At 39.8% G+C, this 144,179-nt stretch overlaps 1 protein-coding gene across 1 annotated transcript; it reads left to right on the forward strand.

Annotated features, from left to right (window-relative positions):
- Nucleotides 1-24,930: 24,930 nt before the first annotated feature.
- On the forward strand, nt 24,931-102,905 carry SCIN (scinderin). The gene is made up of 16 exons (XM_052638580.1): nt 24,931-25,129; nt 34,471-34,625; nt 39,290-39,451; nt 51,157-51,306; nt 73,479-73,571; nt 76,770-76,902; nt 77,300-77,388; nt 78,496-78,711; nt 81,062-81,183; nt 87,139-87,229; nt 89,618-89,788; nt 96,170-96,347; nt 96,640-96,761; nt 99,333-99,410; nt 101,978-102,038; nt 102,664-102,905. The coding sequence occupies exons 1-16, from the start codon at nt 24,931-24,933 to the stop codon at nt 102,789-102,791; spliced, it is 2,148 nt and encodes a 715-aa protein (XP_052494540.1). The 3' UTR covers nt 102,792-102,905.
- The last annotated feature ends 41,274 nt before the right edge of the window (nt 102,906-144,179 follow it).

Below are 144,179 nucleotides of genomic sequence, written 5' to 3' on the forward strand. Positions count from 1 at the left end.
GGGTATTTTAGTGTAGAAAATTCTCCCTAAAACAAATGACTCATCAATTTAAACCATATCCATACTAACCGATTTTAGGTTAGTAAAATCTTTTGAGGACATTGTTCCCTGTACTGTCTTTTGGAAATTGTAAATAAACAAAAAATAAAACAAACAAAAACCCCTTTCTCTTTCTTTGCAAAGCTACTTGATTATAATAAATATTTATTATTTGACAGTTAAATTTTGAAATTGCTCAATGAGAGGGAAAGCAATTTTTACAGCCAGGAGCTGCCCCACATAAACTCAGAGAGGAAGAAATCTTGCCAATGCTTACTACAAATATGGAAAAGCAGCCCACACCTGCCAGTTGTTTTGGAAATCGGAGACGTGTGTCAGGCCATGCTTCATCCTGAATGTAGCAGCTGGCCTTTTGGACTGACATTATAAACTCTTCCAAATGTATCTATCTATGCAGTGCTAAGAGCTTTATTCATTTCATAAATATTTCAGAATGCAATTATAGCAGAATGACTTTTTAAACCTTACAAAGCCCAAGCTTAGAATTTTTTAAGGAAAAGTTTTTATAATAGAAGAATCTAAATCTTTTACAAAAGTTGACTTAAGAGAATAGCAGACCTCTATATTCCTGTCACTCAACAACAACATTGTTACCACTTTATCAATTTCATTTCCTCTAACCTTCCCTTGCTTTCCTCCTGGTGTACCTCAATGTAAATCCCAGACACTGTGTTGTTTTATTCATAAATATTTTACTATATCTCTAAATGGAATGAGATGCTTTTATCTTTTTAACTTCTTATTACTAAGGAATATATACATTGTAATACTGCCCTGATTTAAATAATTAAATATTGCACTACTTAACAAAGGCCATGAATTCAAGAGGATAGTAATTAAGACCACTGGAAAGAATGTAGCTGAAAGGAAAGGAATTTTTCCCATTTTTCTGCCTTCTCTTTAAGTACTTACCATACTGTTTCCTTCTTCCAGTTTCCTTGATTCATTAAGCAAATATGTTTTCTGGGTCATTAAAAGCATAGAAACTAAAAAAAGAAGGCCAATAGAAATGCAATATGAAGCATATAATTCTTAATTTTTTGAATGCTTTTGTAATGACAGGTTATAAGGGTGAATGATTTCAGGTTATAGCAACAATTATTTTTCTGTACATTCTTAAACCAGACTGTAATAAAATAGTAAATAAGTAACCCAGGTTTTACAATTCATCTGAAACACTTCCTGTGTTAAACATTTTTCTTTCTGTCACACAAACTAAACGAACATACAGGAAAAATGCAACAAGAACTACTATATTCATCTTCAATAATTCCCTCTGTGCTATTCTTTAGGCCCCTGAATTTCTTTAAAACACTATGTAGTTTTTATTAGAGTAGATCTAAATTTTATATATTGATACACCAACATTTTAAAAAACTCAGTCATACAGATGGATGAATGGCTGCATGGATAGATGGATAGATAAGTATATAGATAGATGGGTAGATTTTTAAAATTTTGTTGCTTTTTTTTTTTGGCTATTCTTATTTTTGTTTGCTTTGGGATTTTGGATCTCAAGTGCACGGAATTGAATTGATTATACTCCTTGGCTCCTGGCAAATTTTTATTGTCAACCAGTGCATCTTCTCTCTTTTGTTTTATTTCATGATTTTTCTCATTCATTTCTGCATCATCAACCCCCTCCAAATCCCACCAGGCTCCTACTCACATGCAGTTAATGGACACTCTTCTAATCCACATTCCATGGGGTTTGTGGTCATTTGCAATGCGAGCATTCATGAAATTTATTTTTTGTTAATGTAGATATGCTCTTATTGTCACAACTGGCATCACATGCTGTTTCTTACTATTCTATTCAACTTCATAGTTATGAAATCTGCTTACTTCATAGTTATGAAATCTTTCCCATGCTGATCATTGCCTCAAGCATAAGGATTCCTCTCATGCATATTAATACACTGCATGTTACTTATACCTATAAAATTTACCTATTTTTTCAACTCCTAGATTGCCTTCAACTTTTTCCAGCACAATATACTTTGATAGGCATCACTGTATATGTCTCCTTGAGCATCTGTGAAGAACATCACTCAAGTCCACACTCAGGAGTAAACATGGAGCCATAATAAATATGCCTACAATTTTCACTCAGTACTACCAGACTGCACTCAAGATGGTTACATTGTGTTAGAACTGCGTGTCTCAATATTATATTAGATTATTTCCTCACATCCTTGCCAGCCTTTGATGTTATCTTTCTAGTTTTTAACAACCTGATGGTGTAACAGCAGTGGAGTCATACCGGTTTTAGAGGTTATGTGTGTGACATCAGAGAAGGCAATGGCACCCCACTCCAGTACTCTTGCCTGGAAAATCCCATGGACGGAGGAGCCTGGTGGGCTACAGTCCACGGGGGTCGTGAAGAGTCAGACACGACTAAGCGACTTCACTTTTATATTCACTATCATGCATTGGAGAAGGAAATGGCAACCCACTCCAGTGTTCTTGCCTGGAGAACCCCAGGGACGGGGGAGCCTGGTGGGCTGCCGTCTATGGGGTCGCACGGAGTCGGACACGACTGAAGCGACTCAGCAGCAGCAGCAGTGGGACATCAGGGCTTCCTTGGTGGCTCAGCGGTAAAGAATCCACCTACAATACAGGAGCCATGGGAGATGTGGGTTTAATCCCTGGGTTTGGAAGATGCCCTGGAGGAGGGCATGGCAACCCACTCCATAGGATTCCATAGGATTCCTGGAGAATCCTATGGACAGAGAAGCCCGGTGGGCTACAGTCTATGGGGTCACAGAGAGTTGGTTAAGACTGAAGCAACTGAGCATGCAAGCACGTGTGGCCTCAAATTCTCATTCCACCCCTAAATACTTGTGTAACTTTCTGTTCCTGGTTTCCTAATTTGGAAAAGGAGACAATAATGATGCCTAGTTCATGGAGTTGCTCTAAGGTCAGAACAGAACAGTTACACTTTAAAAGCACTTAGAGTAGTGGCACTCAAATATTGGATGTTTATGTAGTTCGGTCAATTAATAACGAGTGCCCAAATAAGCATTCTTTGCATATGCTCCATATCTTTACATTACTTTTCCATAAAGTTCCTTTTTATTCTTGCTGCATTAATTTTATTTGCATGTATTCTTGATAGCCTTAGTTATTTACAGAAATTAAAAGGTTTTCACTCAATCTACCCGCATCTTCAATTTTATCTTTGTTGTCCTATTTTAAGCCCATACCTTTAGTCCCATGTAGTCAAAGCTATCAGTTTTTCCCTTTATATTTTGTGCTACTTTTGGTATTAAGAAATCTTTTTCTACTCAGAAATCATAACACCTGTGGCGGATTCATGTTGATATATGGCAAAACCAATACAATATCGTAAAGTAATTAGCCTCCAATTAAAATAAATAAATTTAAATTAAAAAAAGAAATCATAGACACAACCAATTTTATATATATTTAATTCTTTTGACTTTGTATTTTGTATCACATTATTCTAATCATTTCATAATCTTATTGAACTTTCTTTATTAGTTGCATCAGTTTGTCAGTAGGATTTTTAAACTTTTAATTTTCAAATTAGCATCTGCAGATAATGAGCTTTGATTCTTATAGCAATTCTTAATCTCTTCTATTTCTTTGTCTGGTCTTGTATTGTCCATGACTTCCTGTACCCACTTGAGCATTACTGAGATACTAGGTCTCCTATTGCCTTTTCTTATTATTTTTTTCCAGTCTCAAATGAAATCCTTCTAAAATGTTCTCACTTGATATATTACTGCTACAATTTATTATTATGTCATTAGGTTAAGAAAGTTCCCTTTCCCCAAAGCTACCTAGTTTTCTAACAATGCTGACATAAAGAGATTTTATTTTTTTTAATATATTGAGATTATCTTATTTTTTCTTTTAAACAAAACTCATTTTTTACTTGGTTGAATAAAAATTTAGATCTGATATGGTGTCAATGTTCATAAGTGAAAATGAACTGTTATTTTATTTTCTTGAAATGCCCTGATTGAGGTTTATATGCTGTAATTGCTTCATGGAAATAATTTTAGCAGTTTTTCTTTTTTCCTCCTTTCTAGATATATTAGTATACAAAAGAGGATATACATGGTAAAACTCACATATAAAACTTTTGGGACCTGCTACTTTATGGAAGAAAAGTTTTTGCTTTTTAAGGGGCCTAGTTTACTTAACATGTGTTGGTTAATTAAGAATTTCTATTTCTTTTGTTAATTTAAACGTTTTACATTTTTCTAGAAACATAATTTTACTTTGAATTTCAAATTTATTGAGATTTATTTAAACTACTTTTTATTTTAAAAATATTTATGTTATTCTGTACTTAGATTACTTTTACAAATTATGTCTTATTTCCTAGAACTGAGAACTGCATACTCCTCCAAGGTCCTATCAACTGTCACTATCTTTGATTCTGAGATTTAGAAACCATAGTCTTGCTGAGGTACATCCAAATACATGTCAAATCAATTTACTGTTCTCTATGAATTATTCTATCCCCCTGATTAGGACCTGGATATGTTAGTACTAGGGCTTCCCCGGTAGCTCACCTGGTAAAGAATCCCCCTGTAATGCAGGCGACCCCAGTTCGATTCCTGGGTGGGGAAGATCCCCTGGAGAAGGGACAGGCTACCCACTCCAGTATTCATAGGCTTCCCTGGTGGCTCAGCTGGTAAAGAATCTGCCTGCAACGCCGGAGACCTGGGTTCGATCCCTGGGTTGGGAAGATCTCCTAGAGGAGGGCATGGCAACCTACTCCAGTATTCTTGCCTGGAGACTCCCCATAGAACAGAGGAGCCTAGCGGGCTATAGTCCGTGGGATCGCAAGGAGTCGGACATGACTGCGAGACTAAGCACAACACAGAACATGTTAGCACTGATGCTGGCAGAGGTTGGGATGAGCACTGTGGTTTAGATGGTGAGTTCAGCACTTCGATAGCCTGCGTTCAGATGCCAATTCAGCACTGATTATAAAAGTGACTTTGGACAAATTTCTTATCCCACCTCTATCTCAGTTTCTCTATCATGAAAAGGGAGATGAAGACTTCCCTGGTGGTCCAGTGGTTAAGACTCCACACTTTTACTGCAGGAGGCATGGGTTTAATCCCTGGTTAGGGAAGTTCCACATGCTGCACTGGTGAGGCCAAAAAAAAAAGGGAGGTGGAGCTGATAATAGTGGCACCTGTCTGATATGATTGTTGCATGACTAGGTTGGCAATGCATGTAAAAACACTTAAACAGTACATGGCACACACGAAATACTATAAGTAAAATGTGTTCATTTATGATTTAAGGTCAAATCTGAAGATACTAATTTGTGAAAGTGAAAGTTAGTTGCACAGTCATGTCCGACTTTTCAATTCCATAGACTACAGCTTGTCCCGCTGCTCTGTCCATGGAATTCTCCAGGCAAGAGTACTGCAGTGGGTTGCCATTTCCTTCTTCAATACTAATTTGTATCTTGTTTAATTTTTCTTTCATTTACATTTTAAGAAAAACTTTCCAATCATTCTATATTATTCTAAACACTTAGTAATTTTTAAATGTTATCAAATCCCCTCATGTCATCTATTGATATAATTATATCATTTTTATTCTTTTAATCTTGAAGATGAGCCTATTATTGCACACATATAGTAATGCAGATGTATCATGTATTTAATTATAAAAGATTTATGAATAAGAATTTTTTTTAATCCTGAAATAATACTGATTTTTATAAACCAAGACATGACCAAATGCAAAGATTATACCATGTTCCCAACATAGTAGATTAAATTAATGTTAATAGACAGGTTTCCAAAGAAGACATAGATGGCCAATGGTTACATGAAAAGATGCTCAACATCACTAATCATCAAGAAAATACAAATCAAAACCACAATGAGATATCATCTCATACCTGTCAGAATGCATATTATCGGGAAGACAACACATAACTACTAGCATTTGGCTTCCCTGCTGGCTCAGTGGTGTAGAATCTGCCTGCCAATGCAGGAGACGTCAGTGCTGGATCCCTGATTGGGGAAGATCCCATGGAGCAACTAAGCCTATTTGCCACAGCTCCTGAGTCTGTGCTCTGCAGCCCCGGAGCTGAGCCATGTGCTGCAACCACTGAAGCTTGTGTACCCTAGAGCCTGTGATGTGCAACAGAAGAAGCTACTACAGTGAGGAGCCTATGCCCTGCAACTAGAGAGAGGTCTCTGCTCATCACAACTAGAGAAAGGCCTGCACAACATCAAAGACCCAGCACAGCTAAAAATCAATGAATAAATCAGTAAAATCAATTTTTAAAAAATAAAGAGCATTGGTAAGGATGTGAAGAAAAGGGAACCCTTGTGCCCAGTTAGTGGGAATGTAAATTGGTACAGCTACTGTGGAAAACAGTATGGAGGTTCCTCAAAAATTTCAAAGTAGAACTACCATAGAATCCAGCTATTCCACTTCTGGGTATTTTTCCAAAGAAGGGAAAAAAACACTAACTTAAAAAGATACATGCACACCTATGTTCATTGTGACATTATTTGCTGTAGCCAAGCTATCAAAGCAGTCTAAGTGTCTGTCAAAAGATGAATGGATATATATATGTATACAATGAAATACTGCTCAGCCATAAAAATGAAATCTGGTCATTTGCAACAGCATGTATGGGCCTAGATGGTATTATGCTAAGTGAAATAATAAGACAGAAATACTGTATAATTTCACTTATATGTAGAATCTTCTGAAAATGAATAAATAGAACAAAAGAACAAATTCATAAATACAGAGAACAAACAGGTGGTTGCCAGAGGGGATAGGGTTTGGGGGGATGAGTGAAATAGGTGAGGTAGATTAAAAGTTACCAAAAAAATGAGTCATGGGGATGAAATGTACAGCAAGAGGAATATAGTCAGTTCTATTGCTATATCTTTGATTGTGACAGATGATAACTAGACATATCATGGTGATCATGTGTAATGTATAGAAATATTGAGTCAGTGTTGTGTACCGGAAACTAACAGTAATGTAGATCAATTATACTTCAGTTAAAAAAATACATAGACACTGGCAAGAAATGCATCAAAATGCTAGTGATGGTTATCTCTCTGGGGCGGGCATTATGGGTTATTGTTAATCTTTATGTATTTATGTATGTCTTGTAACATTAGAAAGAAAACAATAAATGTCATTTTAAAAGTTTAATGTTCAAATGATTCTTAATATTACATGTCAAATATGTAAGAATTGATAAGGAAGTTTTGAAGAAAATAGAACCTACCATAGCAGAAACTAAAGGAAAATATAATTATTATGATAAAAGAAGCATGCCACAATGAATACATAAATCAGTAGATGGAATGGAAAGCTTAGAAATAAGAATTTCATGTATGATATATATTATCTTTCAAATCAATACATAAACATGAGGAGACATTATTTGATCTAGAAATCCCTGTTTTGAAATCTATTCTACAGAAATAGTGACATATGCATAAAGAATAATACATATGGAAGATTGTTTATTGACATGTTATTTAAATTGATGCTTTTGAAAGTAACTAGAAGTACATATTTGGGGAATGGTATATTAATATAATGGAATACAAAGCAGTTACTATTTTTAATAAGGTTTGATATATCCTTACCTGAAATGATGTTTATAATTTATTAATAATTTTTAAAGCAAGCTACATATGAATATAGACTCTATTTTGGTTGAAATATGTATGTGAATATATGTGTATGTGTGTGAATAATAACATACATTTATTGAGAGTTCACTATCTGTCAAGAATTTTTTCAAGTTTATCTATATCAACTTATTTACTCCACACAGTAATCCTACCATGTGGTACCCCCGTTTTAAAGATGAGAAAACTGAGGTACCACAGGTTACACAGCTCAAATTGACTGAGCAGGGAACTGAACCTGGGACAGTTGAGTCCAAACTGTGCTTTTAACCACTGACGTACATAGAGATGGGTGAATGCGAGGATGAGCAGAGATGGATAGACAGAAAGTCATAAAGGTGATTCATGGATATGTCTGTAACAATGAAAAACTTGAAAAAATTGTGCATCAGATTGTTAAAATGCGTCCCCTACAAAGTGGACTTCAATGGGCCAGATGGGCATTCACTTCTTAAATGATACAATGTTTGTCAAAATAGAGAGTAAGAAAGATGTGATTATGGGTGAGTGTGAATCTCTTATAATTTTTTTAAATAAAAATAAAAGGTAAAATGGTATTCTTAAAGACTCTAAAATGACACATGATTTGTTCATGCCTTACAAATCAGGGTTTCCAAAGGTGAAGACAAGACTTCTGAAAATTCTACATTAATTTCAGCTCCACCTGCCTAGTGAAAACATCTATGTATTAATATTAGAGATGATAAACTACATATCAAAATGTAGAGTTTCATTTCATGATCTTATTTTTGGTTAAAATGTTATCAGAACTTATCCTTAGGTTGTGTGATTAGGGATCATTTTAATCTCATTCATAATTGGTACTTTCAAAATCGTCTTCAATGAACATATATAACTATTATAATCAGAAAAAGCACAATAAAAATAGTAGAAAAAAAGACAAAAGAACCCTGCCATCTTTTTATAAGACCCCCAAGTATCCCAGTGCCCCACAATTTCTTTGGTGAGGGAAATTGTCTTCCATTTTTCCTCTGTGGGCCTCAGCAAGAAGCATGAGTTCCAAGCATCCAGTGATCAGTTATTGAATGACTTATTTTGAATCTTGGTCATTTCAGGAGAGAAACTGGGTAGACACGGAAGAGGTGAAATCTAAGAGTAAAAGGACTACCAGTCAGATTGCCCAACTTACACTCATAGAAACAGATACTGAGTCAAGAAGAGAGCTAGTTAGAAGAAGTGACTTCTGGTCAGTGAGAAGGGTATAGTCAAGCCTTAACTTTTCAGGAATCTGCTCTTTGGTTTAGGTGAGTTAATTAATCCTAATTTGCAAGTACCTGTGCAAGAAAACAATGATCTGATCATGTCTGATTTCTATTATTCTCTATGATCACAGTTCTAACATTCAAATGCCTTAAATAATTGATGACGTAGTTCTCAAAAATCTTAGGTTATCTCTCACAAGATGGTAAACTCAGGGTTACAAACAAACAAAACTAAATAAAATGCTCATCATGATTATCAGTAAATAGTTATATTTAGAAAAATCAGGGGAAAAAAAAAAAAAAAACCTGTTCAAGCAGCTTTCCCCTCAATTCTGTCATAGTTTTAAAGCTAGAATCCTCCTCAGACCCTATTTGCATAAAAATAAGCTTAAAACAAAAATGACCATTTTAAGATCATAAATTTCTGTAAGAGCTTGGACCCTCAATCTTCTTTTGGTCATATGCATTCTCTAATATGTAAATTCCTAAAATAATTATGATGTCTCAATAATCTCATATGGGTTAGCTATTTCCTGTACAATAACAATAATAAATGATTTTATATATAACAAAAAGTTACAGAAAAGTACTGAATCAACCCACTGTAGTAAATAAGTTTACAAGAAATAAATTATCCCAGATGCAGATATTCAAGACCAATAAAACCTTTATTGTAGCATTGAGCCATGAACATGACTATAGTTATAGTTTATAGTTATAGTATTATGTGCAATTTTAAACTGACTGGTAAAAGATATAGTCCTAGATACTGACTGATCTAAAAAAAGAAGAAAGAAAGGTGAATTTTTAAAAAGTTCTACCTTGTCTGATATGGACAGGAGAGATGGAAATATACTTCCTTAGAGTGCATTTTTGCTTTTAATAATCACCTGCTTTAGAAAAGCACTGGGGTTTAGGATCCAGGCTGATTATTAACTATGTTCATTGACTGTGTTCACAGGGTTTTGACATACCTTACTTCTTTCAATCTTTACAACACTCACATCTTCTGACTCCAGGTTCCATGCTTAAACCCTGAACTTATTTGGTAAATCAAACATGTTAGAACAGTTTAGCAGGATTGCCTGTAAAAGAAATATATTTTTAATTATGTTCTTTTATTATTTAGTCAAAGGAAAACAAAAAATAAGATGAAGCATTTTCTTCTACTGGAAAAAAAAAGTGTATACATCCTGTTATTCACATATGTTTAATTTCAACAATTCTGTGGTCATGAATCAGTAATGGAAATAAAATTAGCTGCCTCTCAACTCTAAGATTTTATGATTTGGAGAATGAAGGCCACTTGAAGCCAACTTTTTGTTTTGTTTTTTTACTAGCTCATCCCAGTGAATTGCACAATGAATTAATTGTATTATTTAACATTGCTATTTATTTTACAGATTAAACTATGCATCATTTTCCCTTGGGCATTAACATTCTAGAAGAATAAGGACCTTGAATTCAACAAATGCCCCAGACCTCAAATCTTCAGACTCTAAGTAAAAAACAAAAAACAAACAAAAAACTTATCCACCTTGGTAGTTTTTATCTGGACTGAGAGAGAATTGATACATTGACCAAAAAAAAAAAGTAATTTAATCCAAAATCAATTATTTAACCACACATTTTCAGCATGTGTTACCATAAGGTCAGAGAATAAAATAATGAGATATTCATCTCTGAGTGAGCCTACAGTCTAGTGAGAGAAAACTTGCTTCAGAGCGTGGTAGTTGCTATAATGTACGAGCATACCAAGAGCATTAGGAAAAGAGTTTCCTAAAATTTAGAGATGCCAGGGGTATAATGACAATGAAGATGTGTATCTTCAATTAAACCTGAAAGAAATGGTAAAACTTCAATAGATGGATATTGGGAGAAGGGCAATAGCATGAAGAGGAGAAAATAATCAGTTTAAAGAATCTAGGTTATGAGAGAAAGAAAGACAAAGAGAAAATAAAGGCATGGAAAAGAAATTGACATCTGGTTTTAGAGACCTATTTTTGTATAGGAAATGGGCAGTTCTTATCTGAACTAGACTTAGAAACATATTTCTTCAAGGATTGGATTTGGAGAAGTGAATTAACCATTCACCAATCTCAGCTGAGTTTATGCCGGCACTATTGCAGGCTTATATTTACTTATCCATTTAATGGGCTTCCCTGGTGGCTCAATGGTAATCTGCCTGCCAGTGCAGGAGATGTGGGTTTGATCCCTGGGTTGGAAGGATCCCCTGGGGGAGGGCTTGGCAAACCACTCCAGTATTCTTGTCTGGGAAATCCCATAGACAGAAGATCCTGGCAGTCTAGTCCATGGGGTTGCAAACAACAACCCATTTAATAATTACAATTTTACAAGGATTCCTGTCTGTATTCCCATTTCACAGACAAGAAAAATGAGACACAAGGGAGTAAAGATTCAGACATGACTTAGTGACTGAACAACAACAATGCAAAAAAACCCCACAATAAACAAAGATATCAAAATTTTAAGTAAAGGAAGATCAGTATTTTTTCCTTTGTTTCAGCATCCAATATGGTCCCATCTAGCACTGTTAACAAGTCTGTCCTTATTTTAAACTTTGCTATTTTTATTATAATTTTTTGCATTAATCTTGATTTTAAAAAAAACACTGCCTTAAAATATTATTGATCTCGATTATTGAACATTTTTGCTGCCCTTGTAAATTCTGCATCCCAGGCAGGGACCTCACTTGCTGTGTGCTAAGTCACTTCAGTTGTGTCTGACTCTTTGTGACCCTATGGACTGTAGCCCGCCAGGCTCCTCTGTCCATGGGATTCTCCAGGCAAGAATACTGGAGTGGCTTGCCAGGCCCTCCTCCAGGAGATCTTCCAGATCCAGGGATTGAACCCACTTTTCTTATGTCTCCTGCATTGGCAGGTGGGTTTTCTACCACTAGCGCCACCTGGGAAGCCCACCCTAGTGCCTGTGTAAGCAAGAGGGAATTTCACTTATCCATCAAAGTTCCTTTTTATTTCTTCAGTAAAAAGAAATTATCCCCTTTCGTTTTTATTTAATCATTAAGAGGAATTCCTTCACGAGAAGGAAAGGAATTATCACTAAAACTGAAACTGAACTTAAGTGATAATTCTGATTTTTAAATTGTCTTAATTCTAGATTACCAGTTTTCAAATTTTTTTTCCCTAGAGGAAGGAAGAGAACAAATGATTTTAACTTTACAGATAAGAAAACCAAAACATGTAACAGCTCAGTGACAAAGCTAAACTTCCTAGTGCTAAATGGGACACATGAGATCAGAAGTTCTCTAGGACGAGTCTGAAGAAAATAAAAATACAACGCATACTACATGAACAAATCTTGGCCAAATAATTTGTCTTGAAAGAATAAGGTTTGGTAAGACACAGTGAATAAGGTTTTGAATGAGACACAGTAAGCTTGAATTCTCCTTTGGCCATTCACTAGCTCCATGATCTTTGACAAGTTACAAAGCTTCAGTTGCCTCATTTATAAAATAAGCTTTCTCATATCTACCTAACATTGTGTTAGGGGAAAAAAAAAAGAACGTAGCTAATAGTTTTTAGCAATTAGGATCTCAATCTGTGACAGAGGGCACATACAAAACAGAAAAATTCATATTATTAATTTTTTAGAGGTTACATACATTAGTAGAAGGACAGAGGAACCAAAAGGGATAGTGCATCTAAGGGTACAGTTGCTTGAATCCAAAGGAGAGGAAAAGTCAGTTATTTGTCTTTAAAAGTATAGGGACTTTTGGTAGAGGAAGTCGAGGAAATAAATACTCTGACCTTACTCTCCTCTCCCTCTCATTTTCAAGCAGCCCCTAAGCCAGAGGACACTGAAGCCCAATTGCTCTATGTCATGCAGTCGGGTCTTAAGGGAGGGCTACAAGGTGCAGAAGGATGGAGAAGGAGTTTAGAGGAGCAAAAGGAAGCTTGCTGCTAAGTCACTTCAGTCGTGTTCGACTCTGTGCAACCCCATGGACGGCAGCGCATCAGGCTTCCCCATCCCTGGGATTCTCCAGGCAAGAACACTGGAGTGGGTTGCCATTTCCTTCTCCAAAGCATGAGTGAAAAGTGAAAGTGAAGTCACTCAGTCGTGTCTGACTCTTAGCGACCCCATGGACTGCAGCCCACCAGGCTCCTCCATCCATGGGATTTTCCAGGCAAGAGTACTGGAGTGGGGTGCCATTGCCTTACCACCGCATAATGTGTATACGTGGTCAGTCATTCAATCTTGTCCAACTCTTTGCGACCCCATGGACTGCAGCACGCCAGGCTTCCCTGTCCATCACCAACTCCCAGAGCCTACTCAAACTCATGTCCATCGCATCAGGGATGCATCCAACCATCTCATCCTCAGTTGTCCCCTTCTCCTCCCGCCTTCAAGCTTTCCCAGCATCAGGGTCTTTTCCAATGAGTCCGTTCTTCGCATCAGGTGGCCAAAGTATTGAAGTTTCAGCTTCAGCACAGGTCCTTCCAGTGAATATTCAGGACTGATTTCCTTTAGGATTGACTGGTTGGATCTCCTTGTGAGAGAGTCAATTCCTAGGCAGGTTGATAAAAAGTCCGGGGGGTCCCCAAGGAGAGAGGGGTCTGGAATTCTCAAGGAGGAGGAAAGGACAAACTTTCTTTCCTCTACATTCCTTCTGTTCAGTTCAGTTCAGTCACTCAGTCGTGTCCGACTCTTTGAGACCCCATGAATCGCAGCATGCCAGGCCTCCCTGTCCATCACCAATTCCTGGAGCTCCTTAGGATTATATAACAATAATGTATCCTGCTTGAGGACAGTTTCTGGAAAAAACCTTCTGGCTAGTCCTGCTATCTTAAAATGTAAATTATGAGAGTGGGTCTAGTAAGGTCTTCACAACCTCCAGACATTCTTTTGATTCACTGTAATAACTAATTAAAAAGTATATAACTCCATTGCTAACACTGGCGAGGGGGTACTCTTTCTGCCCCCTTCTGATGTCTATGTCAGAAGTTTTCTCTATCTCTTTTATACTTTAATAAAACTTTATTACACAAAAGTTCTGAGTGATCAAGCCTCATCTCTGGCCCCATATTGAATTCTCCTCTGGAGGCCAAGAATCCCAGCGTCTTTTGTGGTTCAGCAACAACCTTTAATCTTGAGGGCTCATCCGGGATTCTTCAGGACAAGGTAAGGATGCTTGGAGCTCTAGTTCTTTGTTCCAGTGAACACGTTTTCTGCTGTACTTTACTAACTCTACAGTGTGCTTGCGTGAATGAATGACAGTGAGGAGCCCTGCTCTGCGGTTCCGCGGTGACCTCATAGGCTTATAGCAGAAACCTGTTGGGGGTTTATACTGACCTGGCAATGCCAAGAGGCACCCAATGTCTCCTTCGGGGACCAACCAGAAATGGACAAAGCATGTGGACTGAACTTTCCTTTCTTGATCAAACCTTCCAGTCTCTTTGACCATTTCATAATGTCTTGGGAATTAGAACTACTCACCTATCTGTCTGATCATAGACTTTCAAGGGACTTGTGATCTATGCTGTTACTGTGTACTGTTACTTAGGCCCCAAACTTGAATTGGTAGTCAGGAAGTGCCTAGCCAGGAGTCAAAAGTTCGGAAGCTAGTCAAAAGTTCGGAAGCTGTAGCTCCAGGAGCATCTCTGAGGTTAAAGGTTACTCAGATTGAAAGTGCAATGGGCTTCTTCCTCTGGTAACACTAGCTCTTAGTGGACCAGAGGAGGCTTTCCAGTGGCTCCTGTCCCAACTCTTTAGATTTTCTTTCTGTGAAATCTGTGGGAATGAACTGGACAGACTGGCCCTAATAACTCGAGGACAAAAATCACTTTTTCCTCACTGGCCAGCCCTTTACCATCTCTTTTGCTATCGCTTATACTGGTGTGGTGACGCTTGGAAGGAACATCTCAGTTTATGTTCGCACCGGTCCTATTGTGGTCAGGAATATACTCAGGGTCGTGCACAGGCAGTCAGGTGATGAATGTTTCCCCCAGCAGTCTTAGATTGGGAGGCATTCTGGAAGGTTACTCGGACAGCACCCTGGGTGGCATCAGAGGCAAGCAAGGTTTTAATGGTGAGGAGCTGGACATCAGTCTGGGATGCCATCAGGTCTAGGCCTGGTGCATCTCCACCCTGCCTCAGTGGGAGAACCAGGAGGGATGAGTACAGCGCCTGCATCAGTAAGGGACAGACTAAGTCCAACCAGGCAAAGAAAGCTTCAGTGTAAAGTCTGTCAACATCCCCATCTAGACCAGGGAGGGATGCCTCCGATAGAAAGATCCAGCCTCACTCCTTTGACATGCCTGATCTTCCTGTGTGATACTGCATGGCCATGGCATCTGTTGGAAGATGGTGAACGATGGCCGGTTGGAGGGCCTCTTAATTATAATGCTGTTTTACAATTAGATCGGTTCTGTAGAAAACAAGGGAAATGGGTAGAAGTAGCATATGTGTTGCTCTTTTTCTCTCTGCGAGGTATGCCAGACTTATGTCCTAAGGCTATAGATTTGGGTGTGAAACCTTTAGCTCCCTTTTGTCCTCCTGCTTTGCCCCCTTACCTGGAGCTCCAAACTGAGCAAACTGATAGTCAGAGAACCATCCCCAAGAAGGGTTACTTTGGTTTCAGTAAAAACCCAAACTGAGAGTCAAACAGCCCAAGTAGCGGTCCAAACAACCCCTGTCTCAGTACAACCTCAGACTACTCTGGTTTCAATAGAAACTCAGACAATCGAAGTAAGAGAAGCTCAGACAGCAAAAGCTAACAGTGAAATACAGGATGAGACGGAGGACAGCAGACAAAGAGATAAAGAAAAGCAGGTTTCTCCAATCTATCCCTGGGATATGTGCAGAGCAGCCAGAGAGGCTGAGAAACAGCCACACAAGCTGTTGCCTCTTCATGAAGCACCCACCAGGGGAAATAATCAGTCTATGAGAGTTAATAGGCCCTTTTCTTGTCATGAAATAGAAAGAATCAAGGAGGATCTGGGAGACTGTTTAGAGGACCCAGAAAAATATATTAGAGCTTTTAAAAGTGTTACTCTGCTTTATGACCTTACATGGAAGGATGTGATATATATCTTGGGACAAATGCTGACTCCCAGCTCAAAAAGTCGAGTTTGGGGGAACGCTGTTGCTTATGGAGATGAATGGCTTGGTAATGAATCAGTAGGGAAGAGGGAGAACCCACAGGGAATCAGGCAGTCCCAACTATAGTGAAGGAGGAAACAGAAAAGGCTCCATCTTGAAAGCAGGACTCCATCTTGGGCCGGACTGTGGACTTTGAGCTATATGCCCAGTATCTATGGAAATGACATATCAACTGGAAAACCAGGCCTCCCAAAGGAAGAGCCCCAGGGCTCCTACCTAGACTCTCAGTCGCCTAAAAGAATACCCTAATTATCTGTGTAACCGAATAGAATCATACATTCTATTAAGCTTATTGGGGTATGACCACAGGCCTATTGATAATTGTCCACTGTTAACGATCTAGGCTTAAGGCATATGATTGCGGGTTAACATTGACTGTATGTTTTTCCTTTGTTCAGACTAGTTTCAGGGAACCTTATACACTTAGGGTATATAAGGTTTTCACAAAAACTGGTCAGGGTCCTTGGCTAAGAGGAGACTCTGCCTTGGGCCCGCCGGTGTCCACTATCTGCACTGTCCTTCTGAGTGAGATTGTTTCCCAGAACGTGTGGCTACAACTGTAGAACCAGACTGGGACTATAACAAGGCTAAAGGAAGATGGCATCAGAGTCAGTTTGTCAGATGTATTCTTGAAGGACTCAGCCAAGTGCGTGCTAAGACTTTATGCCGAAGCGGCAAACATAGAACAAGAGAAGGGAGCTCCTGGTAAATTCCTGGATAGAATGAGAGAAGCCCTTTGCAGATTCACTGAGACTGATCCTGAAAATGAAGAGGGAAGAGTGATCTTAAAAGATAGATTTCTCACTCACTCACGGCTCCATATATCCGCTGTAAGCTATTAAAACAGGCCTATGGATTGGAGAAGGAAATGGCAACCCACTCCGGTATTCTTGCCTGGAGAATCCCAGGGACGGAGGAGCCTGGTGGGCTGCCATCTATGGGGTCGCACAGAGTCGGACACGACTGAAGCGACTTAGCAGCAGCAGCAGCATGGACCAAATCAGTCTTTAGATAATTTGTTGCAACCGGCTCAAACTGTCTATTATGGTAGGGAATATGAGGAAAAGAAAGAAAGGCAGAAAAAGACAAAGGAACAGGCGGAAGCCCTTGTAATGGCTGTCAGAACCGTTCTTAAACAGCCTGAGAAAAATGCCAAGAGAGACCCAGGTGAAAAGGGATGGGTTTGCTATTAGTGTGGAAAGGAGAGGCACCTCAAGCGGGATTGCCCTCGAGCATCTAAGCCGCCATGTCCAGTCTACAAGGGACCACACTGGAGGAGAGACTGCCCCGAGAGGTTTAGGTTTCAGGGGTCAGACTCTCAAGACAATCAGGACTGAAGGAGCCTGGGGGTGCCCACACAAGCTCCCATCCTAATTACACCTGAGGAACCCCGGGTAGCAATAATTGTGGGGCGCCGATCCATTGATTTCTTCTTAGATATTGGGGCAACTTACTCTGTGCTTACTGAAGCCCCTGGCCCACTTCCTTCCCGATCTGCTTCCGTAGCGGACTGTCTGGGCAGTCCGCTGCCCAGTCTACTTTGCTTATTTGGGCAGTTTGTCACGGGATCTACAAAACTTTACTAGCTCCGGAGCAGTTGTGCTATAATATGTAGATGATATTTCACTCTGTGCTGAGACAGAGGAATCTTGCTCACAAGCCTCAGAGGAATTCTTAAACTTTCTGGGAGGCTGCGGTTACAAGGCATCAAGAGAAAAGGCTCAGCCTAGTCAACAATCTGTTAGCTATCTGGGCCTAATCCTATCAGAAGGGACTAGGGCCATAGGCCCCGTAAGAATTAAACCTATACTGAATCATCCCCTGCCTATGACTTTGAGACAATTGAAAGGATTTTTAGGAACCACAGGCTACTGCTCCATTTGGATTCGGGGTTATGGGCAACTTGCCCGGCCTTTATATAAACTTATAACTGAGACCCAGCAGGCCCAAACCGACAAACTGGTTTGGTCTCCAGATACTCAAAAGGCTTTTAAAGCTCTTCAGACTGCTCTCCTGAAAGCTCCCTCTCTGAGCTTGCCCACAGGGTCGGAATTTAATTTGTTTGTCACTGAAAGAAAAGGTATGGCCCTAGGTGTTTTGACACAATCCTGAGGGCCTCACCAGCAACCTATTGCTTATCTAAGTAGAGAATTAAACCTAATTTCACTAGATTGCATTGTCTAAGAATAACTGGGGCAATGGCTTTATTAACACCTGAGGCCTTAAAAATAATTATGGACAAAAGCTTACTGTACTGACTTATCATGATGTGAGTGGAATCTTAAATTCTAAGGTTAATACTTGGATGGCAGACAGTAGGCTTCTTAAATATCAGTCATTGTTGTTAGAAGGACCAATAACTAAGCTTTAAAGTTTGTGGAAATTTAAATCCTGCCACTTTCCTTGCTGAGAAGGAAAATGAAACACCTGATCATGATTGCTTCCAATTTCTAACTTTAAACTATGCAGCTTGGGAAGATCTACCCTATTAAACAATCCTGACACAGAAATATTTACAGATGGCAGTTCTTTTGTTAGGGATGGGAAGCATAAAGTAGGTAACCTACTGCCGCTGTGCTGAGGGCTGAACAGGTTTTAGAAGCAAAATCTCTCCCCCAGGGAACCAGTGCTCAGTTAACGGAGCTTGTGGCTCTGGCATGAGCTCTAGAGTTAAGCAGAGGGCAGAGAGTAAATATCTACACTGATTCTAAGTATGCTTATTTGACTTTACATGCTCGTACTGCAATATGGAAAGAAAGACAGTTTAATATGGCAACAGGAGAACCTATTAAGCATTTCAGAGAGATCGAGAGACTTTTAACTGCTTTATATTGTCCTAAAGAAGTAGCTGTTATGCATTGCAAAGGGCACAGCAGGGATGGGAGTAAAGTAGCAGAAGGTAATCAGGTGGCTGACTTTTCAAGCCAGAAAAGCGCATTTTCACAAAACCCCTTCACTGCAGACACCCTTGATCTGGACAGGTCCTGTGGAACAGGAAAAACCACAACATACTGAGGAAGATTTAGAAAGATATGAGAAAAGAGGAGCAAAGATTACTGATAAAGGATGGCTACAGTCAGAGGATGGATGATTAATAATTCCTGAAAATGCTCAATGGATAACTTTTCCTAAAGCCTTAGAATTAACTAATTATGTAACTCAGTTCTCAGCTTTTCAACAGGCATTAATGGAACTCCAGGAGGTGTCTCCTGACCCAGCCTCTGAGTCAAGCAAGCCTCTAATTGAGCCAGGAGCCAAGGTCCTGAAAAAAACACTGGGATCTGGGGGCCACTCTCTCAAGCCCCTCTGGGAAGGCCCTAATTGCCAGGTTATTCTTTCTTTTCCCAGAGCTGTCAAAGTGGCAGGAATTGATTCGCGCATGCATCACACTTGAGTCAAGAGGTGGCACCCTGACATCATTTATGTCTTTACTTTCTATACTCTGACTTTGTACTTTTTAGATGGGCCTGATAATCTATGTGAGCCTACTTCTGCTGACTCCAAAAGTCCTGAGTCTGCCATTTGACCCTCAAGACAATGCCTTCCTGTCCTGAACTCATTCCTATGTCACATTCCACAATTGGTCTAATTGCTGGGTCTGCGGAATGATCCCCTTATCATCAGTAGAAGGCTTCCCATGGTGGACATCTCCACATCAAGGAAAGGACTCTCTTCAACTCTGTAATGACATCTAACAATCTTAAGATGGACTGATATAACTATGGACATAATGTGACTTTTAATTTTGAGTTTAACTTGGTTTAATGACTATTTTGCCTTACATCTATAACTGTAAAACAGGGTTTGTCTCTAACTGTCTGAAAGCTTTTAAGTTACAAATGGTTGTCCAAGCTCCTGCGAGTGCCACAGCCTCCTCCAACTAATAGTCGGGGCCCCTGGAACAGAGATCCTCAATATGAGGGTTAGGAGAATATGTTGTCTCAGCAATTTAGGGACAATGCCCCTAAATAGCAGGAAGTAGTTATGGGATGAAAACAATGCCCCTTTCCCATGGCAAAATAATTCTCTTAAAAGAAAAGGGGGGAATGAGAGAGTCAATTCCTAGGAGGGTTGATAAGAAGTCTGGGGGTCCACAAGGAGAGAGGGATCTGGAATTCTCAAGGAGGAGGAAAGGACAAACTTTTTTTCCTCTACATTCCTTAGGATTATATAACAATAATGTATCCTGCTTGAGGACAGTTTCTGGAAAAAACCTTCTGGCTAGTCCTGTTTTCTTAAAATGTAAATTATGGGAGTGGGTCTAGCAAGGTCTTTACAACCTCCAGACATGCTTTTGATTCACTGTAATAATTAATTAAAAAGTATATAACTCCATTGCTAACACTAGTGAGGGGGTACTCTTTCTGCCCCCTTCTGATGTCTATGTCAAAAGCTTTCTCTATCTATTTTATACTTTAATAAACTTTATTACACAAAAGTTCTGAGTGATCAAGCCTCGTTTCTGGCCCCCTATTGAATTCTTCTTCTCTGGAGGCCAAGAATCCTGGCGTCTTTTGTGGTTCAGCAACAACCTTAAACTTGCAGTCCAAGGGACTCTCAAGAGTCTTCTCCAACACTACAGTTCAAAAGCGTCAATTCTTCGGTGCTCAGCCTTCTTTATAGTGTAACTCTCACATCCATACATGACTACTGGAAAAACCATAGCTTTGGCTAGATGGGTCTTTGGTGGCAAAGTAATGTCTCTGCTTTTTAATACACTGTCTAGGTTGGTCATAGCTTTTCTTCCAAGGAGCAGGTGTCTTTTAATTTCATGGCTGCAGTCACCATCTGCAGTGATTTTGGGGCCCAAGAAAAGCCTCTCACTGTTTCCATTGTTTCCCCATCTATTTGCCATGAAGTGATGGGACCGGATGCCATGATCTTAGTTTTCTGAATGTTGAGTTTTAAGCCAGCTTTTTCACTCTCCTCTTTCATCAAGAAGCTCTTTAGTTCTTCTTTGCTTTCTGCCATAAGGGTGGTGTCATCTGTGTATCTGAGGTTATTGATATTTCTCCCGGCAATCTTGATTCCAGCTTGTGCTTCATCCAGCCTGGCATTTCACATGATGTACTGTGCATATAAGTTAAATACGCAGGGTGACAATATACAGCTTTGATGTACTCCTTTCCTGATTTGGAACCAATCTGTTGTTCCAAGTCCAGCTCTAACTGTTGCTTCTTGATCTGCATACAGATTTCTCAGGAGGCAGGTCAGGTGGTCTGGTATTCTCATCTCCTGAATTATTTTCCACAGTTTGTTGTGATCCACATAGTCAAAGGCTTTGGCGTAGTCAATAAAGCAAAAGTATATGTTTTCCTGAAACTCTCTTGCTTTTTTGGTGATCCAGCAGATGTTGGCAATTTGATCTCTGGTTCCTCTACCTTTTCTAAGTTCAGCTTGAACACCTGAAAGCAACAACACAAGAGAAGACTCTACACATGGACATCACCAGATGGTCAATACTGAAATCAGATTGATTATATTCTTTGCAGCCAAAGATGGAGAAGCTCTATACAGTCAGCAAAATCAAGACAGGGAGCTGACTGTGGAACAGACCATGAACTCCTTATTGCCAAATTCAGATTGAAATTGAAGAAAGTAGGGAAAACCCATAGACCATTCAGGTATGACCTAAATCAAATCCCTTACAATTATATAGTGGAAGTGAGAAATAGATTCAAGGGATTAGATCTGACAGACAGAGTGCCTGAAGAATTATGGACAGAGGTTCGTGACATTGTACAGGAGGCAGTGGTCAAGACCATCCCCAAGAAAAAGAAATGCAAAAAGGCAAAATGGCTGCCTGAGGAGGCCTTACAAATAGCTGAGAAAAGAAAAGCAAAAGGCAAAGAAGAAGAGGAAATATACACCCATTTGAATGCAGAGTTCCAAAGAATAGCAAGGAGAGATAAGAAAGCCTTCTTCAGTGATCAGTGCAAAGAAATAGAGGAAAACAATAGAATGAGAAAGACTAGAGATCTCTTCAAGAAAATTAGAAATACCAAGGGAATATTTCATGCAAAGATGGACACAATAAAGGACAGAAATGGTATGGACCTAACAGAAGCAGAAGATATTAAGAAGAGGTGGCAAGAATACACAGAAGAACTGTACAAAAAAGATCTTCATGACCCAGATAACCAAGATATCTTGATCACTCACCTTGAGCCAGACATCCTGGAGTCAGAAGTCTTGTGGGCCTTAGGAAGCACCACTATGAACAAAGCTAATGGGGGTGATGGAATTCCATTGAGCTATTTTAGTTCCTAAAAGATAATGCTGTGAAAGTGCTGCACTCGATATGCCAGCAAATTTGGAAAACTCAGCAGTGGCCACAGGACTGGAAAAGGTCAGTTTTCATTCCAATTCCAAAGAAAGGCAATGCCAAAGAATGTTCAAACAAACACAGGTACTTGTGCATTTAATTCAAATAACAGTCCAATGGCACACCACTCCAGTACTCTTGCCTGGAAAATCCCATGGACGGAGAAGCCTGGTGGGTTGCAGTCCATGGGGTTGCTAAGAGTCGGACACAACTGAGCGACTTCTCTTTCACTTTTCACTTTCATGCATTGGAGAAGGAAATGGCAACCCACTCCAGTGTTCTTGCCTGGAGAACCCCAGGGATGGGGGAGCCTGGTGGGCTGCCGTCAATGGGGTCGCACAGAGTCGGACACGACTGGAGCGACTTAGCAGCAGCAGCAGCAAGGTGAAAACTATTATTTTCCCATTTTATACATGAGGAACCTGAGGCTTGCTGTAGTTAGGAAGTTGCTAAAGCCTCAGAACCAAGAATAGTGGCTTGCAAGAAATGTTTGCAACATTGTGTTAGCAAAATATAGACAAGATTTAAATACCTATGAACCTCAACAGATTAAATAAATTACAGTACATTTATAAGATTTAATACCATGTGTCAGTAAAAAGAAGAGGCTCTATGAGTATTGGGTATTGATATTTTGATATGTTGTTAGAGAACAGTGTGTATATTACCATTTCTGTTAGAAAATAAAATTACTATGCTATCTATATTCTTGTAGATGCTGTTGCTGCTGCTAAGTCGCTTCAGTCGTGTCCGACTCTGTGCGACCCCACAGACGGCAGCCCACCAGGCTCCCCCCATCCCTGGGATTCTCCAGGCAAGAACACTGGAGTGGGTTGCCATTTCCTTCTCCAATGCATGAAAGTGAAAAGTGAAAGTGAAGTCACTCAGTCGCTCAGTCGTGTCAGACTCTTAGCGACCCCATGGACTGCAGCCTACCAGGCTCCTCCATCCATGGGATTTTCCAGGCAAGAGTACTGGAGGGGTGCCATTGCCTTCTCCATTCCTGTAGATGAAAGAATATCAAATATGTCTGGAAAAGTACACAAGAAACTGTTAACTCAGCTGCCTCTGGTGAAAGCTGAAATAGAGATACATTTTTATTGCTCGCCTATACTTGTGAATTTTTTTACCATGGTCATGTAATACTTATTTCAAAATAAATTAATTAAAGAAAAATCAAATTGTATGTAACTGGTGACCTCCAGAGAAGGCAATGGCACCACTCTCCAGTACTCTTGCCTGGAAAATCCCACGGATGGAGGAGCCTGGTAGGCTGCAGTCCATGGAGTTGCTAAGAGTTGGACACGACTGAGCGACTTCACTTTCATTTTTCACTTTTCATGCACTGGGGAAGGAAATGGCAGCCCACTCCAGTGTTCTTGCCTGGAGAATCCCAGGGATAGAGGAGCCTGGTGGGCTGCCGTCTGTGGGGTCGCACAGAGTCGGACACGACTGAAGCGACTTAGCAGCAGCAGCAGCTGCGGCAGCAGCAGTGACCTCCAGAGAAGCCTGTAATTTGGAATACAGTGACAGAAAATGTACATGCATAAAAACTAGCTTTCTTCCTCTGCATCCTGAGCAATTTGCTTTCTCAATAACAATGAAGTCAATTGCCACATCAGCTTCAGTTAAATGACTGCAAAATAAGGAGTAAACTTTCATCTATATTTTACAGTGCTCTGCCCACGCTACAAAAGCAAACTCTGTAGGGAAAACAATAAGATCAGCACCCTGAAGCATTTGTAAGAGGTAACTCACACGGTAAGCTAAATATATAATACCACAGTCACAAACAGCCCAGCCTGAGAACATCCCAAAAGGATTGCTGCCTTTTTTTTTTTTTCCAAAAAATTTTTCTTGGTAAAGGAAGCAGGTGGCAAAGAGATTAACCACAGCTCCCTGAACCCCGGAAGACATAGAGCTCTGTCCCCCGGGTAAGACCGCTATCCTTCCAGGTTTTCATTCTTTCCAGGAAAACTGACAAGGTGTTTCTCGTGGCACTTTCAAACAGGGAAGATCAAGACAGAGAGAAACTGTGGCCAGCAGGGATGGAGAGACTGGCAGATGAAATGATGGGGTCGATTGTTACCTGGACAGCTAATATTTTTCCCCCTAAACGATGCACTAAACAGTTTTAATTGTTGATCTCCTCCATCTGTTGCCAAGGAAAATGTCCTTCCTGGGAGGACGCATTTCCTGGATTTTCAGTAAGTTCTCTCAGGATCTCTACGATTTCTGAGATTCCGATTCCCCTCGGGCTGCAGGAAAGGGCGCAGGAGGTTGGTACAGGATGCTGAGCTTAGGCTGAGAAAGGATTGCCTCTTCGTTAGTAACTCCTGCCTGGTCACTTGGCCCCTCCCGTTTGGGGGCCCCGCCCCCTCCTCCGCCTCCCCGCAGAGCAAACCTTATAAAACCGCTGCGACCTGGGTCCATCCAATCGGTCTGGGTTCAGTCCGACTCCCAGGTCAGCGAGATCCCGCGCCCACTCCCCGGAACATCGCGTGCCCGAGTTATGGCCCAGGGGCTGTACCACGAGGAGTTCGCCCGCGCGGGCAAGCGGGCGGGGCTGCAGGTCTGGAGAATTGAGAAGCTGGAGCTGGTGCCGGTGCCCGAGAGCGCGTACGGCGACTTCTACGTCGGGGATGCCTACCTGGTGCTCCACACGACGCAGGCCAGCCGGGGCTTCACCTACCGCCTGCACTTCTGGCTGGGTAAGGGGCCAGCGTGCCGCGGGGCCGGCTCGGGGAGGGGCGAGGCCGCCCGGGGATTGCGAGTGGCGGGCTGGGGGAGGCAGCGCTAGCGGGACCCCCCTGGAGACCTGTCGCGCCGGTTGCGCCCCGGTGGGCGCCCCCTCCAACTCTGGGGTTGGACACCTTCCACTCGCGAGAGTCCGCGCCTGCAAACGCGGCAGCGAACGCAGGGCGCGGCGAAGTGGGGGAGCAGTCTTACCTCCGTCGCTTTGACCTTTGTCGAGTCCACCTCCCAGGTTTTGCAGCTGGTTCCTCTAGCTTCTCCCCCTTTCACCTTGCAGTCTCCAAACTCCCGCTTCCTCCCAGGGCGGCTGCCAGCCGCGCCCTGGGGCCGGCCAAGTTAGGCTCACCTTCCGACAAGTTCAGTCCTGGTTTCCCTGTCAGCAAGGAGATGAAGTCAAACAAGTTTGTGGGCATTCGCCCGCAGCCGCGGGAAATCCTTTAAAATATATATATATGTTTTGTTTTGTTTTGTTTTGTTTTCCCTTGGACTCAGCTTAGCGTTCTCTTGTAATTGCAACGGTTAAGTAAGTTCTTGGCTGCTTTAAAAATCATATTCCAAGCCTGCACCGCGCTGCTTGCAGCTTTGGTGAACAGAAATTCCTCTTGATTAGGATGCTGGCGGCCGTATCAATACAAAGTAAATAACTTTCTATGGCAGATTTTGTATTTAGATGAGTCGCTTTATAATGGCTGTTTTCATATTTATTCCTTACGTGTTTGAACAAGGACACAGTTTGAAACAAAACAGCTCCTTCATCGGTTGTAATTATTTTGGGCTTCACCCGCACCGGGCTCTTGGGACACTGGGCCTTGTGTGCTCTACTTTTGCCACCTTCTACTTTTACTCGTAAACATCCTGAATGTCTAACCTCTCCCTGTGAGATCCTGTGCCACTGGGCACACCCCGTCTAACAACACACCGATTATCTGAGCCTTATTGCCTTCCTTGAGAATCAGCTTGCCTCCCCTAGATTGTGTTTATTTTTAGTTTTATTCATTATGGGGAAAACACACAAAACCACATACATATACATTTTGAAGTCCCTGAAAGTCGTTTTTCCTTCCTAACATTTGAAGATTTTGAGGCAAGATGGTAGAGAACAGTGAGAAATGATGTTCTCAATATTAGCCACCACCTGGAGCAAACACTTCCAAATGAGAAATCCATACAGGGAGACAGGACTGTAACATTTATTTGATACTAAAATTTTGTGCCTGCTTGAGGAGGCTGAGGCTGAGATCCAAATTCATTGTGGTTTTCTAGTGTAATGTCACTATTCCTTTTATCACAGACAATGATCTGTTTATGTTTTATACCAAGAATCACCCCACTGAAATCTTAATGAATAACTTATGTTCATGAATGAGTGATGCCACATAGAGTAGTAATGCCTTCACGTTGGTCCTTCTGTTTAGAACTTAGTTCTGCAATGAGTAAAAGTGTCATAAATGAATGAATGAATGAATCAGACTTCAGAAAGGGAAGAGAAACTAAACTGATGTAGTTCATCAGTTTCAAAAAATGTAATAGAAATACTTGGGCAGAAACATTTTATGATCTTAAAGATCTATAAAAACTGAACTTAATAGTGCGTTAATTAATAGGTTAATTTAGTAACTTTCAATGTGTCCAGCACTGTGTAAGGCATTTTTGCATACGAATAACTTAAGGAACTTCCCTGAAAGTTTACAATCTCAATAATGCAATAAAACAAAAGTGATAGAACACAGGTAAAATGTGATGAGCGCCAGTAAAGAGACACAAAGTGTCTGTGGTCACTGGAAAGCAGAAAAGCCTTGATGGAAAAAAAGGAAAATGGGGGGAGTTGGGAGGGATTGTGTGATAGAAACTCATGGGAAATGTGGAAAGTTTAGAGCACAGTAGCCGGCAGGACCTGTAAATATAACTAGACCTCAATGTGGGCTTCCCAAGCGGCACAGTGGTTAAAGAACCCTTGTCAATGCAGTAGACACAGGAGATGGGAGTTCGATCTCTGGGTTGGGAAGATCCCCTGGAGGAAAAAATGACAACCCACTCCAGTATTCTTGCCTGGGAAATCCCCTGGACAGAGGAGCCTGACAGGCTACTGTCCACGGAGTAGCAAAGAGTCAGATACGACTGAGCACAGGCACACCATTAGACCTCAATTTGGGTGAATTCATGAGGTTTGTTCAGAAAAACAGATTGAGAGCACCTTCCAAGAGGGAGAGCTGAAAGTTCAAGGGAAGAGAAAGCCTGACTAAAGGAAGTCAGTGGAGAGGAAGATGAAAGAGAATAGAGTTAAAATCAGCCTGGAATGAGAAGGAGCATGGCATAGAAATGAAGAAACAGGCCAGCTGAGAGGAAGAAAAGGGAAACAGGAAGAAGTGGGACCCCAAAGAGGAGAACAGAAGAAGAGTTATCTTCCCTAGCCTCCCCCTCAGTGTCTTTCCATAATACCCTCGCATATCTCAGATCTTTTTATTTGATTTTTTTTTTTCCTTTACAAAGTAAGCATTTATTGCATGTAATTTAGAAGTTGTTGCATTGGTTCTTCCTGAAAAAAAATTTTAGCTTTGTACCTACCAGTTTAAATGCATCTACCAACTAGTCTGTGCTGGGTGCTATATCAAGGCACTGAATCCAAAAAACGGGGTGAGAGTACACAACACACAATACGAAGAACTTATACACTGGCTGGGGAGGATGCTGAGAAACTGGAGCTTTATACATTGCTTGTGGTGGGGGTGGAATATAAAATGTACAACCATTATGGAAAAGACTTTGGCAGTTTCTTATGAAACTGAACATGCAACTTCCATGTGACCCCGTAGTTGCATTCACTGGTATTTAATCCAGAGAAATTTCAGATTCATGCAAGAACCAATACATTGATGTCGTAGCAGCTTTATTTGAATAGACAAAAATTTCAGTCAGCGCGCATAACTTTCAACAGGTTACTGATTAAACAAGTGGCACGTCTATACCAAGGACTAATACTCAACAACAAAAAAGAACAAACTTTTTTTAAAATTAATTGTTATTGGAGTATAGTTGCTTTACAATGTTATGTTAGTTTCTATTGTACAGCAAAGTGAATCAACTATACATATGTATATATATATATACACATACTCTTTTTTTTTTAATTTCCTCCCCATTTAGGTCACCACCAAGCACTGAGTAGAGTTCCCTGAGCTATCCAGTACGTTCTTATTAGTAATCTATTATATACATAGTGTCAATAGAATATATGTGTCAATCGCAATCTCCCCATTCATCCCACTCTCCTTCCCCACGTGGTGTCCATACATTTGTTCTCTGTGGCTCTGTCTCTATTTCTGTTTTGCAAATAAGATCATCAATACCATTTTTCTAGCTTCCACATATATGCGCTAATATATATTTGTTTTTCTCTTTCTGACGTCACTCTGGATGAGAGCCCCAAACTCCAGATAAACACAAGTCAGATGAATCCCTTAGGGAATTATGCCTAATGGGAAGAAGAAAAACAACACCAGAAGGTCTGATGCTCTATGATTCTACTCATATAACAGTTAAAAAATCTAGATTCATTGCTACCAGAGGTTAAGGATGAGGTGAGGAAGGAGTGGTTCAGGTGGGAGGTGGGTGGAGTTTTAAAAAGGCACCATGAGGGATTTTTTGGTGATGGAACTATACAGTGTCTTGACTATGATGGTGGGTATGTAAATTTACACATGTGATAAAATTATATTTAATTAATGTACAAATGCAGATGACTACAAGTAAAATTGGGGAAATATGAAAAATGTAAGTGGATTGTATCAGTGTCAATATCCTGGTTGTGGCAGTCTGTGCTGTCCTGTACTTATATACTTATACTTTAATGTATGTATACTGAATTAGTGGGGAAGGCAATGGCACCCCACTCCAGTACTCTTGCCTGGAAAATCCCATGGACGAAAGAGCCTGGTAGGCTGCAGTCCATAGGGTCGCGAAGAGTCAGACACGACTGAACAAATTCACTTTCACTTTTCACTTTCATGCGTTGGAGAAGGAAATGGCAACCCACTCCAGTGTTCTTGCCTGGAGAATCCCAGGGATGGGGGGAGCCTGGTGGGCTGCTGTCTATGGGGTCGCACAGAGTCGGACACGACTGAAGCGACTTAGCAGCAGCGGCATACTGAATTAGTATACATACAGTATACTAATTTAGTATACTAAACTATGCATACGAAAGTTTTACAAAATGTTCCGTTTGAGGAAACTTGGTCTATTGATCCATCTGTCTATTCTTCAACCAGTACCATACTATCTTAATTAATTATTGTGCCTGTATAAGAAAACTTAATATCAGAGTTAGTTTTTTTACCTTATTTTTCTTTGTCAGGATTGCTTTAGCTACTCCAGAGACTATCCCTTTTCACATTAATTTTATAACAAATTCATGTGATCTGTAATAAACCTTGATATGATTTTGATAGGAACAGCATTAAGTCTATAGTTTAATTTGGGGAAAATTGACATATTTATTATATTACAAGACTTACAATTCATGAACACTGTCTTTACTAAGGTCTTTGATTTTTGTCATCATTTTGTAGTTGTTAGCATGTAGATCATACTTGTTTTGTTAAACATATTCCTGAGTATTTCAATTTCTTTGAAGTGACGGAAAATGGTATTGTGCTTTCAATTTCAATTTCTGCGTGTTCATTGTTTCTATATAAAAATGAGACTGCTTTTTGTTATTGATTAATATTTATCATGCTATCTTGCTGAATGCATTTATTCTTAAGGGTTTGTTTTATTCTTAGGATTTTCTATGCAGATCATCCTGTCATTCCTAAATAGACACATTGTTTTATTCCTTTACAATCTCTATGTTTTTTATTTCTTTTGCCTACCTTTCTGCAGTAGTGAGAACTTCCCGTGTTATGTTCGGTAAGAGTACTTGCCTTGTTCCCCATCTTTGGGGGAAAGGATTCAGTCCTTGATCATTAAAAATTATGCTAGCTTTAGGTTTTTTGAAGATGCTGTTTATTTAAGTTGATAATTTTCCCCTGTATTCCAGACTTGCCGAGAGCTTTTATCATGAATGGATATTCCATTAACCTAGTCATTAAACCTCTCTTTTTATTATGTTTTATATATAAAATCATCACATCCTCAAAACAATTTCAGGAAGTTTACAGCATATGGCTTCCCAAGGTGCTCAGTGATAAAAGAATCTGCCTTCAGTGCAGGAGATGCAAATTAGATCCCTAGGTCGGGAAGATTCCCTTGAGAAGGAATTGACAACTCACTCCAGTATTCTTGCCTGGAAAATCCCATGGACAGAGGAGCTTGGCGGGCTTCAGTCCATGGGTGTTACAAAAGAGTCATACACGACTTGGAGGCTAAACATACAGCATATATACAAATAAAATATAACACAATATAATGTAAATAACGTAACATAAAACAATATAACATGAAAGGCATTGGGAAAATCAGCATGGGAAAAATAAATGAAGTCATAAGAACTCATTCCAAACACAGTAGTTTTTGTACACTTATGAGAATTTCATCATGCTATAACTGATTTTGATTCTAGTTTCTATATTCAAAAGCTAGTATTGGTTTCATTAAGACCTTTCAGCCTGTTTAGAAGACTCTGGTTTACTCATACCGACATTCCCTGGCCTAGCACAGTTCATAGGCATCAACAAATTATAGGATAATTTAATTAACTTACTTCCAGTTCATTCATTAATCATATACCTTTCCATTTGTATCTACCTCAAGAAACTCGGATTTCGACTTGTTCTCAAGTAAGAATATGTGTATCAGATGCATCATCCTTAACACCTTTCCTATTAAGGCTGATTTAAGTTTCCTCCTTTAACATCTTTGCCTTCATTGATAATCTAATTTATGGATGGGGAAGTGGACGGAAGAATGACACTCGAGCCCTTTCAGACTGCAAAATCGCATGTGTTTTTTGTGTGTGTTAAGTAATTTCCTTTGACCGCAACGAGTTCATAAAATTGATACCTAGCTACTGATTTTTTTTTTCTGAGAAGATAGTACACCAGTCTTCTTTGAGAGTAAGAGAGGAGTTATAAATAAATCCAATTCTTTCTTTAATATACTTGACTGACTTCCTTTCTTCAACTTTAGTGAATACTCCTAGTTGGGGTTCCAGGTGAACTGTAGTATTGTTATAGCTTCTAAATATTTATGTGTCAATTATCCAGGGAGGAAAATTACATTCCCCAGTCACCTCAAACTTGTACTGCTCGTGAGAGTCTGAGTTTTTATGACCTCAAGGAAGTTACTTTTTCTGTCTAAGCCTCCATGTCCTCTGCTGTAACATGGTAGAAAATGATTTCTGCTGCATTGGGTTATTTGAAGATTAAAGCAGATCATTAATGTAAAACACTAGCACAATGTCTGGCCCATAGCAAGGGTGCTATAAATGTATTTTTAGCTACTATTATTTCTAGAATCATTAACAGTTTTCACACAGGTTGCTGCTGCTAAGTCACTTCAGTCGTGTCCAACTCTGCAACCCCATAGACGGCAGCCCACCAGGCTCCCCCTCCCTGGGATTCTCCAGGCAAGAACACTGGAGTGGGTTGTCATTTCCTTCTCCAATGCATGAAAATGAAAAGTGAAAGTGAAGTCGCTCAGTTGCATCCGACTCTTCGCGACCCCATGGACTGCAGCCTACCAGGCTCCTCCATCCATAGGATTTTCCAGGCAAGAGTACCGGAGTGGGGTGCCATTGCCTTCTCCTTTCACACAGGTTAGGTATAGTAAAAGTTTTTAAATGTCTTATAAATTTTGAGGTCCTCTCAGGACTGTCCTGGTTCTGATCTTTGTGTACACTGAGGACACTGGGTCTTGAGAATTGGTGTTTTGACCTCAGTGAGGTTGCCTGGATCAGGTCTGTATTAGAATTATGAAAATTAAATGTGTGTTATATGTTAAATTCCCAGGATAATACTGCATATGTTAACATTCAAAAGATGTGAGCATGCTGCTTCTTTTATTCTCCCTTTTCCTTCAGAGAATATTATCTGATGCCAGTAAGATAGTGAAGTGGGGACACCGGGACTCAAACACAGGGGAAAGCTTAAGATATGAGGGAAATTATCAGCTCTGTAGTCCTAGAAGCGATCTTTATGTTTATCTTAAGAACACAGTGTCTGGACTTAAAAAAAAGAGTATTGGCATATCCCAACAATCTGTACTGTTCTAGGATTTTATCGCTTAGGAGTGAATATGATTCGAACTTAATACATTTTTGTTGTTGTTCATTTGCTAAGTTACATCTGACTCTTTTGTGACCCCATGGACTCTAGCCCATCAGGCCCTCTGTCCATGGGATTTTCCAGGCAAGAATACTGGAGTGGGTTGCCATTTCCTTCTCCAGAGGATCTTTCTGACCCAGGAATCGAACCCACATCTCCTGCATTGACAGATAGATTCTTTTGCACTGAGCCACCAGGGAAGCCTCATCTTTAAAACTGTCAAATCAGAAAAAGACAGATCCATCTCTTGATCTTAAACATGGTACTCAGGTAAATTGCTTGAGAAAATTGGATTCCAAAGATTACATGTGGAGAATTTTGAAGTATGACCATATTCCACTGAAGTTCAGAGAAGCCCAAATAAAAGAATTATGGACTGACTGACAGCTGTGTGTTGAGCTTTTTGAAAGGGCTATCTTATCTTGAAGATTATGACTTTGGAGGAACTAAGGTGCTTGGCAGTGGAAAGATTCAGAACATGTGGAATTCCTTAAAAATGTATTGACTTAATTATGCCTATGTTGCACATACTTATAAAAAAAAACCCTTTATACTTTAAAAAATAGGAATAAGTTCAAGTTACATTAATTTTCCCATTCTCAAAGTGCTGTTTAGTTCTGGCCTATGATGTTTGTATTCCTTACAAATATTAATATATTGACATGCTAGAAATCTGGAGATTAATGCTGAGAAAAATGTTTTGACAGCCTGATCTTATCGACTGTACCAAATGAATCTGAATCCTACTGGAATATATTGTTATATCATCCTGAACATATCTGGACAGTGGTGATTCAAGGTTTAAAAAAAACACTAGAAAGCAGGTACAGAGCAATTCTTTTAGTTATTAGAAAAATAGTATTTTATATTGCATCATTTCTGCTGAAAGATTGTTCTGTTGAAGAGGAACAATTTATACATAAATTTATGGTTCAGTTCAGTCACTCACTCATATCTGACTCTTTGCGACCCCATGAATCACAGCATGCCAGGCCTCCCTGTCCATCACCAACTCCCGGAGTTAAGGTGGTCATGCCATACGGCCATCTCATCCTCTGTCGTCCCCTTCTCCTCCTGCCCCCAATCCCTCCCAGCATCAGAGTCTTTTCCAATGAGTCAACTCTTCGCATGAGGTGGCCAAAGTACTGGAGTTTCAGCTTTAGCATCATTCCTTCCAAAGGAATCCCAGGGCTGATCTCCTTTAGAATGGACTGATTGGATCTCCTTGCAGTCCAAGGGACTCTCAAGAGTCTTCTCCAACACCACAATTCAAAAGCATCCATTCTTTGGCGCTCAGCTTTCTTCACAGTCCAACTCTCACATCCATACATGACCACTGGAAAAACCATAGCCTTGACTAGATGGACTTTTGTTGGCAAAGTAATGTCTCTGCTTTTTAATATGCTATCTAGGTTGGTCATAACTTTCCTTCCAAGGAGTAAGCATCTTTTAATTTCATGGCTGCAGTCACCATCTGCAGTGATTTTGGAGCCCCCCCAAAATAAAGTCTGACACTGTTTCCCCAATTCCCCATCTATTTCCCATGAAGTGATGGGACCAGATGCCATGATCTTAGTTTTCTGAATGTTGAACTTTAAGCCAACTTTTTCAGTCTCCTCTTTTACTTTCATCAAGAGGCTTTTTAGTTCCTCTTCACTTTCTGCCATAAGGGTGGTGTCATCTGCATATCTGAGGTTATTGATATTTCTCCCGGCAATCTTAATTCCAGCTTGTGCTTCCTCCAGCCCAGCATTTCTCAAGATGTACTCTGCATATAAGTTAAATAAGCAGGGTGACAATATACAGCCTTGACGTACTCCTTTTCCTATTTGGAACCAGTCTGTTGTTCCATGTCCAGTTCTAACTGTTGCTTCCTGACTTGTATAGGCTTCTCAAGAGGCAGGTCAGATGGTCTGGTATTCCCATCTCTTTCAGAATTTTCCACAGTTTATTGTGATCCACACAGTATAATTCAAAGATAGTTTCTGAGTTTTCTGTCTCTCAGTTGACAAATGAGATACTGTCATTTGCTGTTTTAGGAAAGGAATGTACTCAGGATGAAAGCACAGCAGCTGCCATCTTTACTGTTCAGATGGATGACTACTTGGGTGGCAAACCTGTGCAGAACAGAGAACTTCAAGGCTATGAGTCTACGGATTTTGTTGGCTACTTTAGAGGAGGTCTGAAATACAAGGTAAGCAGCTCCCTCATTGTTTTATGACCCCCTTGAAGGCGATGGCACCCCACTCCAGTACTCTTGCCTGGGAAATCCCATGGACAGAGGAGCCTGGTAGGCTGCGGTCCATGGGGTTGCGAAGAGTCGGACACGACTGAGCAACTTCCCTTTCCCTTTCTCTTCCTATGCATCCTTGATAGATTAAAAGTTCATTGAGGGCAGGTTTTTGTTTTTTTTTTAATTGGAAGATAATTGCTTTACCCTATTGTGTTGGCTTCTGGCATACAGCAATGTGAATCAGCCGTAAGTATACACGTCTTCTTCCTCTTGAACCTCCCCTCCGTGCCCCCACCAGCTCATCCCACCCCTCGGGTTGTCACAGAGCACCGGGTTGAGCTCCTTGTGCTTGTACAGCAGCTTCCCATGGCTGGCTATTTTACACATGGTGGTATATGTCAATGCTACTTAAACCGAGTGAAGTAATTCAGAAAGAGGGCGGGGTATTTCGCTTTCATTTGAATCTATTTTGTTCACTGATATAGCCCCAGGACTCTCTAGACACATAAGAGGTACTTGATAAATGTTTGTGGAATATATGGTATAATGTGTGACATATTCTGACTTAATCTCATTTGGCAGGGTAATTTTTAATGAAGTTAAGTAAATATAGGCAACATGGACATTAATAGTGTTTATCTTTTGCTATTCTAAAGAATCTCTGAATTTGCTACAAATAACCCATGACTCTGGAATTTCAGTTGTTCTGGAATATATGAATCCAGTATTTATAGCAATTATAACTTCAGTGAATACATAGAACTATACATACATTTCCCAAATAGCTTAGTTTGATGTTAGAAATGTTGCAAATGAAACCACTGAATTGAACATACGTGTGGTTCAGCCTCAAACTCCTACACATATACTGGCATACACACGTTATCCCCACCCCCACCCCCGCCCACACACACACACACACACACACACACACACACTCACACACAGTCACAGAGTTTATGTGTTTTAGCCTGAAACTCATCATCAAATGACTTTACTTTGGAAATAAACAAGTAAAATATCAGATAATTCACTATCTCTATACCTTTAAGGCAACTGTCAGTAAAGGATAGCTTTTTTGGGAATTCTCTCAGTGACCCTTGCAGATTGTCCATCGTTCATTATTCCCCATGCCCCTAAGAATGTTCAGTTAAAGTGTGAAGAATACCTTCCCGACAAACACCCCAGAAACAGTCTTTTTTAAAATCAAACGTGCTTTGACAGCAGTCTGTGAGACCCTACCACCTCACCCCTCCAGTATATTAGCCCTGTGGAGACCTTAAACTTCAGAAGTAAACTACTAAACTAGAATTCTGACTCTAGTCTAGAGACTATTAAATATGAAACTATTCCTTTTATTTAATTCACATGAGTTACTTTTATGTCAAATGATCCTGAAATATACTGTATATTAGTGAATCCAAGATTTAGAGTAAGCTCGGCTTGTATTACTGAATGCATGTACTGTACCATCATCCTGGTTATGAACCCATTTCTGTCACATGTAGCTTGTTTGCCTCAGGAGAAACAGGTTTTCTGTGCTCAGTTTCCTCAAGTGTGCAACAGGGTAACAACAGCTTTCTTGTGTAGGTATCATAAGGATTAGATTAAATGATAAAAATGTGTATGTTATAGTGCATATGCAATCATTTGAGATTCATGCTTATTAATTCTTCTGGTATTAGTGGGTCTTCTGAAATCAAATTTCTGGAAATTAGTGGACATGACAAAAGTAATTTTACAGTTATTGAATAATTGTCTTCTAATTGTCAACATTAAAAGCACCACAAATCAGCATTTTTGAGAAAGAGGATATTTGCACATAGAGGTCAAATTTATCAGCAAAAAAATCAGTTTACTATCTTATCATTAGTGACATTAACCAGATGGTAACATGTGTAGTTGTAGCTAGACTTGATAGGAGATGTGGAAACAGAGATCATTTTCCCACCCCCCGGAACAGCAAAGATTATTATTATTATGTTATACTTAATTTCATGCTTTTAGGGATGTACTAAGCACTTCACATGTGTCATCTCATTTAATTAAAAAAAAAAAAAAAAGCCCTGTAGTACAGTTTCTATCATTAGCATCCTATTAAGATAAGTACGTGGAAGCTTAGAGAGCTTAATTTGTGAAGGTTTCATAGGTGCTATATGACTGAATTGGGTGACTGACTCCAGTGCCTAAGCTAGAAACTGATATTAATGATGCTTTCAATATAAGTAAATGGTTCAAATGTCTGGATGAATTTTTTATTTAAGAATACCTTTTGAAAAGGATATTGTGTCTATTTGAAATGAGTAAAACTTGGCAAAGTCTACCATTACCAAATCAGCAATGGTCACATGTAGTTGCCATATGTAGTATAAAGATGTAGCTAGGAAACATTGAGACCATCTTCCCATGTCCCATGTCATTTAATTGTCTTGTGGTTTTTTTGCTCTGTGAAAGTTTTACAGGGAGTTGGGGAGGAGTTATACAGGATTAATTACTTACTACTGCTTCCTTTTATTATATCTCTGGCTAAGCCCCTTTCCCAGCTTGAACAAGACCCAGCCCCAACTGTGGTCGTAAATAGCAACAATTAGACATCTGTCAGCCAGTAAAACAGTATTTATGGTGCCCTTGGTGTAGAAGATCATTCACCTTGCTTTCATTCTGTAAAGTAGGTAGAAGGAGACTGGGTGTTTCTAGGGTTCGTTCAAGCAATGTTCACAGAAGAATTAAGTACTTTCTGATATGGATATATGTGAAACTTGTTTTTTGTTCATTTTTGGCATCAAACATTAGAGACAAAATTAATTTTTAAAATACCATTAAATGTTCACAGACTATATAGATATATAACTCTGATAGTTCACTGTATGAAATTATCCTAATATTATATATTTATTTTCAGCCTAAGTCAACTCTATATTTTATGACTTTTTTCAGAGCACAGTGTTCTTACACTATTTTTTGTTATCAGATCACAGTATAATTCTTATTTTAAAAAATTAAAATGGCCAAGCATAAGTAATATGTAGATGAAAAACTTTATTTTTATTGTATACTACTTTGTGCTGTCAAGAAATATGGCGATCCTTTTAAAATTATGAACTGGGAAATTATTATGTGTTTGTAAAAGCTTGTGGTTATAGTTATCCTGAAGTCAATATTTAAGCCTGTACTAATAAAACTTTTATATTCATGAGGGCCTTTTGGAAAAGCGGAGAAGTCTAAAAGTCATTGGAAATTTAAAGAATGTGCTATTAATTATATATGAAGCTTGACCTCTTTCTTTGTATATGTTGATGTAATAAACTTGAAATTTGGATTATTTAATAGACTTCATTTTTCAAAGCTTTTATTTGATGTGAGCCATTTATTTTTAAAGGCTTTATTGAATTTGTTACCATATTCTTTCTGTTTTATGTTTTTGGTTGTTTGGCCCTGAGGATGTGGGATCTTAACTCTCCAACCTGGGACTGAACTCGCACCCCTGCATTGGAAGGCAGAGTCTTAACCACTGGACTCTGGAGAAGTCCCATATAGACTTTTTATACTGCTAATTTTCTTTCCATATTATCATGGGAGGACTTTGATTAATAAATAACAGATTTATTTCCACTACACCTTTATTTTGCAAATTCAGTTCAGTTCAGTTCAGTTCAGTCGCTCAGTTGTGTCCGACTCTGCGACCTCATGAATCGCAGCACGCCAGGCCTCCCTGTCCATCACCATCTCCTGGAGTTCACTCAAACGCATGTCCTTCGAGTCGGTGATGCCATCCAGCCATCTCATCCTCTGTCGTCCCCTTTTCCTCCTGCCCCCAATCCCTCCCAGCATCAGAGTCTTTAATTATGGAAGTAAATAAATATTGTTGTACCTAACATTTTAATTCAAGAAAAGAATGAAAAGCTTGAAAAAGCTGAAAGCCAATTTCAAATGATGGAAGAAGATGTGCTTGATACAGTTCATCTTTTTTCGTCACCATTTCTTAGTTCAACGTGGTTGGACTTTGATTTTCTTTTTGTTTTGATGGGGATAAGCAACCAATTTAGACTGTAAATACTTAGGCCTGGCATGTTTTGTAAACTCTTTTTACCTAAATAAATAGATAAATAAGACAGGTGATTACTTAATGTAAAATCAAGGACTAAGATTAGAAGCAGCCCATACCTGGCAAGCACTCAGGTCCTTCGTCTGTCTTGAGGCTGTGACCGTGGGAATTTCATGCTGCCTGGTTCCCGGGCCCCCTTCGTGTATGCTTGTGACCTCTGACTCTCTAACCTCCTATCACCTTTTCCTCTGAAATCCTTATCTGCCTTCTCATTCAGTGTTTTGAGAATCATTAGTTCCCCAAAGGAAAAGAATAACAACTCTTTTCTGTTTATTTAGCAGATTTTATATATTGAGGTATTAACTGGAATGGTTAAAATAGGAAGGACAAAGCCTAAAATAAAACAATTACCTATTGATTTGCCTGTTGGAAATTCTCTTCTGTGTATTTAATTTTTCACACGCACTTGGCTGTTTTCTCTTGGCCTAGCAAGCAGTTTGGTACCAACACCAGCGGTTTTCTAAGCTGCCGTGTCAAAGCCTCATCTGTTTTGTTTTGTTTTCTTTCTCTCACTGATCAGGCTGGAGGTGTGGCGTCTGGATTCAATCATGTGCTTACAAATGACTTGACCGCTCAGAGGCTCCTGCATGTGAAAGGTCGCAGAGTTGTCAGGGCCACGGAAGTTCCCCTGAGCTGGGACAGTTTCAACAAGGGTGACTGCTTCATCATTGACCTTGGCGCTGTAAGTTTTATGCTTACCTGGAGATGTCTAGAGGAAGGTAGATTATCTTCAGATCAAATCAGATGTATGTGTTGTGGAAGATACTCACTTTTTCTGCACACTAGAAAGTGGTCATGGCTACGTGAGATGCAGTCATATCATATGACTAGTTGGCAAGTATTTAAATGACACATAAAACTTCAGAAGTTTTTATTTCTTTTGGTAAACTTAATTAGAATGGAGTAATGATTTAGTTCTTCCTTCCATAGAACAGAAATTGAATAATTCTTAATATATTTCCCCTTCTTCTTGAACAAAGCTTCCTCTAATTATTTTTGTCCTGAAATGTGTGTGGGAAAACATTGCTTGAGGGGGAAATTGATTCCTCCAGGAAGCATAGATTCTAGAATTTAGCATGGACGTAGGATGAGTGTAAATAGCCTGCATGAAGGGTATAGGGAAAGTGTTTCAACAGATACTAATATATCCCGTATATCCACACTCATAGTACTATTTCGTACTTGTTAATTCTCTCAGAATTGTTAGAAAAGGCACAAGTACCAATGATAAGCATTATTTTAGTGGGATGGGCAATATCTGACTTAAGTCTTTAAAACTTTGTAAGGTTTCAAAAGTAGAAGGGGAAAAAAAAAGTAGAAATAAAGGGTATTTCCTGCTACTGGAAACCATGTGCAGTGGCAGGGTTGCCCTTTTCTTCTCCAGGGGATCTTCCCAAACCAGGGATCAAACCCATGTCTCCTATATTGCAGGTGGATTCTCTACCACTGAGCCACCAGGGAACAGTGATTCCTACCTAAGTATTTTGTTTTTCTGCCTCTCCTTAGGCAGTATGTTGGGGAAGAGCATCAGTCAGAGGCCAAAAGAGTTTATTTCATGGATATAGAGAGAAGTGATACTAAGGAATATAAAAATGGAACTACACAAAACTCAGTGTGAGCAGTGTTAAGCTGGCAGGAGCACAGAAATTGAATATGCTAAGGTTGTAAATGGTTTGGAAAATGACCCAAATTTTAAACTGCATTGGGTTCTCTAAGAGTCACCTCTACTTTTATTACTACTAGTGTATAATCTGACTGTCTGAGATTGTACTAGCTGTGTGCATAGTTGAGAGTATGCTACTAATGCCCAAAGTGCAATTTCCAGTGTCACATTTAGACACCTACACGCAGAATGGCAGTATTCTTGCCCTGTATTTCACAGTGAATTTCATGGAAATGTCCTTTTCAACTTTAGATGCTATCCTGTTGCCCTAACCAGACTTCCTAACCAGAAGTCCTAACCTTCATATCTAGGCAGAAAACAGATAACTATTCTCTCTCTCCACTCACCAGCAAGCAAAATCATGACATACAAACAGATGATCTGGTGTATTAAGCTGTGCATTTCCAAAGACAGTCACAGCACTTGGAATCTCTCACAGCTAATGTACAATAATTAATTTTCTCTCTTAACTATTTATATTTTATAGCCCTTTATCCCTTTATAATTTACAAAGTTTTTTTATATATAAGGTGATATGGTTCATGGAGAAAGTGGACCTCAGTTTTCATCAAGTTGAATATAATCTCAGGTTCTCGTTTATAAATTTGGGTATTTGATTAGATGTGCTCTGGGGTCCGTAAATACTTCCCATTGATAATGTAATTCATCATTGCTATTACTTGAAAATATTTCTTTCCTAAAAAAAAATTTTTATATATAATGTATTTGCTTTGCAAGTGCAATAATCTCTTTGTCATGAATAGTGTCCAGTTGAACTTTCCAACTCTTTACTCTTTGATGTTCAGCAAGTCATTAACATCTTTGAGCCGTAACTTCCTTGTTTGTTTTTTTTTTCATCTTGACTGTGGTTTCTAGTGACATACTGATCTCAGCTGATGATGATTCAGTCCCGTCTGACACACAATCATATCTGAAAATGGCAGTTACCATCCCAGTTTCCAGGAAAAACCACCTTAGGAGATGTGAGAAAGTCACTTCCGTTAAAGCAGGTTGAGCAGCGATCTGGGATGAGACCTGAATCTTTCTATTCATAGTTTACATCCTTTGCATTCTATGAAGTGTGGTATGGCTCTATACCAGAGTATCTTGCAACAGTTTCAGAATCTGCTTAATTCAGAATAGATTATGTCTAATCTGTCTTAGAATCTACTGATATTAGTATTAATAATGAAATTATTTGGCTTCCCTGGTGATTTAATGGTAAAGAATTTGCCTACAGTATAAGAGACACGGAGATGCAGGTTTGATCCCTGGGTTCAGAATATCCCCTGGAGGAGAAAATGGCAACCTACTCCAGTAGTCTTGCCTGGAAAATCCCATGGACAAAGGAGCCCAGTGGGCTATAGTCCATGGGGTTGCAAAAGCGTTGGACACGACTGAGCAACTAAACAACAATGAAATTGCTTATTATTTTATTGAATAAGTATTGAGTTTCCACAATGGGCTGCATAGTTCAGTGCTGTGCTAGACTGATTATAGCTCTGGTAACATGCTGTCTTCCCATAGGTAATACCTGTCATAGGAATATTCCCCATAAATCCAGGCTCATGTCATAGGGAAGAGTCTCTATAAAAGGTTCAAGGACATTGATCTATTTAATAGTAAATTTTCTTTATTTTATGTAGTTAATATTTCCATTGACTTTCAAGTTATCTCCTGCTCTCGTGGCTGATTGGAAACATTTGGGATAATTTTCTTACATACTTGAAGCTGATTCCCTCTTATGTCGTGAAAATTTCCCACCACTCCTAGAGATATCCTAGTGGGATTCAAGCTCTGAATTCCTAAGTATTTTAGAAAAAACACCCACATGACCTGTGTTTATATTACTAACCTTTAACCAGTTGGTATGTTGCCAAAAGTTTCTAAAAGGTGATAAGATCTTGCAATTACCTTGGGGACTTTATTTTTGGGGTGTGTCACAGTCAGCCAAGAAGAATGGAATCAAAATCTCTGTCATAATATTTCAATAGCAGTTATTGAGGTAACTATTTCATGACCACTTTCTGCTTTAGTGGGCACAAAGGGAAGCCAGTGCTGTTACTTCGCATGTTTCATGACCCAGGTATGAAGAAGATAGGTTGAACATCTAAAGCTGTCATTCAGCTAAAGCCACATGGCCAACACTAAGGTTATGGGTATAACCTACATCCTGTATCTTGATTGTTTGAGGGAAGTGAGCTTTTCTTTTGGATAAACAGTCACTAGTATTAAGGTGATGTGGCATATACCTTAGTAACATTTGGTGTGATAGGATTTTAGACTACAGTAAATATTCCCTAGGGGCTTCCCTGGTGGCTCAGCAGCAAAGAACCTGTCTGCCAGTGCAGGGACGAGGGTTCAGTCCCTGGGTCAGGAAGATCCCCTGGAGAAGGAAATGGCAACCTGCCCCAAGATTTCTTGCTTGGGAAATCCCATGGACAGAAAAGGCTGGCAGGCTATAGTCCATGGGGTCGCAAAAGAGTCGGACCTGATTGCGTGACTGCACAACAATGACAAAATATTCCCCAGACATGACAGCGTAATCTTCTCAACCTAAAGCATGAAATTGCAAAATTATTCATTTAATCACTTTGGAAGTTAAGAGAATTATCGTTTTAGAGGATGATTTGGATAAGTTGTCTTATATTTAGTGTATTTTCAGTAAATAATATGAGACATGGGTAGATTTCAGCAATTTGGAATTTACCGAATTATTGGAAAAATGCTTTTGAAATATATATTTTAATGTTGCTGAATTTATGAATCAGTACTCTCCCACTATTTTTAAAGATATGAGGAATTTGTAGAAATTAATGACATCACAGCTTAATATTGCAACAGAACATCTGTAACCCGAGAATGTGAGTGATAATGAAAAAAAGCCCATATTCTCAAAGTTTGGCATCTGAAGTTAACTCTTTTAGAAGTGTGTATCAGAGCCAGCCACTAGTGGAGAATTAGGTTTCAGAGAAATAGGAATCTGTGCTGAATTTTTTTTTTCTTGTTGGTTATCCATTTTACTTATTTTAAAAAATTTATTTATTTTAAATTGAAGGATAATTGCTGTGGTGGGTTTTCAATCATGATGTTCTGCACGTTCTGTTCCCTTGTTAACTTATTTGGTGAGTTATGCAGTGTTGCCCTACTGCCTTGCTATTTATAATCTATCCTGCCCTCTCTCATAGTCATCTGCTTCAAGAAAGCAGCCTACACTTCCTCATTGACCAGACCTGGTCTTCAACCCACGTCTTCTGACTTTCACTCCCACCGTTTCTTTGAAACTGTACTTCCTATGAGCATCAATGCCTTCTGCTAAATCCAGTGAACTCATTCTTCTACGAGCCTCCTGTGCTGCAGTTGACACTGCGTTGTTGTCATTAAAGCACATCAGATTATCCCACCCACCCCCTCCCCCATCCCAGAGGAAGTGTATGGAATGTTAATGGCCTGGGATGGGGAGAGGGCTGAGAATGAAAGTGTGAGTCTGGCTTGCAGTCTTCAGCCTCCCTCCTCTCTAACCTTCCTAGAGGCATTGACATTTCACTGAATCTTGAGGGCTGGGCTTTGACCTCTATCCTAAGGCATTCGCTGGAACGTATCCTCACTTTGGTCTTCTGAGATGCCCACATCTCCACGGCAAGGCCCTTCCCGGTTCTGTCAGCCGCAACTGTACCCACCCTTAGGCATTCTGCTTAGTTTTTCCCATGCCACATAAAAGTTTTGGGAACAGCGTGTCCAAGTTGTTGCCAATACCTGTTAGTCCAACTGCCTGGACACTGTCCAGAATTGTTTCTGCTCTCATGCTCAGCATCACAGATAAATGTATGACAAACACGTAGGACAAGAAGTTTACCAAGCTCTTCTCAAAGATTCATTGCACCTGGTCATGTTTCCTCGTCCGCTTGTAATGACCTACTTTTTTTGGACCAGACAAACTAGACTTAAACTATTTCACACTGCTGCCCTCTTGGTGGTTCCTGCAGTGCACTCTAGTTCCTAAGGCCAAGACCCTGGTTCTTGGTATACAGATCCGACTTTCTAGACCACATCCTCACTCCTCCCCTGCAAAACCCTTAACTCTGGCAAAATCAAGTTTCTTTTAAATTAACATTTTGTTGGCTTTCAGACTTTGGTCTCTAGTATGACTTAAGGAGGCTAACTTTAAAACTGAAAACTGCAGAATGGTCTTTGTTCTGGATACATTTTTCCTTACTCCAAAGTACTCCACTAGATCTACTGGGGACAACAAGAAGAGAAATGGGAAAGATCAACCTAATTTTAAATCTGTAGAATTTACTCTGCAGTAAAACTATGGACGAATGGCATTTAGTATGTTCTTAGCATGTGTTGGGTGTTTGGAATATAAAGAAAACCAGATGGCCTTTGACCTCAAGGTGCTGTGAAGTGGTGAGAGACACAAACACATACACGAATCAGAGTATGATCAGGTAGAATGTTAGAAGCGCTGGAATAGAGTTACACATGTGCTGTAACTGGAGAATTGATCTCAAGGTATTAGGAATTATATTTTAATTCTCAATCATGGTTTCATACTAGAATCATTTAGAAGAGGTTTTAAGAGTACTGATACCTGTGATTTGATTCCTGAAATTCAGATTTTAAGGTTTTGGAATGGGCCTTTGGTATAGGTTCTTTTTTTTTTTTCTTTTAATTTTTAACTTTTTTTGGCTGTGCCACATGTCACATGGGATTTTAGTTCCTTGACCAGTGATGAAACCCATGTTTCTGCATTGGAAGTGGGAAGTCTTAACCACTGGACTGCCAAGGAAGTCCTAATGTAGATTCTTTTTAAGCCCCACCCCCAGATTATTGAACATTCCCATTTCAAGACGGGAAAGGTCTAAAGGTGCTGGGAAGTTCACAGTCATAGGTCTACAGAACAAATAAGTCCGTTAAAAATAGTTGAGCCACCTACTTATGTGGCTGGTGGAAATTATTTTAATAAGATGTGACTATAAGACTTCCTTGATTTGCTAGGTACTTTGAGTAGAACACAATCTCACCTTCTCTTCTTATGAAAAGTTTGCTCCAAAAGCTGTCACTTGGTCCTGATAAGTGACATCACTGCTGCAGCCATGGTCGAGTTGTGCAAGTCATTTCCCCCCTTCCCTGTCCTCCAGTACCTATCCAAAGGCATGGCTGACCCTCCCTGTAGACTCTGGTCTTATAAATATCCCTCTATTCCTCTGTGCTTCTCCATCAGCACTGCTCTGTCCTCCCTCACACGCAATTCCTCCCTTCTGGTCGCTCAGCGTTCTGTGACCATCCACACCTCTGCGTCCATCTTCTATCCTTCAGTCAGAGACGCTTTTAAAAACACATATGAACATGTGTACGCCCGTGGCGGGTTCACGTTGATGTATGGCAAAACCAATACAATATGCAAAGTAATTAGCCTTCAATTAAAATGAATAAATTAAAATGTAAAAAAACACATGTACATGTCATTGAAGGATACTGAGGTAGTTTGACTTTAAACAACAACAAAATAGAATATAAATGAACATTTGTTTATCCAAAAACTAAAAATCATGTTTTAAAGTTTAAAAATATGGAGATTCTTGGAAATATTGTGCAAGTTAATATCTTTTTTAAAGCAATGCTTAAAGACCCTTCAGCCTAGAGGGGTATCTGAATGAACTTCTGTATTTGGTTAACTAAGGGAGGTCAGTGGTAAAGAACCTGTGTGCAGTGCAGGAGACACGGGCTTGATCTTTGGGTAGGAAAGATCCCCTGGAGATGGAAATGGCAACTTACTCCGGTATTCTTGCCTGGGAAGATTCCATGGACAGAGGAGCCTAGCGGGCTACAGTCCATGGGCTCACGGGAGCCAGACACGACTTAGTGACTAAACAGCAAAGGGAAAACTAAGCACTGGAAACATAAAACCGATCGAAGCGAGGAGAGTAGGAGGTCTGCTCCTCCCACCCCCCGCTTTCATAAACTTTTAGATGTATTTAGAATAAATAGCTTGGAAAAAGGAGCAAGTCCATGCTGAGTTCTTTGCCCATGTTATGAGTCACCATCATTGGAGGGTTCCTTTAAACTCAGCTTCTGAAATCTTGCCTCCCTTCAAGGGCATCATTAACCATTGTTTTATTTCTGCTCTTATTTCCTGTCCCCAAATGAGGTTTGGCTACACTTTGATGTTTGACTTGTTAGCTCTGACCATGTAGTTTAGCAGAAATTTTAGAAACCTCTGGTCTGCCCCCGGTGTGGTTGTTTCTATGAATACCACTCACTTTCTTTTATTTCTTGTTACTGGTGGTCCAAACTAATTGCCAGTAACAGAGTGTCTTTACTCCCTTATTTCTTCCAACTATCCAGAATAATTTTACTTTCCTTAAGTAGTTTGTACATTAAGAGTTAATTGTGGCTTCACAAGTTTCTACTCGAGATGTTCATGATCAATACATGCATCAGCAAATTTCAGCCAAAATTTAAGTGGACTTCAGTCTGAATTGAATGGATAATTCCATATTTACAGGGAGTTTTTATGTCCTTTCCCGCCAAAAATGTAAAGTTTAGTGTTGAGTTATTAAAGTCTCTAGGATCTTAGAAGGTAAAATAGTTGCCCCTGAAACTGTATTTGCTTTATAATTTTCAATGTCCAGTACACTTAAATCAGATTTACAAAAAGTTTATCTAACTACCACTCAAGTATTATAATCAAAACAATTTAAATTATAATGAAAACTTTTTCTGTTTAAAAATACACATCAACCTATCACATCAGTTATATTTTTTAGCTTTGTACAGAATTTCTTATTTTTTAGCCCTTGTCCCCTATAAAAAAGGTTAAGTTGAATTATTAGGGGAGTTTTTCAAGCATGGGGCCAATTGAGTACAAGGTTTCCTCATTTGCAGAGTGGTGAAGTAGTCCTGACCAACTGCCTCTGAATAGGGTGCGTGTTGGGCTAGTGAAGCTTATTAATAGTACTGCACACATGCATTTCATCACTGTAGCACTCTGTTAAAATGAGATGTCTTAAACACATCACCTACATGTGGTAAAATATGAACTGCTCAAAGTGAATGAATTGCTCAAATTATGTTCCAAATTTAAAATATATTTTAGTGTCCATAATTGAACAAACTATGTTTGTATAAAAAACACAGTGTTGAATGAAAAGTGTTTTTTATTAACTTAAAAAGTTTTAATTTTATTTTTTATTAACTTTTTAAACAGTTCTGGCTTTTAGCAATTTAAAGTCCATATTTTATTGCATTTCTTGTCTAAGTTAATCACTGAAAATTAAATCTAGTAAATAAACTATGTTACTTCTAGAAATATCACAAAATAAGGTGAAAATAATAAAAGAGTAAGCATAACACACAACATCCGTTTTCATCCTCAATAAGAAATTTTTTGGCAATGCTTTCTTTGATGATTTAGTCTTCTTTGAGTTAAAAAGAAAACTTCACTTTTAAAAGTTTTATCATTTTTATGAGTTTTTCCTAGATATATTTTTTCTATATTAAAGGTTGAAACTGGTCTCTAAGCAATGGTGAGGAATATTTTCTAAAACTAAATTTATCTGTGAATTGATACTGCACATAAAAAGCTCTCAGAGTTATATCATAGAAAACATTTTGGGGTCCAAGGAATATTATAAAATTCTATGTTAAATAATAATATTTATAAACTTATCATTAACTATTATTCATTTTTAAACATATTTTACCAGGCTTCCTTAATGCTTTACAAACACTAATAAAAACTCAGTTCAGCTGCTCAGTTTTGTCCAACTCTTTGCGACCCCTTGGACTGCAGCACACCGGCTTCCCTGTCCATCACTAACTCCTCAAACTCATGTCCATCGTGTTGGTGATGCCATCCAACCATCTCAACCTCTGTCATCCCCTTCTCCTCCTGCCTTCAATCTTTTCCAGGATCGGGGTCTTTTCAAATGAGTCAGTTCTTCGCATCAGGTGGCCAAAGTATTGGAGCTTCAGTTTCAGCATGAGTCCTTCCAATGAATATTCAGGACTGATTTCCTTTAGGATTGACTGGTTTGATTTCCTTACAGTTAGTGTGATTTTATATAATTTCTTTGAAGTAGGTAAGAGGTCATTTATAAAACTAAAGTAGGGAGAATATAAACATCTGTTGGATGAATATAAAAATACAGAGCAAATCAGTAATGAAAGTGGCTAACAGTCTGAGAAATCTTGAGAGATAATGTCTTATCCACTTCTTATATTTCACTGTAATGTAAATATTAGAAGTTTGTTCTCTCAGATTTACTAAGAAAAAAATCAATTGCAAAATATCATGGAACAAGGTAGAAAAGGTACCTAAGCTAAGAGCCCAAGTGTACTGGCAGAGTAGCCTGCTTTGCTTCATGGGGTAATTAGAAATGATAGATTCCCTGCAACACCTGCTGGGTGCAGTTTGCTCCTAGAGACCAGCAGATGTTCCAGCCCTGGTTTAATGCTTAGAGTTATCAGGGGAGTGTCAATAAACGCAGTTGCCTAGAACACACCTGAGAGTCCCTAAAGGGTAGGCTCAGATATCCATATTTTAAAAAAAAAAAATCACTATCCTACTCTAACATCTGATTTTAATGCTCAGTGATAAGGTATTGGCTGATCATTGGGAACCATTTGTTTTCACTGTTTGTAATTGCTAACGTGGACCTGGTATTCAAATCACCTCTAAATATGAGTCTCATATTCAGAAGCCCAGGTGTAGAAAACAGAAAAAAAAAAAAAGAAGGAAGGAAAAAAAACCCACTCCCTTAACCATGTTGAATAACTAGATCGGATTCTGAAATGGAGGGAGTTGCAAGGCACAGTCCCTTTTTCTTTTATGAATTCCTAATAGTTACATTTTATTCTTGAAAAGGAAAGTGGAGCAGATGAACAAGGAACATGGGAGTTGGGGGTACAGCTTAAGGGGTTAGAGAAACTGTTATTGGCCTGTGTGCTGTGAAGTTGCACCCCCACAGGGAGCCTGCCCAATTTTAGGCAATAGTAAGCTATCTTTGAATGAAGAAACAACTCTGGACTGTATCAGAGAAAAGAGACCGTTTCTCTGATTTTGAGGGTGCTGTTTTATTTTGCTGTTATTAATTTATTCCCTTGTTTGAAAGTTTGCAAACATAAAGTCACATAGTAAAGGGCTGCTAAAGTCTGTCTCCTTTACGCTTAACCACAGTGCAGCCTCCTCTCCAGACTGACTAGACAAGTATGTATGGAAACGTTTTGAAAACCAACGATAATGCAAACATATTATTAGCCTTCGTTATCAGCATGTCAGTCTCTCCTTGCTAGTGTTCACTCATTCCTCTCTATTTCCAACATCTAGCTCCTAATAAGCACTTAATAAATGAGTGACATTATTTTTTTTTAAAAAAAGGATAAAAACACTGACAGATTAAAAACTGAAGGTTTTCTTTCTGCAAATATGTGCCCCTCCCCATGAGATACTGTGTAGCTTTAAAAATCTTTTTCCTGCAAAGGCAGAAACAGAGCTTATAATTTTGTATCTAGTTAAATGGAACCGTATGATTGTGTGGTTTTATTTAAGTCTTTATGATGTACCTGGATATTTTCAACATCAGTGTTTAAACATTATCCTCGATTTCTAACCACTGAAGGATAGTCTGTAGTATCCACATAATGACATTTTTATGTTGATTTCCCTATTGAATGGGCATTTTGTTTTGTTTCTTTGTTTTTGTATCTGATGTCTGATACTTCTATAAAATAGATTCCTAGAAATGGTCCTGATTCTAAAAGCACATGTAATTTTTTGATATGACGCCAGACTGCCGTTGAAAAGAGCCTGTCTCAGTATCTGTCACCTTAATAGTGTGTGATAATACCTACTCCCACATCCCACCAGCCTGGGTACCATTACACTTCTTTATTGTGTTAAATCACATTTAGTGGAGAAAATGACATTTATTGTTACTTTACATTTGTTACTGATACTTTCGGAACACTGTACCTAAGTCCAAAATATATACTGTAATATAAATGGCAAGTAATGTATTTGATTTACTATTTATCAAACTGCTGTTGTTTCTATTTTTTTAAAATTTCTGTTAAAGTATAATTTTTATATTTAAGTATAGTCTCTATATATCATAATTTATATAACTGTTATCCTATTGTTGAGCATTTAATGTCTTTTCAATGCCTTACAAAAATCTCAGCTGTGAAAAATGCCTGTACATGTGTTTTTTTCTCTTCTTTATGAATAATTTATTAAAATAAATTCCAGTTAGTGATATTGTATTACTGGGTCAAAGGTTTAACTTTTTATGACTCAGTAAAGATTGTTAAATTGCTTTACAAAAGTGATATCATTTTTTATGATCAGCAAGATCATATTACTACTGTAATAGATTCTTGACTAACTTTCTGAAGAATGTTAGATTTATTCTAAATTTATATAACTTGTATAAGTTTACTTTCATAAATTGTACTTTGTGGATTATATGCAGAGAATGCTGAGATATGTATTTATATTTTCCATGTTTAAAAAATGCCTACTTTATAATGCTAACTGAAAGCAACAGGATACAGAATGAGGTATAAATTAAATATATCAAATTACATATACCTCAACAATGGATAACTTTAATTTTTATGCCTTTTGTTTTTTCCTAATTAATCGCAGTGTGTATTATACCTGGGCTGAATGTCTGTCATGTATTCTTGAGGTCAAAAGATCTGTCTCTTTCTTTTAGGAAATTTACCAGTGGTGTGGATCCTCTTGCAACAAGTATGAGCGTCTGAAGGCCAGCCAGGTTGCCACTGGCATTCGGGACAATGAAAGGAAAGGAAGATCTCAGCTAACTGTGGTAGAAGAAGGGAGTGAACCATCAGAGCTTATACAGGTATTATGAGTTGTGTAGGTTTTTAAAAGCTTGCCACTCTAAGCTGTATGTGTGAGCGTGTGTGTTAGATTTAATAACATCTCTGATAAGCTCAGATTAGGTAAGAGGATGTATCAGAGTTTTCTAAGTCATGGTACTAGGAGAATAGAGTATCACAACTGTTTTTCCCCACCACTGGAATGACTATCAAAGGAAGCCTTATTCCCTATCTTCTGTGATATTCAAGGACTGATAGGTGGGCAACACCTTTGAGATTGACTGTAAGAAAATATTTTGGAAGAAAAACAATAATGTATTTATTTGAGCTTCTCAACTTTTTTTAATGTAGTGATTTTTTTCAATTTGAAAATTAAGTATTTCATTAAAAGAATGAAATAAAGTCTTATACCAGGTGATTAAATACACCAATATTTTAAATATTTCAGTCATTTTAAACTAAGATTTATAGTATAGGTAAGGCACTTATAATTGTAGTATAGTTGTTAAATTAACATGAATTGTCTGTATGGCTCTTTACATCTCTGTCATTTACCTAATCAGTATACCAGTCCTGAACATTTAGTTGTGAACAGTTTTTTTCTCTTTTAAGAAAACTACAGTGAGTACCTGAGTCTAAATATTGTATATATTCCCTTAAATAAGATTGTCAGTCAAAGGATATAATCATATTCAACTCTCTAAATACATGTTGGTAAATTGATTCCCATTCATTTATTTAACAAATATTTATTGAATTCCTATGTGAGCTAGGCCCTAAATATTTGTACCAGTTGCTGCTTCCTTGCATAAGTACTGTGTTCCTTCATGACTTTACAGAGCCCTGTCAGCATTTCCTATCGTAGTACCTTTTTGAATCTTCCCATTTTTCTCTTTGAGTTTTCATTTCTCTAATTTCCTAGGATATTACACCTTCTCCCCAAAGATTTTAGCCATTTGCATTTAAGTTTTTCTAAAGACAGTTTTATAAACATATATTTTTAATATTTTTTTATTTAGAGCAATTTAATGCATTAGAGTTACCTGATCCAATGCTAGGCTACATAATCCAGTAAATGAAAATTATATAATGGAATCATTTTATTGATTATAGTGTCTTTAAACTTTTTTGCTTTAATAGCCGCTAAACACAAATTTTCACGTTAATGTTTTAGAAATAATTTGAATTCAATGGGAAGATGATCTTGGTGTAATGCTAAGAGAAAGGATAGGCTATAAAATTTTATGTGTAATATTATCTTAATATGAAAGTTTATACCATATAGCTGTATATTCATATATACATTTATATCTGGAAAGAAATATACTGAAATATTACCAATATTATCAATAATGTCTTTGACTCTGGATATATGTCTTCTTATTATCTTCCTCTTCATTTGTGTTTTCAAAATTTATCATAATGGATTCCTTTTACAATCAGAGAAAAAAGACCATCTGAAAAAATAAAATTAGGAATGGCTTACCTGGGTTTTCAATAGTCAAAATTACATTACTAATAAATTAGACCTTGAAACTACTTACAGCAAATTCTTGATCTTTTCGTATTTTTTAAAGACCTCTCTTCTGGAAATGTGACCATCATGTAAGTTATCTAATTCTCATATTGAGAAGCAAAAACCTATAAATTAGATGTATTTTTGATTGATTGTAACCCCTTGTTTCAATAGCTATGTTTTGCTAGAAGTGGCCCCTGGAACACAATTGGTCCTTGCCGGGAGCTGGAGGGAGTGTTGCATTAACTGTCAGGCCAACTTCTCCATGTCATCTTGGAAGTCCCTTAAACTCTCATTATCTCTGGTTCCTCATTAGTAACGTGAGGATTAGCCAAAGTGGCTTCTTGGGTCCCTTTAGGTGTCAATGATCTGTGATTCCACATGTTTAATTACCAGTCACTTTAGTCTGTTCCGGGGCTTCCCTGGTGGCTCAGAGGTTAAAGCGTCTGCCTTCAATGTGGGAGACCTGGGTTCGATCCCTGGGTCGGGAAGATCCCCTGGAGAAGGAAATGGCAACCCACTCCAGTATTCTTGCCTGGAGAATCCCATGGATGGAGGAGCCTGGTAGGCTGTAGTCCACGGGGTCGCAAAGAGTCAGACACGACTGAGCAACTTCACCTTCACCTTAGTCTGTTCCAGAGAATGAAGCTGCTAAGGCTGAGGGCCTTAACTGTACATATGTATTTTTGATGTCTTTGCTTGTTGGATTTCATTCAAAGTTCTGAGAAATAAATGCTTAAGTATGACTGTATGATGTTGTTAAATTAAAACAAGGTAATTCAAATCTGAGGAAAAAATTTTGTAAAAATGTAACTGATTTTAAAATATTAGAGATAGGAATAAGGGACACACTGTTTAATATAAAAATGCTTTTCTGTGCTTTAGGGGCTCTTTGTTTTCTTAAAAAACTCCTAGAAAATGCCTACTTTGTTTCTATTTAGTACATTCAATGTATACTGCGTTATGATTGACAGTTCTCACAACTGATCTGAAATGAATTTTCAGTGGAAGCCTTCTTTTTTGTTGTTGTTAAAAAGCATTCAATGGGAAGTTTTGTTTTTAGAAATGTTCTTTTGTAGCTTGATTACCTGGGTAAGTAGTTGTTTGATGAATTAAGTATGCGCTTACGATAAACTAGTTTGACTTTTAGGCCTTCTTAATGTTGTACCTGTAACAATAGAATTCAGAAAGTTCATGAACTTGGTTGGGAAAAAAATCACAGTTTCATTTTCACTAACCTCTTCATGAAAAATTCCTCCAGTTGTGAATGTAGTTAATAAACCACAGTAGCACGAGCAGAACCTGTGACTTTTCGGATCACGCTATAGGTATTGCAGACAACTTCAAAATATTATTTATGCTTATCCCTATTTGGTAATTATGGCAGTTATTAGACTTGCTAGTCAATAATATTATGTAATGAGTATATGAAGGAGCTTATTTACTACTTTATCATGTTTGTTTTTTTAACATATATTTTTATTTTTGATGCTTGTATTCTAATATAATTGGTTTTCATTGTAATAGTATTTTATTTTAAACATTTTAAAAATACATTCATTAGTAGGGGTTCACAGACTTGGCAAAAATGGTCCAAAGTGGTCCATAGCACAGGGTCAAAAAAAGGTTACCTTGTTTAAGATGATGGAATGCCACTTTTTTTTTCTTCTGAGATTCTAATGCAACTGTTGACTTTGCTAGAGGATTCTAAAAAATCTTTCAGAATATCTTCTAAAATCGATCTTTTAAGTGACTCATTTTTAATGAGAATTTTAAAAAGTTATTTCCCAAAATTTTGAAAGTCTATATATGAAGGTTGGTAATGGCTTGAACTCAAGGACTTTTCAACCAATTAAATGATGTGATTGGCATGATTCCATAATCAATGCTGAATTTTTGGAACATGTCTGTAACACATTCAAGTGATCAACATAGAAAATAAAGAAAAGTAATTTTTCTGAGAATCTCTTGAAAAATTGATGTTTATTTAGAGGTGGTTCAACTATCTATTGATCACAGTATTGTAATATTTTCACACTGTTTTCATATGGCTCATCTCTAGGATGATCATACATTTATAATCCTTTAAAACCAAACACACTGGAGAGTAACGGGGGGTGCTAACCAGACAGGACATCGCATGCATTAACAAGAACCGTCTGGGGAAACAGGATGTGTGGTCAGCGTCTTCTCTGTATCTTCAGCACTTTTAAAAGTCATATGCTTAAATAATGAAAGTGATACTATAAGCATAACTAATTAAAGCCTGTAACTAGGGTCGCATTTCCTCTATGCTGGTTTTCTCCTCTTTGTAAGCATATTTACCATGAAAAGCTGCATATAAATTATGTAAAGCTTTTTTTCTTCGTCTTTTTTCTTTTCCTATTTAAAATAATCAGTGAATGTGAAGGAAAATCAAATATCTCACTAGCCCGAAGGTCTCAAACTTTCATTGTTGGTTCTACTCATTCTCTAAACATCAGGAGGGAGGAAGAATAGCGAAGATGAATAATTTATCAGTACATTTTATAGACTTTCATTTTTAAAAAAGACAGCATCTTGCTATCTATAGGGTAGATAGCTAAAAGAAGGAGCAAGTAGTTTGAAACAACAACAAAGCAACTAACCGGGGAAGTTTTTTTCAGTGTAATTTAATGAACTTGTTTAGCCCATAATCACTGTACATGCTGGAGAAGGAATCCTGGCAGTAAAAATACTACAGGGAAATTATGAACAGATGCTGTGTTGTTGAACTGTTAGATTTCTTGCTTCTATAAAAAGCACTAAGGCTCCCTGGAAAGTCATATGTACAATCATTGTTTTAAATTTTGGATTACAAGAGAAAACTGGAAAGAACACTTAGAATGTCATATGATAGTTCAGTCAGTCAGTGTTTATTGATCACCAGGTTGGTTCCCAATCAAGTTCAGAGGCCACATTTCATTGTCTGATTGAGAAGATAAGCATGCACTGAATCTAAAACATAGCCCAAGAGTAGGAACAGATTGCAGGGTCCTCAAATGCTGGAAAGCATGGTCAGAGTGATGCCATCAAAAGCCGAAAGATTTCTCATGATAAAACTTATGTACTTTATATTACCATTTTTTAAAATTTATTTTTTGAAGTATAGATGATTTACAATCTTGTGTTAATTTCTGCTGTACAGCAAAGTGATTCACTTATAAGAATATGAACATTTTTTTCATATTCTTTCCAATATCACAGGATATTGGATATAGTTCGCTGTGCTGTATACAGCAGGACCTTGTAGTTTATCCATTCTGTATATAGTAGTTTGCATCTCCTAACCCCAAACTCCCAATACGTCCCTCCCAAACTTATGTATTTTAAACTGTGTGAAAATAGCATATAAGATAATCTCTAGAGGATCTCCCCAGATAGTAATTATGTTCATCTTGCTATTATAAGTCATAATTGCTTGAAAATAAGAAAATTTATTCAGTCATTTTTTTGACAAGTTGATTAGATATTCATGATGGATGATGGATATTTATATTTAAGATCTGAGTATCTTGTAAGTAAAATCTAGAGTTGAATTATAAAGGTGTTTCTTAAATTATCCTTTAGAGATGTCTGTTTAGACAAAGAGTAAAATTTTAGTTATATTTCCCCAAAGTGCTTTGCCCAGTGAAATCTGTATCTTAATTATGTCGCTACACTAAATTCCTTGAGGGCAAGGTACTGCCTTATTATCTGTGTAACCTTCACAGCTCTAACTCATTGCTCGTTCATATGAAGATAATTAATACAATTAACTGCGAACTTTAAGTTACTAGATAACCAATTACATTTGTGTTCCTCTTGCATAGAGGATAGTATTGCTTTAAAAATTTTCCTGTGTTTTAGATGATAGTGTTGGCAAAGATATGAAGAAAGCCATATGACTGATTAACTTTTAAATCTGACAGCATTGATATAGGAGCAGTTAGTGTTTAGATAAGCATAATCTATATATTCTGCTAGTCTTCTTTCTATAAATCAACAGTTACAACTTATCTCCTGGAAAGGGATAACCGACTCTTGAGCTTATCTGCCTTCCCATGTATTAGGTAGATTGTATGTTCTCCGGGTGAGAATACCTAGTACAGGAAGAAATAGATAGCTGATGGTCTAAAACTGTTCATTCTGTGAAAGCGCAGGCCCCCAGGAGCTACATTTGGGTCTTGCCATCTGTAAAATCTTCCTTCTCAGGTCCAGTCACTTCCCCATTTAGTGTTCAGTAAAATTGGACACCATTTCTATGTTTGTTCACGTAGAGTCCAAAACCCTCCTCTCACTCTAGCACACATCAGTGCTGGCCACTACCCCTGACCACTTTGAATGGTCACTGTCAATAATCCTGGTGCTGCCTCTCCTGATGTCTATGTTAAAAGTAATACACTCCATGAACTCTAAGAAACTATAGAGATGTAGGGCTTTATTTTTGAAATCACCCTACATATTTATTTTTCTCCAATACTTTACATTAAAGGCTGGGGTACTAATGCATCCCAAGGTTGTACAATTTGAATTTACAGGAAGTAAAAGCAGGAATGCTTTTGAATGTTTAATAATCTAAGCACTGGAGTAGTCATACATTTTTATCACATAAAGTAAAAGATGAAGAAAAAGCAAGTTAGAATTTGCAAATTTATAATTCTGTTGACATTCCATGAAGCTTCTTCGTGGAAATGTTTGCTTTCATAGCATAATCTTGAGTTTACTGGATTTAAATGGGATTGTATTTTAATCTTTCAACTAAAATAACATTGTATATTTGAATCAAGCTTGATCATTTTGAAAGTGATACAACAGAGAATAGGAGAAACTTTATTTTCTGGGGGTGATTTTTGATTAAATATATCAACCCCCATTTATCTTTGTAGGATAGTGTCAAATGAACCAAAGAAGTACCACTAAATAGAAATTGGGAGCTATTTTGAAAATCCCCTCATGACAGTTTTGGAACAACGAGTATGTAGTATTTTTAAAGGGTCTAAAGATTTATAGGGCAATAGTATAAATAAGAATAAAAATCACAGGTTTTTAGTGTTAGGGAAAAAACATGGGTATTTTGAACTCCTTAAATGTAAAACACAAGGTTGTTTTGGGGGGTTTGTAACACACACACACGCACACATCACTCATTAAATTAGTCTCTGTTGCTCTCTTGTGTGTGTCCTCAGTCACTAAGTCGTGTCCAGCTCTTTGTGACTCCACGGACTGTCGCTGGCCAGGCTCCTCTGTCCATGGGATTTCCCAGGAAAGCATACCGGAGTGGGTTGCCATTTCCTTCTCTGGGGGTCTCCCTGACCCAAGGACTGAACCTGCATCTACTGCAATGGCGGGCAGATTCTTTACTGTCTGAGCCACCGGGGAACCACCTCTCACCCTCTTAATTCCCTGTTAGTCACAGCTTTATGCTTTGCGAGGATGGACATCTGAGTTGCGTAAGATATTAGTTTGGTCAGTAGGCACAGTAAGCGTATTAACACTAAGAGACAATAGAAAACATTTTGTTAGAGCAATGTGCTTGTTAGAGAAGTACGCTTCTCTTTGTGTGCTATCCAAGTAGCTTTAGCTTCCTTGTTTACCCCTCCTTTATTTTCCAGCCTCTTTTAGTTCTTGGGAAATTGAACAATGTCTTACATACTTTGGAATTTCCTAGTCATGTCGCGTGGTGTCTGGCACCTCAGACAAGTTCACCAGAATTTGTTGTGTGATTGAAATAACATTGTTATGAGAGGCATGTGGTCCATTTATGGGTTTACCATCCAAAGATTTTTGAGGTAAGAGGATTAAAAATATTTGCCACTCTCTCTAGACTAATCCTCATACTACATATTAAATAGAGAGGAAGTATCAGAGGTACCAGCAAATAGAAATCTTTCCATTTCTTCTCTCTGTTGCAGTACACTTAAATTATCCCCCATTTTGCTTTACAGTAAATGATACTTTGTACACATGCCAAATCAACAGAATTATAGTGACAAGTAGGGCATGCTGCAAGGCTATGCTTCTAACAGCACTACAATTGCTGTAGCTACTTGTATCTACCACTTATTGATAGCTTATTTTCTGTGCCAGGCACTGTCCAAGGCGCTGTTCATTTGTTATTTATTTTAACAAATATTTTTATTGGATGCTTCCTTAGTTGCTTCAGTTGTATCTAAATCTTTGCGCCCCTATGGACTGCAGCCTGCCAAGCCCTTCTGTCCTTGGGATTCTGCAGGCAAGAATACTGGAGTGGGTTGCCATGCCCTCCTCCAGGGGATCTTCCCAACCCAGGGATTGAACCTGGGTCTCCAGCACTGCAGGCAGATTCTTTACCTCTGAGCCACCAGCCAAGTCCTGGCTAGTATTTAATTCAGATACCCACTTTGTTCCTCATTGGCTCATCCAGTGGGGGCAGTTGAAATATTCTGAACAAAGACAAGAAATATAGTAAAAGCATAGCTAACCATAAACTATAAGAAGATGATTTTTCAAATAATTTACTTTATCACACCAAAGTTCAACATAAAGATTCATGACCTTACTGATAAGATGTCACTCTATATAGTCCATCCAAGCTAATACTACTTGGCAAGCTTTTCTGAATGAGGTAATTTCTCCTTTAGTTTGTAGCTGAAGTGAGGGAAGAGTGATAAGCCGTATCAACAGAATAATGCAGTTTCATGACAGATGGCCTGTATGGAAGGGTGGCACTTCCCTATATCTGAATTGATAAACTAACACAAATATTACACTAGAATGGCATGTTTCTCTATTAGTAATATTTCTCATGTTTGCTGTGATATTAGTGATTATATATATGTCAGTTCAGTTCAGTCGCTCAGTCGTGTCCGACTCTTTGCGACCCCATGAATCGCAGCACGCCAGGCCTCCCTGTCCATCACCAACTCCCGGAGTTCACTCAGACTCACGTCCATCGAGTCAGTGATGCCATCGAGCCATCTCATCCTCGGTAGTCCCCTTCTCCGGCCCCCAATCCCTCCCAGCATCAGAGTCTTTTCCAATGAGTTAACTCTTCTCATGAGGTGGCCAAAGTACTGGAGTTTCAGCTTTAGCATCATTCCCTCCAAAGAAATCCCAGGGCTGATCTTCAGAATGGACTGGTTGGATCTCCTTGCAGTCCAAGGGACTCTCAAGAGTCTTCTCCAACACCACAGTTCAAAAGCATCAATTCTTTGGTGCTCAGCTTTCTTCACAGTCCAACTCTCACATCCATACATGACCACTGGAAAAACCATATGTGTATACAAATATAGAGAGAGAGAGTAAAAAAAACGAACTGATAGTAAGACTGTATTTCTTTTGGCAGTTTCAGGTGATTTTTTCTTATCCCTGTGCTAAGAATTAACCAGACTCAAATATCAAAGGGATAGATCTCTGAGATTCAGTGATTCACAACTCATTGACGTTCATTTTGTAAATTAAATATTAAAATATATAATAATAATTTCATCTTATTCTCCTTTACATGGGTAAGGGCAAATGGTTCACTATTTGGCTGAAGTTTCTGTCCACTTTTTCTTCTTTCTAGCTGCATTTTTCTTTAGGTGATGCAAGTGCTTCTTATCAATGACACAAAAATTCAATAACCTAAGAAACAAATTTGTCACCGATTTTATTTTCTGCAGAGGAGGTAAAACAAGCAGCTCCAGGACAAACATCCAGGGCCTTCTTGCAGCTGGCATTGTTGTACGGGCTGTGCATGGATAAGCTAGTTTATGAAAGGCTGTTGCTGAACCACGAAAAGACACCGGGATTCTTGGCTCCGGAAGAGAAGAATTCAGTCCGGGGCCAGAGACGAGGCTTAATCGCTCAGAGCTTTTGTGTAACAAAGTCTTATTAAAGTATAAAGGAGATGGAGAAAGCTTCTGACATAGACATCAGAAGGGGGCAGAAAGAATACCCTCCGCTTGTTTTTAGCTGGATATTATATAGTCACTGGCAACCCACTCCAGTACTCTTGCCTGGAAAATCCCATGGATGGAGGAGCCTGGTAGGCTACAGTCCATGGGGTCGCGAAAAGTCGGACACAACTGAGTGACTTCACTTTCACTTTTCATTTTCATGCATTGGAGAAGGCAATGGCAACCCACTCCAGTGTTCTTGCCTGGAGAATCCCAGGGACGGTGGAGCCTGGTGGGCTGCCGTCTATGGGGTCACACAGAGTCGGACACGACTGAAGCAACTTAGCAGCAGCAGCAGCAGCAGTCTATTAATGAAAGAAAGGAATGTCTTAAAACTCAGAATGGCACCAAGCCCCTCATCCAGAGGATGTATTTTGGGATAATCTTGGCACCAGGGGAGTCATCCAGGGCCATAAAATGGTTGACTTGATTTGTATGGCAGATTACCATACAAATAGTTTCATTTACATAGATTAGGGAAACAGAGTCTGAGTATAACATACTGATTTGTCAAGTTGGTTCTGAGCCATTAGGCATTAGAGACTTGAAGACAAAGTCTGGGGTAAATGCATAGTATATTAACATAGTTTAAGAACATTTCCATAAGAAAAATGCATTGGTTAACTCAAGGTTTGAGAATAGTTAACTTCAGGTGAACCAGACGTCATTATGGCAGCACAGTATTTTAAGAGGAACCTCCTTTTTAAATTTGAATAGAGAAGGGAAAAAAAAACATATCACTAGTTTGTTTCCTCCTGCCACTTAAGAGAGAGATAAAAAATGTCTGACTCTTTCAGGCTTTTTCCTCTGTTTGGAGACCCCTGGCCTTCCTGCCTGTTATCCTCTCACTTACTTCATAAATAGCCCTATGAAGTGGATACATTTATTATCCCCTGTCCTGGTTTATGTTCCTCAAATGCCTATTCAGGGAAAAGGACTTGGGAGCAGATTGTTATTTGGAAGATGATCCTGGAAGCACGGAGTAAGAGTAAAATGAGGCAATAGTTAGTTAGTAAGTTACGTACTGCTGTAGGCAACTGGGACTTAGTCCCAGAGGGATCCTCTCAGAAACTATATGGAAAACACTTCAGAACTGGCCTACTGAAGGCTGAGGTGGCTGCAGGATTTAGCTGGTAACTCTCATCCCTCATTGGTTGAGGGTTGCTAAGTCACTTCAGTCGTGTACGACTCTGTGCGACCCCATAGATGGCAGCCCACCAGACTCCCCTATCCCTGGGATTCTCCAGGCAAGAACACTGGAGTGGGTTGCCATTTCCTTCTCCAGTACATGAAAGTGAAAGTGAAGTCGCTCAGTCGTGTCCGACTCCTCGTGACCCCATAGTCTGCAGCCTACCAGGCTCCTCCGCCCATGGGATTCCCCAGCAAGGGTACTGAAGTGGGATGCCATTGCCTTCTCCGGGTTGAGGGTTACCCCTTTGGTATTAGGTCCCCAGAACCTCCAGGTGCCTTGTGTGTGGCTATGGTACAGCTTCTTGGCCAGATCATGCCATCAGATAAGAGAGCAGAAGGCTTTGGTCTTTAAGGAATTACTTGCTGATTGAGTTTGGGGGTAGACCCAGGTGAGATGGGCAAAACACCAATAGCATCTCTGCATCCTCACTCTATGAAGAAAGTCAGAGAGAGCTTATATAACTTGCCCATGTGGGTTGCGAATAGGACATCTGTGGTTCACATATCATGGCAGATTTTCATTCCATGGCAGATCTTAAACATGCGGAGAGATGGAGCCCACATCTGTTGATCTTCCAAAATTTTGCTACGCATTTTTGACAGTCATACTTATTTTGTGTATTCCATACTGAAAGTGCTGGTTTTTGTAGCACAATTTTTGTGCTCAATGGGCTGGCTTGACCCTTTATTTTACATCACTTAGGATTAGCGTGCAGCCTTTCATCCATACTGTAGAGGCATTAGGTGCAGGGTAATTGGGGTAGACATTTTCTTCGAAAGACAATACATTGTTTTAATGTGACTATAAAAGGTAGGCAGATATTTTTCAAGCACCTCAGAGTACATGAAAGCCATTTTGAATTTGCTCAGTTAAATGTTGGTGCTTGGGAATTTTCTGAATTAAATAAAGAGGAAACTTTCACAACTGTCTTGTCATAAAACTCTACCTAATCTGATTAAGTTTTCTATGTAAGTCAGGTTTATTTACCTCATTTAATCATCATCATAACTGTGAGTGGTATTAATTATTATACCATTTTAAATATGAGAATAAGGTCACCGAGTCATTTAGTTGTGGGTCCATCCAGCTCAGATTGTCTAATATTAGTAAGTGAAGGGATTGTGAAAAAGACAAGGGTGGAGGGTGCTCATTGTGAAGCATAAAGATTAGGAACCGTAAAGGCCAATGATGAAAGTGTCCATTCAAGCACTGATCAGATAGAAATGTCCAAATGGGTTTGAGATCTTACAAGTGAAGTGAAGTGAAGTTGCTCAGTCGTGTCCGACTCTTTGCAGCCCCATGAACTGTAGCCTACCAGGCTCCTCAGTCCATGGAATTTTCCAGGCAATAATACTGGAGTGGGTTGCCATTTCCTTCTCCAGGGGATCTTCCCAACCCAAGGATCTTACAGGAAAAGGTTTAATAATCCGCAGAAGAAGCAGAAAGCCTAGAGTCTTTAAGATTTGACCCAGGGCAACCTCCAGACCACCAACCTATGCTAATTTGTCCACAGATTAATTCTTTTTGTGAAGGTATGGGCTTCCCAGGTGGCGCTAGTAGTAAAGAACCCACCTGCCAGTGCAGGAGATGTAAGAGACGTGGGTTCGATCCCTGGGTTGGGAAGATCCCCTGGAGAAGGAAATGGCAACCCACTCCAGAGTTCTTGCCTGGAGGATCCCATGGACTGAGGAGTCTGGAGGGCTGCAGTCCACAGGATTGCAAAGAGTTGGACACAACTGAAGTGACTTAGCCCGCGTGCATATGAAAGTCAGAAATGCTCGGCAGACTTGTCCTGATGGTTAAGATGAGTGAACCATGCTAACAAAGCTGATACCACTAAAGGTTTAAGTTGTATCACTGTACCCAGCCCAGGGTCTCTCCAGATACACAGTGCCAGGGCTTCATTCAGCATCTCTGGGGCGGGGATTCAGACGTGAGTGTTCTTTATCATAACTCCTAGGTGGTTCTAGTACGCAGTCAGCGGAAAACAGCTGCTCCAGTTTAGTAAGTTGACATTCTGGCTTATATATTTTAACAACTTGGGAGTTATGTTTCCATGTTAAAAAAAATCATGTTAGCTATCTGTAGTATAATTTGTGGATTAGCTTTCTATATTATAATAATTTATGAGTTAACTTTCTCATGATGTTGACTCCCTAAGTATAATCTCTACAGTGTGGATGTTACAGTAATGCTGAGGTTCAGGTCTCCGTCATGATCAGTTCCCCTAGGCCACAGTGTTCTCTGCATCCTCCTGAGCTACGTTGTCAAATGAGGCATGTATTTGACCTGTGAGACACAAGTGGCTATTTAGGTTTTGATTTAAATTAGCTAAAATTAAATAACACTTAACATTTAGTTACTTAGTGACATTCACCACATTTCGGGTGCTCAGTAGCTACAGGTAGCTAGTGACTACTGTATTGGATCACACAGATATGAAACATTATAGTCACAGAAAATTCTACTGGACAGCCCTGAGCGAGATAATGAAACGAAGCTCTCTTGTAGACATTCATTTCACTTTTGTCCTTTTATCCAAACAGGTATTTCACACGCTTTCCCTCGGTCTAAAATACCTTACCCACTATTTGATGTATTAAAGTACCCTTTATATGACTTATCAGTAAAGGGATAAAGGTGTTTTAGAGGTCGGGAAGTACATCAGTGAGAGAGAGCAGGAGGGCAAATGTTGGACTGTTTCCATATTAGGTGGAGCTGGCTACAGGAGGGTGCTACTTTTCTCAGAATTGCCTGTCATTTTATATGAGTGTCTCTTCCCTGTTATCAAATATTAGTCTTATCAAAGACATAAACTGTCTCGAAGTAAGTAAATATACTGTAACTATGAGGCTTCACTTGAACAATTTCTTTCTATTCACCATATGCTTGCCCTGTATTGATCTTTTTTCCAGTTAGGGAAAGGAAATAAGACAGAAAAACTATTGAGCAATTAAAATTTTAGCTCTTAGAATGCAGAAACTTACTCTGTTTGTAGTGAAAAAAGAAGCAGAGCCATTTACAGTAAAATAATTAAGGTAAAAACAATGCCATGTATCATTCTCTTAAAAGCACTGCAGTAGGAGTTGGAATTCCAGGGGGTTAGTTACATCCTTGCTTCAGTGTTTTTAAGACCTGGGCCTAAGGCACACTCCTAACTCGTTTTCCTAATCTTGAGATGAAATTGGGTTGAGAAGTACATAAGACCCTCTGTTTAACACTGTAGGACTTGACACCAGTGTAAATAATTTTTATCCCAGGTGATTTGGAGTTTGAGTTATATACTGTTCTTCCAGGCCACATAAGTATCTCTTCTTTTCTTATTATTTACTTCAATTTCTTACTGTAAAGTGTCCAAGCATCTTGACGTTTCTGTTGAATGTCAAAGGAAGGAAAATGGATCTTGTATGAGCTATATTGCAAATGTTGAAATTTTATATCCAAAACAGATGGCTCTGGCTCAAGGCTTCAAAATAAAGACAAGTGCAAATGTGAGAAGTCAGTAAGGATTATGAAAGTATAGCAAAGTTTTCCTTAACTGCTTGATCCTTCTTTCTAAGAAAACAAATTTACACATAGGCCAGCTTACGCTTTAAACAAAGTTGCAGTGGATCCTACAAAAGACACACAAGATGCTGAGGATGGTCTTGGCACAGGTCAGGAAAACCTAGAAATTCTGAAGATAGGGGATTGTGAATATAGAGCTGGGTTGTGTGTTTGCTTTAATAATTTAATATAACTATCTCTCGATATTTATTTTAGTTGTTGTTTAGAATTAGAGTTGTTTTGAATTGAGCTCCTGTTGAAGGCAAAGAATAAACAGCAGAAAAGAAAGTCTAGGCAAAGAACAAAATTGTGTTTCCACAAATCTCCAACCTCTTTAATATATTTGGAGTAGTTTTTGCATTGTTAAGCATTTCCATTATGTTACTGATAAAACAGAGAGGAAAAGATACAGATACTCCCATTTTTGTATTCACATCCCATCTGTAACAAACTAGGCCCTCATCTGTAACAAACTAGTCCCTGTGATCTTTGGAGCTACTTCATTTCCTAGCTGAAAACTTAAGAACCCTGGGGCCCTGCTGCTGCTGCTGCTGGTAAGTCAGTCGTGTCCGACTCTTAGTCACCCCATAGACGGCAGCCCAACAGGCTCCTCTGTCCCTGGGATTCTCCAGGCAAGAACACTGGAGTGGGTTGCCATGCCCTTCTCCAATGCATGAAAGTGAAAAGTGAAAGTGAAGTCGCTCGGTCTTGTCTGACTTTTAGCGACCCCATGGACTGTAGCCCACCAGGCTCCTCCATCTGGGGTTCTCCAGGCTAGAGTACTGGAGTGGGGTGCCATTTGGTAACTCCTTCTACGTCTTTACATTAACAAGTGCTTCTTCGGTCAAAATGCCTAGAGCTGTTAGGGATTCAGTAATATTTACTATCCTTTGATGAACTGAGGGAATACAGCTGAGACAGAAGCCTAAGGTAGTCAGGCTTCCCTAGTGGCTTAGTTGGTAAAGAATCTGCCTGCAATGCAGGAAACCTGGGTTTGATCCCTGGGTTGGGAGGATCCCCTGGAGAAGGGAATGGCAACTCACTCCAATATTCTTGCCTGGAAAATCCCATGGATAGAGAAGTCTGTTGGACTCTACGGTCCGTGCAGTCACAAAGAGTCAGATACGATTTTGCGACTAAACCACCATCACAAAGTTAAAATGAAATGGTAATTACTCTCGTTTAAGTAAGTCAATGGCACCCCACTCCAGCACTCTTGCCTGGAAAATCCCATGGGCGGAGGAGCCTGGTGGGCTGCAGTCCATGGGGTCGCGAAGAGTCGGACATGACTGAGCGACTTCACTTTCCCTTTTCACTTTCATGCGTTGGAGAAGGAAATGGCAACCCACTCCAGTGTTCTTGCCTGGAGAATCCCAGGGATGGGGGAGCCTGGTGGGCTGCCGTCTATGGGGTCACACAGAGTCGGACACGACTGAAGCGACTTAGCAGCAGCAGCAGCAGCAAGTAGTAAGTTACCACTGGGAAACAAATACGAGATGTCAACATTTTTTAAATAAAAGTTTTTATAGTTTTATTAAAGAAAAATACATGTTTGTTGTTGAAGTTTTTGAATTAGTCATAGTAGAGAAAGGTATTACCCTAAGTCCCACCTTTGAAAACAGAGTAACCAAATTTTCTCAGTCTTTGTTTTCACATACATAGCTCAGTGCTTTTGTAAGAAAGAGTTCATACTGTAGATAATGCTTGGAAATCTAAATTTTTACTTGAAATGTTGTAATCATTTTCCTAATCATCAAATAATTTTCATACTATAATGACTGTAAAATTTTCCACTGTATTGCTATAGCCTAATTTATTTAATCAGTTCCTTCCATGTTGAGCATTTAGGTGGTTTTAATATTATAAAACAGTGTAGTGAACATTTATCAAGTTGATTTTAATTATTTCTTTAGAATAAACTAGAATAGAAGGATTGAATCAAATGATAGGCATCCTTTTTTTTTTCTATCCAAGTCATTTATTTGGAATGCGATCATATTCCTTAATGTGCATTTATATGCATATGTTGACATGAATTACCTTACACATAAGAGTAAATAGAGTACAGTGTTGGTGATATAGTGGTGAGCAGAGCTGCCTTCCAAGTGTGAGTAGACATAGTTGGGGGAGGAACTCTTTCTTATCTCTGACCTGTATTTTTTAAAAACATTTTGTGAGTGCTGTTGATGCCACACATGCATTTTTCTGAAAATTTATTAAATATTAAATATTCTTCCATATCTTTAAAATACAATTATAAAAGAAGTGGCCACTGTTCATAGCTTAATTTATGAAGCTTGCTTTTAATAATTTAGTAGCATACCTGGCTAAACTATATGTATACAGAGAAACACGCTCTGTGTGGCTGTGACTTTCACAAGGTAAACAGATGGGGTTTTTGTGTTAGGATATGTGTTTAGTGGACTTTTCACGTATCTTGTGAAGTATGGTCAACAGAGTTAGCTGGATAGGCCATGCTTTTAAGGTTTTTGTTACTGTTCATCACTTTGAAGAATGTTCCTTCTCACCAGAATGCCTGGTAGAATACTGAATTTTTCCCAACACTGGATATTGTCAGTTTTTTCCTAACCTCTGACGATTTTATGGATAAAAAAGTATCATAGTTTTACTGTTTTACGTTTTTTAGCAGCTCTTTCATGTTTGTTTTATCTTTTTTAAGGGCTGTTTGCTCCCACAACACTGATAGATGAAAGAACTCCTCTCTTTCAGCCTTTAATGCCCACAGCATAGGCAGAACCGCGAGGAAAGGGGAGTAGACAGATAGGACTTTGAGAAAAATGAAAGCTATGCGGAGAGGGAGAGTACTCTATGCATTGTGTATAGGATGAGTGCTGCATGGAGTATTTGCTGGCATTATTCTGACCAGCATGGGAGAAATAAACATGACAATAAATAGAAATATACAATCTCTGCTCTGAAACACCCTCTGTTTCATCTCCAGTGACAAGTCCTCAACAGTTGAGTGAAGACTTTTTGACATAGCTTGGAGACACAGCACAGCCTGCTAGTTAAGAACATATACTCTGGAGTCAGAGTTCAAATCTGGACTTTGTCACCTACTAGCTGCATGAACTTAGTCTTTTTCCTTCAGGCGTAAAATGGGATAATGAAAGTGCCACCTCATAGCTTGTTATGAATATGAAACAATTTAATAAATGTAAAGTGCTTAGAAAGGTGTCTGGTACACACTGATATATAAGCATCGGTTATATTAAGTGTGGCACATTATGGCACTTGAAAAGTTTTAGTTGAATACATGCAACATAATAAAAAGCAATAAATATATAAATGCATTCCACTACATGGTGTTTAGACAAGTGGGGTACTATCATTAATGGATAATTTTCAAAGAAATAAAATCATCAATCTCAGACAGGTATAAAATAACCCATGTCAAGAAAATTGGAGATATCAAGGGAACATTTCATGTAAGGATGGGCATGATAAAGGACAGAAACAGTAAGGACCTATTAGAAGCAGAAGAGATTAAGAAGAATACAAGAATACACAGAAAAACTGTACCAAAAAAGTCCTAATGACCTAGATAACCATGATGGTATGGTCACTCACCTAGAGCCAGACATCATGGAGTCTGAAGTAAGGTGGGCCTTAGGAAGTATTACTATGAACAAGGCAAGTGGAGGTGATGGATTTCCAGTTGAGCTATCTCAAATCCTAAAAGATGATGCTATGAAAGTGCTGCATTCAATATGTCAGCACATTTGGAAAACTCAATAGTGACCACAGAACTGGAAAAGGTCAGTTTCATTCCAGTCCCCCCAAAAGGGCAATGCCAAAGGATGGTCAAACTACCACGCAATTGTGCTCATTGTACCTCCTAGGAAGGTTATGCTCAAAAGGTTATGCTCAAGCTAGGCTTCAACAGTATGTGAACTAAGAACTTCCAGATGTACAAGCTGGATTTTGAAAAGGCAGAGGAACCAGAGATCAAATTGCCAACATTTTTTGGATTATAGAAAGAGCAAGGGGATTCCAGAAAAATAGCTACTTCTGCTTCATTGATTACTTGAAAACCTTTGACTGTATGGATCACCACAAACTGGAAAATTCTTAAATGGATGGGAATGCCAGGCTACCTTACCTGTCTCCTGAGAAACCTTATAAAAGATTTTATTTTGCTGGACTCCAAAATTACCGTGGATGGTGACTGCAGCCATGAAATTAAAAGACACTTGCTCCTTGGAAGAAAAGCTATGACAAAAATAGACAGTGTATTAAAAAGCAGAGACATCAATTTGTCAACAAAAGTGCGTATAGTCGAAGCTACAGTTTTTCCAGCAGTCGTGTATGGTTGTGAGAGTTGGACCATAAAGAAAGCTGAGTGCCAAAGCACTGACGTTTTTGAACTGTGGCATTGGAGAAGACTCTGGAGAGTCCCTTGGACTGCAAGGATATCCAACCAGTCAACCCTACAGAATATCAACCTTGAATATTCATTGGAAGGACTGATGCTGAAGCTGAAGCTCCAATACTTTGGCCACCTGATGCGAAGAGCCAGCTCATTAGAAAAGACCTGATGCTGGGAAAGATTGAAGGTGGGAGGAGAAGGGGACGACAGAGGATGAGATGGTTGGATGGCATCACTGACTCAATGGACGTGAGTTTGAGTAAACTTTGGGAGATGGTGAAGGACAGGGAAGACTGGTGTGCTGCAGTCCATTGAATCACAAAGAGTCAGACATGACTGAGCAACTGAACAACAACCAGAATCTCAGCCTCAACACGTAGCAGTGTGTAAAACAATCTCTTTGCTTCACTGGGTATCAGTGACATTTTCTGTAAAATGATAACAGTATCTGGTTCACGGGAGCTCTTATAAGGTTGAAATTAACATGTGTCTAAAGCTCTTTATCCAATGTGTGACTCATAGGAGACATTCAATAAGTGGTAGCTATCACTATGCTGAACAGTATTGTGCTAATTGTAATTAGCTGAATCAACCAAAGAGTTATTGCTCGGTTTTGGTTCTGCCACACCCAGTCAACCTAGGTGACAGTTACATGCAGCATTATGTACCGCCCTGGGGAAGGAAAGTGCATGGCTGCTGGGGAACGTGGAAAACATCAGCCTGATTAGAGGAGATGGCTGGGAAATAATGCCGAGTACGTTACATCCAGCCTCTGGAGGTGCCTTGGAATCCAAGCAGAGGGGCTCTGTCAGTAGCATCCCGTTCAGAATCATCTCAAAGGAGTTGGAGCTCTGTCAGTAGCAGCCAGTTCAGAATCAACTGCAGATTTCTGGTGCATGCCTGTGTGCTAAGTCGCTTCCATTTCGTCTGACTCTTTGCAACCACATGGACTGGCTCCTCTGTCTATGGGATTCACCAGCCAAGAATACTGGAGTGGGCTGCCATGCCCTCCTCCAGGGAATCTTCTCAACCCAGGGATAGAACCCACTTCTCTTATGGTTCCAGTATTGGTAGGCGGGTTCTTTACCACTAGTGCCACCTGGGAATCCTGCAGATTTCTGGGTTTCACCTCAAATCCACTGTAGCAGTTGGCAGTTGGGAATCTGTATTTTATCAAGTTACCCAGATGGTGCTTGAGCGCATTGAACCTTAAGAATCACTACTGCCAGGCTTCCCTGATGGCTCACTGATAAAGAATCCCCCTGCCAACGAAGGGGCCATGGGTTCCATCCCCAGTCCAGGAAGATTCCGCATGCCTTGAGGCAGCTGAGCCAGTGTGCCACAACTACTAAGCCTGTGCTCTAGAGTCTGGGAGGTGCAAATACTGAAGCCCACGTGCCCTAGAGCCGTGCTCCACAACGAGAGAAGCCACCGTAGCGAGAAGCCTGTGTACCCTCCACAACTAGAGGAAAGCCCAGGCATCAATGAAGACCCAGCACAGCCATAAAGAAATAAATAAAACAAAAAAATTGAAAAAAAAAATCACTACCCCAGATAAAAGATGTGAATCTTATCTGGAGTCATCTTCTTGAAACACTGAAGTGAAATAAGGAGTCTTCCAGCCATTGTAAAGAATAACTTTGTGGATAAAAAGATGAATGGGGCCCTGAAGGCAGGAGGGAATTGACAGGAGTAGGCATAACCTGTGACCTGGGTGATGAAGAACTTCACTAGGGTGGAGGTTAATGGGGATTGGAGACTTTCAACATCATCAGTTAAGAGGGAGAATCTAATGACTGAGCAGCTAAGAGATTCAAAATGAAGGACAGCAGGTACTCAAAACTGGTGTCATGATTTTAAGTCCAGGTGGAGAGAGAAAAAGAGATTCACTGACACAGATGGAGAATGGTCAGTTTTGTGGAAAGATAAAGTTAAGTTTGGAGCATGTTAGAGAATGGTGGTACTTTTAAGTGGAAACTTACAGGAAATAATTGAAGGAAAGAGGGGACTCCAAGCTGGAATGACAGGTCTTGGTTTAGGTGAAACTTTCAAGGAGCATTCTCAGATTCTCTGTTTCAGAATTAAATATGTCCTTTAACCCAAACTGTTGATTGCAAACTACTGTCTTCATTGGAGTAGAACTTTAAAAGGGTATATGACATCTTTCACTGCTCTTATAAGGAATACATATTTCTAACAAGATAAAATTGTTATAAAAAAAGCGATTTTGGTTGCATTTTAACTTTTGTCTTGATCCTACTTTTAGCAAAAGAAGAAAAACTATATTGCAATCATTTAGTATGTTCAATAAAAGGATTTTATGGATCATTGTGTAAGCAAAAAGAGGGCATATTCCCAGAGGAAAATAAGTCTTTAGTATACTTCTTAACTCGAGACTGTGCTGTACTCATGCATAGATTAGAACTGAAACTTTTATTGTTGTCTGGTATTCAGCAGTATGTATTTTCATACAGTATATTTGTAAGGAATACTGACTGTAAAACATATTATGCGTGGAATCTCATTGTATATTAAATATTAAATCTAAATGAATAGCATCTTTACATTTTTAAACTTGAATTTATATCTTTGTGTTATAAAACTCATATGGTTTTGAATAAATTTATATTTAATTCCTGTTCTTAACATACTATTATACTTATGTCAATTAATTAAATTCATTAATTAAGGTCTTTATAGGCATTTTTTGGGATGATTTTAGTGTACAGAAATTCAAAGCATATCCAAATGTATTTTATACCAAATTCTTTCCTTAAACTTTTGGATTGCATCAGGTGTGCAAAGAGTACATAAGCACATTCATTCATTCGACGTTCGTTTGTTCTGTGTCAAAAATGCAGCAGAAAGCAAAGCATGATATGATTAACTGACAGTTCATCTCGCCTAGCCTATATCAATTGGAGAAGGCAATGGCACCCCACTCCAGTACTTTTGCCTGGAAAATCCCATGGACAGAGGAGCCTGGTGGGCTGCAGTCCATGGGGTCGCTAGAGTCGGGCATGACTGAGCGACTTCACTTTCACTTTTCACTTTCATGCATTGGAGAAGGAAATGGCAACCTGCTCCAGTGTTCTTGCCTGGAGAATCCCAGGGATGGGGGAGCCTGGTGGGCTGCCATCTATGGGGTCTCACAGAGTCAGACACCACTGAAGCGACTTAGCAGCAGCAGCAGCCTATATCAATAATAATAATAGTACCCTACCCTCAAATAGTAATTTTGCCCAAGACTTTGTTACAATAAATTAATAAAACCTATAGATTGCTTGTAGAAGCAGAGGTTATGGAAGATATTTTGTTGCACAGCTGAACTTAGAACTCATATTTTAATTAATTCCTACTAGTTTTCAATAATGCGGAGACCTACACTTTCAAGTTTGGGATTTCACTTCCTTGAAAGTTCACATCACCAGCAGACTCAGTGTTTGTTTACTTAATGCTATTGATTGATTTGATCTGTGGGAGAAGGCCAGATTAGCATGATTGGTGAGACATGTCCGAGCCTTGTCATTTCAGTTGCTAATATTTTATAATCTATGACTTTAGAATCTTTTTTTTTAACTTCAGTACTAATGAGAGGTCTTTATCTTTTTATCTGTACTCTTTTTTTCCAGGTATTAGGGAAAAAGCCAGAGCTTAGGGATGGAGAAGATGATGATGACATCAAAGCAGATATAACTAATAGGAAAATGGCTAAACTCTACATGGTGAGTTCACTGGTAGGAAGTTCTGTTGTTTTTATTGGACAGGATGGTGCTGGGGAGACCTGCTGGGGAGGGACAGTTTGCCACAGATGACAGTGCTCCTCATTGCCCTCAAAGAGAAATGTGTGGGAAGAATTTGTTCTTTGCTTTAACACAGTTATTTAAAACTCCTATTTCTATTACTTTTAAAATTTTTATTAAAAACAACAAATAATTTGCTGTGATTTAAATTAAAAAATTATATATATTGTTGCTGTACTAGTTTGCAACAGTTCAGTTCAGTTCAATCAATCAGTCGTGTCCGACTCCTTGCAACCCCATGGACCACAGCACGCCAGGCCTCCCTGTCCATCACCAACTCCCGGAGTTTACCCAGACCCATGTCCATTGAGTCGGTGACGCCATCCATCCATCTCATGCTCTGTCATCCCCTTCTCCTCCCACCTTCAATCTTTCCCAGCATCAGGGTCTTTTAAAATGAGTTAGCTCTTCGCATCAGGTGGCCAAAGTATTGGAGTTTCAGCTTCAACATCAGTCCTTCCAATGATTATTTAGGACTGATCTCCTTTAGGATGGACTGGTTGAATCTCCTTTCAGTCCAAGGGACTCTCAAGAGTCTTTTGCAACACCGCAGTTCAAAAGCATCAATTCTTTGGTGCAAAACACAGCCGGTGCTCCTTGCCTTGGAGGTGGGGTATCTCCTCTCAACTGCTCGTCGCTCCAGCGACAATATGTCCTGATATCTTACATTCAGTACAATACATTCAATAAAGTGTTTCCTTTGTAGAGTAAAAAGACTGTAAGCTTTTTTTAAATGAAATCCTAATGAGCTATAAAATTGTGACCTCACTTGAAATATCCTGTGTAGCCATCATGAAGTCTTTTTTATAAGAGGGCAATGTGATCAAATCAAATAGCTGGAAGGAAAAAGGTAAAAACTGTCCTGGCTGTTGGCAGACTTAGTTCCTTATTAACTCTGTGGGAAGGACTGCCAGAGTGACCTTGGCCAAGACACGGCCATTCTGGGTCTTAGTTTTCTTATCTGAAAAAAGAGAGATTAAATTGGAAGACTACTTAGGTTCCTTCCAATCCACAATTTTATGATTTTATTGCTGGTGAGGGTAACAAAATCCAGAAGATGTACCAGGTGAGGAGACTGTTCACATGGGATCCGTTAAGCATTCCTTGCCTTTGTAACTTTCCAAGCACATGATTTGGAGCAGACCACAATCTCCCTGTGGAATTGAGTCCTTTTCTCATCTCTGATAAGAAGGATGTCTATTTTCTGCTCTTTAAAAGGATGGTCTAGCTCAGACACACTGTGATTTTTAAATGAAGTTCAAGCTACTGTCTTGTGTAGAATAACTTCCTTTTCTGTAGAAAGAAAGGAGAAATAGATTCTTTTTTTCTAGATGGCAAAGGAAAATGTCTTAACCACTCCTAAATGCTGATGATTTTAATATAAGCCACACAGAAATTGTTATTCTAAAGATTTTGTGACTGCTTATTTTTTATTATTGGGTTTCATTTTTATTATTTTTATTTTAAAATTATTTATTTTAAAATTAATTTTAATGAAATTATTTTTGAACATAAATTTATTTTAATTTATATTTATTATTTTTATTGTTAGAATTGGGTTTCTAAAACCCAATTTCAAGAGTTTAACAAACACCTTTTATGTCACCTCATTAAATAAAGCTGTTCTCCCCTCAGATAGCATCATGAGAGTAAATAAATAAGCATGAACATGTTAATCGTGGGGCTTCCCTGGTGGCTCAGTTGATAAATAATCTGCCTGCAGTGCAGGAGACCAGAGTTCTATCTCTGGGTCAGGAAGATCCCGTGGAGAAGGGAATGGCAACCCATTCCAGATTTCTTGCCTGGAGAATTCCATGGACAGAGGAGCCTGGCAGGTTACAGTCCATAGGATCTCGAAAGAGTTGGACACGACTGAGCGACTAACACACACATGTTAATCTTGGGTCAATGCTCCCTCTAGTGGGTATATCATGTATTGCATACTTCTATTTCAGTCCTGAAAATAATTTGAAATAGCTGAACAGGGTTTCCCAGGTGGCGCTAGTGGTAAAGACCCTTCCTGCCAATGCAGGAGACGTAAGAGACTCGGGTTCGATCCCTGGGTAGGGAAGATCCCCTGGAGAAGGGCGTGGCAAGCCACTCCAGTAGTCTTGCCTAGAGAATCCCATGCACAGAGGAGCCTAGCAGGTTACAGTCCATAGGGTCTCAAAGAGTCGGACACCACTGAAGTGACTTAACGCAACAACACAGGGCTGGGAAGCTGAGTCACCAAGGGTGATTTCTAAAAATACAGAATTCAAGCGCCACCGCAGTGCTGTAAAACCCCACCACTCATCTAGGGAGGACTCTCAAATCTGCATATTTAACAAGTGCCTAGGTGGATTACCTTGCAGCCTACCAGGCCTTGAAAAAACTAACCTAGGAAAGTTTGTAAGACTTTGTAAGCTGTATGTCTCCAGCTTAAAAAAAAAAAAGTTCTGTAGCCGTTTCCAAACTTTGGGAGTCTCGGTAAGTTTACTTGTGACACAGATGTCACAAGTTTTATTTTATGATGTTTTATTTGTGATGTGAGATTTACTGTGATAATTTATACAAAGTATTTAAATAAATGACAGGCTCCATATTGAAAAAAAGTCTGTAAGCATAAGCTATAATGTATCAGTGCCTTCCTTACCACAATGTCTGGGATATGGTAGTACTCAGTGAATACTGAATGAACATTTAAGCTTCAGCTTTGTGTATGTGTAATGAGTACAAGGGTATCTGTTTCAAAGATTTTTATAAAGACTAAGAAATAATCATGTGAAGTTCGTTGTGTGATGCCTGGTAAATGTGAAAACGGAAACAAATTTTATCCATGATTATTATCACTATTATTTTCTGTGTTGAAACTTAGCTTTTTATTAGTAGTACTTTTATCCTAAAGGGCTTTAAGAAAGTGTTTTCCAAGGTATAACTGGATTCATGAGGGGTTTTTTTGGTCTTTGTTTTCTTTGAAATAGCTTTGTTGAGGTATAACGTGCATATTATGTAGTTTACCCATTTAAAGTGTGCAATTCAGTGGTTTTTATTACATGTACAGAGTTGAGCAACCGTCACCATGATCACAGTCTAGAGCTCACTGATCATCCTCAGGCAAGCTCATGGTTTTCATGTCAGGTTTCAGATGCCAGCGGCTCCATGAAAGTGAGTCTGGTGGCAGAAGAAAACCCCTTCTCCATGACGATGCTGCTGTCTGAAGAATGCTTCATTTTGGACCACGGTGCTGCAAAACAGATTTTCGTATGGAAAGGTGAAAAAAAAGACAAATGCCATTGGCATTGTTGACATACTTCAGATTTATATGTATTTCTTCAGAAAGATAAAACATCTTTTCTGACTTAAAAAAAAGCTTGCCTTTCTGCATGATCTATACAATGCAGGCATCAAAACCATATTTTCTTATTATTAGCCTTATTTACTAGGGATGATGGGGTAAAAGAAAGTCTTTGGGCACTAGAATAGAATTTTTTATATATTCTATATTATAATATTGTTAAATATATTTAGTATACTAGGAAGTTTTGCCATTTTTCAGTATTGTAGTTAAATTAAATTATAATTATGTTTAATTTTTGGTGCACAAGTATCTCTTAATCATGTAATATCTTGTGTCTCTAAAATTCTCTTTCATTTATGTTGCATGTTAGGTAAAGATGCTAATCCCCAGGAGAGAAAGGCTGCCATGAAGACAGCTGAGGAATTCCTAGAGCAAATGAATTATTCTACAAATACCCAAGTATGTATGGAAATGAACTAGCTAGGAAAAATTTTTTAGATATGGGAGCTTGTGACATCACCACAAAACTCCTGAGCGAATTTGGTTCAAAAAAACATACACAGAAGGCATTCCTACCTATGTGCATGCAATGTTGGGTCCTGTGCTCCTAGAACTCTGTGTGGAGGATGAAATTTTGCAGCAATTGGAGATTAGACTTTCAATGGGACTCTGTGATTAGAGTAAAAGCCCATTCACTTCTTGCACAGCCTTTAAGTCAAGATGGTCAAGCACAGTTGAATTAACTGAGAGCATATATCAGTTATTCCCTAGAGCAAGTTGTATAAACATGGACTAAGGCCCAGAAAATACTTGCCTTCATGGAGATTAATTTAGACACTGACTAGTTGCTCTTTTCTGAACCTCCTAGCTTCATCCGTTCTCTTCCTTTTTATGTCCTGGCAAAAGCAGCACAAGGAGATAATTTCTTTCAGGTCACAGGCCTCCTATGAACCTAAAATAGAAAAACAGTCAAACTTACTTGACTGTAATGGAAACATATGAAATGACTTGATTCTTCTCTCAAACATCCAAATTCATTGGCAGTTACTTTAGCTATAAGAAAAAAAGCAGGGTTGGATTGTTTTAGCTTCATATTTGATACTTTTCCTTTTGTATTCATATATGGATTGCAGCTTCTAAGTTTACATTTGTTATCTTTAAAAAAAAAAAAGGCTCCTCTTTGTGTTTCCTTAGTTTTTTCTCCAAAACTAGATTATTGTTTTTCCTTGGACTCTTATTTTTCTGTTTATAATTATTGTTGTTTAGTCACTAGTCGTGTTCGACTATTTGTGATCCCATGGACTATATCCTGCCAGGCTCTTCTGTCCATGGAATTTCCCAGGCAAGGATACTGGAGTGGGTTGCCATTCCCTTTTCCAGGGGATCTGCCTGACCCAGAGATCAAACCCACGTCTCCTGCATTGGCAAGCGGATTCTTTACTACTGAGCCACCAGGGAAGCCCAAACCAGAGCACCTGAACAGGGACATGAACCCTGGACCCTTGGATTAAAAGTCTGATGCTCTACCCACTGAGCTAATAATAATAATAATTTTTTACATTTCAGATTCAAGTTCTTCCAGAAGGAGGTGAAACACCAATCTTCAAACAGTTCTTTAAGGACTGGAGAGATAGAGATCAGAGCGATGGCTTCGGGAAAGTGTATGTCACAGAAAAAGTGGCTCACATAAAACAAATTCCATTTGACGCCTCAAAATTGCACAGTTCTCCACAAATGGCAGCCCAGCATCATATGGTGGATGATGGTTCTGGCAAAGTGGAGGTACTTACATATTTCTGTTTATTTGTTTGCCCAGCCCATTTATGCCAGTTTATGTGGAAATGTAACTTCAGGAAGCTGCAAATTGTAAAATGTGCATTTTCATGATTAATAAAGATGATCCAAGATTGTATATTAAACCAGGGAGTTGAAAGTTGGAAGACAGCGTTGTCTGACCTTCAGTCTTAGTGTATAGTGTGTTTGCTGAGATTCTAAGAAACTAGGTAATTTGTGTAAGATCACCTAACCACCTTAGAGGCCTCCAAGGAACCCAGCTGTCTCCATCTCATTTCCTGGTCCAAGCCTGCTTCTGCTCTCGGAACTAGACTTGTCCAGTGTGGGTACATTGTTCGAAAAGCTCCAAGGACCTAAGTTTGTCCTTCCCTTGCACCTTAGGGGCATTCACAAAGGCAAATTGTGTGTTATGTGCCAACATCACAGATGTTTTTAGAGCATTCAAAATGAATTTGTTGATTATTGCTATTTTTTTACAAAAATTGTTGAAACCCTCTTAAGAATTCTCCCTAACTAAAATCTCTTTGTGTTTGGTCTGCCATTGAGTCATCGAACTTAAGGGGAACCGTATAAGATCACTTCTGTTCTAGAGTATGTTGGTGGCTCTGCACAGTCTTCCTGAGAACATCCGTCCTTAGCTGGGCCTCCCAGGCCTTCCATGACTGAGACTTGCTCTCTGCACCTCAGCCTCCTCAGCCTCGAGGGCTCCTCCAGCTCCTCCTTTGTAACTTCAGTTAAGTCGCAAGCTTCATCTCTTCTGAAGAGACTTCTCTCTGCACTGAAATGACCTTTCTCTGTTCGCAAGCCAGAAGTCATGTTCTTCACAGATTCATCGTAGAAGTACCACAGAGTTGTTCATTTACTTAGAGATTTCTCCTCCCAGACCTCTTGTCGTTCCTTGAGGGAAGGAATTGAATAATTTATCTCTTCATTCCCAGAGCTTATCACACACTGCTCAGACCAAAGTCTGAGATTTAATGTAAGGGCTTTAAGAAGGTGTTTTCCTCTTTTCAAAGGCTTGAAGTGTGAATCTAAGCTGGGCAGGGGTTATGGGGACTATCCAGGGAGAAGTGCCTGCTGTGGTCACTGTCAGAGGGCTATCAGCTTTGGGGCCTGGGTCTGTGTCCTGCTCAGACACCCTTTTCTGGAGCTCAGCACAGCCAGAGAGCCCCGTGGTGGACATGGATCCCCAGCTCCAAATGTGTCCTGGCTGTAGTCTCCACCTCAGAGCATAGTGTTCTGAGAAGTCCTCCCATGCCACCCTGGGAAGATGATGGCCAAGGTTTTCTCTAGGATTTTGGGTGTAGCCAAGCCATGCTGCCATTGTTCCTGTCGGATGGTGCAGGAAGGCTGCTCTCTGAAAGCACTGCACTGCTTCATTCCACTTGCTCATCTTCAATTTCAAAGTGAAAGTGGAGTCGCTCAGTCATGTCTGACTCTTTGTGACCCCATGGACTGTAGCCCACCAGGCTCTTCAGTCCATGGAATTTTCCAGGCAAGAGCACTGGAGTGCGTTGCCATTTCCTTCTCCAGGGGATCTTCCCAACCCAGGGATCGAACCCGGGTCTCCCACACTGCAGGCAGACGCTTTACCGTCTGAGCCACCAGGGAAGCCCCAATTTCAAAACAGAGGATCTGTCCTGAGCCTCCCAGGACCCAGGCAGGAGGATGTGTGTGCACGCGGCGCCTGCAGTCTCTCACTCACGTGTACTTTCCCATTTCATTTACAACTCTCATCTCTCCAACTTTTAATCAAAAATACCTTTAGTTTGTGATGAGGAGGAGGAAATAGAAAATAACTAGTTCTGCCTGCTTCTATCTTAGTCTTATGGCCCATTTTGAAAATAGAAGTCATGCAATTTGGCATTTTTATTGTTTAGTCACAATCTGCCACTCTTACCTGGGGGGGAAAAAAACAGTCTCATGCCTAAAAGCACAGGGAAGGAGAAGTTTTAAAAAACTGCCTCCCAACTGATGAAAAATTTATATACATTAAGAGATGTATTTCTGAGCTAAATATTTCAGTTTGTCGTGTAACTAGAGTGTCATGTTATTTTCACTAATCAATCAAACAATAGGTATTTATTAATCCACAGGCTCAGAACTGAGGGAAGTACTATGAAGGGTATAAAAGAAAAGAGTATAAAAGCACTCTAAACGCTTAACAAGTCAATAACCAAACTGACAAAAATGTCTTCCTGTTGCTTGATTTGTAACTGGTTAGAAAATTCAAAGGTTTTTAATGACAGATCTAAACCAAAATTTTTCTTTTAAACCTAGAGAAATATTATTAGATAAAGAAGATCTTGATTTTGATACACATATTTATTTCTTTTAGATTTGGCGTGTAGAAAACAACGGTAGGGTCGAAATTGACCCAAACTCTTATGGTGAATTCTATGGTGGTGACTGCTACATTATACTTTACACGTATCCCAGAGGACAGATTATCTATACCTGGTAAGTTTCCCTCTTTCATAAAATCTCAGTTCTGTAGAGGCCGCATGTTGCTCCAAAGTTAAATTTCATTATATTCCCTCAATATGGGATAAAACTATCCTATACCTTAGCCTAGTGAGCTTTGTATAATGTGACTGTAGTATTTTCTTCTAGTATGATTTTGGCTATGTTTTGGTAGCTGCTGTCCAAGAGCAGTTTAGAGAAAAGTCATCCTTACTAATTTAGGAGAAAGGTTTTGATAGCTGAAGGGTGGTGTTCCTTTAGTGGATATGTAGTTGAATAACTCCTCTTCTTTGAAAGCTAACAAACACTCCAACTGGCCAGCATCAGGTACCATGTCTTCTTATTGTTTAAATTCATAGAGGCTCATCCTGATTGGAGTTGCAACATTTCAATGAATCAGATTCTCTAAGGCATGTATATAATTTATGGTTCTATTTCAGACTCTGGAGATCTCAAATTGATGCATCCTTATTCTTTGTCCTCATGAAATTCATAGCAGTACTAAATAAAAAATGCTATTGCTTCCATTTCTTATCCATTTCTTTTGCATAATGATTTGAGTTAATTGAAGTTTAAGTTTACTTCCCTGGTGGCTGGGACCGTATAGTCAGCCTGCAGTGCAGGAGACCTGGGTTTGATCTTCAGGTCAGGAAGGTCCCCTGGAGAAGAAAATGGCAACCCACTCCAGTATTCTTGCCTGGAGAATCCCATGGACAGAGGAGCCTGGTGGGCTATGGTTCATAGGGTCGCAAAGCATCAGGACATGACTGAGTAACTAACACTTTCACCTTCAAATTGACTTAGAGTCAGTGCCAATGGAAATGTCCAACCAAGTAAGTGAAGTACACATAGCATGCTGGACTAGTCCAAAGGGACAGGATTCTGCAACAAATCATGTAAAGCTGGATTCTCAAACTATTTATGAAGTGAAATCAGATAAACTGGAATATTTCTGAGAAGACTGAGAAAAAGGAAAGAATTTTCAAAAAGGATATTAAAGCTGAGAGGTGTAGGTTGAAGTTGAGAGGATGAAGCAGGATCCTGCCTTTGCCTACGTGGTAGTAGCTGTCTTCAGTGAGGATACTGAGTGGACGAGGACTCGGGTGTCTGCTGATAGGGTGACTTTTCTCTATGGTGAGTGTCCCACCGGATGACAGTCATCCTTTGTCCTCACAGTGTGACCACTTCCCCCTTATACTGGCCAGTGCCTTGACCTTAACCAAGACTAGGAGATGAGGTGATTGTCCCCACCCCATGGGTTCTTGGTACTCCGAGGATGGTGTGGAAACCAGGAGTATCAGCGTCACTGGGGAGCTGGTTAGAAATAGAGAGTATCAGGCCCCACCTTTGACCTACGAAAACGGAACCTGTGTTTTAACAAGTTCTCAGGATGATTCAGAATCACCTTAATGATTGATAGACACTTCTTTAGGCAATGGCTCTGAACACTAGCTGCACCATACTAACCCGGATAATTTTTCCCAAAGCTGAATACTCAGTGCCCTATTTGTACCAAATAAATCAGACCCCCAGTTGGCAGGACTCTTGAGTTTCTCATGTACACCATGGCATTAATGAGATCCACTGTGTTCAGAGACATTTCTGACCCCACAGTTGCATCGTATCCTGTCAAAGATGAATGTACTTAGCTATTTAGCGCTGTGTTTAAGATGCCATCTTCATAGCAACCAGTTTTTTTGAGCAGCGTGTTTGTGCCAGCAAAATGCTAGATGTTTCCATGTATTATCTCTCTTCCTCACAATCAGATAATTTTCAAAAGTTATATATAAAAGGAGGGGGGAATCAGATAGAGTAAATAATTTAATGCAAAGTCACAACTCTTGTAACGGGTGAAGTGACATTTCACACCTTGATCTGCAGCTGTCTTTAAGGCCTGCCTGCAGCTATCCCCTGCTAGAAACTATGTCCTTATTTTGCAGTTTCCTTTTCTAAAATTTTAATTCAGAAAAGTATCTGTGCAAAGCATGGCATCTGTAGGGATAAATTCATTGTAAGTAGGTACTGAATTTACATTACTTGCATTCTGAGTAAGCTTTTCTTTTACATTCTGTTTCTTGCTGCTACTGCTGCTAAGTCACTTCTGTCATGTCCAACTCTGTGCAACCCCACAGATGGCAGCCCACCAGGCTCCCCCGTCCCTGGGATTCTCCAGGCAAGAACACTGGAGTGAGTTGCCATTTCCTTCTCCAATGCATGAAAGTGAAAAGTGAAAGTGAAGTTGCTCAGTCATGTCCGACTTAGCGACCCCATGGACTGCAGCCTACCAGGCTCCTCCATCCATGGGATTTTCCAGGCAAGAGTACTGGAGTGGGGTGCCATTGCCTTCTCCATCTGTTTCTTGGTCTTCCTCTAAATTCTTTTTGGTATGTAGAAAATATAGTTAATAATTGTGGCACTTAGATCAAACAGGAAAGATTAAATAAGTAATTCAAGAGAATGTTCTGAGGAATTAGCAATTTGCAATCCACATAAATAACTATGTGGATATAGATAAGATGGATTAAATCAGGTTATAAATTTTGAACGTAAAAGCTATTCTTTAAATCATTTGAAAGTGTCCATTGAGCACTTTCTATGTGCTAAGCACTCAGCTAGATACTAAAGATACAATAAAAAACGTTCCCCTAGAATTTATACTTAAAGAGAGAAAGATGGTTATCAGCCATTTCAATAAAGTATGAAGGCTTAAGATAAAACCAAGCTGAATGGTCTGTGTAGAATTAGGACAGACACTCAAGCTCACTGCTAGGTTATCGGTGGAGGACTCCTAAAAGTGACATCTAAGTGGGAGCAGAATGAGAGTGAAGAAAGCAATCAAATAGGAAGGTGTTCCTAGCAATGCAAGAAAAAGCGTGCTCTAATCTATTAGTAATGGTGTATGGCACGAGCAAAGTTAGGGAGCAAAAGATAAAACCAGTGAATGAGAAGGAGCCAAGTGATTAGTTGGGCTTCCCTAGTGACTCAGACAGTAAAGAATCTGCCTGTAATGCTAGAGACTTGGGTTTGATCCCTGGGTCGGGAAGATCCCTTGGAGGAGGGCATGGCAACTCACTCCAGTATTCTTGCCTGGAGAATCCCATGGACAGAGGAGCCTGGCGGGCTACAGTCCATGGGGTCGTTTGATGGCACAGATGTTAAATTTGTCAGTTTGTTGATGTATAGTTTGCAGAACTTCGAAAATTTCCATCAACATAGTGAAGAGGCCTTTAGAAAATGCCTCCTGAAGACTAGCTTCAAATTAAACAACTTTCCAGTTTATGTGGTCATTTCAATCATGGGATATGAATAGGGTAAATCCAAGAGGCAGAGTTAAATGTGACAAACTTGAATGAAATCACTGCTGAATACGCAAATTTGTCTTTTTATTTCTGAAACTCCTGAGACTCTAAAATGACAAGAGAAAACTAATTTCAGCAGTGATCTTTTCTCTGAAATGTCAAGTAACTGAAATTAAACAAACTTTGATCAGTGGTGATGATGAGTCTCTTGAAGCAGTAAATTCCATTTTCATGCATTTATTTTTAATGAGTAACAAGTACCACAGATTTGTAAAGAAGAAATCATATCAAAGTAGACAGCTTCTTTTCTCCCTCAAAGCACAGGATTTCAAAGTTAGAGACAAAGCAATTTTCTTATGGTCTTGATTGCAGTGCAGTCCTTGACTGCCTGGGTCACAGATCCATAAAGCAAATTAGTTTGAATCTGTGTGGGTGGAAGCGTGGTAACTTTGACAGGAAGAGGAAGAAGGGTTTGAGATAAACAGTGAAATATTTATTAAGAGTGTCAGAAGGCAAAAGTTTGGTGAGGGTTTTCAGTATTGCTGATTGAAATACTCCAGGGGAAAAAACAAACAAACAAGTGAAATGATGACAAAAAGTTTAGTGATGTTGTCTGTTAGCTGGTGTTTTCCTGAAGGAAAAAGAAAAGAAAATGAAGAAATATCCAAGAAATTGCCGAGCTAGGGAATAAAGGACAGGTGATAACAGACCCTGCTGTTTCCTCAGCTCTGTGTGACTCCCCACCTGGTGCTTCTAGTGACTCCCAGAAGTGTTTGCTAGCATGACAGGCTCATGGAAAATTTCAGTTATTTGCATTAAAAGACTATATCTTCATGTGTGCCCTTATTATGGAAAGCATTTTCTATTTTTTTTAAACATATGTCTGACATAAGCATGTGCTTTTTTTTCACCCCGCTGTACAACATTTTCATATCAACCATTTGACTCTGTTGGTTCAATGAAATATTCTAAGATAAATGAGACAGGCATCCTGCACTCAGTGTTGTGGGGGTATGTGTGTGCATATGTGCATGTGTGGTGTGTGTGTGTGTGTGTGTGTGTGTGTGTGTGTGTGTGTGTTGTCCAGGTTGGGAGCCTACTGTTAATCTGGTTCTGGGTATGGAACAGGTAGGTCACTCTCAAACCTTCAGAAGCAAGAATATAATTAATTGTCAAAATCCATTTCCAGGGCTGGTGTTCTTCCTGCTAACCTGTAGTCACATAGAGATGGGAGGATTGGCTACAAACAATGCTTTCACTGCTTTTTCCCTCCCACAGTCTTCAAACAAGCAGATCTCCCAGAGGCTGTTGTGTAGGTTAAGCCAGTGTTTGGAGATAGAGCCACAAGTTATCCTAGAAAGAGAAGTTGCCAATGAATTGAATGAACTGATTTATTGATTCCTATCTGGTCACTCGGAGAAGGCAATGGCACCCCACTCCAGTACTCTTGCCTGGAAAATCCCATGGATGGAGGAGCCTGGTAGGCTGCGGTCCATGGGGTCTTGAAGAGTCTGACACGACTGAGTGACTTTGCTTTCACTTTTCACTTTCATGCATTGGAGAAGGAAATGGCAACCCACTCCAGTGTTCTTGCCTGGAGAATCCCAGGGACGGGGGAGCCTGGTGGGCTGCCGTCTATGGGGTTACACAGAGTTGGACACGACTGAAACAACTTAGCAGCAGCGTCTGGTCACTGATACTTTGGCTTCTTTTACCATTTTATTCATAATTCCTTTAAAGAATGACAGAATGGGGGCCTCTCCATTGCCTGTATGTGTTTGTGTGTATGCGCTCCGTCAATTCAATCGTGTCCAACTCTTTGTGACACTATGGACTGCAGCCCATCAGGCTCCTCTGTCCATGGGAAATCCCTTTAAAGAATGACCAGAATTACAAAATGGGGGCCTCTCCATTACCTCTGTGTGTGTGTGTATGTGTGTGTGTGTGTGTGCGCGCGCGCGCACGCTCAGTTGATTCAATCGTGTCCAACTCTTTGCGACACTCTAGACTGCCCGCCAGGCTCCTCTGTCCACGGGATTCTCCAGGCAAGAATAGTGGAGTGGGTTGCCATGCCCTCCTCCAGGAGATCTGCCCAACCCACAGGTTGAAAGCACGTCTCCTGTGTCTCCTGCATTGCAGGCAGATTCTTTACTCACTGAGCCACCTGGAAAGCCCCTCCATCGCCGGCTTCTGATCATTATTTTCTTGATTTTTGTGGGTCCACACATTTGTTACTATGCTCACCAAATAGTCATGGAAAAAAAAAAGTGCCTCTAATATCCAGCCCAATAGATCTGGCTCATACACTACTCAAATGGATTATTTTCACTGTTGAGATTGTTTCCCAAAATAGGCAGCTCCAACTTGAAATCAGACAGAATTGACTACCTAGCTAAGTTATTATGGAACTAAAAATGGGCCCTTGAAATGGAGATTACAAACATCTATTATACGTTGTTCTAAACAATACACAGGATAGATCATGGCTCAGTGTTAGTACTTTAAAAAACAATAGCTTCTATGGCTTTTTAATGTCAAAACAGCAAGGTTTCTTCTTGATCTTTCATAATAACTTAAGTTTCTGTTTGAAATGCCTGCCTTAGAGATCTTAAACTTAAATGCAAGCTAATTTGTTCTACTTTGGTTCCTCCAGGCAAGGAGCAAATGCCACGAGGGATGAGCTGACAACCTCCGCATTCCTGACTGTTCAGTTGGATAGATCCCTCGGGGGACAGGCTGTGCAGGTTGGGATGTTTTACCCCCTAAACTCATACAAGTTTTGCAAGCCCAATGTCTCCTTAAAACCCTTCTCCCACGTCAGGATGCAGATTTGACACTTTGTAAATATTTCCTTTTTTTCATTTCAGAATTTAAATATTCCTACTCTCTTGCCCTACTTGTTTTCTCAGATTCTGGAAAAGAGGGAACAAACAAATTTTTTAAAATAGAAACAAAAATAAGCTATTAACAAATTTAGAGCCCCAAAGAATCTTTCCTTTGGCATCATATCAGATCAACGGCAGCCACTTGTTACTAAGTATTAAAACCGTTCTACCTGAGTTATCACTTCCAGCTGATCACCTCCAGTTTTCAAATCTTTATACATTTTCAGATCTTTATAAATCAAATCTCTATCTAAATTATTACCTGATTCAAACGTAATAATTAATTAGAAAAGTCAGTCCGACACTTTAGTACATAATATGTAACATGTGGAGGTCCATTCCGGTCTTTGAGCTGGTTTTCATTCCATCTTGGTTTTTAGTTCCTAAATAAAGCAAGTTAGACTTAAATTTAAAGATGCATATTAACTTTATAATAAACTAATGTTGTTATTTATATTTATTTATATAAACTAACGTTTTAATTGTCAGTTAACAAGTTAACAAGATTATTGAATTCTTTAAATACACTTAACTCCGTCGACTTCCCCATGAACTGTTTACTACATTCATTTCCTGAATGAAATATGTCTAAGAACTGACATCACCTATGTCATTTAATTAACCTTTCAACTATTCTTACCAAATCACACAAAACTTTGAAGATATGCATTGTGCCTTATAAATTCTACATTTCAGAGTTAACTACTAATATTTAATACACCCAATGAATGAATTTATTGTCAGGCATTTGAATTCTGAATTAACAATGAAAGCATAATGCCTCGTTTTACCACTAGATGGCAGGGGTTTACAATAAATAAAATCGCTGTTTTAAACATTCCTTCATACTCTGCTATCAACAGCACTGAAAAATTGTCCATTTACCTTTCTCTTTTCTCTCTCTCTGGCCTTGCTGCGTCGCTTGCAGGATCATAGTTCCCTGATCAAGGATCAAACCTGAACTCCCTGCAATGGAAGTACAGTCCTAAGCATGAACTGCCAGGGAATTCCCCTTTCTCTCTCTTGTTTTCATTCACAGTGGAGAATGGGTTTTAATCAGTAGCCCTCTTTCTCTCAATTTGGCAGTTGAGGTTTTCCCAATGTTATGGGAAATGCTAAGGCAACAACAGTTTTAGGTACTCTTAGCTAACCTTGCCCCAACACAGTTTCATAATTGGCTGCTTGCTTTTTTAAATAAATGTCTGCTAACTGAAGATTATCTGTGGAGTTACTTTCACCACTCCCTAGGCCTCCCCACGATGGTGTGTGCTTCAGCATTCTCATTCACTTGGTTTCTAGAAAACAAACAGACCAGGGCAGGGTAGGGGAGATGGTTCAATTTTTGCAAAAGGCAACGTAATTGAAAAAAATAGGAGACTGACACAAAATTTGAACTCTTCATGTAAATAAATGCATCAATAGTTTATGCAAAAAATAGGAAATTCATGTCTAATCCAGTATCTGTTAAACTAATAGATGAAATTAAGTCATTTATCATTTATTTTCTTCAGTTTCCTTATCCTGACAAATGATTATGTTAAGTAAATCTACTATTACCATTTCCATAGGTAAGTTAAAAAGTAAAAGTGTATTCTGTTTATTTTCCCAGCTTTTGATGTTTGGATTGAAATATTTGTTCACTCCTAGATTATGATGGTGGCTCAGATGGGAAAGAATATACCTGCAAAGCAGGAGACCTGGGTTTGATCCCTGGGTTGGGACGATCCCTTGAAGAAGGGAATGGCAACCCACTCCAGTATTCTTGCTGAAGAGTCCCATGGATAGAGGAGCCCGACGGGCTATAGTCCTTGGGGTCACAAAGAGTCAGACACGACTGAGCGACTAGCACTTCCACACATGTGTTCATCTACATCTCCAAAAGGAAAAACAACAAAGTGCTGATCTTTGTCATCTTTTATAAAAATTACTCTTTTTTTTTTTTTACGTCTTTGTGCTAAGGTGTAAGTGGTGCAGTGTAGAAGCAGAAAGCCATGCAATGTGGTATTATAACCACCTCCCCCCACCCCAGTGTGCTGTATCTGGAATAACTAATGGTTCCTAAGTCAGCAAGGAAGCTGTGCTTGATTTTTATGAACCTATATTTTCTGTTGATCATCGTTCCTCCTGCACTTGACTTTTTATTTACTTTTAATTTTGTTTTCGAAAAGAAAAATAAGGATGTCTTTGGAAATACTGCCTTCTTTCATTGCCCTCTTTATTACATTTCTTTATCCCCTCTGCCCCCAGATTCGAGTCTCGCAAGGCAAAGAACCTGCTCACCTGCTGAGTTTGTTCAAAGACAAACCGCTCATTATTTACAAGAACGGAACATCAAAGAAAGAAGGTCAGGCGCCGACCCCCCCTACACGCCTCTTTCAAGTCCGAAGAAACCTGGCTTCGATCACCAGAATTATGGAGGTAATGTCACGCAGTCAATAAAACCTGCCCTGCTCATGGACTTCCCAGTGGCCCTGGGCCATCAGCCAATATTAGTCATTAAAAAAAAGTGGCAAATAAACTTCTTTCATTTCTATAACTTATCCAGTTTTCACCATTAAAAATACTAAAAGCAGGAGCATCAAGCAAAAAGTAAAAAAGTTAATCAGATAACAGGCCTCTCATATTTTTCAACCACGTTGTAACAAAACAAATGGATTTAAGAATAATGGAAAGGGGACACAGGTATACCTATGACGGATTCATGTTGATGTTTGGCAGAAACCAACACAATACTGTAAAGCAATTATCCTTCCATTAAAAATCAATTTAATTATGTACAAAAAAAGAAGAATGTAACAAATCAAGTTGTTGAAGCCATGAGACAGCTTAAGCTCTGTCTTGAAAGGCCTGGGGGAAGATGGATCGCCGTGATGGTCCAGTGACCACACTGGGGAGGTTGAGAGAGAAGGCCCTTATTTGCACAAATGTAAAGGAACATGGAAGGCAAGCTTTGCCACACTGGGCCAGAGTCATAATTCAGCTGGCTGAACGAGCAGCTGTGAAAGAAGCCAAGCCCCAGATCGCGGTGTCCGGCCCGAAACCCGCCAGGTAAGGGGCAAGGCCAGTGGGCCCAGGGTTTTGAATGGCTGAGTACTTTGACTTCAAGGAGGATTCTTCACAGTTCCTCACCCCATCACCTCAGTCCTCACTGAGACCCAGGTCTCCCAAGTCTCCTAACTGCCCTGGGCTCTCTGTATGCCCGCAAACCTGGACTGCTCTGCCAAGTTGTCCGGATGAGCCCTTAAAAGCAGGTGGGTCACAGCCTCCTTCCCCCTGGAACCTCTCCTCTAAGCCGCCCCTTTTCTTGTTCCATGTTCTGAGGTCACAGAGGCCCATACAGCCCTCTCGAGTGGAAGCTGTTTTTCCCCGATGCCGGCTGACCAGGGATGGGATGGCAGGCGCCCCTCCTTACTCACTTTTGCCTCGTTGACTTTGTTCCTTCTTGTCCGTCTCCCTCCTCCATCTCTTTTCTGTGTCTGCTGAGCTGAGGGTCCTGCCCTCTTATTCTTTGACGGCTTTCTTGTCTCACTGTCTCCATCGCTGGCTCCTCTCATCTAGCAGTCTTATCTTGACCACACTTCATCTCACATTGGTGATCCTGTACTAGACCTTGTCCTTGGTGATAACTTTAGCACCTCAAGCATCTAATGTGTGACAAGTGTCCTTTAGCCCCTATTTCTTCCAGCAATTCTCCAGTCTCATGGCTGAATCCACGAACCCTCTCCACCCATCACACCAACCCCCCAACATCTCCAACATCCCAGTTCTTTCCTGATAATGGATTCTGAAGTCACAGAGAATATAAAAATAATCCCAGAAGATTCACCTTATCTGCATGCGTGCGTGCTAAGTTGCTTCAGTCATATCCGACTCTTTGTGACTCTATGGGTTAGAGCTCGCCAGGCTCCTCTGTCCATGGGATTCTCCAGGCAAGGATACTAGAGTGGGTTGCCATGCCCTCTGACCCAGGGATCAAACCCACATCTCTTATGTCTCATGCGTGGGCAGGTGATCTTTCCCATTGGAGCCACGTGGGAAGCCCAATTACCTTACCTACTCCCCTCCAATATCACCAGCTTGTCAGCATCTGTATCGAATTCTCCTTCTTGCCTATTTTACGAAATCAATTTAAGTTGTTAATTTGTTGATAGCTAACAATTAATAAACATTTTATAATAGTAATTTACATATAAACACTAAGGTACACATTAATATTGATATATTGTTATTCATACATTAATAAAAATAATAATGTTTGTATAAACTAATATATTGTTAAATAAATGAATACATATTTATTACATAAATAAAATGACTCCTGTCTCTCAGGCCAAATTCCATCTGCCCCCGTTCCCCACCACTGACTTCTGTCCTGGGTCCCCTGTCCTGGGGCTTTCCAAGGACTTCCCTGGATTTCTCTGTCCAGTGCTCTCATCCTGACTCTAGTTCATCATTCTTGCAGGCAGTCATCTTCTTTCTCTTCATGTCACTGATTTATTCTTCTCTCCTGGATTACTTATTCAGCAGCACAAACATGCCTTGAAAACACTTCCATGCTTTCTTTAAAAACTCTTGGCTCTGACCCTCCCAGCTACCACATCCTTTCTCTGCACTCCTTAAGAGTACAGATCCTCAGAAGAGTCATCTTTGCCCCTTCACTGTCCCTGCTATGCTAAGCCTCCTCTATCAAAAGCCACTCCACTCAGCCATCCCTTCCCGCCACACCATCCACATGGGATTTATCTAGTTTGCCAATGACCTACCTTTTGCCATCAAAATTCTCTTCTCTGATGCCATTGTTTTCAACCTCTTTCTAGCATTTGACTCAGTTGCTCTTTCTGTCTTCTCAAAACACTATTTTTTAATGAAGCTTCTGAAACCCCCCACGCTTACCAGAATTTCTTCCACACCTGAGGGTCGCCCTTCTGAAGGCTGTTTTCACTCGCACCCAGTTGCTGAATTCTTCTCTGCTTGTCCTCGAAGCTCTTGAGCTCTCCAGGGCTGTCTTGGCCTTCTTCAGAGTGATCTCATTTAGTCATATAATTTAAATGCCATTCTGTATTGACTCTTCCATGACATTCTGTGCATGGATTCTCATGTGTTCAATTGTGACTGATTTTTTAATCTGTCAAATTGAAAGTGAAGTTTTCATCTCCAGGCCTTCTTAGCTGACTTCAGAGGCAAGAGTCAAGGGAGAACTGTAACAGTCCTGGGCTCTTCCCAGTGGACACTTCTTTATGAAGCATCATGAGCTGCTTGTGATGCAGATTCTTTCTTTTCTTGCAGCCTCTCAAACTACCCTTTGCATTCCTAGCCTCTCTGAAATGCACCAGTCAAAGCACTATTGATAAGACTTTCTGTTTTCATCTCCTGGGAGGCTAAAGCTTTCTAAGGTTCTTTAGTGGAACTACCACCCTGACCTCACACCAGTCTGGACATGGGCCTCTTATCACCCGTCTCTCCATCTTCCGTGCTCTTTCCTCTATACCAACAAGGAGACATTTGGGCTTCCCAGGTGGTGCAATTGGTAAAGAGCTAGCCTGCCTGTGCAGGAGATGAAAGAGATGCAAGCTCATTCCCTGGGTCAGGAAGATCCCCTGGAGCAGAATGTGGGAATCCTCTCCAGTGTTCTTACCTGGAAAATTCCATGGACAGAGGAGCCTGGTGGGCCTACAGGCCACCAGGGTCCAAAAGAATTGGACACGCCTGAGTGACTGAAAACACACACACACACGAAACAAGGAGGCGTTTGGATTAGGAATCGGAAGTCACAATTCCTGTCAGTTTTCATCATCACATCTGATGGATTCCTTTGAGCTCGGTCGATGGGGCCAACTTTCTACTGAAAGAGGATGCTAACCCTTCTCCTGAATGTGACCAACACCTGAGCCACATCTTCAAAGCTTCCAGCAGTTCTTGCTTGCTCCTCCATTGCTGTCTCTGGGGACAGGGTCCTGACGAACCTGGGCAAGACCAGCTTTCCACACGCTGATGCTTTCCTCTGGCCACCCCACACAGTTGGTCAAACGGCATCACGTGCTTCCCGAAGGGCTCTCTGCACTTGGCCTCAGGACACCACACTCTGGAATTCCTCCTCCCTCATGGCCGCCCTATCACAGTCTTGTTTCCTCCTCCTTCTTCATCTGCCTGCTAGCACACATCACACGGAGTCCTATGGAAAGTCGCACACACACTGTTGCGGTCACACAGTCCTGTGTCCAGAGACCCTCAGACCAGTGCAGAGACACAAGATGACAAGCTTACAGACGCAAGCCCATGCTAGGACCTCAGGCCCCCTCCCAAGCCTGAGACTCTGCACAATGCCTTGTTGCTGCCCCGAGGCTCCACCTTAAGGCTCACCCTCAGGCTGGGGTCTGGCCTCAGCCAGGCATCTCTCACTGGCCCTGGGCCACAGGGACCAGAACTGCGCTAATGTGGCTCATCCCAGACGGTCTCCACAACATCTTGGTTAAAAGGAAGGGGGTCTGTCAGTGGTGTGCTTTTAATGCCTTCTAAATATTCTTTTATAATCTGAGCTATAATGTTTCTTAGCCTGGAGAAGATTTTAGTCAATCTCTATTACAGTCTTTTCTTAACATTAAATCTCAATCCCTGTTTTATGATTTTTAGATGTCCCCTTGATTATTTGACAAACCTCTTTAGTAGGGGAGAGAAAATCTGAACACTGTGCTTTATGTGTGTCATTTGGGAATATTACATCCTCTTTCCAAGTATCAGTTATAGGCCATCATCCTTTTTGCGGTCTCTTTGACTATTATCCTTGTTATGTATCACTTAAATTTACCTCGTTTTATTCTCAGAGGATTATGCAGACAGGTGGGCCTTAGGTGACCCAGCAATATATGCTCCTGTTCTAAAGTTTCTAACCCCCTAGTGGTTACCTAGTGGTACCTAGGTGAATTCACTTCAGTCGCTCAGTCATGTCCAACTCTTTGCAACCCCATGGACTGCAGCATGCCATGTTTCCCTGTCCATCACCAGCTCCAAGATTTTACTCAAACTCATGTCCATCCAGTCAGTGATGCCATCCAACCATCTCATCCTCTGTTGTCCCCTTCTCCTCCCACCTTCAATCTTTCCCAGCATCAGGGTCTTTTCAGATGAGTCGGTTCTTTGCATTAGGTGGCCAAAGTATTGGAGTTTCAGCTTCATTATCAATCTTTCCAGTGAATATTCAGGACTGATTTCCTTTAGGATGGACTGGTTGGATCTCCTTGCAGTCTAAGGGACTTTCAAGAGTCTTCTTCAACACCACAGTTCAAAAGCATCAATTCATCAGTGCTCAGCTTTCTTTATGGTCCAACTCACATCCATACATGACCACTGGAAAAACCATAGCTTTGACTCAGTGGACCTCTGTTGGCAAAGTAATGTCTCCGCTTTTTAACATGCTGTCTAGGATGGTCATAGCTTTTCTTCCAAGGAGCAAGTGTCTTTTAATTTCATGGCTGCTGTCACCATCTGCAGTGATTTTGGAGCCCAGAAAAATAAAGTCTCTCACTGTTTCCATTGTTTCCCCATCTATTTGCCATGAAGTGATGGGACCAGATGCTATGATCTTAGTTTTCTGAATGTTGAGCTTTAAGCCAACTTTTTCACTCTCCTCTTTCACTTTCATCAAGAGGCTCTTCACTTCTTCTTCACTTTCTGCCATAAGGGTGGCGTCATCTGCATATCTGAGGTTATTGGTATTTCCCCCTGCAATCTTGATTCTAGCTTGTGCTTCCTCCAGCCCAGTTTTTCTCATGATGTACTCTACATAGAAGTTAAATAAGCACAGTGACAGTATACAGCCTTGATGCACTCCTTTGCCTATTTGAAACCAGTCTGTTGTTCCATGTCCAGTTCTAACTGTTGCTTCCTGACCTGCATACACATTTCTCAAGAGGCAGGTCAGGTGGTCTGGTATTTCTGTCTCTTTCAGAATTTTCCAGTTTATTGTGATCCACACAGTCAAAGGCTTTGCTGTAGTCAGTAAAGCAGAAGTAGATGGTTTTCTGGAACTTTCTTGCTTTTTCGATGATCCAGTAGATGTTGGCAATTTGATCTCTGGTTCCTCTGCCTTTTCTAAATCCAGCTTGAACATCTGGAAGTTCACAGTTTATGTACTGTTGAAGCCTGGCTCTGAGAATTTTTTGTACCTAGACAACGTATTAAAAGCCAGAGACATCACTTTGCCAACAGAGGTCCATCTAGTCAAAGCTGTGGTTTATCCAGTGGTCATGCATGGATCTGAGAGATGGACTATAAAGAAGGCTGAGTGCTGAAGAACTGATGCTTTTGAACTGCGGTGCTGGAGAAGACTCTTGAGAATCACTTGGACAGCAAGGAGATCAAACCAGTCAATCCTAAAGGAAATCAGTCCTGAATATTCATTGGAAGGACTGATGCTGAAGCTGAAGCTCCAATACTTGGCCACCTGATGTGATGAGCCGAATCATTGGAAAAGACCCTGATGCTGGGAAAGATTGAAGGCAGGAGGAGGAGGGTGAGATGGTTGGATGGCATTACCGACTCAATGGACATGAGTTTCAGTAAGCTCCCAGAGGTAGTGAATGACAGGGAAGGCTGGTGTGCTGTAGTCCATGGAGTCGTAAAGTTTTGGACACAACTTAGCAACTGAACAACAATAACAAGTGGTGTGCTAATGCCCCCTAAATTAATTCCTGGATCAGGACAGAAGTCTGTAGGTGGTTTGGCAGCAGCCCAGCTTCTTGGGCATGTTTACTAAGGGACCAGCAATGCATTTAAATCATGTTATTTTCCTTCATACTCTAGGTAGATGTTGATGCAAATTCATTGAATTCCAATGATGTTTTTGTCCTGAAACTGCGACAAAATAATGGCTACATCTGGATAGGAAAAGGCGCCACACAGGAGGAGGAGAAAGGAGCAGAGTACGTGGCAAGCATCCTCAAATGCAAAACTGCGGCAATTCAGGAAGGCGAGGAACCAGGTGTGTACAGGTGGGGCCAAGGACACGAGCCAGAACTTACATTTGGTGTACTTGCTCATCATGTAATTTATCTTTTTTATAAACAGGAACTTTGTAATGGTTATAGGGCATTAAAAACCCGTTCACTAGTTGCAAGAACGGGTGATGGTACCTGCTCTATTAGTGTAACATCTGCTATATTTAAGTAACTTAACAGTGAACTTGAGATGAGATGCAATTATTTGTTACTGTAAAGCAGTACCGACCATATGCTCCTGAAAATGCATAGGTTAACTCAGTGTGTTTTCCACAGAGGAGTTTTGGAATTCCCTTGGAGGGAAAAAAGACTACCAGACCTCTCCTCTGCTAGAATCCCAGGCTGAAGACCATCCACCTCGGCTTTACGGATGCTCCAACAAAACTGGAAGATTCATTGTAAGCGTCCTGAGAAACCACGGGGTGGAACCAAACAGTAGGGGGAGAGGGAGGCATTCTGATACTGCTCTGATTCTTTCCAGTGAGATGCCTACTGCAATTCCCAGTTTTGGTTTACTTGCAAACCACAGATGACAGTCTTTGCTTCACACAGGGTTGATTTAAGAGCCAATGATAATGGATGGGAGAGCATGGAAATACTGTAATGTGCCATAGAAATCAAGCGGCTCTTAAAAATACCAGCTACTTTGCACCCGTGTCAGCGTGTGGCTGTTGCTGTAAGCATATGCACATGGTTGGATTTGTTAATTTAATAATTTGACACTTTCGGTGTGCAGCAATAGTGGTTTCTCTGATCAAACTATGTAAAATTTTACACTTCAGTTTCCCAGGGGAGTAAACAGTCTCACCATGTTGATGGAATGAAAAACATTATGGAAATATTATGATCATTGAGCAAAATCACAGAAAGCTCTACACACACCTGCAAGTGAGCTGAAATCAGCAGGAATATTTTATGTCACAGTCACATTCACAAGCTTTGAATTCTAGGCAATTCAAAGTAAAAGTGTTTGTGTACAAGAGTGATTTTCTATGCGTCTCTGAAATATCCTGGGCTGAGCCCCTCATCTCAGTTTAATCACAAAAATTCTGCTTTCTCCATTTGACATACTAGGCTTTTGTATAAATTTTTCATTTAAGGAACAAATTCTTTGCTGATAAAATTTGAACTAAAGATTTGGTCACCCTGTCTTGGTAAATACAAGCTTTACTTTTGAACACACACATGAACATTAATATTTTCCCAGGTACGTTGCATGCTTGAAATAAAATGCTTTGAAGAAGAAACTGCTCATATGTGAAACACACTTGCAGCTTACAAGTGACTTGACCTAAAGATTAAAGATTTAAATGGTGAATTGTGATAAATATTAGGTTGTTAGGCACCACAATTGTTCATCTACTTTGCAGGAAATCCCTGTATTTTATAAATTTGTCGTCAGGAAAATCTGTTTTACTCTTTTGACTGTTATTTGGTATCACATCCAAATAACATCTTTTTCAGTGTGAGCCTCTCTAATTTCTTGAGAGTATTATTTGCTAATATTGCTATAAATATCATGCTTGTTTCCAATGAAGATATGTTTTACAAAAATGAATATGCAAATATATACTTACAAATATAATTCCTAGGCTTTTTTCTTAGATTTTAAAAAATCTGTTAGTTTTCAGCTTTTGTCATTCACATATTTAAGAGAAATATACTTTTTTCTTTACACATATTCATTTTCTTTTTTGACATTTGGAACTGTAATTCTTAACATTTTAAGGAAAAGGAGTGTTGCTAAAAAGTGTTTGATCTTATTACCATCATCAGAAAACGGGCTTTAGATGTATAGATTCATACAAGACAGCAGAGTCTATTGGTCAAAAGCACAGCTTTTAGAACACCAGTGTGCCTGTTCTATATCACTTAGTGATATTTCTTCCTGGCTGTGTGACCTGAGGCTGGTCATTTACTCTCTCTGTGTTATAATGTTCTCATCTGAAAAATGGGGCTAATCCTAGTACTGACTTCACAGAGTTGTTGTGAATATTATCTTGGTTGTTGCATATAAAGAATTAGAATGGTGCCTGGTATGGTATATTCTGTAAAAACATATATAAACACATTTCTTGCCCTCTGTAAATGGTTTGGTTTTGGTGTCACAATCTGAGAATACCATCAGATTACAACAAATAGGTATTGCCATGCTTAAGGGGCTGCAGGTTAGGTTCATGCCTGTTTATCCGTGGACAGAGCCCCAGAGGCTCTGCTGAGTCCCATTGGCTGATATGACACGGCCAAGGCCACAGTCAACTTCATCTGCAGAGTCACGTGGCAGAGGGGAGATGTGAAGAACTGAAAACCCTAATCCAATCTGTCACCACCTTCCTAATGATTAGGGGGGAGTTTCATCCAGAATTCTTTCAAAAATTTGAACTTTAATGAATGCCTGCTGGTATTGGGTGTGTTAAACTAGCCCATTACCTTTTAGTGTTATCTCTGGAGAACACAATTTAACCCATTTAAAATAAAAATAATGACACTTTCTTATGGAATATTGTTATAATATTTTATTGAAAATGGTTGATTTTTTTAAATGACCAGACCTGTTGATTTTATTAAAATAATCTTGACCTACCTACAAAATGAAAGAAGATTTAATACCTGCATCATAAACTTAAATATCTTTTGGAACTAGGAAGGCAACAGAAACCAGCGAAGCAACTTGTCACAAAGAACTAAAAGTAGAGGAAACTATGGCTATATTTCTTGTGCATGGCCTCTCTAAAGCCATATGCAATATTTATGTTAAATACTCTCCTCCCTAAATAAGATAGCCTCAGTTTGTGATACATGATTAAATAGATAAACAATTATTTAAGTCTTTATTGCCCAAAGGGAAGGAAAAAATGACTAACAAACTTTTTTTTCTATGCTCCAGATAATACAAAGCATTTGTATCCTTTATATTAGAAAAATCACTGCTTGACTGTTCGTTTGTAAAGCTTTTTTATACATTTCAGATTGAAGAAGTTCCAGGAGAGTTCACCCAGGATGATTTAGCAGAAGATGATGTCATGCTGTTAGATGCCTGGGAACAGGTAAAACTGTATTTTGTTCATGGCAAGAGAGTGTGCTTACAGTTGGGAGCTGATACAACCTTCTTTGAGAAATGGCAAGTTTAATAATAAATAGACCCATGGATTTAGCTATATTTATAAGAAACTTTCCACAGTTTGGCAAAAAATAAAACTGATGGATATGGCAAGTTTTTTTCTTAAGCTGAAAATGATTCCATGGCTATCCGTCTTTGGCTGTATAGTTTTAGGTGAAAACAACAAACAACAACAAAAAACTCCTGTTTTTCGTTTATTTGTAAGACTCATTTGTTTCTTATTTATTCAGACATTCATTCATTCTTATTCATTCATAAATTTAAGTCATAAATGCGTTAGTGGGTTGCAATGCCTCAGGGAGACTGAAATATTCAGAATTTCTCTTGAAATCTGACAAGACGTCATAGGAGACCTCTCCCCTGGAGAAGAAACAAACAATACTTTTGAATCTACACACTAAAATACCTATTAATATATATATTAATAGGTAATATATGTCTGTATATCTTTATTTGTAGCAAATTAATGGTGACTTTGTGTATCACATGGATGTGTTGTGTGTTAGTCGCTCAGTCATGTCTGACTCTTTGTGACCCCATGTATTGTAGCCCACCAGGCTCCTCTGTCCATGGGATTCTGCAGGCAAGAATACAGGAGTGGGTTGCCATGCCCTCCTCCAGGGGATCTGCCTTACCCAGGGATCAAACCCAGGTCTCCTGCATTGCAGGCAGATTCTGTACTGTCCGAGCCGCCAGGGAAGTCATACCTGAGAGTCATTTTCCTTTAACCTCTGTGTAAACTAATAATGGCTTCTTTGGTGGTTCATTGGTAAAGAATCTGCCTGATAATACAGGAGACACAGGTTCGATCCCTGGGTTGGGAAGATCCCCTAGAGAAGGAAATGGCAACCCACTCCAGTATTCTTGCCTGGAAAATCACATGGACAGAGGAGTCTGGAGGGCTACACTCTATGAGTCTGCGAAAGAGTCAGACATGATTTATCGACTAAAGAGCAGCAAATTAATAATAGTGACAGGGAAAAATAAATATGTTAGGAGCTACATTATGTAGAACAAATATAAAACACGTTCCTGAATTAGGCCTAGTTTTTAGTTAACCACAGAGGTTTGTTACTTTTAGGTCTGTTCTTACTTGCTAAATCATTCAGTTATATTATACTTTAGCTTCTTAATCTTGAATTAGCATATGTGAATCTGGGATCTGGTCACAGATCCTCCCTAAGTGAATGGATCACTTATTTCTAGATATGAAATGTCAAACCTCATGTCAATAAAACACCTTTGTGTATTTAAGAATTACTAAATAAGAAAGTTTCATTATTCAGAAGAATTTAATTTTTTCCACTTGTAGTCAACTCTGTTGCTTCCATAATCAAGGAGGCTTTAGAATATTTCCTGTACTACATTTTTTTAAACTATACTTTTTATTTACTCAGCTGTGCTGTCACGGTTTATTCTGTGCCTGCAGGCAAATATTCCAGCACTTTCAGTAGGAATTAGAATATAACCAAAACTAACTTGACCAAAATTTCTCTGCCAACAAGTGATCTTAAAGTGATTTAAATATAAGGGAATTCAGGAGAATTTTTCATCACTGAAGTACACAGCCTACATTTGACAAGAAGGACACATGCAGGATTTAGATCAGGTTTTAAAGAATCAGTATTTAAATACTATTTTTGGGCTTTCCCCAAAACAATTTAAAAACAATATTTAAAACAGTATTTAAAAACAATATTTGGGCTTTCCTGGTGGTTCAGACTGTAAAGAATCTGCCTGCAACGTGGGAGACCTGGGTTCAGTCCCTGGGTTGGAAAGATCCCCTGGAGGAGGGCATGGCAACCCACTCCAGTATTCTTGCCTGGAGAAGCCACATGGACAGAGGAGTCTGGCAAGCTGTAGTCCATGGGGTTGCAAAGAGTGGGACACAGCTGAGCGACTAAGCACACACACCCACAGCTCTTTTACCAAAGCGTGACAGGATACCATAACACAGGGGAAGACTAGGTTTAAGTTAGGGGTTCCTAAAGGGAGTGTGGGGTGCCCATGAACAAGCTACATGTGGCTCCCTCAGGATAATAATATGGGAATAATGCCTGCGTTACACACCCCAGGAGCATGTGTGCAAAAAAACCAGCCGGTATGTTGTTTTTGCCTGGAGAATCCAAGGGACGGGGGAGCCTGGTGGGCTGCTGTCTGTGGGGTCGCACAGAGTCAGACATGACTGAAGTGACTTAGCAGCAGCAGCATGTTGTTTTCAGGAAGGCTCACTTTGTAAACTAGAAAAATACTATATAAACATAAAATACCAGAATGTGATATCTGGAGTCAAACTGGCTGGATACAAATTCAGGCATCTCTTAATAAGACATTAGGAAAGCGACGGAACTTCTCTGCACCTGCATCTCCACATCCCTGACTTTGGGGCTGCTGTGAAGATTAAGAGAGATGGTATGAGAAGCACTTTGCATAAGGCTCACACTGCATCTGTACTCCCAATATTATGAGTAGTATTATTGCTTCATTTTGCAGATTTTTATTTGGATTGGAAAAGACGCCAATGAAGTTGAGAAAGCGGAATCTCTGAAGTCTGGTAAGCTGGATCCCATGGGCAATTAGGACATAATTCTGAACAGTTGTTACCAAGTTCCTGATTTCTCTTTGTACCACATCCTCCAAAACCACGTATCAAAACCGAGAAGAATCAGAAGAATCTTAGCTTTCATCTTCAGAACTAAAGAGTAATGGAATTTTCTTTAAACTGAAGAATTTCAGAATAAGAACAAGAAAATTATGTTTTGTTATCTAATTTAGGATATAATTATATCAATTTATTCTTAGACTTTTAAATTCATTTTTAAAAATTATGGGAATAGTACAACTCCATAACACTGATAATCTAGATTTTTATAAATTCCTTTTGAGGAATGCTGTTCTTTCTGGGAGTACTTTTTTTTTTTTCTTTGCATTATTGCAAAGTAAAGAATAATTATGCTGTAAGGATAATTCCATAAAGTTTGGAATTTTTTTCAGGCAATAATGAGACATGTACATTCCAGATGTGAGAAAATAATAAGGAATTGTCCAAATGGAGTAGCATTGGCTACTTTTGGCCAATGAAAATTTGATTTATTACTTTTATTGGAAGGATTTTCATTCTTTAGTTATTTTACTTTAGTTGAAACTAACCAAATTTATTTGTTTTTTAAACTCTTTAGCCAAAATATACCTTGAGACTGACCCTTCTGGAAGAGACAAGAGGACGCCAATTGTCATCATAAAACAGGGTCATGAGCCACCTACTTTCACAGGCTGGTTCCTGGGCTGGGATTCCGGCAGGTGGTAAACTGATTTTTGTAGGAAAAAAACAAATATAATGGGGCAGCTGTCCCATTGCTGTTTCTGGGGGGAAGGAGGAGCTTGTTTGACTTTAGAAAATTAACCTCAGCCATATGACTATTTTTCCGTGCTTAGAATTGGTTTGAAATTTCTTTTAAACTGGAATTTTCTTATGTGAATATTTTTATAACTTTTCTTGTGGACCAATATTAGCTCTGCTGGATGCTGACATATCTTTTTACATGACTTTTTAAAGGGGAAAAACTATACACAGTCTAGGGGAGTTTGTCTGCAACTTTTACAATTCAGGAGCCATTAGCCAAACTCCTACTTTTAATATACCATGGAAGAAAGTTATACCTGCCTTTGAGGTTATTCTTCTTTCTATGTGTTGTGTTGAAAAGAATCACCTATTTGCAGTAAGATTTCTGTTAAGATGGTTTTAAAAGTTTGTTATTTTCCTTCTTTAGCTGATGTAACTGTGATAGTATTAACTCCTAAGCATCATTTCCTAAGAGAAACTTTACCTTTTTGGCCTTTTAAGAAGCCTTTGAAAGCACAGCTCTTTCTTGACAAAATGATTTATATTCTTAACCCACTTTTATATACATCCATATAGTTGACAGTACATGTTTAACGTCACAAAATATACATACAAAAAGGCTTCACTGTCTTTTATCATTAAAATACGTATCTTTAAAAAGGTAACATGTTGTGACATTTTATTCAGTGTGATGTGTGAGTTAATTACACGGACAACTTTAAGATTAAAATACTTTTATATATAAATAAATATGAATTTAATTTTTTAAAACTCATTCTCATTAAGTAGTTAGAATTAAACTTTTCCAGCGTTATAGAGTTAAATATCATAGTGTGAATGAAACCCGGGCCCTGTTAAAAAATAAATAGAAGTGTATTAACCACTTCAAGAATATTTTTTGCGCAAAAACCTTCCAGCAGTGCCAAACCGAGCACTGGGGAGAGATTTTCATGGAGAAAAAGTGGCAAGAAAGCAAGGAAATTACTGCTGATTGGCTACAGCTTGAAGCCTAGTTGATTGTGATTGGTTGTCCTTAGGTTCGGATTTCGTAACGTGTGAGGCATTTACAGGCTTAGATCTTAGTTTGCTTCTGGAGGTGGGAGCTTGCCGTATACAATGGGCCTGAAGCCTAAAAAAGCGGGGAGATACCTCGGAGTTTTCTCCTGTCACCACTGGGCTACAAAACATTCACCTTAACAGACCCAGCTGTTTAAGCCTGCGCTGTGAAAACATGACTTTCTCAAATCCCAAACGCAAGCACTCAGAGGCAGGTGCGCGATCAACACAAGCCCTGAGGGAAGGACAAAACCCTGGGGCGGTCACAGAAATTACCAGCAAAAACAGCTGCTGCATCATCAGTCCTGCGTTAGTCAATCGAAGGGCTGTTGGTGGACAGCGGGGATAAAGAGGATCTGTAAAAATTACCTGAAAAAGGTGAGCTAGGGAATTCCTTTTTGCATTTCATACCCAAAACTGATGTGGCTGGAAGAAACGCCTGCTACACGTGTGAAGTCAGCCTAGGGCAGGGGAACCAGTATACGTCTAAAAAGAACATTTGGTGGATTATAGCAGGGCCGTCGTTCTGTGATATTGTGTAGCCTTAAAACTCCTATTACACGTAAACACATATGGATATTAGTCTTTTGGATTTGAAATGCACTTTCATACAGCCATATTAATAAATGTAAAAGTCACATGACTTATTTCCTATTTTTCTAGAATGGAGCTATTGCTTTCTGATGTTTAATATGAAAGGTTAGATTGCTTTATTGTCTCTGATTTTCCTCAAAGATTTTTGGGATGAAAAACTGTAACAGATTTAGCTGTCAGCTAGTGCTTCAATGGCACCCCACTCCAGTGTTCTTGCCTGGAGAATCCCAGGGACAGGGGGGAGCCTGGTGGGAGGCCGTCTATGGGGTCGCACAGAGTCAGACACGACTGAGGTGACTTAGCAGCAGCAGCAGCAGCAGCAGCAGTGCTTTATAGACCTTTCTTTGCTTCAAAAAATATAGCAAACTGGTCTTTGTGTGAAATTTGTGACCAGGAAGAACATTGATGAATTCAGGAAAGTCAAGTACTAGTCAGAAATAAGTATTACTTATTTACTACATCTTCTGAAGTAGCATGCTCAGGAATTTCAAATAAGGAATTGGATCATGGCATTAACTTTGAACAAAAGACCAGCAAACAAAGAACCTATGTGAAGTGAACTACTGTTTTGTGTCTGAGCGTTGTTTGTTTGTTTTGCAAGATTGTCCTAGAATTGGCTTCAAAATAGTTTCTGTGCTGGACAGATTACTCAGAGAGATTAAATTCTAGTCAAAAGAAAGAAAAGAATGTTAGTATTTATTGCATATAGGGAAGCACATCTTATTGTTTAAAAACTATACTTTCAAAACGTTTTTTCTTGTTCTATCTTTACATTTTTTTCCCATTATGATTTCTCCCTTTTTAGTTTTAAATACATGTTAGATATTTTTAAAGTATGTTATATATTTTATATATTTTCTAAAATAGTCTCTCCTAAATACCATCCTTATTGTACTACCTAAAATATTAATGATGAAATACTTTAGTGATAAAAGAAGAAAAAGAAAAGGTTGGATCCACATTTTATTGTATATGCCTGGATAAATTCCATATGGTTCAAAAATTTAAATGTGAAAATGAAACTGAAAATAATAGACTAAAACATGGAATTCCATTGTAATGGGGAAATAATCTCTCAAGAACTGATAGAATAGGAAAATCAGTAAGGACCTAGAGATTTTGAACAGCTTTCTCAGCCACTTTAACCTAATTGATGTGTAGTGAACACTTCACCAATAAAGTGCTTAGTGGCTCGTTGTGTCCAACTCTTTGACCCTATGGACTGTAGCCTGCCAGGCTCCTTTGTCCATGGGAATTCTCCAGGCAAGAACACTGGAGTAGGTTGCCAGGCTTTCCTCCAGGAGATCTTCCCAATGCAGGGATTAAACCCAAGTCTCCTGCATTGCAGGTGGATTCTTTACCATCTGAGCCACCAGGGAAGCCCCCACCAATAATGGCAGTATATATAATTGGTTTTTACTTAAATTATTTGCCAAGAGAGAAAATATTCTGGACCATACAACAAATTTCAACAAATGTTAAGTATTGAAATCATACAAACTGTGTTCTCTAATTACAATGGAATTAAAATAGAAATAACAGGCAGATATCTTTCTAATCTGCAAATGTTTGGATAAATGAAAAAATCACAAGAGAAACAAATTATTTTTATCTAAATGAAAATTGAAATACAGCCTATTAAAATGTGTGGGATACAGCTAGCTCTGGGTTTAAAAGGGAATTTATAGCACTAAATGCTAATATTAGACGAATAGGCCTCAAGGATGTACGCTTCCACCTTAAACTGAGTGGATTAAATCTAAAGGAAACAGAAGAAAATGGTTACTACAGACTATTACAGAAAATGGGGGGAAATATAAATTTATATTTACATATACTAATATCAGGAATAAAAGAGGGGTTACACCACAGAATCTATGGACACTGAAAAGAGAGTAAGAAACATAGTTTTATGCTTATGAATCTGACAGTGATGAAATGGGCAAATTTTTTGGAAGACAGAAACTAAGTTAACAGAACTTAAGTAGCAACACACTATTGTTATTGCTGAGTTGTATCCTGCTCTTTGTGACCCCATGGACTATAGTCCGCCAGTCTGCTATGTCCATGGGATTTCCCAGACAAGAATACTGGAGTCAGTTGCCATTTTCTTCTTCAGGGGATCTTCCCCGATCAGGGATTAAACCTGAGTCTCCTGCGTTGCTGTGCAGCTTCTTCACCCTGAGCCACCAGGAGCCGGAGCAGCACATACACACTTATTAATGGAATTCATAGTTAAATGTCTCTGGCAGAGAAAGGCCTGGGTCTAATCGGGCTTCACTGGTGACTTCTATCAAGCATTCGAAAAAAACAATTATACCAATTCTATACAAACTGTTCCCAACAATAGAAGATGAGAGAACATTTTCTGACCCATTTATTACAGAAATTGAATTCATAGTTAAAATTGCTCTGGCAGAAAAAGGCCTAGGTCTAATTGGGCTTCACTGTTGACTTCTACCAAGCATTCGAAAAAACAATTATACCAATTCTATACGAACTGTTCCCAACAACAGAAGATGAGCGAACATTTTCTGACCCATTTAGAGGCTAGTACTACCCTAATATCAAAGCTAAACAAAGAATTATAAGAAAGGAATGGTATATGCCAGTATTCCTCCATACATAGATGGAAAAATCTTTAAAATTTATCAAATTAACTCTACATTGAATGGGCTTTATCCCAGGAACCCATTTTAACGTTTAAAAATTAATCTCCACATTACCAGACTAAAAAGAAAAAAATCATATGAATATCTGGATAGGTGCAGAAAAGTAGTTGATAAAATTCAGCAATCACTGATAATGAAAACTGGGTAAACTAGGTATAGAATGGAAGTTCCTTGAAGTTAAAAGGGTATCTATATTAAAAAAAAATGTACAGCTGACATCATACATAGGTTTCCCAGGAAGCTCAGTGCTAGAAAATCTGCCTGCAAATGTAGGAGATGCGGGTTTGATCCCTGGGTTGGGAATATCCTCTGGAGGAGATGGCAGCCCACTCCAGTATTCTTGCCCGGGAAATCCCATAGACAGGAGCCTGGCGGGTCTATACTACGCGGAGTCACAGAGTAGGAGACGACTGAGCACCACCAGCCAGTACCATATTTAAGAGCAGAAGACCAGATGTTTTCCCGCTAAGACTGGTATGAAATACAGAAGTTTGTTTCCATCCCCTCTGTGCTTTTCTGGAGGTCCTAACCAGGCTGAGAAGGCAGGGTTTCTCAGTCTTGGCACTATGGACATTTCGATAATTGCTCTGGGAGCTCCCTGGGGTGTTACAGGATAACTGGTAGCATCATTGGCTTCTGCTTAACAGATACCAGTAACCCCTCCCTCCCCTAACCCTTCTGCCAGTGTACTAATTAAAATTGTCTCCAGACATTACAAATATTCTTGTGGGGAGAGGGAAGCCAAATTGCCCCCAGCAGAAAACCACTTCAGCATGGCAAGAGAAAGAACTAAAAGGCTCACAGACTGGCAAGGAAGACTTGAGTGTTGTTGCTGAAAATGATCTGGGTGTTAATAGTTTCAACTGCTCCCAGGTGAATACAATATGCTGCTACTGCTAAGTCACTTCAGTTGTGTCCGACTCTTTGCGACCCTATGGATGACAGCCCACCAGGCTCCCCGTCCCTGGGATTCTCCAGGCAAGAACACTGGAGTGGGTTGCCATTTCCTCCTCCAATGCATGAAAGTGAAAAGTGAAAGTGAAGTCACTCAGTCGTGTCCGACTCTTAGTGACCGCATGGATTGCAGCCCACCAGGCTCCTCCGTCCATGGGATTTTCCAGGCAAGAGTACCGGAGTAGGTTGCCATTGCCTTCTCCAAATACAATATGCAGCCAGGCTAAATACCTACTAGCTGCTGCTGCTGCTACTAAGTTGCTTCATTCATGTCCATCTCTGTGCGACCCCATAGATGGCAGCCCACCAGGCTCCCCCATCCCTGGGATTCTCCAGGCAAGAACACTGGAGTGCGTTGCCAAGAGCCTTCTGCAAATCACATACAGTTCTCTCCTGGCTTCGCTATCCAGGGAACCTTCTTATATTCATTCAGATGCAAGAAGCAGCAAAAACTGTAGCTGCTTCACCTTCACAGTATTTGATAACCGGCAAAACATCTCTTTGACTTAAAAACTCTGTTTATGTTCTACTGTTGCCTCAAATCCAGTGTGAGGTGGTAAATAGCCATTAAAGAAAAATCTACACCCCAGCAGCATAGATTTACTTTCTGTTTACTCTAGAAATACTAATAGCATCAAAGATGAAAATTATCTCTTTGTAAACCTCTTCAAACAGGGTTCTGCCTGATTAAAGCAAAAATTAAGAAAAAAAAAGATACCTTCAGGACTTCCCTGGTGGTGTAGCAGAGAAGAATCTGCCTGCCAGTGCAGGGGACAGGTTCAATCCCTGGTCCAGGAAGGTTCCACATGTTGTAGACCACCCAAGTCCATATAACTGCTGAAGCGTGTGTGCCTAGAGCCTGTCACGAGAAGCCCCTGGTAGCCGCAACTGGAGAAACATCCACAGCAATGAAGATCTAGCGCAGCCAATAAGAAATAAATAATTAAAAACAAAAACAAAAAACCCTTCAGAGATGCATGCATCTGTATAGCACAGTAGAGGGCACTCTTTGTTCATTTTAATAAAGATTTTGCTAGATCTTAAAAACACTGAAAAATACAGTCAATACTTACTTTTATTTTAGATTGGAAATCAAGAGTACTTCTAAGCAGATCGGACACAACTGAGTGACTTTGAAAGCAGGTCAGATGTGGCTGTAAAATACTGTGGAAGTATTTTATACTGTTTTCCAAGTTTGAAGTTCAGTGGAGTGAGTCATATATTGCTTTATATAATATATTTGCTATCTCCTAGGCTCTCCTGGAATGTATATCTTGAGGCATGCCCTTTTCCAGGGGATCTTCCTGACCCAGGGACCGAACCTGGATCTCCTGCATTGCAGGTGGATTCTTGACCATCTGAGCTACCAGGGGAGCCTAACAGAGTGCAACTATATATATATATTGCTTTTAAAATATATTTGTTACTTGCTAGGCGATCCTGGCATGTGTATCCTGATGTGTGTATATGTGTATGTGAGTGCATATATATACACACACACACCTATATATATATCTTTCTGTGATAGATACATATGAATATATATCTATCTCATTCTCTCTATCCGGTTCTATAGCCTAGTGCAGGCAATAAAGCAGAGGGTAGATAGTTAAGGATACCTTCCCTCAGTGAAGCTACTATCTAGTGGGTGGAAACAGAAAGATGCAAATACCAAAATCCATATTCTGTCAGTTAGTCATGTTATGAAGGAAAACAAGGCCAGGGATTGTGAGATGAGCAATTCTGTTTTAGATAGAGTGAACAGGAAAGGTCTCTCCAGGGTGGTATTTGGACAGAGACCTGGAATAAGTGAGGGAATGAGCTGTGAGGTTTAATGGTATGTGTCATCTTGACGGGGCTATGGGATGCCCAGCTACCGGGTTAAACATTATTTGTGGGTGCATCTGTGAAGGTGTTTCCTGGAGAGATTAGTATTTGAATTGGTGGACTGGGTAAAGCAGACAGCTTTTCCCAACGTGGGCAGGCATCATCCCACCTACTGAGGGCCTGAATGAAACGCAAAGGTGGGGGAAGGTTGGATTGGCTCTCTCTGCCTGACTGCTTGAGGTGAGACGTTAGTCTTCTGTGCTTGGGCTGACTTCAGTTCAGTTCAGTTCAGTCTCTCAGTCATGTCCAACTCTTTGCGAACCCATGAATCGCAGCACGCCAGGCCTCCCTGTCTATCACCAACTCCCGGAGTTCACTCAGACTCCTGTCCATCGAGTCAGTGATGCCATCAAGCCATCTCATCCTGGGTCGTCCCCTTCTCCTCCTGCCCCCAATCCCTCCCAGCATCCTAGTCTTTTCCAATGAGTCAACTCTTTGCATGAGGTGGCCAAAGTACTGGAGTTTCAGCTTTAGCATCATTCCTTCCAAAGAAATCCCAGGGCTGATCTCCTTCAGAATGGACTGGTTGGATCTCCTTGCAGTCCAAGGGACTCTCAAGAGTCTTCTCCAACACCACAGTTCAAAAGGCTGACTTACATCATCAGATTTCCTGTTCTCAGGCCTTTGGACTCAGACTGGAAATTTATACTACTGGCTTTCCTGGGTCTCCAGCTTGCAGATGGCATATTGTGGAACTTCTCTGCCTTCCTAATCACATGAGCCGATAACTTATAATAAATCTTATTTTGTATAGATAGATGTAAGTAGATACTGGGATCTGTATCTGTCTATTATGTTGGTTTTGTTCCATGGAGAACCGCGGCTAGTAATTAACACAGAGCCTTGGGCACATCTCTAGTTGGGTCCTTTCTATGCAGAGGCATAAGAAGTTACTTGCTTTGCTCAGGGAATTGTGAGGAAGGCAATGGCACCCCACTCCAGTACTCTCGCCTAGAGAATCCCATGGACGGAGGAGCCTGGTAGGCTGCAGTCCATGGGGTCGCACAGAGTCCGACACGACTGAGCGACTTCACTTTCACTTTTCCTTTCATGCATTGGAGAAGGAAATGGCAGCCCACTCCAGTGTTCTTGCCTGGAGAATCCCAGGGATGGGGGAGCCTGGTGGGCTGCCGTCTATGGGGCCGCACAGAGTTGGACACAACTGAAGCGACTTAGCAGCAGCAGCAGCAGTGTGACTGTAGAGTGATGGAGAGGTGGAGAAGTGTGGGAAGCGAAAGCAGAAAGATTAGATCATATACAACTCGTGGCATTTTCATTTTCCCTCTGGATGGGATTTAGTGGAATGACGTGATTTGTCTGACATTTTCAAAGCATCACTCCGGCTGTTGAGTTGAGAAGAGACTGCAGAATGAGAAGTCAGAAAAAGAGAGGCCAGTTAGGAGGCACTGATTCTAATCCCAGACAGAGTTGGTAGTGCTGGTGGCAAAGAAGGATTGGATTTCTATGTGTTCTGAATATGGAGCCAGTGAGAGGATGGTGGATTTGATAGAGGATGTGAGAAAATGAGAGAAATTGAGTATCAGAGGAGATGTAACTTACTGAGCTGGGAAGGTGGAAGGAGAAGGTTTGAGTGGGGAAACGGGAGCTGAATGTGTTTATCTTTGAGGTGCTTATCCTATTGGACAGTTAAATGAAGTTGTTGAGTAGCTGTTCTAGTTCAGTAGAGAATTCATGGCCGGGGACGCGTATTTGCTGTGAGTCAGTGTATAGATACATTTAGGGACTTAAGAGTGAATGTGATGACCTAGGGTGTGTGTCAATAAAGAAGACAAGTCTTGGAATGTTCCAGCATGTAGAGGTGAGGCAGAGGCAGCAAAGAGGATACAAAAATCCTGGTGAGGCAAGAAGAAGACCAAGAGAGTCCATGAGAGACTGCCTTGTTGAGGCATCTCCTTTAGTTACAAACATGAATTTCAAAGAAACAGCAGCCTTTGTCTTTCTGATCATTTCCTAACATGTGCTAAGTTGCTTCAGTTCAGTTCCATTCAGTCGCTCAGTCCTGTCCGACTCTTTGCAACCCCCTGAATCGCAGCACGCCAGGCCTCCCTGTCCATCACCAACTCCCGGAGTTCACTCAGACTCATGTCCATTGAGTCAGTTGTGTCCAACTCTTAGTGACTATATGGACTGTAGCCCGCCAGTTTCCTCTGCCCATGGGACTTTCCAGGCAAGCATACTGAATTGGGTTGCCATGCCCTCCTCCAGGGGATCTTCCTGACTCGGGGACCGAGCCCGCCTCTCTTATGTCTTCTGTATTGACAGGTGGGTTCTTTACCGCTGGCGCCACCTGGGAAGCCCTGACCAGTTCCCTGGTCAGGGAACGAAGATCCCATGAGCTGCACCAGCGCAGCCAAAATAAATAAATAAATAAATTAAATAGAACAAAAGCATATTATTCTATTTCCTCATAGCATAGCCAAATACTCTTGTGAAAATTCTAGTGGATACTTATGGGGTATTTATCCCCAAATAATGAGTTGCCTAAGTAGTGATTTTCAGCCAGTGTCGATGGTGCCCCTGGGGATATTGGCAATGTCTGATGGCGTTTTGGTTGTCACGCCTGGGGGACATCTAGCGCTACTGGCACCTAGAGAGTAGAAGTCAGGGATGCACAGGAAGGTCTCTCCCAACAAAGGCCTGTCTAGTCTAAAATGTCAGTAGTGTCAAGACTGCGAATAACCTAGAGTCATTACAATGCAAAATGAAAATGCACAGTTACTTCAGAGAAGTTTTAAGGAAATGAGCTAAATTGAGATACTACCATATGGTAGGACAACTGCCTCGGTTTTTTTTTTAACATGTTGTTTCACATGAAGGACTAAATGAGAGCTCTAAATTAATTAACTAAATATGCTATATATTCTTGTCATCATGACACAGAAACCCTATACCAAAGATTTAATTATTTAACAGATAGGGAATTCCCTGGCTGTCCAGTGGTTAGGACTCCATGCTTTCACTGCCAAGCGCGTAAATTCAACCCCTGGTCAGGGAACTAAGATCCCACAAGCTGCACCAGTGCAGCCAAAATAAATAAATAAGATATATGGATACAGGTAAAGAATCCACCTGCAATGCGGCAGACGTGGGTTCAATACCTGGGTTGGGAAGATCCCCTGGAGAAAGGCATGACAATTCACTCCACTATTCTTTGATATTCTATATTTAAAATTGATACTGTTGAATCATGGAATATTTATTTCCTTTTGCTGCTATGACAAGTTATCCCAAAGTGGCTTAAAACAGCATAAATATATCATCTTCCAGTTCTGGAGCTCAGAATTCTAAATTGGGCCAGAGAGTTACATCCCTTCTGGAAGCTTTGGGGGAAAATTTCCTTGCCTTGCCTTTTCTGGGTTCTAGTGGCCTACCTCCTGCGTTCCTTGGCTTGTGGTCACTTCTTCAATCTTTAAAGCTAGCTGTGTAGCATCTTCAAATATCTCTTTCCCTATCTGCCCTCTGCCATGTGACCATCAGTCGTTTCTCCTTCCCTGACTCTTTCTTGCCTCCTTCCTTCACTTATAAGGATCCTTATATTTTCTTGGACCCTCTTGAACAATCTTAGATTATCTCCCCTTCTCAAGATCTTTCAATTAATCACATTTGTAATGTCCCTTTGCCTTATAAGGTAATACATTCACAGGTTCAGGACAAGATGTGGTCATCCTTGGGGGTTGTTCCTCCACTGCCCCACTGGGTAGAAAGATATACAGTGAAGCCAGTATTCTAGTTGGTTGGCACAGCGGATAAAAGCTAATAACCTGGAAAGCCAGTACATTGTCCTAGTCTCTTCTGTCCTTCAGCTTAGACTCCGGTTTCTAAAACAGAAAATAAATATAATTGTAGCTAGGGGGAAACCTAGTCAATATTTCATCTCTTTCTTAATCCTTACAAGAGAGTATTCTGGTTTCAACCTGACCTTCTTACAAACAGATGCAGAAAGAAATTTCTCATACTAGGTTCGCATAAGGCACTTGCTATCTTCACAATTAGAGTAACACTGCTAAATATCCTATCGTGTGATACTTTGGAGACAAAGGAGTGTGTATGACAATTTTTTAGGGTCTAACCAAAAATAAAACAGTTTGAACAGTTAAATACCTAACTTAGTAAGATCATTTTTGAGCTTTGGAGTTTTAAAAACTATTTGGCTGTCCTGGGTCTGTGTTGCTGCATGGGCTTCTCTAGTTCCGACGGTGAGAGGTGGCTACTTTCTAGACACGTAGCCTTCTCATGGCAGTGGCGTCCTTGTTGCAGAGCATAGGCTCAAGGCACACAGGCCTCTTGGTTGGAGCCTCGGGCTGTAGTGCACAGGCTAAGTAGTTGTGGCACACGGGTTTAGTTGTTCCACAGCATCTGGGATCTTCACAGACCAAGGATTAAACATGTGTCTCCTGCATTGGCAGGCAGATATTTTACCCCTAAGCCACCACAGGAGCCCTGAGCTTTGGTTTTTGAGAGTAGTAAATTTTATGTATTTGAAGAACCAGTAATAACATTGCTAGAATGATAATATTCTCAGTGAGTCATCAGAGAGGTTAGCCAACAGACTTCTAATGGGATATAATATTCAACCCAGATTTGAATGAGAATAAATATTATTTGAGATCGTAACTTCTGAATATTAAAGTGTTTCAAAAAGATCATGTTTTTATAATGTCAAGTATTATTTTACATGGGGCTTCCCTGGTGGCTAGGTGGTAAAGAATCCACCTGCCAGTGCAGGAGACACAGATTGGATCCCTGGTCCGGGAAGATCCCCTCGGAAAGGAAATGGCAATCCTCTCCAGTATTTTCGCCTGGGAAATCCCATAGACAGAGGAGCCTGGCTGGCTACAGTTCGTGGTGTTGTAAAGAATCGGACGTGACTTGGCAACTCAAAAACAACAATTATTTTACATGAACTTTTATTTAAGGCACGAAAGCTAACGTCTTTTTTTTTTTTTAAGCAATAGCTGAATAGACTGTAGTTTTGTTCTTTTCTTTGTCATCAGTCACTCAAAATAGAAAATGTATATAACAGAGAACTACTCCTATAGAATCAACATAAGCCTCTTCTTTATGTTCCTATGATGATATTCCTTAAGAGAAGAGGTTTATGCAAACCACAATATATTTCTCAGGGAATTTCATAAATAATACATAGGGGCAAATCATTCCATAGTCTAGCACTAAAACGAACACAAACTTAGAAGAATGTGTTGGAGAAAAAAGCAATAGAATAATGATTCCCCAATTTTTAATGAAAAAATAGTTAACAAAAAGTATGGAAGTTTTTGTTCTATTTCCCAACAAGGATTATAAGTTTGTTAAAATATTCTATGATCCTAAAATTTCCAGTTTTATAGGTTTTTGAAATGTATTTTGTACTTGTTAGCTTTTAACATAATTTTTAAGTGAGACCTAAAAGAAATGGGTGTAATTTCACTCAATTTTCTGGGCATGGTTTTTCTCCCAGAAGGTAAATTACTCAGCCTTGGCAGAACCAGATCCCTGCCTGAACCTCCCGTGGATCACCCCTAATAGTCAAATGTAACCGACAGATTACTGAGGCTGTAGGACTTCCTTTGCTTTGTCTGAAAGCAGTGTGGTTGTTTACAATAGCAGTGCAATGCTAAAGAACACTGTATGATGTTCTGATAAGTCTTTTAATTAATCCTCTAATTAAAAGGATGTCAGAATTCTTGGGAGGAATCCTAATTCCACCACTGCTAGTTGAACTAAGTATATTAGGTAAATCATTTTTGTTTTTAACCTCAGTTTCGCTCAAGGTTAAGCACGCATCTGCCTGCCTACTCTTCTTACAATCCGCATGCTCAGTGGCCTTCACTGGTCAGTGTGGGTGCTGGGGAAAAAAACACAGCAAAGCTGGTGGAAGTCAGCACAAGGTTGTTGAGATGCTGCCCCTGGTTAAGCTAAATGAGAAGAGAAGGAGGAGAGGATGGCACAGGCTCAGGACATGCAAAATACGGTGAAGAAAGAGAGACTATCTGAACAAAACTAAAATGAACGGATGGCATCCAAGAGTGCCGAGAAAGGGAAATATAAGCATAATTGTTCAACTGCTCATGGAAACCTTGTGGAAAGGAGGGAATGTTGGAGAAAGCTCAAGAAGTGAGTAGAATAAATAAAACAACAAAAATGGTGACGGCGGGCCCATAGGGAACAAAATTGAATGCCAGAGGCTATTACTAGTTTGCAGTACTTTATCCTTGATGAGACGGGTTATATATGCAGAGGTGAGAAGTAAAAATTAAGATGAACAATACCTGTTCAGAAGGTAGGGAGAATTCCTCCTTTGTTAACACCTCTCATATATCATCAGCTGTTTTATGTATTCACTCACCTTTTGCATTAGCATATATAGTCTGCTACCATCAAACACATTAGTAAGAAGTTTTGGTTTTATTGAACATTTCAGAAAGTAGAGGGTAGAAGTTTAGAGAGCTTTGAAAAAAAACTATGTGTAACTCGAAGGAGAAAAAAAATAAAAGCAGAAAGTAACAGATAAAAAATAATTTTATTGATTAGTGACTTGGTGCTGATAAACAGCCTGAATATTCAAAAGATATGAAATGTAGATTGAAAATTTGTAATTTTGTAACTTGCAAGTTAAAAACTGTTTGTAAATATGCATACCATTCTCCCAAAATGATGTCAAAAAACCAAGCAATATGTTTGTTTGTAAAATATGTTAGTGTGTTATCTGTATCCACTGATTGTTGTCTGTTATCCATTCTTCCATTCTTCTTGTTATTAACAGAAACCCCCTGAATGACTTACTAGGTCACATCCTCTGTGTCCCTAGCAGCAAGGCCATCTGAATAAATTCAGGCTAATGATGTGAGCAAAAGTTCTTTGAGTTATGAAGGCAGGTGAGTGGTCACTTCCTTGAAAAGAAAGCTCTTTGTCCTCACTTTTCTATTCTCTTTTCCACTGGCTGTGAAACAGCAAGAGCTCAAATAGCCACCTTGCGCTCAGAGATGGAAGCTGCATGGAGCTGCTGACAGAGCTTGCCTATTACAGTCTTGTTTCAGATGAATAGATAAAACGAATCTTCTCGTTAGAGCCATTGCAGTCTCTTTTTAAAGCAGTTCAGTTTCAACCCTAATTAATACAAAAATTGGTACCATACATGGAGTTTTACACTGTAAAAGTATTCTAACATACATGGCCCTTCCTTGATGACAGACTTGCTGAGCATGAGTAAACAGGTACTTCAGACTGAAGAGCCAGTAATCCTTTTTATGGTAAACATTAAATAAAACTGTTACCCATGGTGACTAAGAGGGCAGATCATGTGCCTACCAATTCTGTATCTCCTGGAACAGGGATCAGAAAGTTGTAGAATATTAATGTGCCTTGGCTGTCCCTTGCAGCTTTTAGCAATCCCCTCAGAGAGAGAGATGAGTCAGGCAAGAATTAATCAGTGTGACGCACAGCTGAAAAGGGAGTATAACTCGGCTCTATTCTCAGCAGGTGGCCTTTAATCTAAATTGACTGAGGGATTAGTAACTTGGAAAAGACAACTGTTTCTGTAAACAAAATCACAGCAGATAAAACTTGTCACCCAGGACTTCTAGAGCCCTCTCTGAAGGATTCTCCATGAATGTGAGCCAGTCCAAAATCAGATTATGGATGTGGTTTCCAAACCCAGGGTAACTGCTGTTAATTCAAGGGAGAGAGAGAATATAGCATCATCAGGGTTACATACAGATAAGGCCTTTGGCTGTGCTTTCTTTCACATACAGCTACCTGGAATAGACATGAACTCAACTATTTTTTGAGCAAATTATACTGCCAAAGAACTTGCAAGTCTAGTGTGTAAAAGTTTGATAAGAAAACACCTCCTGAGATTCTAAGCCTGTACCTGCAGAGAACTGAGAAACTTGGGCTGCATTCAATTTAAACCCTGAAAGTCCTTGTCGATCATTACATCTGAAGTGAAAAGAGAATATGCTTTCCAGTGTGCACTCTAGAAGTGTCCCGGGGATGATGGATAAAGAATTTCCTAAAGGACAAAGCCAGTAGACCACAAGGACAGTGGATTGGGGGTTTCCAAGAGGGCAGAGCCAGGATTTCAGCAAGGAGCTCGCTCCAGGGCTAGTGAGGGGAGTCTGCAATTGCTGCCCAGCAAGATTTCCGCATTGCTAGTGACCAGCTTCTCTGTGTCATTTATTTCCTTCTCTTTTCCAAGTAGGAATTTTTATTGCAGTTGTCCTGGTTCCATTGCACTACTGTATATTGTGTTTTCATGGAAATGTGGGGGCTGTGGGAAGTGGCAGGGAAATTATCCATAGTTAGTCAATCACAGAACCAGATGACACATGGACTTCCTCAGGACTCATGGAAAGAACTTCACATCACGTAGGAATTCTCGATTTTGAGCTGAACTGGGTTGGACTCTACATTGCTCACCTTTGGAAAAGAAGTGTGTCCACATGGGGTAAAAGAAGCAAAAAAAAGTTGAGTTACACCCCAATGGGTTATGGCAAAAGCTGCCAAGTGTCCCTAGTATCAATATCTCTTAATTCCTTCTAATCATAGAAGCCACCAGAATTTTAACAAATATATGGGTGGTCCAAGTAGAAATGAAATTTCTCAGCCTCGCTTGGAGTTGACTGTGGCCATGTGACTGACTCAAGGCTGACATTTACCTAATAAGATGTTTGCCTAAGAAGTCATCTTGTGGACTTCCCTTGTGGTGCAGTGATTAAGAATCTGCCTGCCAATGCAGGGGACACAGTTTGGATCCCTGGTCTGGGAAGAGTCACATGCTACAGAGCAACTAAACCCATGCACCACAACTACTGAGCCTGTGCTCCAGAGCCCACACGCCTAGAGCCTGTGCTCCGCAACGAGAAAAGCCACCGCAATTTGCAACGAAGTGTAGCCCCCACTCACTGCAACTAGAGAAAACCTTCACAAAGCTACAAAGATCCAGGGCAGCCAAAAATAAATTTAAAAAATTTTTTTTCTTTTTACACTAATAATGATAGCACTTCCCCTGCACTCAACAAGAATGCCATAGGAAGCCATCTAGCTACTTCTAGGAATAATAATGGAGTACAAAATAAAAACATATATATTTATAAGTATTAATATCTTATGTTGTTCAGTTTGCTCTGTACTGTCCTACTCTTCGTGACCCCACGGACTGCAGCACGCCAGGCTTCCCTGTCCTTCACCATCTCCCAGAGATTGCTCAAACTCACGTCCATTGAGTCGGTGATGCCATCCAACCATCTCGTCCTCTGTTGTCCCCTTCTCCTCCTGCAAGCTTAATTGTGTATTTCAAGGCTAGTGAGAAGAAAATGTCTAAAGAAGACTTTTTCATGAAATTAGTAAGGAACAAGGTTACTGGTTCAATGTAAATTGTATTTAAGTTTCTGTAGTTTAGTGAATGGCTTTTCTCATCCCAAATTTCAGCATAGGCCTAGGCAAATAGCTGGGTCTCGGTTAATATTCATTGAATGGAAATCTCAAAAATGGGATCTGGGCAAGATAATAAAGTAGAATGATTTTAGAGCCTGAAATGGTTACTTAATCCTGTTGCAAAAGTTTTAACCTGCCTGAAGGAGAGAGAAAAAAACCACAGCCGTACAAACAATTTTTGTATGCATCACAGCAAAAGCATATGCTCTCAGAAGGCATTAAAAGAAAAATACAGTATGCTTTATTAGATGAAACTGTGACATACATAGTACCCCAAACTGAAAAACTTAGAAATTAATATGTAATACATACAGCTAACATTATTGCTATCCAAGTACTAATTTCTGTCATTGAAATGGAACTCTTAAAAACCAATAGTCAACAGTCCAGTAGAGAAACAGTCAAAAGATATGAAGAGACAGTCCACAGAAAAAAATGAAAGTGACCAATAAATATGGAAAAGATGTTCTATGATACTCATAATTTAATGAATTCAAAATTAAACAGAAGAAACATATTTTTTGTTTATCTACCAAACTGGCAAATGTTAAAATATCAAAATGTTAGTGGTCATCACCATATTAGGGATACAGGTTCACAAATACACTCTTAATGGCTATACAAATTGCTCAAAACTTTTAATGTGCAGTGTAGTAATATTCTTTAAAAAAATACCCAAAACATTTTATATTTATCAAACATATGCACTGATCTAAAATCAAAGACATTTGACTGGATACCTATGGAAGAGAGAGAAATGTATATTCTTGAGTAGGCTAGTATTTTCACATCCCTTTGAAGTGATATTTTGGCATATTTACCTAATATATAATCACATGCAAGGAAAGGAAGTTCCTTTTCCTGGATTCAGCAGGGATCCAGATCTATTATTAGAAGAAACCACGCCCATTTTGTCATTCTGATGCTCAAGGTACATACTCTATTCTATCAGTGACTCATTGGAAAAGACCTTGATTCTGCAAAAGATTGAGGGCAGGAGAAGGGGGCAGCAAGGATGAAATGGTTGGATAGCATCACTGACTCAAAGGACATGAGTTTGAGCAAGCTTCAGGAGCTAGTGAAGGACAGGGAAGCCTGGCGTGCTGTAGTCCATGAGGTTGCAAAGAGTCAGACATGACTTGGCAACTGAACAACAACAACAACCCTTACCTTGAAGAGTCATTTATTGAGATCATCAATATTTATACAAGCATAATTCTTGGTATTCTCATCTCCTGTCTCATGTAGCTTATCAAATAGGTTTTCACACCACATATTTCTAACAGTCCTGGTAAATAGAATTGCCTCCATATTATATTTTTCTAATATTTGGCCTCCAGTAATGGTTAGGAACACACAATAACTTTAAACATTAAGCATCTATCCACCGGGCTCATCACTCAGTCATGCAGCAGTTTTCATACTAGTCATTTTCCAAAGCTATACAGCTGGGAACACATATCATTGTGTAAAGAAACCAGCTTTTCTGCTAAAATAATAATGATAAGTTGAGACGTACTGAACTAAGAGGAAGAAAATGATAAGTATTTATTATGTATTTGAACTGGGTTTGAATTTTAAAGCTGCATAGGTCAAAAACATGTAGACTGCCCATTCATTCCAGTTTGCTGTTGTCCCTGGGAAGACAAATAACTTGAGGCTTATACATGCACTTCACAAAGAATGATATACAAAAGCCATTAGACTTATAGAAAGTGGTCCAAACAAAGTATTCATTAGGGAGTGGCTAAAATCAAATATTGTCAATACAAAGTGAAAATACTAAAGAGGATGTGGTGCTACTGGAGCTCTCATCCATGGCTGGTGAAAGTATGAAAGGATACGTTGGTTTTGAAAAGCTTTCACTTTCTATTAAAATGAACATATACATATCCTTGGAGAAGGAAATGGCAACTGTCTCCAGTCGTCTTACTTACATGGACAGAGGAGCCTAGCAGACTACAGTCCACGGGGACACAAAAGAGTTGCACCAGACTAAGTGACTGAACACACACACACACACACACACACACACACACACACACACACACTATAACCTAGAAATTCTACTCCATGGAATAAACCCAACAGAACTGCATGTAAAAGCGCACCAAGGGATGTAACTGTATGTTTAAGTGATAAGCTGCTTTTTTGCACTGGCAAAGAATTGAAGATACTGATTAGTAATTTCCTTGTATAATGCAGTCACTTGAAGACAAATCAGAAATATTGTTTCCCTTGTGCTTTGCAACCTGTGTTTCTTTCATACTAATATGAAAAGCAATTGACTATTATTTGACAACATGAGTCTCCTATTAAGATATCATTTTCAATATACAATTGGCTGTGATATTTGCATATATTTTATCTGGTCTCTAGTTGTTCAGAATGATTTCTAACATATTTTCTCCTAGTGCAAGAATAAGAATTCAGGAGTCATAATATTTTCTGTTACTGGTGAAAAATGGGTCTTTTAATTTAGTTAACCTGACAAAGTTCATCTTATTTAGAGGGATTATTTTTAATGTTATTATAATGAAAATGACACCTTTATTACCAATACTTAGTCATAAGATGCTTTTCCATCATTTCAGCACTGATTGCAAACAGAACCAAATTAAAATATTATTCCTTCCTATTTACTGTGACTCAGTCTAAGGTTTTAATAATTCATGAATTAAGATTAATGTTGATGTTATCCTAATCATTCCGGCTAATGCCAGCTCCTTGGTAAACAAGTAAACAAGGATGAACTAATTTCAGTTTTACTAATTATCTGGCTTGTGCTAGGTCTATAACTGGAATGTACTTTGTTAGATCTTTCTTCCCCTTGAGACTGGGTGGGGTAAAGTGAGAACAACCAAGAATAGTTCTTAACTCCTTAGAAAGGTCAGAGGATTCGATGAATGTGGGTAGGTTTTTGCTGGACTTTTGACCCATCATAGATGCTATAGAGACAAAAATTTATCCTGATACCCTCCCTTTCCAATGAACTGGAAATAGCGGTTGAGTTAGGAGCTCTCAGTAATGTAATACCTTCTGGAAAGTCTTGCTTCGCATGGTTAAGCTTTATGGAGCTCATAGTGGATAGAGTTTTGGGGTTAAGATAAACAAGGAAGGGAGGCAACTGAAGTAAGGTTCATGTCTCCATCATTTTAGAGGAGACATGTGATTGTCAAGAGTGGTTGTGATGAGAGCTGAAGCTAAGACTCCTTGTATTATCTCTCTATAGCTTGGTGCTGTGTCCTGCCTTTTGCCTATGGGTAAAATGCCATCCTGGAGGTATTTTTAACCATCCTGTCTTTTCTTTTCGGGCTTCCCAGTGGCTCAGTGGTAAAGAATCTGCCTGCCAATACAGGAGATTCAGGAAACAGGTCTTCGATCCCTGAGTCAGGAAGATCCCCTGGAGTAGGAAATGGCAACCCACTCCAGTATTCTTGCCTAGAGAATTCCAGGGATAGAGGAGCCTGGTGGGCTGCAGTCCATGGGATCCCAAAGAGCCATGTGACATGACTGGGCACACAGCACACATCTTTTCTCTTAGATGCGGATTGCCTCAAGTGTATCAGTGAAGTTGGGGATCTCGTGGAACACGAGAAACAGGAATTGTAATGGCTGTACAGAATGAAGTGTTCTGGACAGAGCCATCGTCATTTTTAATTCGGTGGGGTAAAAATAGGCAACCACACAGCTGTTTATCCTCCTTGAGAGCACATTTGATCCTGCATTTGTCTATGGATGGGCCTGCTTCTGTATGGACAGTACTCCGTGGAAAAGTAAATGCGGATGTGGCTGTATTTGAACACCATCTTTAAAAATTAGAAGCCACAAATCAGGGAGCCGGACCTGTCTATGGGGTCAGAAGATTATCTTAACTGGTGATGCCTGGAGTGGCGATAAGACAAGACGTGCTACGGATCATGTGTCATTTTGGTGTGGAAACAAAACACCGCCACACATTCCAAAGGAGATAACAATCCAGAAAAAGTATCTACATGGTCATCCAGAAGGAGAAAATGGCTTAAATAATACATTAGACTACTACTTAACTGGAGATAGAGATCACAATACAAATCACTATCCCTCTTCTAAACCATATTTAATATGTTAAGAGAACCACAGTAGCTGGCTAAAATGCCACAGTGGCAAATCCTGGCCACGGGCTGCTCCCCAAAATATATAGTCCCCACCTTACACAGAGCATCCCATAGGCGGCCTTGGAATTTTCACATGTGTAGACTACCTGAGTGTATTTGATGCTCGTGATGACTTCACTCATTCAGTATCAAGTGGGACTCAACAAAAAAAGCAAAGTTTTCAGAGTACAGGTATTGTCCTGTATTGGCTACGTCTATTAGTCCCTGGTAAACTGGCAGCATGGAGAAGGTGATGGCACCCCACTCCAGTACTCTTGCCTGGAAAATCCCATGGATGGAGGAGCCTGGTGGGCTGCAGTCCATGGGGTCGCTAGGATTCGGACACGACTGAGAGACTTCACTTTCACTTTTCACTTTCATGCATTGGAGAAGGAAATGGCAACCCACTCCAGCGCTCTTTCCTGGAGAATCCCAGGGACGGCGGAGCCTGGTGGGCTGCCGTCTATGGGGTCTCACAGAGTCGGACACGACTGAAGCGACTTACCAGCAGTAGCAGCAGCAAACTGGCAGCAGGAGACTTGGGTTTGATCCCTGAGTTGGGAAGAGCCCCTGGAGAAGGGAATGGCTACCCACTCCAGTATTCTTACCTAGTGAATTCCATGGACAGAGAAACCTGGCAGGTAACAATCCATGGGGGTGTAGAGTCAGATATGACTGAGTGATTGACACTTTCACTTTCTTTTACACTGGCTTCTAGGGCTCCAGAGAGTTTTACAATATTGCTGCTGCTTCTGTTGTTTTGGGAGGTGCCCTAGGTATGAACTCTGTCTGACAAAGTTGGCAGTGCTAAAATATGCAGGCTCTGCGGCCAGAAAAGGCAGGGTCCCAGGTTTCCCTGCAGTTGCTCCAGGCCGCAGTGCATTATAACTGGATTAGTACAGCACAGTCCAGAAGGCAATATGATGGCAATTTTCACTCTCAGATGAGAAGGTACTATTTTGGGAATCAGTTTCCCAGGCACATCATGCAGGGAACGAAGTTCTGAAGACGAGGAGAGGACATCTGTTGTCCAGCTAGAATTGAAAGTCTTGACAGCATCAGTCTGGAGGGATCTGGTGACTCTTGTCAGGTCAGAAGAAATCTTTTATTTTCATGAACATCTATAACCATCTCTGAATATGAGCTATCATGAGTAGCCTGGTGTACATATACACACCCATACACACATCCTGTCTTGTCAGAGAAATTGCCTTTATTTTCTGATCATAAAAATTTTGATCACTTAAAAAATTCTGATCACTTAAATTTTCCTTACCAGCTGTCTATGATCTCAGTGTTGTAATACATCCTTAAAAAAACCCAAATACTATCTTTTAGAGAGCCAATTAAAAAATAAATAAAAACAAAACAAAACTGCATGGGGTACAGGTTAGATCCCTTTTTAGGGAACTAAGATCCCACATGCCTTGCAGTGTGGCGAAAAAAAAGAAAAAAACAAAAGTGGGGCAAGGTTCTGCTAGCCTCTGCTCCCTTTCATAGAAGCAGCATGGTGGTGTGAGGATGGGGAAACAAACAAAGAAGCTCTTCATCCCCTGGTGGAAGATTGGTCACAGTTGGAAGCACGTTCTGGCATGAGAGTTGAGTTGGAAGTATCATCTTATGAGGTCAGAGTTAGAGGGGGTGAGGGGACGGCCTTAACATTCAATTTATGGGAAACAGACGAGGAGAAAGAACAGACTCCAAAGCAAAGAGTTGAGTAAGGAGCAAGAAAGGCACAACAAAATGCATTCAGCTAGTAGGGTATAGAGTCTAGTAAGTTCTGCGGGAAAGCAATGATATGCATGGACTGTCCACGGCCAGTGGAGCTGGCAGTGACTCTGAGCTGGTGTGGAGATAGCCCACTGAAATGACTCAAAAGCAAAGAAAAGTCAAACACTATTAGAATGGATAGATTTTTATGAGGAAATAAATAGGAATCAATCTATGTAGCTACTATTAATGCTTGTGGATTTTCTCAGTAATTTCCTGCAGCTGTTTAAAACTTGTTCTCACTTGAACTTCTCCTACCATCTTTCCAAACACAGGCTCAGACTCAGCTAATCTATAAATTCAAGAGATGGATTGAATAGTAAGGTCTTCAGAGACAGATGAAAGGCCAAGGTAGAAGAAAAACATTTTTGGGAAAAGCACTGGAAACAGAGAGGCCTCCCTCCTTCCTTCCTTCTCTCTTCCTTTTCTTCCTTCCTTCCTTTTTCTCTTTTTTTAATTATGCAGACTTCTGTTTGGCAACTCTCTATTATGTAGGAGTTTACTTCCTTCCTTCCTCTCTTCCTTTCCTTCCTTCCTTCCTTTTCCTCTTTCTTTCTTTTTTAATTATGTAAACTTCTGTTTGGCAACTCTCTATTATGTAGGAATTTACTTTCCCACAATTTTTTTGGACACTCATTCAGTTTCTGATGAATCAAATAGAAATATGAAACAGGATGTATTAGCCTTGTATGAATCAGAAAATCTGCTTTTCTCATCATCCTTTGGTGGAAATCCACCAAAGTTATGAAATGAAGGTTATTCCCTAGAGAGTGCACAAAATGATTAATTAAGAAATATTGGTTCTACCTTGAAAACTTTATGTTAAGTGAAATAAGTTAGACAAAGAAAGAACTGCAAGTTGCTCTTAAATATAGAATCTAAAAAAACAGTAGAGAAACAGAGAGTAGAGTGGTGGTTACCAGGGTCTGGGTGGAGGAAATAGGGAGAAAACAGTTAAAGAGTACAAACTTCTGGTCATAAGATCAACAAGTTCTGGGGGGCTGACATAGAGCATGGTGATTATGGTCATGATACTGCGTTATACACTGAGAGCTGGTAAGAGAATAGCAGCTTAAATGTTCTAACTACGGAAAAGAAATGGTAATTATGTGATGGCATGGGAGTGTTAGCTAAGGCTATAAGGGGTATCCTTTGCAATATTTAAGTGTATCAAATCAACAGGGTATGTATCTTTAACTTTTACAATGTTATATGTCAATTATATCTCAGCAAATCTGAGAAGAAGTAACATTAGAGGGAGAAAAGAAGAAAAATATTGCTTCTAGGTTTGAAAGCAAACATTTGCCCAGTTGAGACCTCCCTTGTATCATAGCAGGTGATTAATTTGGATAAAGATAGAAATAATGAATAAGTAATGGCTTATTTACAAGAAGACTTTTCACTTATGCCTGAAGTTCTTTAATTTTTTAATAATGTTTTTATAACATTATGTCAGCTCACTGAAAATATAAATGTCATCACTTGATGTTTTACATTGTAATGTTTTACATTATTCATGTTAGTGAAATATGGAAGTTAAAGTATTTAATTCATTCAGAGATATGGCTTGTTTTCCCAAAGCATATTCTCTGATGACTGTCCCACTTAGAATGAGGTTCAGTTCAGTTCAGTCACTCAGTTGTGTCCGACTCTTTGCGACCCCATGGACTGCAGCACGCCAGGCCTCCCTGTCCATCACCAACTCCTGGAGTTTACTCAAACTCTTTTCCATTGTGTAAGTGATGCCATCTAACCATCTCATCCTCTGTTGTCCCTTTCTCCTCCTGCCTTCAATCTTTCCCAGCGTCAGAATGAGGTTAGCAAACATTAACTTCTTCTTCAATCTTAATTTTTAGTTTACACTTCAATTTTTCCTCAATTTTCAGGAAGCATTAATTCATAAATAATTCATAAATAGATTTTGGAGTCCAGGTTTACCTAAGAGGGAAGATGGATGTGGTAAATTATCAATACATGTCATAGGGATTAATAAAAAGATACAGAATTCTACACAGAAGAAAAATTAGGCCTGAGAAACCTGCATGGAGTCTTATTCTTCTGCGAAATACAATATGGAAATCCTTAGACAACAATTTCTAAGCTAAGTTTTGCCATTTTTCTCCTTATATGAAGAATAATGACATTTTGTTGTTGTTGTTATTCAGTTGCTAAGTCATGTCCAACTCTTTGTGACCCCATTAACTACAGGACACCAGGCTTCTCTGTGCTCCGTTATCTCCCCAAATTTGCTGAAGTTTACATCAGTTGAGTCCGTGATGCTTCCTAACCATCTCATCCTCTGCCAGCCCCTTCCTCTTTTGCCTTTAGTCTTTTCCAGCATCAGGTCTTTTTTCCAGTGAGTCAGCTCTTCATATCGGGTGGCCAAAGTATTGGAGCTTCAGAATCGGTCCTTCCAATGAATATTCAGGATTGATTCTGTTTAGGGTTGACTTGGTTTGATCTCTCTGCAGTCCAAGGGACCCTCAAGAGTCTTCTCCAGCATCAGTTCTTCAGTGCTTAGCCCTCTTTATGGTCCAACTCTTACATCCATATATGACTACTGGAAAAGCCATAGCTTTGACTATATGGACCTTGGTCAGCAAAGTGATGTCTTCTCTTTTTAATATGCTGTCTTTTTAATAGCTTTCCTTCCAAGGAGCAACTATATTTTAATTGCATGTTTGCAGTCACCAACCACAGTGATTTTGGAGCCCAAGAAAATAAAGTCTGTCACTGCTTCCACTTTCCCCCCTTCTATTTGTCATGAAGTGAAGGGACCAGATCTTATTTTTTTGATGGTTGAGTTTTAAACCAGCTTTTTCACTGTCCTCTTTAACCCTCATCAAGAGACTTTTTAGTTCTTGTTCACTTTCTGCCATTAGAGTGATATCATCTGCATATCTGAAGCTATTGATATTTCTCCTGGCAATCTTAATTCTAGCTTATGGTTCATCCTGCCCAACATTTGCATGATGTTAAATAAGCATATAAGTTAAATAAGCAGGGCGACTACATATAGACTTGATATACCCCTTTCCCAATTTTTGGAACCAGTCTATTGTTACATGTCTGGTTCTAACTGTTGCATATCCAGCCACTTTCCTGGCACATTTTTATCCAACAGAATTTTGTTTACTGTCTGCTAAATGTTAAGGCATTGGGAAGTGGGAGAGGATGTGTAACACATTTGAAAGTTGATGATGATAGTTTAAAACATGAATAAGGCTTCATAAAGTGATAATAAAACTATTATGTTCCAATTAGAAAGCTTTCATTGCCAAGATGAGAGAAAGAGAGAGAGAAATATTAGAATCTCTCCTTTGATTCGTCATTTGGTGTATTCTTTAATCCTGATCTTTATTCTAGTCATTCATTTCTTCAAAGTAGCTACCTTTTTTGAATCTCATTGATCTGTCTTACATATACTAACATCTTAAAAATGACACATCCAAGCAAGTGGCCAGTAACATTATAGGGGTGGTGGCAGGGGATAGGGAGCACATGTTATTAATTTTGAGTAAAATTGATCCACCCCATGATTCAGCCCATATTTTTCTTCAAGTATGTTCTAATTCCTTGGATCTCTGTGTTGGGAGAGTGTGTTATTTCCTTGGTTCTGTCTTGCCACAACAAAGATTTAAAATGGCAAACCAAAGGTATAGCTTGGTTACAGCTCACAGTTTTATTTGTCAAACAAAGGATAGGAAACCCTGGAGGCGTGAGGGCAGGCTGGCCCCAAAAGAGAGGCCTCAATCCCTCTTAGCTTCCTCTTTTTATACGTTTTGTCTCCTCCTTCGCACCCCCGCCCGCCCCGCCCACACACACACAACCAGGCTGCCCTATGCAAATTGGCCTAGCCAGGAAAGGGACGTATTTGTTTCACCTGAGGTTCTCACTCCAGTCCCTGGATTTTCTTTTGTTCCATTTTTGAGGGCTTTTCCCTTTCTTTGTCTTTTAGCCACTGTCGTTTTGGATTCCTTTTTCCTATTCTAACTACTAACATCTGTATACTGTGTTAAATAGATATGTAATGTATATAAATGGTATATATATATTATATACATCCTTTCAATCACTAACATATTCATGTGTATTTCATATTCATTCAACAAGTTATACTGAGTGTATATACTGCATACTCTGAACATACAGTAGTGAGCAAAATAGACAGTCTTGTGGGAAAGCCTGGGGAGTAAAAAGAAAATTATGTCAGAGTTTAAAAATCCAATCCAACCATCATGAGAGTACACAGGAAGTGTTGGTTTGGAATCTGAAGGAAGGTGAAACAGGAGTGGTTCAAAACAGACATTCTGAAAGAAGTGATATTTAGGGTAGACCTGAGGTATACGTAGAAGTTGGCCAGGCACCTCCGAGTTACGAAAAGTTGTTCCAGGTGAAAACAGCAGCAAGGGACAAAGAAAAAAGGACCTGAGAGAGAATGTTTTAATATTTCAGGGATTCATAAAATTTCCTGTGGTAAATTCTGTTACTTAGTCAAAATGGCATTTTTAGTTCGCTCTTAATAAAACAGCTCTCATTTTGTTCAAAGTAGCAAAACACCCAGGTTAAAAGACATAAAAACAGACAGAAAGCTACTTGTTCTTGTTTGACTTAGAGTTAAGGGCCACAGGATAGAGCTCTGCCCAAAACATGAGTAGATGTTGAGGAAATTTATGAGTAGGTTTAGCCTTCCTGGTACAGGTATTCTTGTTACCTAGTCCAAACTCACTCTGCTGGCTGCACGTAAGCCAGTAACTCCAAGAGAAAAGGGGTTAAGACAAGTAAGGGATATATTTAGGGAGCCAGCTGACCAAGAAGATGGCAGATTTAGTTCAGTTCAGTTCAGTTGCTCAGTCGTGTCTGACTCTTTGCGACCCCACAGACTACAGATGCCAGGCTTCCCTGTACATCACTAACTCCCCGAGCTTCTTCAAACTCATGTCTATCGAGTCAGTGATGCCATCCAACCATCTCATCCTCTGTCATCTCCTTCTCCTCCCACCTTCAAGCTTTCCCAGCATCACAGTCTTTTCAGATGAGTCAGTTCTTCATATCAGGTGGCCCAAATATTGCAGTTTCAGCTTCAGCATCTGTCCTTCCAATGAATATTCAGGACTGATTTCCTTTAGGATGGACTGGTTGGATCTCCTTGCTGTCCAAGGGACTCTCAAGAGTCTACTCTAAAACCACAGTTCAAAAGCATCAATTCTTCAGCGCTCAGCTTTCTTTATAGTCCAACTCTCACATTCATACATGACTACTGGAAAAAACATAGCTTTCACTAGTAGGACCTTTGTTGGCAAACTAATGTCTCTGCTTTTTAATGTGCTGTCTAGGTTGGTCATAACTTTTCTTCCAAGGAGCAAGCATCTTTTAATTTCATACCTACAGTCACAACCTGCAGTGATTTTGGAGCCCCCCCCCAAAAAAAGCCTCTCACTGTCTCCATTGTTTTCCCATCTATTTGCCACGAAGTGATGGGACCAGGTGTCATGATCTTAGTTTTCTGAATGTTGAGTTTTAAGCCAACTTTTTCACTCTCCTCTTTCACTTTCATCAAGAGGCTCTTTAGTTCTTCACTTTCTGCCATACGGGTGGCATCATCTGCATATCTGAGGTTATTAATATTTCTCCTGCCAATCTTGATTCCATCTTGTGCTTCATTCAGCCCAGCATTTCTCATGATGTGCTCTACATATAAGTTAAATAAGCAGGGTGAGAATATATAGCCTTGATGTATTTCCCAATTAGGAACCAGTCTGTTGTTCCATGTCCAGTTCTAACTGTTGCTTCCTGAACTGCATACAGATTTCTCAAGAGGCAGGTCAGGTGGTCTGGTATTCCCATCTCTTTCAGAATTTTCCACAGTTTGTTGTGATCCACACAGTCAAAGGCTTTGGCATAGTCAATAAAGCAGATGTTTTCTGGAACTCTCTTGCTTTTTCAGTGATCCAAAAGATGTTGGCAATTTGACCTATGATTCCTCTGCCTTTTCTAAATTCAGACTGAACATCTGGAAGTTCCTGGTTCATGTACTGTTGAAGCCTGGCTTGGAGAATTTTGAGCATTACTTTTCTAGCATGTGAGATGAGTGCAATTATGTGGTAGTTTAAACATTCTTTGGCATTGCCTTTCTTTGGGATTGGAATGAAAACTGACCTCTTCCAGTCCTGTGGCCACTGCTGAGTTTTCCACATTTGCTGGCATATTGAGTGCGGTACTTTCAGAGCACCATCTTTTAGGATTTGAAATAGCTCAAGTGGAATTCCATCACCTCCACTAGCTTTGTTCGTAGTGATGCTTCCTAAGGCCCACTTGACTTCACATTCCAGGATGTCTGGTTCTAGGTGAGTGATCACACCATCATGGTTATCTGGGTCATGAAGATCTTTTTTGTATAGTTCTTCTGTGTTTTCTTGCCACCTCTTCTTAATATCTTCTGCTTCTGTTAGGTCCATGCCATTTCTGTCCTTTAGTGAGCCCATCATTGCATGAAATATTCCCTTGATATCTCTAATTTTCTTGAAGAAATCTCTAGGTTTTCCCATTTTACTGTTTTCCTCTATTTCTTTGCACTGATCACTGAGGAAGGCTTTCTTATCTCTTGTTGCTATTCTTTGGAACTTTGCATTCAAATGGCTATATCTTTCCTTTTCTCCTTTGCTTTTCACTTGTCTTCTTTTCATAGCTCTTTGTAAGGCCTCCTCAGACAACCATTTTGCCTTTTTGCATTTCTTTTCCTTGGGGATGGTCTTGATCACTGCCTCCTGTACAATGTCACGAACCTCTGTCCATAGTTTTTCAGGCACTCTATCAGATCTAATCCCTTGAATTTATTTGTCACTTCCACTGGTATAGTTGTAAGGGATTTGATTTAGGTCATACCAGAATGGTCTAGTGGTTTTCCCTACTTTCTTCAATTTAAGTCTGAATTTGGCAATAAGGAGTTCATGATCTGAGCCACAGTCAGCTCCCAGTCTTGTTTTTGCTGACTGTATAGAGCTTCTCCCTCTTTGGCTGCAAAGAATATAATCAGTCTGATTTCAGTATTGACCATCTAGTGATGTCCATGTGTAGAGTCTTCTCTTGTGTTGTTGGAAGAGGGTGTTTGCTATGACCAGTGTGTTCTCTTGGCAAAACTCTGTTAGCTTTTGCCCTGCTTAATTCTGTACTCCAAGGCGAAATTTACCTGTTACTCCAGATATTTCTTGACTTCCTACTTTTGCATTCCAGTCCCCTATAATGAAAAAGACATCTTTTGGGGGTGTTAGTTCTAAAAGGTCTTGTAGGTCTTCATAGAACCATTCAACTTCCTATTCTTCAGCATTACTTCTCAGGGAATAGACTTGGATTACTGTGATATTGAATGCTTTGCCTTGGAAATGAACAGAGATCTTTCTGTCATTTTTGAGGTTGCATCCAAGTACTATATTTCGGACTCTTTTGTTGGCTATGATGGCTACTCCATTTATTCTAAGGGATTCTTGCCAACAGTCATCTGGGTTAAATTCACCCATTTCAGTCCGTTTTATTTCGTTGATTCCTAAAATGTTGATGTTCACTCTTTCCATCTCCAGTTTGACCACTTCCAATATGCCTTGATTCATGGACCTAACATTCCAGGTTCCTATGCAATATTGCTCTTTACAGCATTGGACTTTACTTCCATCACCAGTCATATCCACAGCTGGGTGTTGTGTTTGCTTTGGCTCCGTCTCTTCTTTCTTTCTGGAGTTAGTTCTCCACTAATCACCAGTAGCATATTGGGTACCTACCAACCTGGGGAGTTCATCTTTCAGTGTCCTATCATTTTGCCTTTTCATACTGTTCATTGGGTTCTCAAGGCTAGAATACTGAAGTGGTTTGCCATTCCCTTCCCCAGTGGACCTCGTTTTGTTAGAACTCCCCACCATGACCTGTCCATCTTGGGTGGCCCTACACAGCATGGCTCAGAGTTTCACTGAGTTAGACAAGGCTGTGGTCCATGTGATCAGATTGGTTAGTTTTCTGTGATTGTGGTTTTCAGTCTGTCTGCCCTCTGATTGAGAAGGATAAGAGGCTTATGGAAGCTTCCTGATGGGAGAGACTGACTGAGGGGGAAACTGGGTCTTGTTCTGATCAGGGGCCCATGTTCAGTAAATCTTTAATTTTCTGTTGATGGGCAAGGCTGTGTTCCCTCCCTATTATTTGACCTGAGGCCAAACTATGGTGGAGGTAATGAAGATAATGGGGACCTCCTTCAGAAGGTCCCATGCACACACTGCTGCACTCAGTACCCCCATCTCTGAAGCAGGCTACTGCTGACCCACACCTCTGCCAGAGACTCCTGGACACTCAGAGGCAAGTCTGGGTCAGTTTTTTGTGGGGTCACTGCTCCTTTCTCCTGTCCTGGTGTGCCCAAGGTTTTGTTTATGCCCTCCAGGAGTCTGTATCCCAGTCCTTTTCCAGATGCAGGCTAGTGCCTCAAAATAACTGTCTTGTGGGGTCTGTATGCTAGGTGCTTTTGGAGAGTCAGAGAGAAAGAAGCAGTGAGGAACTAAAGTCAAAAGGCAGAATACAGAGGGAGAGACAGTGGGGCATTAAAGTGAAAGGGTCTTCAGTCTTGTAAAACATCTCCAAGGGAATGGCCAGCCTTTTGAAGGGCTGTGTTAATCTCTTCTGTTCACGGGTGGGCAGGGTCAGATTATCTCTCTATGAGCTAAACAAAGGCACTTTAGTTTACAGTTAGGCAGAGGGGCAGAGAAAGCTATTAAGTATGATTATAATAACAAAAGCAATGAAAAGCAAGTCAAAGAGACAGTTTTCAACATGGAGTCAGAATTGACTTTTCCTTGCAACACTCTTTTTTCATCCTTGTTTCTTCCTGTCTCATCTGCTATCTGTAAAGAGAATATATTGTTCAAGGTGAAGCAGTCATCTTGTTCCTGAGAAGTGACCATAAGGAGGAAAGCTGTAGGTGGTAACGTTGTTCAGTCACTCAGTCGTGTCTGACTCTTTGTGACCCCATGGACTGTAGCGTGCCAGGCTTCCCTGTCCTTCCCTATCTCCCAGAGTTTGCTCAGACTCATGTCCATTGAGTCGATAGTTGACATCCAACTATCTCATCCTCTGTTGTCCCTCTTCTCCTTCTGCCTCCAGTCTTTCCCAGCATCAGGGTCTTTTCCAGTGGCCAAAGGATTGGAGCTTTAGCTTCACCATCAGTCTTTCCAAGGGTTGATTTCCTTTATGATTGACTGGTTTGATCTCCTTGTAGTCCAAGGGATTCTCAAGAGTTTTCTCCAACACCACAGTTCAAAAGCATCATTTCTTTGGGGCTCAACCTTCTTTAGGGTCCAACTCTCATGTCTGAACATGACTACTAGAAAAACCATTACTTTGACTCTAGGGATCTTTGTTGGCAAAGTGTTGTCTTTGCTTTTGAATATGCTGCCTAGGTCTATCATAGCTTTTCTTCCAAGGAGCAAGTGTCTTTTGATTTCATGGCTGCAATCACCACCTACAGTGATTTTGGAGCCCAAGAAAATAAAGCCTGTCACTGTTTCCACTGTTTCCCCATCTATTTGTCATTAAATGATGGGACTGAATGCCATGATCTTAATTTTTTGTATGTTGAGTTTAAAGGCAGCTTTTCCGCTCTCCTCTTTCACTTTCATCAAGAGGTTCTTTAGTTCCTCTTCACTTTCTGCCATTAGGGTTGTGTCATTTGCATCTCTGAGGTTCTTGATATTTCTCCTGGCAATCTTGATTCCAGCTTGTGCTTCATCCAGCCCAACATTGTGCATGATATACTCTGTATATAAGTTAAATAAGCAGGGTGACAATATACAGACTGTAGGTGGTAGCATAAAAGGTATAATAAGGAGCCTGGGAGGTGGATGATATCAAGGAGCAGCAGTTGTAACCCTGAACCATATCCCTCTGGATTTTCTAATACAATAAGTCACCTACATACAAATGAGTTCCATTTCAAGAGCGCTTTTGTAAGTCTGTCAACTTAAAAAATACTCACAACCTAAAAGTTGAGAGTTATGTTGTATATGATAGGAATTTTAGGACTTCAAGCCCAGGAGACAGCATCTCAAGTAATCCTGAGAGAACTGCTCTGAGAAGGTGAGGGGAGGAGCCAGTTATATAAAAGTTTTGCAACAAAGGGCAGATAGTCTGAACAGTAAAAAATTATTGTTAATGAAAGAAAACCAGATAACCCAAATTAAGGAATTAAGTGTTTTTCTATGTATGGGAAGATGCAAGAATCTGGGCTCAATGGAATCATTCCCTTCATATGCATCTCAGGTATCCTGCAGCCATTATCCCGTATTTTCTCATCCTGAGCTTCGTTTCTTCAGGGCTTACCTTAGGAAATTGCTGTAGTCTGATGGCTGCTAGAGAGCAGGTATTCTTCTCCTTTCTGAGTCCTCGTAGGGCTCACCAGCTCATGCAGGAGGGCTGCAATCTCTGATAACTATGGCATCCTTGTTTACTGCTATGGCAGGTAATATATGTTAGTCGTTCAGTCCTGTCCAAGTCTTTGTGACCCCATGGACTATAGCCTGCCAGGCTCCTCTGTCCATAGGCTTTTCCAGGCAAGAATACTGGAGTGGATAGCCATTCCCTTCTCCAGGGGATCTTCCCTACCCAAGGACTGAGCCCGAGCCTCCTGCATTGCATGCAGATTCTTTATTGTCTGAGCCACCAGGCAAGCCCTCTATATGGCAGGAAATATTCCATTTCTCAAGCCCAATTTATCTGTAAGTCCAACAAAGTTAGCCTTCATACCCAATTAACTCAACTGGATATATAGTTCTGTACTGTAATAGATTTTTAATACTTTCCACACAAATAATACATAAACAAATACAAAAAATAAAAAGTATTTTTTCATCTTGGAATACAGTACCTTGAAAGGTACAGTTGTACAGGACAACAGCTGGTACTTCTTATCAATACCAGCTACATCACCTCTGCCTTTATACTTCCTTTCAGACATCATGGACTTGAGATAAAAATACTGTACTATGTACCCCATACAGTAGTGTAAAGTTCACAAAAGCAGATCCACTTATAGAGGATGCATGCAATGAAAATATACGCCAGACACATGAACTAACTTTCCCAAATGGACATGCAAACGCACATTTACATCTTTGAAAGTTTGCAACTTAAAGTCTCCAGTGTAGAGGACTTACTGTAATAATGTCACTCCTCCTACCCAGTTCAGTTATTTGGGTCACTGTTTACATGTGGCCAGGTGTAACGGCCAATAGAAACAGTGCTACAGTGGCTGGAGAGTTGTGAGTAACTATTAAGGCTGAAAAAGCAAGCAGGAGCAAGGTCAATGAAAGATCTTAAAACATATTAGAGTTTAGACTTTATTCTTGGAGCCCTTGGGGGGACAGTAAAAGATGTTAGACAAAGAAGTCAGCAGGCATATTTGGATACTAGAAAGCCCCCCTTGGCTGCAACATAGACAGTGCCCTGGAGGGGGTGGGATTGGAGGCAGGGGAAATACTGAAGCTGGGTGGCCATCCAGATGCAGACATGAGACAGTCATGGCACAAACTGGAGTGAAACTTTAGGGATGGAGAGATGGACAGTCCTGAGTGATACTTGAAGTGGTAAATCAGCAGAAAGAGCTTCATGGATGGCTGGATAGGAGGAGTGAGAAAAACTTGATGAGTGAGGGGTAATGGCAGTTTTCTGGCTCGGTCAGCTGGGACGATGCTTCCTGAAGGATTCCCTAAGGAATGCTTCCATAAGGAAGAGAGCTGGCTGTGGAAACAGTCAGGCTTAGAGGGAGGAATCGGGAGCTCCGTTTTGAGCATTCTGAGTGGGTGATTCCTGTGGGATTTCCAGGAGGCTATGTGAGATAAGGTATCAGAAACGTGGGCCTAGAGCTTAGAAGCTTAGACGATGAGGGAGAAGATGTAGGTTTTAGAGTCATCATTATTTAGACGATATTTGGAATCATGAGAGGAAATGCAGAAGCCCACTGAGGTGTGAAGAGAAAAAAAAATGTAAGGTCAAAGACTAAGGTTGGGGAATAATGACATTAAGAGGTAAGTGGGTTAAAGCTTTCCAAGCAGCCTGAGAAGAAGCGACCAGAGAAAAAGGGGAGGATGAAGAGACTGTAGTTTCAGAGAAATGAAGAGAAAAGTGGTGTCGACAGTCTCAAAGCTGCTGAGTGACGGAGGAAGATGAAACCCAACAACTATTGGACTCAGTTCTCACAGCCTTTGCTGACTTCTGGGAGCAGTACAGGGGATCCCAGCGGCTGAAGAGGGCCTGCAGAGTGAGATAATAGAGGTAGTCCAGGAAACTTGTGGGGGAAAATGGGGCTGTGAGGGCAATGACAAACTTGGTAGCAACAGGAAGACAGACCTCTGGATGAAGAAAGAGGTTTTTGAGAATGTGAGAGCCTTGAGCATGTCTCCATGCCGAGGAGGAATAGCCAGTATAGATTAGAGTTGTGCAAACCTGTGATACAGTGAAATAAATGATGGTGGGGACCCATGAAAAAGTGGGAGAAGATGGGGTCCAGAGCACGGGCGGGATTAGTCTCGGGCAAGAGGGTCTCAGGCTCTGTCATCACTAGAGGGAAAGAGAATGATAGCCAGAGAATGAGGTGCTTATCTGCCCTGGGCAGGATGAGACGGACATTCAAGGCAAATAGATATAGCTTAAAACAGTCACCATGGAGAGAGGGGTGTTTTTGAGAAAAGAAAAACTTAAACAGGAGAGGAATGATGTTGAGAAACTGGTTTTTTATAACCGTGAATTTATGAAAGTGCCGAATTTTTTGTTTAGTAATTATGTTTTATTTCCAGAAGCATTCCAGGCATATGAGGAAGACAGTCACATCAACTCTTCTGCCATAGTTTCAACTTCCCTTATTTCTCTCTTTTTTTATAATTGTGTATCACAAATTTATTATCAAATTTCATGTATTGGCACTGAAATTTTACGATGCTGAACATAATCTATAAGTAAACATGCATACGAATTATGTGTAAGGGAATAGCAGTGTTTGGAAAAACACTTTCTGTTCTCCAACCCTCTGAATCTGTTTCTCCAACCCTCTCCACCTTCACAGAAGTTATATTTTCAGAGCAGAGAAAGGCATGGTCCACCAGGAATCTGAAAAGCAATGTTTTCACATCCTGTTGAATATTTTAGGCTGTTAGGCCATCCAGCGCTTTTGGCCCGTGTTTCCCCCACTGTTGTGGAGAAGAAGCCAGTTCTTACTCCATTTTGGAAACTTTCTTTGACTTGCTTTTGTTATTATAATCATAGTTAATGGGTTGCCTCAAAGGACCCTGCCCCACTGCCTAACTGCAAACTAAAGTGCCTTTGTTTAGCTTATAGAGAGATTATCTGACCCTGCCCACCTGTGAACAGAAGAGATTAACACAGCCCTTCCAAACGCTGGCCGTTCCCTTGGAGATGTTTTACAAGACTGAAGACCCTTTCACTTCAATTCCCCACAGCCTCTCCCTGTCTGTTCTGCCTTTTGACTTTAGTTCCTCATTGCTTCTTTCTGAAGGAAAGTTACACGGCTCAAAATAACCTGGAGTTAAAATAAAACTTTCCTCCAGGTCCTCCCCATCATTCTGTGCAATACAAAGAACTCTCTCACCTGAAGGAAAAAGAAAATGGACATTAAGGTTGATTTGCCGTTTCTGCTGGTCCAGCCCCTGGCCGATCTCCAGAATTCCTTGCCCCAACCATTTAAGAGATAACTACTCCGAACAACCTTGGAGAAGAACAGGCCCCCTTAAGACAGTAGCTTTCCACATATATGCCTATATATACTTACCCTTTTCTTGGGTTAGTGCAGCAGCTCACTAATCTGACTGCTGCCCCTTCTCGCCTCATTAAAGGTGATATGGTCCTGTAAAGTGCCGGTCTTGTTCTTTTTCTGAACCTAGCCTTCTCTAACTCCCTTACCTTACACTTGCTCTCTGACTCTACAAAAGAACCTAGCATCCAGACCCCACAAGAGGGTTATTTTGAGGTGCTAGCCTGCCGTCTTCTCAGTTAGCCTCTTCCTTGAATGAAGTCCCTTTCTTGTCTCAACTCCTTGTCTTTATTGGCTTATTGTGCAGCGGGCAGAGCGAGCTTGAGCTTGGTAACACCACCACCACCTTTTGAGCGCCCATCTCCTGCAAGGAAGTGGGCAGCCAGGACTCCCATCTTTCCTTGCCATTAGTGGAGGGCAGACCATCCCAGACTTTAACTGGGAGCTGATGGCACTGGCACTGTCGAATCCACTTGCGTGAGAGCCATTGGGTGTGTGTGTGTGTGTGTGTGTGTGTGTGTTTATGTTCAGTCACTCAGTCATGTCTGACTCTTTGCGACCCAATGGACTGTAGCCCGCCAGACTCCTCTGTCCATGCAATTTTCCAGGCAAGAATACTGGAGTGGGTTGCCATTTCCTACTCCAGGGGATCTTCCCCACCCAGGGATGGAACTTGTGTTTCTTGTGTCTCCTGCATTGGTATGTAATTTTTTTTTAACCACTAGTGCCATCTAGGAAGCCTGAGAGTCATGGTGGGTGCTCTCGGTTTACAGAGCTGCCTGTGGCCAAGGTTCTAGTGGTTCTGTCCAGGACTCACCCTCAGCAGTGTGGGCAGCGTGGTCTGTGGTGGCCTCATCAGCGGCTGCTACAGCGGTTGGTATCTTTGCTGGTGCCAGTTATCAATGGTGGGAGTAGAATTACGGTTCTTGACTGTGCAGCCTCCAAGCCAGGCTCTCTGGCCCTCCTGCAGATTCAAAGAGCTGCCTGACATCTTTATCAATCATCTTTCTGCCTAACTACTTAGAACTGATTTCATCTGTTGGTAGCTAACAACACTGAGTGCTATACACAGACAAAGCTGTTTGAGTTGAGGGTTTCTTGAAAAAAATAAAATCTTCCAACATGGTCAACTCTAATTCTGGCTTCAGTGAAGGCTGAATTTCCAAAAAATTTGCAGGTGATGCAGAATGTTCCATGATCTCAGAAGAGTCCCCAAAGTTACTTTAGTGGTTAATTTTGAATATCTCAAAAATCTGAAAAAGAGCCCACCATTTGTCTATTCCATGTGTGAAATGATTTGTTGTCAAAGCTCGTTGGGATTAAAAAAGGAAAGTCTGGTATCCTGATCCTTATAATTTTCCTTATAATACAAGGAAATATATAGTATATAATATATTCCTTATATAATATAAGGAAATATAATTTTTCTTATAATTTTAAGTTACTTAAAATTATAGGCAAAGAAGAGGCAGAGGGGAAAACAACACATAAAATTTTAGTGTTTTAGATATTTGATTAAATATTTTATAATGTGTTTAGGGCTAAAATCATGAAGGAAAATAATACATGGGGATATCTATTATAATAATGATTAAAGAACATATTGTATCTCTTTTGCATGTTTTTTATAAATACATATCATCATGCATTTTTAATTCCCCAGAGCCTACTACAATACTGGCAAGAAGGTAATCTCTAAATACCATGCGTATGTATTGATATACGCTCTTTTTGCATAAATTCATGTTTAATTTCCACAACATAAATATCAGGCTGCAAAAGGGACCCATATACACAACACTGTCTGTGTTTATGCCAAAATCCAGTCACATGAGTGTTGAGCTTGATCAGCAGTCCAGATGTTCAGCCTGGATTAGCATGTATACAAACACAGCTGCTAAACTAAGTCCCCATCCACTGGCACAGTGGATTGCCAAATACCTTTGCTTGATCTTTGTTTAGTCCTCTTCTTTGATGTTGTAGCAGGGCAATTTTTATATTAATACTTTACTTGGAATGGATTATCTGTGAGATGAAAACACACAGTGGACACAATCTTGAACTGAACCCCTCAGAGGCATTCTGTTGTTTCGTGAAGTCTTGGATATATGACTTCAGATAGTCAGCTGATACATGCTAACTGTGTGCTTGTTAGTGAATTACTCTTCAGATGATCAGATATATTTTGATATACTTACATGTTTATAATATATTGATTGATTGATTGATTTTGATATAAAAACTCAAGGAGATCTATTAAAGCCTGGTGATGTTTTCCCTTTGTAGTCAAAGAACTATAATGAATTCAGTCAAAATGTTCTACTGAACATGAATAATAGCCTGCCTATTCATTCACATTTTCAGTTCCTGAAGAACTGGAGTACTGTAAATTGTCTTTTTTACTCCTATAAACATGCTAGATTTAAATATCTTTGTATATGGGCAAGTGTGCAAGTCTTTTTTGAAGAAACATGATTTATTTGCATCAATTAGTTTTTAAGAGATTGCTATTGCTCCCCCCTTTTTTCACAGTTGTACAACCATCACTGAAATCAGTTTTAGGACATTTTCTCACCCTAAAAAGAAATTCCATGCATGTTAGTCATCAATTCTCATTTTTTCCCAGCATTCCCCCTTCCTAGCCCTAGGCAACCAGCGGTTGCCTAGAGTCATTATAGAGATGCTGTTTGTTTTGTCTCTATAGATTTGCCTGAACTGGACATTTCATACATATGGACTCATGCAGCATTTGGTCCTTTGTGACTCACTGCTTTCACTTGGCATCATGTTTTCAAGGTTCTTCCATGTTATAGTGTACAGCAGTATTCATTCATTCTTACTGCCAAATAATATTCCTTTATGTGGATGCATCACATTTTTGTTTATCCATTCTTCTGTTGAAGGACACATTTGGGTTGTTTTCACTTTTTAAATGTTATGAATAATGCTGCTATGAACATTAATATATGAGTTTTCTATAAACATCTGTTTCCATTTCTCTTGGGTTGATACCTAGGAATAAAATTGCTGGCTTATATGATAACTCCATGTTTTACCTTTTGAGGAACTGCCAGTTTTCCAAAAGCAGCTGCACCATTTATATTCCCATCAGCATTTGTATATACTTTTTAACATCAAAATATTTTTATATTCTTGTGTGTGTATTAGTCACTCAGTTGTGTCCAATTCTTTGCGACCCCGTGGACTGTAGCCCACCAGGCTCTCCTGTCCATGGAATTCTCCAAGTCAGAATACTGGAGTGGGTAGCCTTTCCCTTCTTCAGGGGATCTTCCCAACCCAGGGATATGAATCTGGATCTCCTGCATTGCAGGTGGATTCTTAGAACTTATTAAAACTTTTAACTTTTGTATTCAATAATATATTATTCCATAATATTTGAGTAAAACTTAACCAAATGAAATTTTTTAATTGTTTGGAAATTATAGTTTCAGATTCAAAACATTAAAAGGAAATTGATTTTTAGAAGCCCAATTTTAATATCCATTTCTTCAAAGAAGAGAAAATAGATTTTTTCCTTTATTAATATAGTTATATTTATAAGTTTACAGCTCAGTCATGTCTGACTCTTTGCGACCCCATGAATTGCAGCACGCCGGCCTCCCTGTCCATCACCAATTCCCAGAGTTCACTCAAACTCACATGATGTATATGAAATTCAGAAGATCCAATTACAGTCCATTTTTCATCTCTGCTTTAGAGGCTAATCCAATCCACCTCTAACCTTCAACTAAATAAGTGGAAAGTTCAAGTGGAAAATATTAACTGTGTCCATTATTGATAATTTCCTTTTTAAACAGAATATACAAAATTCTTAGTATTTTTTCAGGTATGTTTACAATTTTACACATGGATAAACAGCACTGAGAAATAATTTTAATTTTACTCTTAGATAAATTGATCTTCTGATACTGATAGTTTAGCATCTATAATGTGGCTGGGTTTTAACACACACACATGCACACTGAGATCTATAGTTTTCCCAAGGTATTTTAATGGATCGCTTATACTTTCTTTGTACCTACTATTTTAGAATGAAATAAATTTTTTTCCAATATGAGACTTAAATGGTAAGATGGAGTTCTATTTTGTGGTCTATAGTGTACAGTACTGTATATACAGCAAGATTGCCAGTTGAATACTACTTACCTTTGTCATAACTCAACATATAACTTTCTTTCTAATATTTCAGATTTTCCCTGAAACAACATTGTCTTATTATACTTGGCACTTAGCACACCTTGAAGCCAAGTTTCATTTCAGAATTACAGGCATATTTGAGAACCTGGCTTGTACAACATTCCTATTATCGTAAGATATGAATTAAAACATAAGCGATTTCTCAATCTGAATATCAGCCTGATTTAATTGTCAGGTTCCTGAAAAAGCAATTGACTCTAAGATTAATAAGCCATCCATGAATACCTTCAATTTGTATCACGGAGAAGCACTATTCGAAAGAAAATGTAAAGACCCATCATTTTATTGGAGGATGATCTCATTCAGAAAACCTCCAATTTCCTTGAAAGGGTAGAGCTATCTTTAAATAGAAAATAGGGCAGTTGCCCAACACTAGTTTTTTCTGTGTCAGTGCTAAACTTTAAACTTTATTTCATTCCCTGATTTTAAAACTACATCTGGATATGTGTTAAGACCATAAAAATCCCTTTGGATTGAGAACATCATAAATTTGCTGCCAACTCTCAATAGATTTCAGCCTGCTGGTTATTAATCCTTAAATATTACATCATCATGATAAAAGAAGCAAGCATATGAGGGATTATTGTGTTAAAAATAGGAAATGTACTTTTAAACAAGGGCATATTGACCATCTGTAATTTTCTGCTGCAGGGACTGCAGCCCCCCAGGCTCCTCTGTCCATGGGATTCTCCAGGCAAGAGTACTGGAGTGAGTTGCCATTTCCTAACCCAGAGTCAAATCTAGGTCTCCTGTATTGCAAGTAGAGCCGCTAGGGAAGCCCCAGTTTGGTACAGCAGAAGCCTTCTGGAAAAAT

This window comes from Budorcas taxicolor, chromosome 4 (assembly GCF_023091745.1).
Source record: "Budorcas taxicolor isolate Tak-1 chromosome 4, Takin1.1, whole genome shotgun sequence".
Classification (NCBI taxonomy): domain Eukaryota; kingdom Metazoa; phylum Chordata; class Mammalia; order Artiodactyla; family Bovidae; genus Budorcas; species Budorcas taxicolor.

What these genes read in the sequence shown, in the direction of transcription:
- SCIN (XM_052638580.1), top strand. Translation starts at nt 24,931, where the DNA reads ATGGCCCAGGGGCTGTACCACGAGGAGTTCGCCCGCGCGGGCAAGCGG. An exon ending in CCGCCTGCACTTCTGGCTGG is followed by an intron (nt 25,130 to 34,470) that starts GTAAGGGGCCAG and finishes TTGCTGTTTTAG; the next exon opens with GAAAGGAATGTACTCAGGAT. An exon ending in AGCGGAATCTCTGAAGTCTG is followed by an intron (nt 102,039 to 102,663) that starts GTAAGCTGGATC and finishes TAAACTCTTTAG; the next exon opens with CCAAAATATACCTTGAGACT.